The 126,423-nt window shown below is 33.2% G+C and overlaps 5 protein-coding genes and 1 long non-coding RNA gene across 17 annotated transcripts; 3 read left to right on the plus strand and 3 right to left on the minus strand.

The window, feature by feature from the left end:
- Positions 1 to 1,542: 1,542 nt before the first annotated feature.
- Positions 1,543 to 39,640, minus strand: Pns (DENN domain containing pinstripe). 4 transcript variants are annotated; one of them, XM_076324310.1, is made up of 21 exons: positions 39,258 to 39,640; positions 14,122 to 14,231; positions 12,014 to 12,234; positions 10,030 to 10,224; positions 8,508 to 8,979; positions 8,037 to 8,173; positions 7,775 to 7,962; positions 7,396 to 7,571; positions 7,105 to 7,316; positions 6,815 to 7,021; positions 6,376 to 6,550; positions 6,018 to 6,282; positions 5,880 to 5,915; positions 5,122 to 5,229; positions 4,351 to 4,612; positions 3,321 to 3,588; positions 2,877 to 3,189; positions 2,556 to 2,732; positions 2,054 to 2,264; positions 1,762 to 1,979; positions 1,543 to 1,678 (listed from the first exon to the last, which is right to left on the minus strand). In XM_076324310.1, the coding sequence occupies exons 1-20, from the start codon at positions 39,373 to 39,375 to the stop codon at positions 1,790 to 1,792; spliced, it is 4,041 nt and encodes a 1,346-aa protein (XP_076180425.1). In that variant the 5' UTR covers positions 39,376 to 39,640; the 3' UTR covers positions 1,543 to 1,678; positions 1,762 to 1,789. The 4 variants fall into 4 exon arrangements, with proteins under 4 accessions (XP_076180425.1, XP_076180432.1, XP_076180440.1 ...); XM_076324317.1 differs by lacking the exon at positions 5,880 to 5,915 and having other exon boundaries at positions 39,258 to 39,638; XM_076324325.1 differs by lacking the exon at positions 5,122 to 5,229 and having other exon boundaries at positions 39,258 to 39,636.
- On the plus strand, positions 5,857 to 8,216 carry LOC143153319 (uncharacterized). Of its 2 annotated transcripts, XR_012993766.1 has the most exons (5): positions 5,857 to 6,085; positions 6,368 to 6,555; positions 6,658 to 6,754; positions 7,365 to 7,513; positions 7,811 to 8,216. It is a non-coding gene; the product is annotated as an uncharacterized LOC143153319 (long non-coding RNA). The 2 variants fall into 2 exon arrangements; XR_012993765.1 differs by lacking the exons at positions 7,365 to 7,513; positions 7,811 to 8,216 and having other exon boundaries at positions 6,658 to 7,068.
- Positions 39,641 to 40,195: 555 nt separating the features above from the next.
- LOC143149524 (coiled-coil domain-containing protein 22 homolog) lies at positions 40,196 to 43,553 on the plus strand. Of its 4 annotated transcripts, none has more exons than XM_076316972.1 (8): positions 40,196 to 40,341; positions 40,855 to 41,026; positions 41,112 to 41,412; positions 41,490 to 41,734; positions 41,821 to 42,237; positions 42,320 to 42,760; positions 42,861 to 43,031; positions 43,113 to 43,553. In XM_076316972.1, the coding sequence occupies exons 1-7, from the start codon at positions 40,289 to 40,291 to the stop codon at positions 42,978 to 42,980; spliced, it is 1,749 nt and encodes a 582-aa protein (XP_076173087.1). In that variant the 5' UTR covers positions 40,196 to 40,288; the 3' UTR covers positions 42,981 to 43,031; positions 43,113 to 43,553. The 4 variants fall into 4 exon arrangements, with proteins under 4 accessions (XP_076173087.1, XP_076173114.1, XP_076173096.1 ...); XM_076316999.1 differs by lacking the exon at positions 43,113 to 43,553 and having other exon boundaries at positions 42,320 to 42,578; positions 42,694 to 42,760; positions 42,861 to 42,920; XM_076316981.1 differs by having other exon boundaries at positions 40,208 to 40,341; positions 40,833 to 41,026.
- LOC143149538 (uncharacterized) lies at positions 43,532 to 45,586 on the minus strand. Of its 2 annotated transcripts, XM_076317022.1 has the most exons (3): positions 45,237 to 45,586; positions 44,000 to 45,141; positions 43,532 to 43,917 (listed from the first exon to the last, which is right to left on the minus strand). In XM_076317022.1, the coding sequence occupies exons 2-3, from the start codon at positions 45,038 to 45,040 to the stop codon at positions 43,627 to 43,629; spliced, it is 1,332 nt and encodes a 443-aa protein (XP_076173137.1). In that variant the 5' UTR covers positions 45,041 to 45,141; positions 45,237 to 45,586; the 3' UTR covers positions 43,532 to 43,626. The 2 variants fall into 2 exon arrangements, with proteins under 2 accessions (XP_076173137.1, XP_076173126.1); XM_076317011.1 differs by having other exon boundaries at positions 44,000 to 45,586.
- Positions 45,587 to 46,163: 577 nt separating this feature from the next.
- Positions 46,164 to 50,250, plus strand: LOC143152042 (uncharacterized). Its single transcript, XM_076321739.1, has 8 exons — positions 46,164 to 46,323; positions 46,410 to 46,519; positions 46,584 to 46,753; positions 48,388 to 48,626; positions 49,428 to 49,521; positions 49,584 to 49,677; positions 49,757 to 49,928; positions 50,117 to 50,250. The coding sequence occupies exons 1-8, from the start codon at positions 46,321 to 46,323 to the stop codon at positions 50,222 to 50,224; spliced, it is 990 nt and encodes a 329-aa protein (XP_076177854.1). The 5' UTR covers positions 46,164 to 46,320; the 3' UTR covers positions 50,225 to 50,250.
- Positions 49,999 to 107,120, minus strand: LOC143151863 (uncharacterized). 4 transcript variants are annotated; one of them, XM_076321617.1, is made up of 13 exons: positions 106,911 to 107,120; positions 99,303 to 99,538; positions 91,556 to 91,640; positions 87,613 to 87,736; positions 64,676 to 65,098; positions 61,765 to 61,956; positions 57,553 to 60,200; positions 57,368 to 57,459; positions 56,878 to 57,006; positions 56,724 to 56,799; positions 56,338 to 56,602; positions 52,685 to 56,231; positions 49,999 to 52,606 (listed from the first exon to the last, which is right to left on the minus strand). In XM_076321617.1, the coding sequence occupies exons 2-13, from the start codon at positions 99,466 to 99,468 to the stop codon at positions 51,873 to 51,875; spliced, it is 8,481 nt and encodes a 2,826-aa protein (XP_076177732.1). In that variant the 5' UTR covers positions 99,469 to 99,538; positions 106,911 to 107,120; the 3' UTR covers positions 49,999 to 51,872. The 4 variants fall into 4 exon arrangements, with proteins under 4 accessions (XP_076177732.1, XP_076177475.1, XP_076177558.1 ...); XM_076321527.1 differs by having other exon boundaries at positions 50,000 to 56,231; XM_076321360.1 differs by having other exon boundaries at positions 49,999 to 56,231; positions 56,724 to 57,006.
- Positions 107,121 to 126,423: the final 19,303 nt, after the last annotated feature.

Genomic DNA, 126,423 nt, shown 5'->3' on the forward strand with positions numbered 1-126,423 from the left:
CTCACAATGAAATCCTTGTTAGTGGAATAAATACAATAAATATACACAGTTGGGCACGTGCGAATGCAGATGCTTGATAATTTTTTAAATTTTCGAAAGAAAAAGATATGGTACTAGCTTTGCAGATAATAATTATTCTTTAATAATTCTTACTTGACTTTAATTTCTTTTGGTACTATGTAAAAACAATGAGACTCAAATTAGAATATGTCATTTTCTATACTTTTTAGAGTTTTGGCCATTATCATTGATATACTTTTTAGAGTTTTGACCAGTCATGTTAATCAAATGTACCCAAAATTGTACTAGGCATTTGTAGACAAAAGTTCAATTGATTATTCACACGTACCGCACCAAAGAGCGAGCAATAATACACATGTTAATAATATGACAGAATGATTCCTATCTATAAGATGTCATTGAATGTTTGTGAAATGCTGACAGTAAAATTGTACTCTGATAGCTATTTCTCCAAAACGTCAGCTTGTATCGAGCTACACCGATTATCGTCAAATACGTTAAAACTTCGAAAGACAATCAGTACCAATGTTATGTACCTTGCACGTTAGAAACGAACTATCAGGCTTCGAAAGTTGTAATAAATGATTAAGTTATTTGGTCCATTTTTTCAATACTATAATACACCGATTGGACGTCCAATTTCGATAAAAAGAAAATTACAAAATGCAGATTTGTTTAAAGAGACGAGAACGATCGTATAGAATTGGTTACAATTTGCTTCTTAAAAAAAAATAATTCAATCGAAGTGACACGACGAAACTTCGGTTATTGTTTTGCAGCTCCAATTACCGCTTAAAACTTAAAAATTATCGTTAAATATTTTTCAACTAGTAAAAATAAAAAAACTCCAGACTATTATTATGTACAATTTTGTAAAAAGGAGTATTATGAAACGCTGAAAGCATTTGTTCACAAGTATGAGTAAACAACGTATAGAAATCGGGAAAGATTATACGTTGGTTAATCGTTAAAATTTCATTCGCGTAATTACTTAAATACAATACGATGCATGAAACTGCTTAAGATTCAAGAGTAACGCTATATAAATCTTTCCCAACCTAATTTTTTTTGCGAGATCTTATTCTCTGTTCTTATCATTCACTTAAAATAATTAAACATAGAACATATAAAAACCATATTTGTTTCATCTAACTTATGAGTTACTGTGATATACGTTGTTTGAACGGTTTTTAAATGTTCTGCTTACGACAAAGACTGTAAAAAAACTAAATCCTTAGTAATGACAACATTAATAACACTAATAGTAATAACTAATAGGATCACATCTTTGGTACACGATTCGTCAGTTTCAACAAACTTTGTTTGCTTTCTGCTAATACCTATGGCAAGATGGGCCAAATAAGATTTATCTTTGTATTGGACTCTTGTCATCATTGTTAATATCATAAGCTTCTGGAACAGGGCAAGATCTATGTTTTCACTATCACTCATGTATCAACTTCTCGTCAAATAATTTGTCATCTAAAAACGACTATTTTACAGTTCCATAACAGTCTTCATTTGCGTTATTAAATTCCTCTTAGTTCCATAGTAATAAGTTTTAGAAAGTTCCTCATTTTTCCAATATAACACTTATTTTTCTTCGCTTTGTATTATTTAGAATTTGATAAATTGTGCTGCTTCGAAGAAACATATTCTATAAACAAGAAAATATAAAAGAGTTATCACTCATTTAATAATATATTACTAAATATAATAATTTATTTATATATATCTTACCTGATTAAGCGGAGAGATTTTTAGTGAATTAACATATACTAGAAATTCCATGAGTCAAACTCTTTTCAAGAACAATGTGGAAGTCGCACAGTGGTTCAAGAATATGAACGAGAAAATTTAATAACGTGGAATTCCTTAGAAATGAAGTTTCTTCGTACATGTCCGTAGTAGAGCGCGCATCGCTCATTGGCCGCAGCATCGCATGAAGAAGTTGTTCTCTGAAACGTAAATTAAACAGTCAGACTAACAGAAACATATAACTAACAATTCAAAGTATAAAATTACAAGTTACCTTGCTGCCAGGCAAATGAACAACTGAAACTTTCCATCCTTACCAAGGGTTTGACTGAACATATTAATTTGATCAATGAGGTGACAATAACACCTTAAAGTCGTAAACCTTTTATTACTTTCGAAATGAGCTCGTCTACCTCTATTTAATCTTTGTGAATATTCGTCCATTTCCTCTAACAAAGAAATTTCGAAATTTTCTTTTATCCGCACTGAAAATAATTCGTAAATATTATCACATCTTATATAATAACAAAGAATAATATTGTTGTCTTCTAATTTTAAACCATGAATATTTTATTAACACATAAACAAATGAACGTTTGTATGTTTTACAAGTACATCAATAACTAAAAAAGTTTCCACCTACACTATAGTTGAATTGTCAACATTAAATTACTGATTATAAGTACTAGTGTATTTTCAAATCTTTAATGAAACCAGCTGTAATGTTGATGAAAGCAGGATTAAATCTAATTAAAGATTTATGCACAATAACTTACAAAGGTAATCCCAAACGTAAAAATTTCTCCCAAATATCCTTTGATTCTTGAATCCGAATAAAAATATTTGTTCTAACGATGGCACAAGACCACCTTCTCCACAAAGTAAAGCTGTCAAGGAGCCATCTTGACATTCCCTTCTATAATGGAATTTTACAATCGCATTTACAGCTTCTCCTATGAAAAAGAAAAAAAACATTCTAATTACATTATAATAAAATTTCATAATATGCTATTTGTGGTTTATTTCTATATCAGTATTTTTTCCAATTTTTCTCAAAATTAGGTACAGATATTCTAATTAATTTCATTAATATTTACCCAACATGTGCTGCAACTCAACTTGAGACAATATCGGACGTCTAGGTATACTAGGGGATCTACATCTTGGAGGAGTTGAACATGATTCAACCAATTCCTCACTATCGATACTGCGAGGCACTAAAGCACCCACTAATAATCTCTCAGTGGAACCATCATCAATACCTCTGCCAAGCCACCTACCACAGGGGAATTTAAAGGTATGCCCTGTAACTTCATTCCTCACCACTACATGTTCTACCATCCATTTTGGGGAAAGACCAGTATTGTCATGTCCTATGCGTAGTGTAGAGAGCACGCCCAAATTCTTATGCTAAAATGAGAATTACAATTGAAAAATAAGTATAAAATATTAAAATGCAACCTTGAAAAATAACTAGACACTTTTTTATTATAACTAATTCAAATTCTCCAAAAGATTTCTAAATTTGAATAGAAACATACGTGGAATACAAATTCCAGCGCTCCTTTAGGAATGGGAACCGGATTTGTTTCGCATAGAGTGCCTGAAATAGCAATCCAACTATTTGCTGAAGTCGTAGCTGCGCTTGCTTTTCGACTAGGAAATATAACAACTCTATATGGCAACTTTGTAGTTGGGTAATTGTTAGTGAAGCAGAAATAATCGACTGCATTTAACGTTAAGAGATGATACAAGAATTGCTCTTTCTCCTCTTCGCAACGCAAAAACGCTGATCGTTTATACTGACTCCTGAAAAGTTACAAAATATAAAGTTAAACCAAAGGAAAATAACAACAAATTTTAATTAGTTTCTTTTAATTCATAATTCAACATTAAAAAACATCTTCTAAAATTTCAAAATTTTTGAATGGTACTAATTTTATTCATTATTTGAGGGATTATTGAGATTAATACAGAAACAACGCCGTACTTCAAAAAGAGGATTTAAAATTGTAAATAAACAACTTTTCTAAATAGACAAATTATTGTTATTCTGGTTTTACTATTAATAATAGGAAAGAACTTATTAATAGAAGAATTTAAAGGCACATGACATTTAATTATGACAATTATATACTAATAATGTACAACTTTCTGAACAGTTAAGTTTTGAGTTCTACTTTAGAAGAGAAAAACTGAAATGAATTTTATCTAACATACAATTAAAAGATAAATGAGTTTAAACCCTGTATTTTTATATAAAAATTAATTACTTCATGTTTTACAAAAAGAATAAAAACAAATTCCAAATGATTTTAATTGTTTGATAAAATTGAAATCTCACTATTGTGCCATCAAAATTGCTGTAAATGACGGATGACAATGTCTTAAAATCTACAAATTTTATTTGTTGTTCAAGTTACATTTGTTATAGTTTATAAAATTTTTAGTAAAATATAGTTCAGTTTTTCCCTTTCAATGTAGAGATTGATAATTAACTGTGTGAAATTTTTGCACACAAATTTTTGTACATTTATTTAAGGTACTTAATTTATTTAAATTAATTTGTACCTTAACAATGTAGTGTCCGACAATAGAGTTTTTAAATGACGAGAAAGGAGTTTCTTCTCCAATGCCAAACGAACCCAAGCTCTGGCATATCCAATATGTGTCTTAATGTCCGTCATCGCTTGTACATTTCGAATATCAAAAATTAAAGAATCAGGTAGAGGCCTCAAATGTTCTGGACCAATCTTTCTATCTCCAGGAGATTTATGTTTGTCTGTGCCTCGCGTAGGTGAAACATCAGTCTCCAATGCCAGATTTGATAAATCTGTTACAATTTAAAAATACACAATTTAAATTACATAAGAATATAGAATACAGAATAATTACTAAGTTTCTCTTTGCTACAAAAAAGTTTCTAAAAGTTCATGCAAACAGTAGTCATGCATCGATAAAAACAAGGTAGATGCATTCCATAAACAAATTAGTTTAGGCTTTTTATGTACAAAACACATTTTTTCTTTTTAATAACAGTCACAATCATATGCTGATTATATAAATTTCAATATTGCTTCAACTGGTACGATCCATCCATAGCATGTAACTCGTAAACAACAATATTAGGAAAAATAATTTTTTAAATATCTATCTACATTATTTATGTTTTAAATAAATTGGTAAATACATTCTACATTTCTCAAAACATCAATAGTAACAATATAAACATGCAGTTTACTGACAATTATGAAAATAAAATACAACACCATTACAAAAGTAATGTTAAAATATAGGCGAATTGAATATTGTTTCCTGTGGCAAGCCAATGCTACGGCTTACCATTAAAATTCTCCTTGATATAAGAAGCAATTTCAAAAATATTTCTGCCCTTTAAGGATGAAATTAAACGGTCCGGTAATCCAAAAAACTTATTTGGTGATTTCTTGGCTATTTATAACAAGAAAATAAAACACAAATAAAAATTAACTAAAACAAGAAGGTTATTCCATGTATAAAACAGTCATATAACTCAAAAAACGATATTTTCGATTTAATAAGGTAATAATTAATCTGTAATGGTACAGAACATTTAGATTGAGAAATTTTTATTGTGCTTACTGACTGCAAAGACTTCATTTTCCTTCATAAAAAATATAATTTTCTGAGTTATTTTAGTGTTAAAAACAAAGAAAAGTATAATATAATATATACAATAAAAGAATTTATAATGAAAATGTAAATATAAAAATTATAATGGAATAATTAATTTAAACAAACTCATTCAATCAAACATAAGCAGAAAAAAATTAGTAATCTTCCTAATCTTAGGAACAAACTTTTATACAAAATATTATATCTGTAAACCATATTTAACAAAGCATAATATTGCACTTAAAATATTTGATTTCACTTGAAAGTAGCAGTCAAACGTACTCACTAATATACGTTGTGCAATCTTAGCGAAGAACATATAGAGAGTTATAAAAAATTGTTTATCAATAATGGGTCACTTACAACTAATACAGTGCAGAGTATCTACGTATGAGAAACTAATCTCTACTTTTAACACTTTATCTTAAATAAAATAAGGCACGTACAATCGAGTCGTTTCCGCAGCACGCACCACGCTAGCGCTGAATTTCCAAATGTGATAAAATTTATTAAGTATGGTGAACACGAAGATAAAGCACAGTTATATAACACAAATGAAAACGCAATAATAAATCTCAACTTACCAGGAGAGAGAAAGTTTGGATCTATGGACTTAGTTGTTTCGTTACACTCTTCTAGTTCTTGATACATGGTGAGGTGTGACCAAAGAGCGCTTTTCCCTTGTTTATTTTGCAGTCCATGACTCCAAACTCGTTCCAATAGATCACAGAGACTAGCAACCAGTGTATTTTCTTCAACATCAGACAATGACTCACCTCCATGACCCAACGCTACAGCTTCAGAACCCATTTTTTCAACTAACATCCTTTTTGTTTTTGACTTGCAATCCTTGACAAAGAAAAATGTAAATTTAGTTTCGTGACTCATTATTTCAAAAAATATTGAAAATAACTAAATTCTTTTATTTTTCAAGAAAAGTACTTTGAGCAATTTTTCAACAAAAGTCCAATTGGCCTGTGCTATCAACGCTGGACTCATGTCTGCAGAGAGCTTAGTTTGTGGTCTTGGTGACTGGGTTTCTTGAGGTGCAGTTGGTTTTCCATTTGACTCCATTGATTTCATTTTGTATTTCCACTGAGTCTGTCCTCTCCGACTACTATTGTAAGTAATAGATCAATTAGAATTATATTTTACTTCAATTAACATTAGATTACTAAATACATATTAAAAAAAAATAATTTTTAATTGAATTTTGATTTACAGGACATTGAGATTATAATGCAAAATACGCATGCACAATGTACAACTTCAGAAGTAGTCCTTACCGAAGTATGCTATACGTGAAGCAGGAAATAAGATTGTAAATATTAGTATACTCTGATTTAATAAATAAAGAAATATATTAGCATGTAATATATACCTCTGAGCCGGCTCCTTATTTAATGCAACAGTGTCTAACAGAGGGAAACTTCGAAAATATGCCGCTCTGTGAGGAAGAATCTCATTGGGTGGGTTTGTTTCGAAATCCACGTTCATTAATCTCTGTTCCAATACTTTTTGCGACTCTTCTATACTTGTACAGGGTTCGTACCGTGTGGATCGCACAATGCTTTCACCAACTTTTTTTCTGTATAGACAATAACAAATCATTACGAAATAAATGATAAAAATAACGTTTAATTAAGAGATATTTTATTTCACTGCATTCACCTCAATAGAGAAATTCTTTGATCAAAAACCCGTATATTAAAATCAAGTTCGCTCCACGTTGACATGACTTTATTGTCGACGAGAGAAGCAAACATCTGTGTCTCTAGAAATCTTGATAGAAATGGCAAATGTTGCGTAGGTTGGTCAGATAAAAAGGTAGCCTTATCAAAAACGTGCATACTATCTCTGTTATTTAACCACTCATCTTTATCCTATAATGGGCAATCAATTTCTATTTTACAATTGTAATTTAATTACAGCAATTGATTATACGTAAATCTCATATCGCACCTGACTTGGTTGAATAACGAAGTGTTCATAACTAGAAAAGATCTGTACAAAACGATTCAAAAAAATCTCCTTAATGGCATTATTAAATATGAGCGTCTCCTGATATTCCTCCTGCGGCGTGAGTATTCTTTCCTTTATGTTGTCTTCTATTGAATCAATATCATCTATGTTCACCCCTATAATACACGTGAACAATAAAAGGAAATTGATATTACAAAAGTAATGTTATAAATTTTTTAGTGCATTAAATATTCAAGTGTAATTATTATTAAATCTTTTATACAATTTGTATAAATATAAGAAGACTGATCTGTCAGTTAAAATTGTTCAATTGTAGTTTTGAACTATCTAAGTGTTTCTATATTAAATGAACACTTACCTGTTCTTTTAACGATATCTACTATTCTTTGTAAAGTATCTGATTGAGGTGTTGGTTCTGGTCGATCCCAATCCAGGACATCGTGTAACGAGTGTTTTCTGCGAGGAAGATGGAATCCAGAACCAGGAAGCGTCAAACTACTTGTCATGATGTCGCCATTGTAATGATTTATGACCATGTTGTCAGTCCTGTAAAACATTTAGATTTTAAACATTGTGCACAGTATATATAATCTAAGGAAAACAATAATCCTTTGACTTACTTTCCTGAATATGGTACTTTGTACTTGCTTAGGAGAGCTCTAATTTCAGCAATGAATTGCATCCTATGAGGAAATACAGGTAGTTCTTCTGGAAATTGGCTACTTTGTTTATCTATATCTACATAACAAAGATTTGCCTGCAATTCAAAAAATAAAATATAAAATAGTCTCTTACCTAGAATAAAAGGGATGCTATTTATTGTGTAGGTTTTGTCGAATACTAATATAAATAGTGAAAGAAATATTAGTATTTATATATAAATTATGTATTGAAAAATTGTAATGACCATTAATATATGTACAACAAAATTTATCGATGTATTCAAACAGTATCAACTCTTTAAATATGATATAATAAATTTCTATTCCTGTTTCTGTTTGAAAGACCTAATTCGACCAAATTTTCTTATTTCATTTATATTGAGAAAACTAGAAATTTCAAGAGCATCAATTCAAAAGACCCAAACTCACTTCGCTGGCAATTTTTAGTACACCGCCCTCGCTTTGAGCGTGCAATCCCATTATAAATGGCACAGGCGCGTCCAAGAAGTGATGCAGACTAGCGGGCAATATCGGTACATATACATGTTGCCAGGAAAATGGGAAGAGAAGCGCCGTTATGCACTCGGATACCACCATCAGCTTGTGAAAATCCGAACTTCTGAGAAGCACTTGATTCTCTAATAAAACGCACGTGAATAACTGAATCACGCAGTCCGCACCAAGCCATGTGAACATATCTTTCAGAGGATAATCAAGCATCGGTAGTTCCTGCAATGGTGTCGGCTGATGTATAACCAGTTCCAATGGTGATTTTGCTGGCTCATCACTGGGAACGAAGAATTTCAACGACTTCCCAGGTAATGGTACTGGTACATTGTAAAGAATATTGTACACATAGGACTCTAAGCTAAGACCAGGTCCTGGGTGTCTAGGAACACATCTGAAAAAGAGAAGTTACGTTTTACTTTTTTATATGTAAGGTTTCTCTTCAAACAAAGATTGAAGGGAATTTAAGAACTTAAAGCACTAATAAAAATAGACAAAAAGTTTCAGAGTAACATAAATCCACAAATCAATTCTGATGGAGATACAAGTAATTTATTTATGAAAGCCAATTGTATCAAAATTATAATATTTCTTAAAGTAGAAAGTTTTAATCGCAATATTTATTTAGTAATATAAATTTTTAAGTTCTAAAAATTTAAAAATATAAGCTTGACTTAAAGTAAATGTCTTTTATCTATTAAGAATAATTTATAAACTACACATTAATTGTTTATTTTATGCGAAGGAGTATATGTCCTTAAATTATTTGATCTGCATTTAGTTCGAGACAAATCCGAAGATTGAATTAATTCAGGATTTAAAACTAATGAAAGTACTTAATCTTTGACAATCACTAGTAAAGGATTTAGAGATAATTGATATTATTTATAGAAAATAAAATACTAATGCAAAGCAGCAAGTTTAAAAATACTTGAGAAAACTCTAAAGGAATTGAATATTTATTACAATTATTCGTATTGTCTAATATTTAATTTACTATTATATATCTAGTAGACAGTGATATTCTTTTTTAGTGAATTCTAAATTCTACTATCTAGACTAGACGTTTAAACTGAGTTCTAATAAGATTTACACTATTATCTAGATTAATTTCTAAACTAAATGTTCAGTCTAATAATAACATTCGCAATTGTATGTAATTTTTGTTTTTAATAATTTTTTGAAGAATGTTGAATCTAAAAGCTAGCTTCATTAATCTGTAAAAAGCACATTTTACAGATTATTACGTTTATTACATTTTAAAACAAGTAATAATAAAATCAGATTTCATAAACTTCGTATCTTAAATCTAAAAAATCCTCCAATCCTAAAATTGTTTCAGTGTGAAGTTTCTTTAAACGTATATGATATAAAAGGATCTTCTAATTTCCAGAGCCCAATGACGTCAGGCGTTGTTAAGATGAGGATCTAGGGCCTCACTTACTTGTAGAGATTAGTGAGGAACGTTTTCGCGGCGTGAAGGTAAGGCTGCTGGCACAGCAAGGATATCGATTTAGTCACTAGCAACTTGTCTTTGGTAGAGTCATAGTAGCCCAACGCAGCACCTGGTGAATGTGCTGATAGCTTAAAATGCCGTGGCAACGATCGCGTGTTATGTCCATCCTGGCCTTTCCTTACCCTGCAAAATGCATTTTCATCAATCCTTTCACGCATTCCATGTTATCAATTTCCTACATTATAACGGGTTTCTGGTATAAGATGAGTCACGAGACATACAACACCTGAATGTCTCTGTTGGATTCGATGCAAAAGAAACTGTGTAAACCACAACTTATGAAAGAGAAACGTGGCGAATATTGTTTGCTATCATGGTAGTTTTTGAAAATCATTGGGACCATTAATATCTTCTTTTTAAATAGAATTACATACATTCCTCCCATGCAAAGTTCTCAGAGGCAAATTATTGGTAAATAGCACACAGGGTTTTTATAAAACTGTTGTATTGTTGTATTAGTAAAATTATTATTGTATCGCAAAAATATACAGGATGTCCCATTTGAAATTTCGCAATTATCTTTCAGACCATTGCTCATTTCAAATAATGTTTCAAATAAAACTCACCCTATTTAAGGGGGCATCCTATGATGGTGACGGATCTTCTCTAGATGAACGTACTTTCGAGATTTCTAGGTCACCTTTGTTTTCTTATATGAAATATATATTTTTAGCTGGATAAATGTTCCGAGATAAATTCACCGACTTATAGTATGTTGTTCTTTCAAGATCGCTAAAAATCGTCAAGGTTGTTCAAGGTCGCTCAAGATCATTGAACAACGTTCAAAATATTCCTTTCTTTTGTACAACCATTGATTGTTCTTTGTCATAATAATTCGTTATTTTGGTTGTAAACACGAGGCAAACTAATACTAACGCTAATAATACGACTTATCGCTCTTCCTTGTATTTGCAAACAGGGAATCCATTGTTAACAGTTGCGATCGTTTCGAAAGTACCAATATCAGTGTAACTTGTGTCACGTGTTCTTGATTTCAAAAGCGATTAAATTAACGTAATTCTCAATACGATTGCTAATTTTCCGAGAAGAACCCACCACTCGTGAAAATATGAAGGATTAGAAATGCCCGCCTACAAATTAGTAGGTCAACACTTGAAAACGTGGAACTTGCGTTTAGGGAGAGAATAAATCAGTGCACCAATGTCGCAGGTTGTCCTTTCGAATACAGAAGGCAAGGCATAATTATTGTACAACGAAAGTAAGTTCGTTGTATAGAACTTACATTTCATAACCTTGAACGGCCTTGAACAGCCTTGAATGACTTTAGATGACCTTGAACGCCCGATATGTTATATAGGTCGATGAATTCATCTCAGAACGGACTACACGCTTACCTAAATAAAAACGTACAATTATATAAAAAAAGAAAAAACAATAGCAAAGATCGCATTAAAATCTTAGAAGCACGTCCATCTAAAGAAAATTTGTGACCACTGACAAGATATCCCTCTCAGATTGGATAAGTTTCATTTGAAACATTGTTAGATCATATAATCTGGGATGCACCCCCTGTATATGTTACTCTCTTCACATTTGAAACGTCTCGGATTAATAATACATACAAACGTTAGATGCACAATTTTGATCAAATTTATCTGTCCAGTTCGACCTGAGTTTGAAAAAAGGTGTCTTATTTAGAGTAAAAAGGAACTCAATGTATCTTAATAATGGATTGTTGTTAGATCACAAACAAAATGTAAACATTGCCGAGTAAATGTTCAGTATGTCCGGAGAGACTGACCGTTTTTAAAACTGCCTCACCGCCTAAACGATTAATACACGGTGTCTAATTACTTTTAATTTCACGGTTGATTGCCTCCCCCAGCCTGAACAAGCAGAGGATTAACTATATTATTGAATGCGTAGAGTAAACGGTGCGAAGGAGACTCACGTTGGTGGTGTACCGTTTTGGCCGCTGCTCAGTTCCGTGATATGCATCGCTTGCAGGGTTTGCATAGCCGCGCATATCTTGCGATTCCGGCACTCCTCGTAGAAAACAAGACTGAAACCGTACGTTCTGTGCCCGTCCTCCTTGGTAAGCACGAACGAGTGAAACGTCGGCTCTACCGAGTGTTTTTGGGTCCGGAATCTCAAGCCGCTCGGCAGGCAAAGCTGGAAGATTGAATATCTAATAAAAGCCGTAGTACAAACGCCTTTTCATTTCCAGCCTCGTCTTTTTTATCCGCAACTAGGACGCGGTGTACACGACGCCGCTATACCGTTGATCGCGAGCAGTCAACTGTACGTTCTGTCCTCCGCGGTTGTTGAAACTCGGGCAAGAGACGCAAAGACCTAGTTGTATTGTGACTATGAAATATATTTTTGCGTTTTTTTTTCTTTTTTCTTTTTTTTTTTCCTTTTATAATAACACGATGTACGAGAGAGTTTATAGGCCGAATCGACTTGACGAACTTGGAACTAACGTTCCATCCTCCACCGTTGTTGAAACTTGGGCAAGAGACGCAAAGACCTAGTTATATATGAGAGATATTTTTACGGTTTTTTTTTTTTTTTTTTTTTTTTTTAATAATAACGTTCTGTCCTCCGCGGTTATTGAAACTCGGGCAAGAGACGCAAAGACCTAGTTGTATTGTGACTATGAAATATATTTTTGCGTTTTTTTTTTATTTTATAATAACACGATGTACGAGAGAGTTTGTAGGCTGAATCGACTTGACAAACTTGGAACTAACGTTCCATCCTGCACAGTTGTTGAAACTTGGGCAAGAGACGCAAAGAACTAGTTGTACTATTACCTAGTTGTATATGAAAGATATTTTTACATTTTTTTTTTTAATAATAACGTTCTATCCTCCGCGGTTATTGAAACCGGACAAGAAACGCAAAGACTTGTATTGTGACTATGAAATATATTTTTGCGTTTTTTTTTATTTTATAATAACACGATGTACGAGAGAGTTTGTAGGCCGAATCGACTTGACGAATTTGGGACTAAGAACCCTTTATAGTGCAAGTTTCGAGGTATGCGTTTTCAGCGTGCGAGTTTCGAAGTGTTATTTACGAAACATGTATTTTCTGATACATCCGTGTCATAAAAGTATAAATTAATTGAAAAGAAAATTCGACATAATACCTTTCTTCCTCTACTTTTTTAATTCATTTTTCTCAAACGATGTTCATCACTGATGTAGACACTTTTAAGGAGGATGTTGTTAACTGACGAAGAAAGAAGCGGAAACTCCACAACCGCTGTTATACAACGAACCAACTATTGTTGAAAATCGGAAGCTTAACAGCTTTACCAGAATCTGAACCTGTACATCGCGTGTGGTGAGCACCAATGAACGTTCGAAGAATATGCTTACGAAATACAACTATGGAATTTTCGACTACGATAAGTATTTATCGTTCGAATCGTAAGAAACGAAGAGTTATGTGGTTTTGAAATAACCACTATAATAACCGAGTTGCAATAGTCTCTATTTTTTAATATAATATTTTATTTCTCTAATTTTACACCACTTTACGTGTTATTACAATAATTCTCGCTTTCAGGCGATCGAATCTTATATCGTCCTTCAATTAAAATTCAAATTTGTATATTTCTCATTATATCCTCGTGAGAGTATTGATAATGAATGGACAAGGTTCTCTCGATGATAATGACTTGCTTTCGTCGGGAAAATTTCATCTATTAATCGATAATATTTTCTTAAAGACGTAACGAAAAATGTAAACATTTTTATTTTGCATCAATGAACACGCTTATTCTGTTCTCTCCCACTCTCTCTCAAGTGAACTGGCGGTCAAGGTTTTATCACTTGAAAGCGGGAACCGCTGCATACAATAATGTTACTGTACGTGCTTCATAAATTTCAACTGTCCGATTACGAGGACACTGTTTTCTTTATTACGTATGAAGACATTTGATATATACCTTGAGAAAATTAAAGAAATAATTTTGTATCGAAACCATTTTGTTCTTTCGATTCTCAAAACTATTAAAATATATGGGAACTAGGTTTCTAGTGAACGTACCATGCAGACAGCATGTTCGTCGAAAGGGTTCCATGGTACAGAGTCCGGATAATGTCCCAATACTTTGCTCTTGTATGCTCGGTCCAGGGGCGTACATTGTAAAGAGTCTCCTGAAACAAAAAGTATACCTTTTGTTATATTCACATTGTCTATAAAATTTTCACATTCAAGTAAATCCACTTAATCGAATAATTATTATTAACGATGAGAAATAGTGTTTACGAACGTTTACAAAATATTAAGCTCATTTTGACACTTGAAAGCGGGAACTAGTGTGCTTTAAAATTACTATACTCTACCGATCGGTTCTACAAATTTAGAAAATACAGAACCTTCAACTCGTTGATTTATCGATGTTTATAGTTCACTTAGAATGAATGCTACAAACGTTTTCTTCAAAGAGCATTGGTTGCTACTATACATGTGTATGTACCGATGATTATAAATCATCGAAGTACCATCAAGTTTTAACAAAAAAGAGATAAATTCAGTTTCTTTAAATGTTTTACGTAGATTATTTTCATAATTATTATATCATATAGATGTTTATAGCACATAACGTACACTTGTATCGAAGTCTCCAATAGTTTAAAGTTTAAGTCTATCAAATAAATTCTCAACTATCAATCCAAATTATAGAAAACAAGTACTTAATGCAATACTAAATTCATCTATAGAACTATTAGAGAGGAAAAACATTTGTAATAAAAGAGCTAATTGTAACTTAGACAAGGTTACTTTTAAACAAGTTCGCACAAATGACAACAAAATTTGTTTAAGAATCCCAATTATAGGTCTGTGGACACTCTAACAGAGAAAGAAATTTATTATTTAAAAGTGTAACAATCGTGTAAGATAATTTATGGCTTGAAACAGTGACTCTAAATCTCTTTCAATTCGACGTTTTATTATCGACTTTAAATTAAAGGAAAATTTAACCAAAATTCAAATTTAACAAAAACCACGAAAGACTATTATTCATATCCATGTATTGTTTGATGATCTCTTAAAACTGAGCCTGCTAGCGTGACAATTATAATCGCAAACAACATGCTTCACAAACGATGAACAGCTTGTTAATGATAAGTGGAGACCGTGACCTTTTGACCAAATACTTTAGACACACGTTTCGTGCTACTTAAAGTTCTGCCTTTTGAACACAGCTCCGTGTCTTATCTTGAGACTGAATAAGATAAAGCTTATAAATGTTTCAGGTCGTGTTCAAACATACCAATTTTCGATAGAAATTTACAAACATTGAATACCAAAAAACTGTACTCCACATAATTCGTTCGATTATCAGAGAACAGAGAATTTCAGCACCTGAGATGCACGAATCAAATCAATTTTATCAGGTTTATTTTATTTAAATTATTCAAGGTTATTTTCATCGATTTTTATTAATTGCATATTTGACACATTGAATATAAAAAATGATTTAAAGGAAGATCCTGACCAAACAAAAAATGCAAATGTAATAATATATATATATAATGTTACATATTTATAATGTTATTGTAGTAAAACTCAGAAACGAGGGCATTTATTAATTAATGCGTTAAATGGAGTTTTTAATACGATACAAGAAAAATATATCTCTGTAACGTTTAAACTCTGATGATAAACGTATTAATATTAAACATTTTCTTGCACGCCACTCTTGAATTCTAAGGTGATCACTCACCTCTCTGTGCGCGCCTTCTAGTTTCTGTTTAACAAACACGGTTTTTATACGTGCAACGCAAACGACACTATTTACGAATGATTTATTGACTTTTTTATTAATTCTTTCACCGCTCTATATACCACGTTATATCCCGTTGAAAATTTCCCCAAATTTATTCAAAATACATTCTTGTACATTCGATACAATACATTTTGTAAGATTACATTAGAAGCTCGAAACCTTGGAGAGTAGTTTCGTCCCTTAAAATTGAGTTACCGTAGCTAACAAAAAAAAAAGAAGAAATACCTGTCCCTTATTTCCGACCACTCTGTAAACCCGCAACGTTTCATTCGGATCAAGGGGCAGAGAAGTGATAGAGGAGCTTCTCGGATGTTCCTTAACAGTCACCAAATTATAACTGAAGAAAATTCAAGTGGGTCAAACATTCCAAGGGGAAGAAAGACATACATACGAGTCCCGAGTGAAAAAAAAAATGTCCAAGTTTCAAAAGAAGCGTGCTCCAAGCGGGCCCCCGCACACGTATTCACAACAGTTTGCACATTGTTCTCGGTGCGGTCCAAGTGCATCTTGGTACCTGCAGCTCTTCTACGCGGAGCCCACCGTCCTTCCCTGGGAAAAATTAGAATCTCTCCACGGCAACGTCGGCAACTTGTTATTGAACGTGGTACATATCCCGAAGCAGCTCGACCTGAATGAGACTGTTGAAGTCTTGGCAACGTTCCAGCTGCTTCGCGCACGATGAACATAAGAGCACCCTTGTACGGGGTTAATCGTTCATGATCGAACAGCCACCCAAGGAGACGGTGAAATGTACACGAAACGGGACTGGTACGAGCGTCAGTTTGATTGCGTGGAAAAATAATTAACGGCAAATTAAACGAATTGTAACACAGGAGGTGCTATGTACTAATTATGTGCGTTAACTTAATTGTGGGGTGAAATAAGTAGCAAAGATTCGCTATCAGATCGACTGGGTGAAAGAGAAGTTCACTCTCTCACGAAGTAAGAACTGTAGCGGTATATATAATCTTAAGGTGGATTCCCATTTTTTGACAATCGTCACTTTGAACGATAGCAAACTTTTAGTATTGTTTCTCGCCAATTTTACGATACGAGAGGATTGAACGTTTTGTACGATGGAAACAGCAACGTTTACATTTTTTTAGTGTGCTGAAAAAATGGTAACGCTTACTTGTCCCTGATTGCCGTTTGTCTGTCAAATTAAAGCAAGACTGTAACTTTTCGAAAATTCGTTCACTGTGATCGCTACCTTGATTTCACATCTGAACCAAAGTGATGATTAAAATCGGCAGCATTGCCAATATTAATGAATCGAAAGTATATACTTTGCTAAAAATTAAAAAAAAAAAAAAAAAAAACGTAGGGCTTTTATCAAAATTTTATCAAAATTATTGTATTAATGAAATAACTTGAAAGTGTTGTATAAATCTTGCATTTATACAAAATAAGGATATTTACACCTGCAATCAATTTTATTTGACGATTATAATTTTATTGCTACTTTCAGATCTTACTATTCGGTGTGAATATGCAAGAACGTCTTTATTTAGTGGTATGTAAGATCAAATGTATTTAGAAAGAGGTGCAAAGAGGTGCGGAGCAAAATTTTATAAAAATCGGTCTACAGCAAAGCAATAATTTATTCATTCTTTTCCATATTCTGCACAATTATAGTTGTTAGCTTAAAGACATTACATTTTCGTTTGAATTCCTCTTATTTTACGAGACAGTGATTTTTGAGACACTCTGTACATTATCCGGCAGTAGCAAATGCCACTTGAAATAACTTGTTGTTTATTGATTTTAAGAGAAACTGTTTTATATATAAAAAAAAAAAAAAATGTATTCGATAAGCCTCACGGAACGTAACCATTTTATCAGTCTTTTTATATTTTATATTTTTCCAGATATCAAGGTGACCTTGAACATTTTTAATAGTACAGAGTTGTTTTTTCAGTACTATTTTCTCATCGATAAAAAAACAGTTTCAATGACCTATAACAAAATGGCCTTCAAGTGACTTCAATAAGTCACGATAAACGATAACATTTTGAGTATCAAAGATAGCATTGTACTAAAAAAGTACATGCTGCTATTTAAAAACCTCAAGATCACCTTGATACCTTGGAGAAAACGAGACATAAAAAATGTGAAACCCTTCTGCGTAATGATACCTATCAATTACCACATATATTTTATGTAAAACGATTTTCCTAACATCAAGAAACAATAAGTTATTTTGGATAGCAATTATTGTACACTCACACCGATAGTTATTAATGTACCGATTACATGAATGCATCTGATTACGCGGAAAAATAATTAGCGAATGAAAAGAGGGTATTGTTTGTTCGTGAATCAACTCTGTTGCAAAGAATCGGACAAACTGCAATATACTAAGTACAATACACAATTGTACGAGTTCACATCCACCTGTGTAATATCGTACAAAAAGCCAGAATAAACCGAGAACAGACTCTATTATAAGACTATTTATGTATATTCGTAACAAAGAACCAACAAAGTACATATAACCCCCTGGTTGAAGAGGACTGCGACGATATGCGGGGCAAACTTATAACAGTAGTCGATGTTCTGTGTAGAAGACGATTTATGCATTGAGTATTTAAACACATAAATACGTATGTATTCACCGAACGCCTATGGACGTTCACCACACACAGTGCATCGAAAACTACTGTAAACTATTATATTATATTGTATAGTATGTACTGTAGAATAAGTTTATTATATTAAATATATTACGTATCTTAGTAAAATTTCATACATCTCTGAAAATTGTGTATACCCCCGCACAATTGTATTTCATACGATTATAAAAAAGTGTACGCCTACTGTAAACTATTATACTACATTATCTAGTATATGCTGTAGAATAAGTTTATTATATTAAATATATTACGTATCTTGGTAAAATTTCATACATCTCTGAAAATTGTGTATACCCCCGCACAATTGTATTTCATACGATTATAAAAAAGTATACGCCTACTGTAAACTATTATACCATATTATCTAGTATATACTGTAGAATAAGTTTATTCTACTAATTATATTATATAATTTAGTAAAATTTAATATATCTCTTAAAATTGTGTACACCTCTGCACGATTATATTTTATACTTATCGATATTCTCTTGGAAAAGAGTTTCATGGTGTTTAATCGTATACATAGTGTTTCGTTCATCCTGGTCACTTAACAATATAATCTCCATTGTTTTTGAAGATACGAAAGAATGTGTAAGGAGTTATTTGTTTCGAATATTTTCAATACATCTGGAGTGTTCTAATTAATAAATATGTAGATTCTATCGTACGTGATATGTTAACCTTCGGATGACCATAAGTAAAAGACGTTTTTTATTAAGTACAACGAGACAATTTGAGGAAAGAAGAGAAGTTAAAATATATGTACACAGAATTCTCTGCTTTCTTTCCCCATTCTCGTAACGTATACTTTATCTTAATCTCGAAGACTCTTTTTCAACAAATCTTCAGAACAAAGCATTAATTCACACGTTCATTGGACGTTTGATTCTCCCCCGGAGCAATTCCATCGCTCGAAACAACCATACGTTCTCCGATTTCGTTTCAATTCAAATTACCACATATTTCGAGACATTCGCGATTGTTGAAAACTTTCAAAGAATTCACACCCGTGTGGAACGTCTCCGTGTGGAAATGAACTTTTCACCATCGCCTTGAACAAGTTCAACGAGAGTAGCGGAAACTCAAGGAACAAGTGGTTAACAAACAAGCCTGAAAATTTGTTACAACCTCGACACGAAGCCTTACCGAGTGGAATGCACAGCATTTGCATAATTCTTCGGTCGCCCCGGCAACTTTTTCCGCGAGAATACGTCTTATCGTGGCATCTTGTGCTACATGTTGAAATATTGCACGTTCGTCTGAACAGTTTTGGCATCTTTCCCTATCGAAATTACCGAGGGTTGCTGCGCCACCGGTGACAGTTATCACCGCGGATGCAGCGCCGTAAAAACCTTTATTTCCTTTAGGCCGAATCGACCGAAGGGAAGTTACGTGACAAGGGTTTCATTGCTCTCCTCTTTCTCGATAATTTCTCCTCTCCCCTGAGAAACTCCCTGCTTCCATTGGGCACAATTTCTACCGATTGTCCTCGAACAAGTGACCCGAGGGCTCCACTGGCGTATGTTTCCTTGATTTTTACCGCATTTTTCAAGCAACAAAAGTAGAAATCACTTTAAGCCAATCTTTTGCAAGATTTATTTACAGGCGTGTGTTATTCACGGACACGTCCACCCGGAGATTTTTGTCCGTGCTTGGGAATCTTGTATATTTTCAAATATTTCGATCCTTTTCTTGAACCGTTTAAAATTATATCAGCTTCTCCAAAGTAGAGGAAAGAAAATCGTTGGCAGTTTTTATATGCAACAGTAGATACACAAAAAGGATAAATACAGCAATTTCCGATTTAAAGTGAGAATTTTTACGTTGAATTTTAAACTCTATAATAGAATATTAAAATTATTAAAATTGGTACGTCGGTAATTATTTCTTCGTGAGAGTATTGTCGATCGATCGGTGAGGTTCCCCCGATGAAAATGTGTTGAAACCTGATTTTATTTTGACTAGATACTTATCTTGTCCACGACCAAAAATTACGAAATAAATTTTGATGGCGTTCCAACTTAGATTCGATAAAAAAAATAATTCGCGTAACAATACACAAATCTATATTTTACGTAAGAAACTTTCATCTCAAATTTATACTTCCTTGCATACGAAATGGAGGACTCGTGCATTGAAAACATGACTACAGTTAAAAAATCAAATCGAAGTAGGACACCTACAGGATGTCTGTTTTATCCGAAAATGCGAGATATCTCAGAAACTACTAAAGATATTTAAAAAAAGGTTCTAATAAAAGTTATTTGGTACAAAGATGAGTACAATGTGATATAAATATTCTTTTCGTCGCTGAAGAAATGGAGACGGTTTCAAGGTCAAGTTACTTTTTGTTTTTTAACGAAATGCTGTATTTTTTATGTAAAATGTTACAGTACAAGTTACACGAAACCAACTAAGTGCTATTACAGTCATTTCGCTCGGTAGAAGCGTGGAAAATCGTCGTGTAATCGAGCCATTATGTGCTGCACACCTCCGGCCAGCTACATTCGCACGACTGTCTGCGTATTTGTCGCTGACACACGATGACCCGATTACACGACGATTTTTCACGCTTCTCATGACCGAAATGACTTTAATAGCACTTAGCTGGTTTCGTGTAACTTGTAGTATAACATTCTGCACGAAAAAATACATCATTCCATGAAAAAAAAAATCTAACTTGACCTTGAAATTGCCTCTATTTCTTTACCGACAGAAAGAATATTTATATGATATTCTACTCCTCATCGTACCGAATAACTTTCATTGGAACATCTTTTAAATATCTTTAACCGTTTCTGAGATATTTCTCATTTTCGGATAAAACAGACACTCTGTACGTATAACGCATAAAACGGAACTTTTTCTCTGTTAATACTGTACCCTAAATTCGTCTCTGAATTAATACCCACATATGGCGATTACACCATGATCACAGAAATAGCAAGCATACTTCGCTGTAATTCGTAATTCAGGGAAAGGACGAGGGGCGAGGAGGTTCAGGACGTAGGAGGTGGTGAGCATGGAATGCGAGATAGTTTCGACGCAGGCGATACACTATGCTAACTGGGATATGAAACAGACTTGGCTATAAAACGATAGACCAATCTATGTTACGAGATAATAGTATAGCTGGAATAACATTAACTGACCACTCAAGACCACTGAAGTGTTATCCCCACCACAACGTTTGATTACCCCCACCATATCGTACGACCAGTCCCACCACATCATTTCATTGGTCTCACTATACCATTTGGCTACCTACACCTTCCATCTCTTATATTTTCACACAAACCAGCAAGCATGCATTTCTTATTTTGCAAACAAAAACACTAATTACTATGATGAAAAACAGTAGTCGTAGTTTCTTAACATAATGGCAATTTTTAACATTTAAAATCAACTGACTAAGAAGGTTGATTTTAACCTGACTGTAGCATAATCAGATGTTGTTCTTGACTTGGTTCACAGCAAAGAAAATGGTCCTGAGTGACCAATTGATTTTGAGAACTATAATTTTATCGTATCAATTTGCCTTTGTATTTAACCTCTTTAGGGAAGAATTATTTCGCTTGAAATAAACAAAATTGGATCCGATACTGGTGCGTAACGTTAATAAATCTTGTGACAATGTTACCGTTATATGTCACTGGAAAATTTAATTGTGAATATTTAAACACAATTTTAATACTTATCTTCCGTATTACAATAGATGAAAATTACTTAAAAATTGAAACACACGTATTTGCAAGTATCCCTGAAGAGATTTACAGTTGGACAGAGTGGATGTACTTGCTAGTTTGCACGGAACGAATTCATTTAATTGTCTATTCATTATAAATGAAGAACTTCATTATGACATGTTTTCTTATAAATTTTAACCATGTGACAATTATTATTATAAATAATGTCTCAATTCGCATCGACTATAAATAGTATTGAAATAATTGCTAGAAATGTAGGCAAAATTTGTATGTCGAGTTTCCAACGCTTTTTCCTGTTCTCTATAAAGTAATTTCTGTTCGTCAGGATGATTCTCAAGATGTTCGTCTCTGTTGACCTTAATGTTCTCTTTTTGAGTTTTCAGATCAATCTTCGTTCGTATTACTCTTGAATTTTCAGCTCTACTTCCTCTTATGTAGGGTCAAAATAAACTAGCTTTTCCATTTTCCCTCCATCTTCAGGAATTTGTCTCTCCACGTTACGTTACCCAGATAACTGGGACTACTTTTAATTAGTGCTCAATACGACCATTTTTCCTAGACTACAAATATCGTAAAATTAAAAATAATTAAAACTTATGGTACCAATAAATGAAGAATTGAATAATAATACCGCTTTTAATTGTTTAACATACTTCTCAATGTTTCCCAAATTAGAAATATGTTTAATATTTTTAATACTTTAGTAATATATGATGTTATAAATTTATTCGATTCTCTTCCAATCTATCAATAAAAACCACTTAACAAATGTTTCATTTGGTACACAAGAACCATTCAATGTATAATGTTATAAATTTCTGAATAATTCTTTTTGGATCATCAATAAATACTTAGTATATAATAGTAACCCTACATTAATATTTTAAAAATCGTTTAAACTCGGATGTTATCAATTAGTGTTAAGAGATCAAATAGAATTAAGAAAGTTACGGTGTCAATAAATGTGTAACCAACTTGTGAGACAAGATAATCTAGTACTGACTGATCACTTGGAACAACATCAACGAAATAAAGTGTAATAAATATTCTTCCACGTTCACAGTTCCTCTGCGAACCGGGAAAGAGAATCGCTAGAAGTCTAGAAAAGGCATGTGCACTCGACACGCTGGTGAAACTACACAAGAGCGCCGGTTAAATTGTATGTCGAGATTTGCACTTACTGGAATGTTTGCCCGAGATATGTTTTGTTTAACTGTTCAGCGAAGAGTGGACGGACGTTACACTTTGTTGAAGTTTTCTTTTTCGAGTCATTGTTTAAGTTTGAATAGCAGCGACTGAGCTGCTTCTGTGACCGGGACATTGTTAAAACTTCTCTTTAATCCTTTACTTTGAAATCTTTTCCCCGTTATTTCAATATAGATGGTAAACTGACTAAACAAATTTGAACTTCATTATAAAGCAAAGATTACCTCGAGAAAAACTAATATTGAAACCACTCGAGTAATTTGCACATAATTGCTTCAATCGAGAGTAAATCGTACGGAATGTTTCTTCGATCTGAGTGTGATTCTGCCTTCTAAAGTAAATCGAAAGTGTGGAATAAACTTTTTTTTCTACGAGACTTCGAGTTTTCTTTTTTTTTAGAGAAAATTAATTTGCACAATTGCTTGGAACATGCGCACGATTTATTAAAATTCCGTTCGATGAATCCAATTATTCATAATATCTTTCGAAATAATAATTTATAAATACAACGAGGTCCACGAAATTGAAACCTAGTTCAGTCAAGCGTCTACTCGCCGTACGTGTTTTCAGAATTTTCTTGTAAACAAAGCTTCGAAGGAAAAATTTTATTTTAACATTTCTTATTTCCTTTTGCGTGTATAATCACTTTTTATACAATTCTATCACTCATCGCGAGACGTGTACGTGTACGAATGGCGTACACTTTTTATTATTGATTTCTCAGTTAATAAGACTGAATTGTAGATAATTAGAAAACTTCGCAACGACGATGGATATATTTAATTTAAATTTATCTTCGATTGGAACGGTTACTTGAAACATTAAATTACAATTTGACAGTCCCGTTCGAAGTAATCAGTCCATCATACTTACTGAATCAGATTCAAGGAACGGGCAGAAGATTAAGCTCATTCGGTGACTCTAATTGCCACTATCAATTGCTCTACAGTTAATCTCCGCTTGGAAACTCCGTGAACGAAGTAATGACGATAATCCAATGGACCATGCAATTTGGCAATCGTCGAGTGCCACCGACCAATGGTAGCAATTAGTACTCCAATTTCTTTCTCGCCGATGCATCAAGTCAGTCCGTGAACTCGTGTACATTTACAGTTTGTAATATAAATTCGTACTGTTTACTTTATGAGTAATTTTTCCACATACTATAATACCAAAATTATCAGATACTGATGGAAAATAATCTATAGGAATGTAATTTATTTTGAATAATACCACTATTTTTTATAATTATTTTTTCCTGCAAAAGAAATTTATTCAATGAGTTCGACCGGAGGACCACTTTTTATCGATTAACTTTTTTTTTTTTTTTTTGAGTCTGAAAAATGTTTTAAGAGGAAAAGACTTTTAAAACAAAATCCAGCTATTCTTTCACAAGCAATTCTTCTGTATCTTTATTGTTCGTATCATCGAAATTTTCTCTTCTTAATAATGTAGCAGATTGTACTATTTCATTAATTCTACTCATCACTGATTCATATTGACTCCTGGGATTAACTGTCTGTGGCCATATATTTGTTCAACATGCGTTTGAAAATGACGACATAATTTCTTCCAACGTCAAAGATATACAATTAAATCAATTTAATGTCTGACATAGTACATTTTAAATGTAACTATGATTTCTTGATCTAATGCCTGAATCAAGGAAATAGTGTACTACTCGGCTAATTACTAATTGTTTCTTCTTAGAATTTTTGTAAACAAATAAAATCATTTTCAAATTAATTTCACGGATTCCACGAAAAATTAAAATAAATTTACACACATATATGAAATAATAAAAATGTGCACATTAGTATACGAAATGATAAAAATATGCGCATTAATATACGAAATAATAAAAATTCAAATTGCAAAAATAGCAACAGAGCCGAACAGTGTACACTCCTCTTACATTCACAATTCCAAAATGCTTAAAGTATAACCTTTCTACCCATTGTTTCAACAAAAAACAATCAACACGTACCGTGTTATATCAGGAGTTCCTTAATTGTTTAACCGTGTTAAAGCGAATTCGTGTTATAAGAGTGCCGTGTATAGTGGGGGATTCCCGCAATTCTCTAACCGTGTTAGAGCGAAATCGTGTTGCAAACGTACCGTGTTATACGGAGGTTTAGTGTACTTGACCATAATATATTTTATAGTAATTAACGGTAATATGTTTTATAATTATTTGCTATAATGTTTTTTTAATTTGTTATTGAGTCGTTATTGTTCGATATAAACATCAGTGCACTAAACGTTGTCGGTCTATATCGCCATGAGTGTTTCCCAGGTACATTAAATCATCACATTAATGTGTTAAATTGGCAAGAGTATGATTATGCATGCTCACACTGCGCTAGAAATTTGTGCAGCGAATTAAGCAAAGACTTATGAAACAACTTGGAATTTTTAGTCCCCAGTTCCGTAAGTACGAGGGTTTCAGCTAAATACGTCTTACATTATTACACTATCGCTTAAATTGCAGTTAATAAAGTTCCAGCTGGAGGAGAAAGCACCTACACGCGCCTTCTGTACGATGCACGCTTCACATTATGCACTTCTGTCGTCATCAGGCTTAAGTGACCGAAGCAAATTGTATGGTGATTTCTTAGTTAAACGATGGGTGCTACCGGTGCCCTTAAACGCACGGGAATGTAACACTTGACTACGTATTACCTAATTCCGAGTTGCATAAGTAGAAGTACTTACAAAAAATCAATTCCTAGCGGTGAGAATTTTTACTTATAATTCTTTGAATATTACAAGATATTTTAAAATTACACATATGTACAATTACAGAAATTGTGAAAAGAAGTGAGAACTAAAGGCTTAAAAAATATGAATGGTTAAAGAAATATTAATAATCATTTAATGTTTTAACAATGATAGATAAAATTTTATTGCAAAAAGCAATATTATACAATTATATTATATAATATCATATTGCTCTTTGTACACAAAATTTTACTCATTACTATTAAATTATTATATTTTAATAATAAATCTTGGTTATTATTAAAATGATATATGATCGTGCTACCTACTCTTTGTTAAGTAATCGATTAAAGACGCGATCAACTGAACGTCATACGTTTAAAAGTAATTGTTCAAGGTATTAAATCTTAATTATTTAAAGAAGTTGTTACTATAAAATACCTGGTTTCTTATACCAATATGATGAAAACACGAAATGTAAAACAATCATGTGTAACTTGATTGATATAATGAAAATATGGAATCAAATCGCTCTAACAATCCACTACAAAAGAATATAATGTAAAATAATTTTACGGAGATTTACGTTCAATGAAAATGGCTAATTCTTTCAAGAAAAACATAAATATTGCTTGCATAAAAATATTTCTAATCACGAAACGAAAGGTGGAAGAGATTTCGCTCGGGTTTCTAGCACAATAGTCACGGATGAAGTCGTATAACTTAATCATTGTTGGGAAAAAAGATTACTCGAAATAATGCTCTTGTTTTCACCTTCGAACTTAACCCCAATCAACGTAACATAGTTCCATTAAATCAATGCAATTTCATTTTTTCCCGTGTCCCACATTCGCGACAGCCATAAACCAAATGAAAGGAATCCTAAAATGAACTTTTTTTCGAGTAATTATGTCTCCTGATATTGCATCAGATATCTGCTATTTTAAAAATTCTATTTCTTTTACAGCATGTCATTCATATGGGAACAATTATATTAAAAATAAATACAGTTTATGAAACAACGACATAATCGCACATACAATATAAAATATTATATACAGTTTCTTTTTAATATAAGTAATTATTTTCTAGTATATATTTACTACTATTTACTATTACTATACTTTTTTTATAACTTAACATTTCGATAGAAAAAATTATGTTAAATATAAATTGTACATCATTTTATATTATAAAACTATTATAGTATATTATAATATTACTTTCCATATTACTTTCGTAAAATCCAGTGAAGCAAAATTATGCACAATTTCCTGACATATTTGACGCAGATTAATTCAACGAATCAATACATAATTACGTATTATAATTTAGGGCAAGAGGCTACCTCATACGTAACTGATTTCTAATATTATGTAACGTTTCATTACAGATACCATAAGAGGTGTATCGTAATTACTCATAGTCCTACAAAACAGATACCTAATTTTTAGTAAGTACAGTACCGTACCAATACACGTAAAACCATAAATCAAAAGAATAAGAAACTTCAATAACTTGAGTTAAAAATAAGTGATAATTTGGTAATTAAAAGTTAAACGCAGTGAAAGTGTAACTTGAATGAATTGAATAAAAACATCGAATAATAAATTGTATTTACAAACAATGATGTTTGTAACGCTTATATCCTTCGACGGGCAAACTTCATTTGTTAATATATATTACAATTATAATTTTAGGACTCTATCGTTTATTTCTATCGATAAAGATTAATAAATAACGACATCTATAATAAATTGTTTGCAAATCCTACTAATTATTCATTCTGCCTTACTTATAACACAAACAATTCTTCTAATCTAAATTAAATAAACTGTTAATGGTTTCGCAATAAATCGTTCGCAACGACTGCATATCCCAATCGTTGTATTTACATAACGAGATATGCTTGTAATTACAATTGCTAATCTTCGTGACAATACTCGATTCACGATTTGAAATATGCATATCACGATTATTCGTATCAGTTTAACGCGAACGTTTAATTTATAGCGTACAGTGTTTTGCCGATAAACGTAAATACAAACTGAAAACCAACGGAACTTCAGTGACTATCGTGTGCACAATAGATCAATGGGGATAAATGGCAGAAGAAGATTACACTCGAAGAGGGTAACGGAAAACGAGCATTAAACATTAGATGTGCCCCTACAGTGTGGACAGTATTGATTCGAGGGCACGTTGCACGCATGAGACACTGTAGGTATAACGAGAATTTTTCACGAACCCAAGGGTCACCGAGAATCAGACTTCAAATTTCTTCATCGTCTTGACTGCCACACACGATTATCTTCACTAAGATATAACTACTATTACTATTTAATAATTATGAAATACATTACTGACTGTTATACTAGCACCAGAGGTTTCTTTTTTTGTACATTTATTACCTCTTTAAATAAAATGAAAATAAAATAAAGTACCTTGCAACAGTTTGCAGAGACACAATATGTAATTTTAAAAATTAAGTTCGATATTTATTATACGTGATAAATATCAAAATGAAATTATCTATTAAGAAATCACTTTTCGAGTAATCTTTACAGTTGCGGTGGAAACTAAAAAAAAAATAAAAAATCCCCTATACTTTTTTTTTTTCAAAAAAAAAAATGGCATATTTCACTAAAGTTGAAATATAGTTATCAGTATTAGTTATTGGTATAGTATTAGTTATAACTATGTATAAATACATAGTTATTAGTATTAGTTTCGACCATAAATGTATCTTTATTAAAGAGAATACTTTTTTTATTTGTCTGCTTTAGATACGCAGAAGAGCCGCAACCATGTCAACATGTCAAACATATTTTTTAAAACACTTTTGAAATATGTTTCAATAACTTGTACAATAGTTACCATTTTTTATTGAAAAAAAATTGTAAGTACTATCAGAACATGTATCAACGTATGTCAAAACCACTGGATTGAAAAATACTATAGTTTCTTAAAAAAAAAAGTAATCCTTAATGTCGTTTTAAATTAAAATCTCACTTTTGGATGTGAATAATTAATTTTGCAAAAAGAAATCTAGAAGTGTACCTTTCAATTCAGTGCTGCAAGAGAGCCAAACATGTTTCTATCGCATTCATTTTCATTGACTCGTTACTTCCAAATTGCTTTTCATCCTTTCGTGTGTACTCAACACGCTGTCGATGAATGCACGAGCACGTCCTCGACAGTCGATAAACCAATAAAAGTAATCGTTTTGTCGTCGATGCTTTTTTTTTTAAACTTCACCCGACTAAAAATATTTTTTAAACTCGAGCACGGCTCACCTCAGTTCCGTTGCTATTTTGTCGAAACAACACATAAACGTGAATTTATCCGAAACAAATTTTTATTCAAATAAGAAAAACACTAACAACGAGCCCATGAAAAGAAAAACGAAAAGTCTATTTCAAAATAACCGTGCAATTACCCATTTATTAATCATATATCGCAGATAATCGGTAACTACTTATTTATCATACGACAAATTTATTATATTTTCAAACTAGTTTTAAATTAACCCTTAAGTTCACACGCCCAGTATCATGGTTAAAAGTTCCATAATTGCATTTATTAAGCGCACTCTCCAAACACCCATAGGCGGTGAAACACCCATAGGCGGTGAAACACCCATAGGCGGCAATAGTGTACATTGTGCACTGATTGGTTAGACGTTTATTTTCAAACGCTCGCAAGACCAAAAGGGTTAATAAAGAAACAAAGAGAATTACCTGAGTTCTATTACTGTGAGTATCAGTAACAGAGAAATTTTTAATCGACATGGAAGTATCTACACGTTCTGTTGCACCCCTTTCCGAAATATATACTCCGCGCAGAAGGGTTGCGTTACAACGTGAGTGTAAAACGTTATTTTTAGACGCGAAAGCTTCATAAACGCGAAGCAAAGACTCGATTCCAGTTGACGAGCATTTCACGAACGTCTCAATTTCAAAATCATCTTTTTGTAAACTTCGATAAACTCGCCCCCATTACTCGATTGATTAATTAATTTAGGCGACTGAACTTCGATAAGCTCGCCCCATTGCTCGATCGATTAATTAAATTAGGCGATTGAAGAGCATTTAATAAAATGACTCTCAAGTCTCGTTCAAGTTTCCAATAACAATTTTTCCTAATGCCTACTTTTTTTAGTTCGAATTAAACGCGATACCAACATAGTCACATGTTTCGCCATCAGAGATTCCCGTAGTAAATTCTATATATAATTGGTTGAAGATATAAAATAAAAATCTAAAAAAACGTAAATTCTGTATCTAATTAACGTATCTAATTAACCATTAAAAATTTGAAAATTGAACATTCAGAATTTACTATACATCAGTAACGAAACGTACCCTCTTTAAAAAATGTAGAAGCTTCGAAGGAAAAGTCATTCGTTTTATTACTTCATTCTTTTGAAAACGAACAATTTTGTCCTAAGACGTATTCTCTCGTCGTTAAAAACAAATAAATTATTTTGGATTCTAGTAAGAGATGACTCACTGTCTAGAGTAACGTATATATACAGCAACACCAAACGCACAGCGATGATAATAATACTTGAACGTAGCGGTACTAAATTTCAATAGTCTAAAAACATTTCATATGGCATATAGCAATCATTGCTCACGTAGCTCATTTATGTACTATACGACTTCGTTCTGTAACCACACTTCCGCCCTTTAAGCGCGTATTTAAGTGACGGGGACCCCCTTCGCGTTCAAATGACCCCGTGCACGATGACGTCATCCACGCTCGCAAGGAAGCACATGGAAACATTCGGGAAAGAACGAGCGATACACATGTATTTTTCCGTAGCATTCAACGCGTCAGAAACCAGTGAATAATATCCGATCAAGGCTCGAATTAGACAAACATTTTTCACGCTAGGTTCTTCCGATTCGAACGGTCCGAATAGTTTGTTCACGCAGCGTAAAAGATGTTCGTCTAACTCGAATCTAAAAGTATCCCCAACGCTTTCCTTCTCTTTTATTGTTGGACCGCGACTGCATACATAAACGACTTATATATACAACAGAGTGTTCCGTAAGCTGACAAACGAACTTTTCCAGCTTGAAAAAAATTATTACGAATCAAACTGATCGCATAACACTTGTAGATACATTTCCATTTGTTACTTTGTTTGTCAACGATACATCTATTGCTATTGGAAGATTTTGAGGATACTAAAATTGTACATGATATACATAAAGATATATACGAATGTACATAAAGCTATATTATTGCAATTAATTTTAATGTGTGAACGAATAAAATGACAGTTAATTTGTCTTATGCTTTTTCATATCGCTATACTTCCCTGCTAAAGATTTGTTTAGAACACCTGAGCATAACTCTTTTAAATTAAGATTTCTATTAGCTTCAACGTAACCCGCTTCTACACTGTGACCCAGTAAATACAAATGAATCCTATGTTGTGATAATTACGTAGTACGGTTGTGTAGAGTGTAACTTAATATGTGGGAAATTTCAGGGACGAGTGGAATCAACACTTAAAAACAATTAAATAAATTCATATAGATATTCATTTTATTGTATATATTTGATATGACCTTGTTCTCTAGCTAACTACATAGAGAACTATGCTTTATTATTTTCTATTTGCTAACCTTCGCAAGAGGTGTTTAAGATGACAACAGTACTTTAATCTGAGCCTATATACGTCTTGTCAATGATCTTATCTTCCCAACAAAAAGTGCGTGTTTACAATACTAATCTGACAGATTAGTCAGTGAAGTTATATATAAGAACAATGTTTGTAAACAATTGAATAAAATCAATTATATTGCGATGGACAGAAAATCTTATCTTCTTCTTCAATAGAGGCGTGCGTAAAGTGTAACATGATTATGTTTATTCGAACCTCATGCACGAATAGTTGACACTTCAGGCATCCTTTAACCCGTCACGTATAATTTATACGTTGTATGAATTTCTTATCTAACTTCTCATAACGCACACAATGTGTGTGAAAAAGACTGAAAAAGTTTTAAGTTTCAAAAAAGTGAAGATATGAATATTAATCGTATCTTTTCCATTTGATATTAGTTAACATTTTTTGTTTTAAATAAAAACACTTTTGATTCAATACACTACACTAACATTGTCGAAAGGGTTACTACGACATAAAATTTGTTGTAATCCGAATACAAGATCAAATCGGATATACGCACATTTGTATCGATTGATTTAATTGTTCTTAATTGCAACACTTAAGGTAGAACTTTTCAACCAGTTCTGAGTGTTCTGAATCATTAATAGGTAAAATTCCGTAGGTATTATTTTATATATGTATTTAATAAATAACATTCCTTTAAATTAATTGGTAATAATACTGAAGAAAATGATACTACATCTAACGACACTTTAAAACAAGAGAAACATTTTTTTTAACGCGAACTCTGATGTTTATTCAGAGATGAGCCCTCGATGTCGATGTTTATCCTTATTAAATCTCAAAAGCAGCAGTCTTGAAACCAATGATACGAAAGGTTACGTTGCTATTGCGAGGAAACTCGGTAAAGCGTGACAACTCGAAGAATTCGAGAACAGGCAAAACAACGATAAAAACGAACCTGTTATACGGCTATCTTGTAATCTAGGCTATTTCATGGAGTAGGTACATCCATGAGCGTCCACAAGCGGTGTTTTTTTTTTTTTTTTTTTTTTTTTTGAAAAGAGAAAACCAAAGGGATCATCGAACGACCCGACGACTTCGCATACATTTCGATAGATTCCTTCAATGATTTTTGAAAAGTTAGTAGAATTTTTGGAAAGTTATAATTATTTTAACCAGACCGAGTTCCTCCAGTCGAGTCCAAGTGATTCCCGTCGAATTAAAGTGCATCGGGGTCTGTTGCATTTTAATGCTGCATTTTTCCCCATTATTCCTTGCCTCGATGAAGTTCTGCTCAGCCGACGATAGACGCGTTTACCGCGTTTGCTGACACGAATTCAGTTCGTACTTTACGTGGAAATTAATGGCAATTAAACGATGTTATGTGCAGCTGAAACTTTCTTTATAGTTATCTTCGATATTAGATTTATTATATAGGTTAATATACTTTTTTTTTAAAATATCTTAATAATTCTTTGGTAGACAATGGTAGAATTGTGAATGCAATTAACTAAATTATCTTGGATTGTGGACAAATACTTCTCATAAAAATTTGATCGAGGTCTTGAAAACTTAAAAGTAACATTTCTGCAATTATTTTGCAACAAGAATATACTATTAGAGAAAATACAAAATTGAAGTAAAAAAGTGCAATTACATAGCTCAACTTTGATACAATAATTCTACTGTACTTTCTCTCGTCTTTATTATTTCCTTTATTTCTAACATTATCCTCATAATAATGAGAGAATTACCATCGAGTGTATAATTAAAATTTCCAACGTTAATAACAATAGGAAGAAAGAAAAGAAGTTTTATTTAAAATCACTCGATCGAACGTTTTCTTTAATAATTTGAACACACACGGAAATGTAGTCTTTAATACGAGTACAAGCAAAGGAAACGCAACAAAGAAGAACAAATGTATTCAACGAATAAAAAAATTCTTTATTTATAAGTATAATTACCGAAACTTTTCGAAAATTGAAACGTTTTCCTGATTTGCTCCGGAGATATTGCTATAATTATCGATAGCATCGATATCGTCGATTAGTTTCGGTATGAATACTTTCACGAAGATATCAATAATACAAGTAAGAATTCGTGACGTTACTAACGACTATCGATCGTTTTTACTATATTGATAACATAGTAAAGATAAGTTTCGACATAACTCGAAACAATTATCAATTATTTTTAATATATCGATAATACAATAAAAACATTGATAATGCGAGCAGGTATTAGAGTTACTCGAGTCAACAGTTATTATTAATAAATGTTTCTTGATTCGTATTATGTAATCAGATTTCTTATCTGTTTTTAAACGCGAGTACTAACAAATGTAGAAGTGAATGACGATACATCTTGTATTGTATATTAATCTTGGTTAACATCACAAGCACGTCACTTTTATAGACTTTCCAAAAATATTAACCATCTAAGATGCAATTTGAGAAAACTGCTCTTCTTGTTCATTGTTTTCGTATGGCAAGTATTGTTTACTACATAGAGCCAGACGAGTTTAATGCCTTAAGTTCGCGCGCGACTGGATCGATCGAGTTGTCTCACTATACCAACATACATACATACATACATATTAAATTGACGAATAGGCGTGCCTGAACATGCTATATAATAACTTTTGCGTGGGAAGTCCGAGTGACTACTGTATCAGAAGCATCCAAATCCGAAGAGTTATAAACTCGGGAATACTGACAATGTTACTTAATTCAATATATTTATAAGACTGAGCGTCATTATTATACACAAGCGTTTGTGTTCAACACGTTGAAAAGTATTTCTCAGAGTGTAGTATATAGTTAAGATGTGCAACATTTTATTTGAGCACACAGTGTGATTAAAAATAAAAAGCTGAACACTTTGACTAAAAAGTACTAAAAAGTACATTTCTAAAAGTGTTCATGTTTTTCAAAATCGTTTTGTATAATGATCTCCTGATCCATAACTTGAAAACCATATTTATCTAAAAGGAAAAATAAAAGAATTTTAAATGGATAGTAATCATTTAAATCATGTTAAATTATCATTTTCAAAGAGAATTAAAATCATTATGTTAAATCGTGTTTTCTTAAAGAGAAATGCATGTTAAGGACAATACTTATTCGAAAAGGTATCGTTTCGGGCAACAAATCATAATAGTATCAACAAATATCATTTCATAACAAATCATAATAGTTTTAAAAAAAAGTTATCAAAACAAAAAAGATTGTTTTAAAAATCAAATAATTGAAATACGTGTATAAAAAACTACTGCGCAGTATTTTAACCGATAGAATTCGATTTTGATTCGTTCATTTATATCGCAGTCAACAAATAATAATAATAAGTCCTTATTGCACAAAAATTGTATTATATCCAAAAACAAAAATGATGAAGAAATAAAAAAAAAATGCTGCGTATAGAAATACAAGTAAATATACTGTTATTAACCTAACCACGAATGTAAATAAGTGAATTTTATTTCCGAAAGCTCTCATGTTTCAATTAAATTTCGTTAATTTCGAAGATACCTATAGTAAATACACAACGCTGCATCTGTTGTAACTGCTCTCAACGTGCAGTATCTTTAGAATCGTCCTCGTCTCTTTGTTGCATCGAACTTCGTCCAAAAACGACCTTTTTCAGAAAAATTTAAGAAAACTAAAAATTTAGTAAAACCTTTGCGCGAAACCTATTCTTCTTCTTTTTCCTCTCCATTTTTTTTTTTGCGAACGTTTGTACTGCGAAGAGGTAATTCTTCAATCCGCCTCGTTTCCCTAAATGAAAAACCATTTTAAACGACGAAAAGCCGATATTATGATACAAAAATAAAAATTAAATTGAATTAAATTTGAAAGCATTTACAACTGAAAAAATTTTCGTATTTGTCAATGGTTTATATTTGTGTATTTTTTTTTTTTGTTCGAATACTTATTTGTACTCTAGTTCTTGCTCTCCTATTGCAAGAGTATTCATTTTACGTGACACGGCCAACACGTAGGACAGACGGGGTCGAAGGTCACAATTCAACGAAAGCCGGGGAATTATCTCCTTCTTGTTGCCATTGTTCACAATTAGCCTTTGTTCGACACGCAAAGTATACAGGGTGTCTCGCGATGGATGTTACAACCGGAACAGACATAATTCCATGTAGACAATACGACTGCTCTGTACATGATTTCGTTATCGAGGAAACTATATCGTCTACACCGACTATACTGTGCGCCCGGAGTAACTCAATCCTTAAATCCAACTGGTGATCGCATACGACGAAAGTACTAGCGTTGAATTACGACACACTCGTTTCGCTACGAATTCTATGGCCGTTAAGTCTGACACACGTGTGTGCCGCGTTGTATCCAACTACAACTGCACAATAAGTCATCACTAGATTTCTGGTATCACGCTGCGTTTTCAATTTAGATCTCTAACTTTGACAAAAACGATTAATGAACGAATTTAACACTTATTGCCACTAATACACCATTTTTATTTATCTAGATGTTCGAATATTATTTATGAATACGGCGTATATATTCATGCACTGAATTTTCCTTGAATTGTGAATGTTGAAAAGTAAAATAAAAAAACTGATATGAGACACATATTGCACGCCGTGCGGTAAGGGGTTAATGTTACAAAGTAATTCTACGCCTATGTTGTGTGTATTAAAGAGATTATTACATATTTATCGCATTACTACCGTTAATTACTATATTATTAGTAAGAATCGACTTGGAATGTTAAATTGTTTACTCTGGGTTAAATTAACCCACAAATACTTCAAATCGTTCGAAGGTTATGTTGTAGGTATAAATGATTTCGTTTCAGTGTTATTTTTACAAATTTTTTATTGGCTTTGGAAAAAAATCGTTCGTTATTATCGGACAAAGACGGAAACCAAGCATGGCCGTGAAATGTTAATCGAAAACAAGTGTCGCGTGAAGCCCGTGTAAGAATGTTACATAAACAAACAGCAGAAACTGTAACCCGGCCTCTTAACGAAACAAGTGGTCAACACTCAACACATGCATCTTTTAACACAGAATTTTCCCAGGAGCAGCACAGCAGTCTGTAAAACGATCCCTTGGAACTGCTCTGGGAAAAATGGACCAAACAAGAGATACAGAACTTCTTAGAAGGATACGTTGCTTCCTGTGTCCTCATTGTTCGCATCTCGAATGGCTTTACGCGGCAAAAATTACCAATCATTAACCACCGAAGTATCAAATATTCAGCAACCTTATATACAGCGAGAATTACTTGTATTTACGCTACAATCTTCGATTGTAGAAAATTTATATATAAACGCTAACACGTATAAAACGTTTCAACCAACGAGTATTACCGAACAATAACAAATCAAATACTCATCGAAGTTTATAAAAAGTAATCGCGGTTATAACGTTGCAGTGAATAATTTCTTGTCTTGCGAAATACTGACCTTTCTTTGCAAAAAATTCCTATGTAGATGGTAAACTTACAAAAAGGTAAGATTTTGTACGGCAAACGTACAATCAACCAACGAAGGTTCAAATATATAGAGAAATTTAAGCAAAGTAAATACGTTTACAATGTTGCAACGATTAATTGTTATATTACGAAATATTAGCTTCAATTAACAAATAAGTTACACGTAACGCTTACGAAAATTCTACGAATTGAGAATTGCCAACCATCAATCGGCAAAAAATATTCATACAAGTTTATGTATAATATTTCGAAATACTGGCCTCTAGCAATAAATTCATACATAAGTTTGTCCATCTATAAGTCCTATTCGAATTGTACGTTCACTAAGATATTTATAGATTAAGAGAAGTAATCACAATTATACTATATTGTTGTCCTGTCCTCTATTGGATATAACTACCAAAAGGTTTGTATGTAATGAATAATGTTTACAAAATTATTGTATGCTAAAAACGATTGAAAATAATAATTACGTACACAAACTTTATCCGTGAATTTCTTGTATCTGGATCTATATACATACGTAACAATCGCGTCCAGCGATAAATCAACGTTGTGTAGATAATTAAAAATAACGTAACACTGAAGCAAATCTGAGAGATTTACACGTTATTCGAAAAAAATGATTATACACAGTAAACTTTGTTATTTAATCTAAAGTTATCTTCAAATAATATTAAATTAATTAATTGTTATAAATAATTCGTTCTTAAATGTTTATATCTTTCATTTATAACTTTCACTTATATCCTTATACACACGTATGAGCGCGCGCACGCACACACACACTTTATATTACTATTAATTAAAAATGAAAGAAATAATTAATTAAACATTAAATGCCTGTCTTTCATAGTGATGAGTTTGTATCTGCCTAAATTGATAAGATAAAAAACTCGGAAAATTTGTAATTATTATTACTAGGTCCATAAATTAGCACGTTTAATAAATATTTTCTACTACTAATAATAATAGTGATATTAATATAATAATTCAATCACTATTAATAATAATACTTTAAAATAAATTAAAAATACAATAATTTTATAAATATTACTATATATATGCTAATATGTTTATACTTTTCCATGAAAATACTAATTATTCGGAACAAAACATTTTTTAGGAGATATGTACCTGAAACAACTTATCTCTGCGTGTTTCGTTACAAAGATAGTTTACAACAGAGGATTAAAAATAAATGAATGAAATATCGATTGTGACATTAAAAAAATATGGAATTAAAAATATACAAGATGCACACTAATCGAGCGTTCAGTTTCCAACTAAACACCGTTTCCCTTGATTTTGCTAACTTAATAAAACCACCCTGTCGATTATTTGATATTAGCAACTATTTACAGTTTGAAAACATATCACAAACGAAGCGCTTATTCCTAAATATATCACCGAACAAAATCTCGTACACATTTTAAACTTGAACACGCAGATGTTCAATATTTAGTATAATGTGTTTAACGTATAAGAAAGGAACTTAGGATAACGCGTTTAGATGAGCTATCAAATCAGTCCTTCATTGGAAGTGCATTTTCTAGTGGATAACACTGACATCGATTGAAATTCACGTGTCTATCACGTGTAAATAAAACAAGAAGGCAAACGTTGTTTGTTGCACGTAAATACCGTGCACATTACTAACCAACTTAATCCTATGATCTATAAAAACTAATTTCGTATCCGTCTCGATTCTTTCAGATTTGCAGTACAATAATATCATATTAACGTAAACACTGGTTACAGTCGACAGTGTAAGAATTTACTAATTCAAGACACATTATTCATCTATCGTTGCGCAAACTAGCGATTTCGAAAATTGCAACAGCAGCACAATCTTTCTGTCAGACCGTAAAAGAAACTGTCGAACGAATTTGTTCATGATCGAAATTGAACTCATTCGAGGTTGAATACTCAAGAAATACAACTCGTTTAGAAAAGATGATAAGATTTGCGAATGCATTTTAAAAAAGTAGAGGACTTACCAAAATACTTGTCTGGCTCCAAGCCTGAATCTTTGTCTAGTCCGCATATGACAAAATAATCCGCGAACCTCTGTGGATGTTGCTCGGGTCCACGCATTATTCCCAGACTCCCGTTCATCTTTTCCAAGAGAAAATCGGATCCGGCTCACCTCCGCGGTACACGAAGCACCCTCACGAAAACGATTTCCACATCGTGAACCTCCACGAAACTGTCATTTCACGCGAAAGCGAAACAACAGCTGATGTTGATGCGTACCAAACGAAACGCACGCCTCTGCGGAGTGCGGACCTCTCACCGCGAATAATTGATCTTTACTTTATGCGGTGAAGTTGGCAGTAAATCTGACGCGCGCACCCGTGCCAATAAATGGCGCGTAAATATGAATTTCAAGGTGGACTCCGAATACTAGATTAAAATGTCACATTCCAAACGTCGTGTTTCTGGAACTTTAACAATACAATAACGTCAGCAGAACAATATAATGCTTATGAATTATAATACTCCATATTAAAGAGTGAGGAATTTTTTGCAACACGTGTGCATTATCTGAGTATTAGATTATCTCTCAGGAAAAATGTTCAATTGTTTATCGTTTCTGTTAATATTATTTTCTAATTATTTTAATACACCGGTTATTCAATGTAAATTAAAATATAATTGATTTTGCTTACATACAAAAATGTAATGATTAAACTGAATCAACCTTTAAATTCTACTTGGAAACCTTTAGATACTTATCGATCATAGAATTCAGTACAATTTAACATTTCCGTTTGAAATTTCTATAACACTCCAAATATGTATTATATAAATTTTCTCTTTTTTTTAAGACTGTGTAAAATCGAAACAATCAGTACAGAAAGTATATATTGCATGTTGGCAAAACTGAAGCTTTGTCGCGCCACCTACATAACTGCAAGTGCACAAATGTTTGTTCACTCATGGACAGGTTAAATACCTGCAATTCAACTTGAATTTCTTAATATACGATAACACCGTAGGGAAATTTAGAATTTTCACATTTTTACGGATGATGGAGGAGGTTGACAATATAATTATTCATTCATTGCGTCAAATAGGCTGGTGAGTTGTACTTTGCACCGTTTTAAAGCATATTCACCTCCTTTAACATTCGATGTCGAATACGTTCTGTTACGAAAAAAAAGTAGGCGGTAATGTTTACTTGCGTTCAAATTTCGTAACTTCGATTAATTTTACATTGTATTTTGTCCAAATTAAGATTCCATAATACTCAGTAAATAAAAACATGAATAAGAATATCAATGTTGCTAAAATTAAAATAAATTTAACCGGCTAATCATGAAAAAAGTTTACAGTAATGAATAATGATGAACATCATTTTAATATAATTTTACAAACGTAAAATTTAATTATTATTCAGCTATTGTTTAATTGGTAAACAGTCTTAAATTTATATTATTTAATAATATAAAAAGTTAAATAAAATTACTTCGCCCACTTTGCAATTAATTAACAATTTTTTCATAATGGTTTTTTAATTCATATGTATTTTTATTATTAATAGTTAATGTTAAATAATCTTTGTACTTTAGATGAACCTTAACCTTGTTTTAGTGACCTAGAACAGAGTGTAACAAGTCTCAGTGGTTTCAATACAGAATTAGTGGTAGAGGCAACCGTTAGATGTCTAGATATAATAAGACCAGGTCTTGGATTATCTACCATTTTACCTGTAAATATGGCAGCTCGTTTTCGACTAGGTGCTACACTCGCTCAAGCATGTGCAGTAAGATATTAAAAAAAATAATAATTCTTATCATTTATTTACTTATATTATTTTATTTTTATTGATACTTAGTTCATAAATTTAGGAATTAGGATACAAAGGTGATATTGGTTACCAAACATTTCTATATAGTTCAGAAGCTGATCTACGAAGAGTTTTTATGTTTTTTATCGAAAAACTACCGAAAGAATGTGATAAGACCTTAAACGAACCTATTAGCAATATTGCATTATTAGAAAAGTCTATAGCATCAATAATATCGCAAGGTCTTTCAGTTCCATGGTTACCACATTATTGTCACACAAAGGGATTTAGAAACAGAGGCAGAACAAATGGCCCTTATATATCTGTGAATTTAGAAATACCAACAATAGAAGATGGAGAAGGTAATATTGATTATTTGTAATACCATTTAATAGCATATGGTACTTAACTTATAAAAATGAACATTTCTTTATCATAGAGTATCAAGATTATTGCATACATTATCTGCAATCTGTGCCTAAACAAGTGCAAAATCAACAATCCTTTTTACCTTCTTTGATATCCTATAATGCAAAAGCTCTTCATTCGCACCCAATGAGTATCCTTGATCGAATAAATTGGTTAAATAAAGAGCACTGCAATAAAGTTACTTGTGTTAATGCACCAGATGACATTAACATTCTTAATAGGGTGTCAATAAAAGATACAATGTTAACTTCCAAAGTAAGCTTAAAATTGATACAATGTTTATAAGTTCATATTGTTCATAATAGCATACTTCATCATTAAGATTTTTATTTTATCTGTAGCAACCTCAGGTAAAAGATGAGAATATTAAAGAACCTATGCTTCCAAAACAAGAAATATTAAACAAAACAGAAAAGCAAGAATTAGAAGTAGAAAAGATAAAAGTAGAATGTGAAATTCTTAAAACTAATATAGAAGAATTGCAAGATGAGATTAAAAAGTTAAATAATAGTGTAATACAAATAACAATAAACTATCAAAATGAAGAAAAAGAATTAACAATTAATGAGGAACAGACAAAAATTAAAGCAAGAATTTATGATCTACTACAAGATAGTGAAGAGAATATTAAGAAATTAGGAGCAACAATTGAAGTTACTACAAATAAATTAATTAATTTAGGTAATCAGTGGGAAAAACATAGAGTACCATTAATTCAAAAATATAGACAAGAAAGGGAAAAGCATTCAACAAAAGCTGTAAGTACTACCATATTAGCAAAAAATTAAATTGAAAATAATTAATTTACCTAAAATCAAAACTGTATATATGTACATACAGAGTGCAAGTCAAAAGAAGCTTGATGAAATTAAGTTACTAAAAGAAAAGGAAAGAGAACTTCAGGAGGAGTGTCATAATAAAGATCAACAGTACTCACAACTAGTAACAGAAGTTCAAAAACTTCCTAAAGAAGTAAATAGATCTGCATATACTCAACGAATTTTAGAAATAATTAATAATGTTAAGAAACAAAGGGACGAAATCAATAAAGTTTTAGCTGACACACGGGAAATCCAAAAAGAAATCAACATGCTTACAGGCAAAGTAGAAAGATCATTTACAGTTGTTGATGAATTAATATATCGAGATGTAATAATAAATGACGCATCAAGGAAACCGTATATATTACTGGCTACACTTCATTCTGATTGCAGTGAACTTGTAAGTTTAGTTGAAGAAACAGGTGCCACTATAAGAGAAATTAGAGACTTGGAAGAACAGGTAATATTGACTTGTAATATAACTAAAATAGTAACTCCTAATTAACGTTAAATATCAAAATAGGATTTCATTGTTTTAAATACCATACATCTCTTTTTAGATCGATTCTGAATCTACGAAAAATGTTGGAGCAAATTTGGAGAGAATAACTGCAGATTTGAAACAAATGAAACAAGAAACAGCAGCATTAACTGCACAACTGCATAGTAAATCTTCGTGATTGTTATATAATCTATGGTACTATAATACAAGTCGTAATAACAACGACCAGGTAAATATTCAATTAATATTAAAAAATTAATTGCAAACTTTTTTTACAAGACCTAAGAGATTATATTACTTATATTTACAGGACATTTCTTACAAACAAATACGAAGACCAAATTTTATAGTTCTAAAAACTACAAAATTTAATACACCTCTGCATACAGAGCAGTCTATGCAAGTCTGTTAAGACTAATTGCTAAATGTGTGCCTTGGTCCAAAGTTATGTAATACTAAATGTGCTTAAAATTGGGCCAAGTGTATGACACAAACTTATTCAATACCAACGCTCAAAAAGGAACATTATTTGTCACAGAGCCTAATAATTTTTTAGTATAACGTTTAATTGTATAATTAACTTTCATATTTCTAAAAAATAAGCGACTTTGGAGAAATCTACTACAAATATACGTAATACATATTTAAAAACCACTGCTAAGTGACTATGTACAAAGTATGAAAAGATAAATAATATGTAATATATTTTCATTATCTCTTACCATTATCATCCTTCCAAAAACAGCATTTGTTGAAACAGAATTTATTAAATAATTTTTACAAAGTTTTGTCCATTAATTATGATTACATTATAAATTTAATTTCTACTTTGTAATAGTAGGTGGTATGTACACTTCTTCTTCCTCTAATTTTTTAAGTTTCCTTGCAGAGTGATGTATTGCATGAAGACGCTTCATCTCTAATGCTTCTTTCTCTTCAATATCTTCTATTTGTAATTCTATAGTCTCCTCATTGTCAAAAAATGTCAAAAGCAATTCCTGTTTTTCCAAATCTTCTTTCATATTTTTTATATTTTGTATTCTTTTTTGTCGATCTATTTCTTTTAATTGTTTATCTAATGCTATTTCTCTTTCTTTTTCCCATTCAATATATTTCTACAACATTAAAAAACATTCTATTAATTACCTGAAATATTTAGCTTTTATCTATGTTAATAAATTTTTTAATATTGACTACCTTTAACTGTTCGCTTATATCTATCTCAGATTGTTTAGCAATTGCAGATTCAACTTCATTTGTCAATATTTCAGTTAAACTATCCTTACACAAACTTAGAGCTTTTAATTTATCAACTTGAGACATTAAATTCTGAAATTCAACTGTTATTTCTTCATTAGGTTTATTTTCATTATCCTTTTTTATTAAATCAAAAATTTCTTCATAAACAACATTATATTTGTTTTCTTTCAACCATTGCTCTATTAGCTCTGATATATCTTGATACTTTTTATATAATATCAAACCTCTTAACTGACAAGTCCTTCCTAATGTATTATTCATAATTTTTCCATAAAAAGCTAATGTTTTTCCTACTAAATCACGTGGATCTTGAAGATCAAAATGATCATCAAAGTAAAAATTCTTAAGGTATGCCACACGCACTTTAATTTCTTCTTTGGTATCATCGACCACAATTTGTGGCTTTAACCAATCATTAGGATTTTCCAAATATTTATGGCAAGAGTATACACATAATGTATTAATTATTCCATTTTCAGAATATTCTTGTAGCATAGGTAAAACAGCAATTTTTGCTGCGTTAGCATAATCTTTTCTTTTTATGTATGTGTCCATAAGTAAATTATAACATAAATCGTCCGGAAAAATACCATAGTGCAATCTGTCATGTAACACGTTTATGAGGTCTTCGGTACAGTCGTTATCTAACAAATACCTTATTACAGCATGGTGTGTTGATTCTAAAGTGTTTGTTGTTTCAGTAGATAACCTTAAATTATGAATTAAATCCAAGAGTTCCTCTGTCTGAGATTTCATCACTATAGTATTTGCGAATATGTCAATGTCGACTGCACTTATTTTCTCGTTAATCATTTGTTTATGTTCTAAAGTTATGAATAAATTTTGTGGTTGAATTTCTTTAAGTAGTGATGTCTCAAGTCGAGCTTTCCATGCTTTCTCACATCGATATGCTTCAGAAAGAAACGATCGCTTCTGCATCAACACTTTATAAATTCCACGTTTGAATGGTTTAAACATTTTCGATTGTATTCTCTGTCAGTGATTCATAACTTTATAGCTTGCTCGTGCAAAAGTTTTGCTCCAATTTCAATAGGTTAAAATTGATTTAATAATTATAACTTGATTGGATGAAAAGAACTATTTTATCTCATAAATCAAACAGTTTAGTTGTAACATTAAATTGTAATATCGATTTTTGGTGGTTTCTACTTACTTATTACAAATTATTTTATACATTTGATACATATTCATAAGTAAAATGCATCATTTATTTTGTAATGACGATCAAATTCGGCGACTTGAAAGTTTTTGCAAAATAAATCCAAAATCGCCCTTCGACATTTAATTTCTACTATCGGTAAATTTTTCTGTGCCGGTGTTTATTTTTACGTTCGATCTGTACGAAAGTTGCTCAATCATGTAAACGCATTCATTTGTTTTAACGCACTTGATTGGTCATCGCACCAGGAGTTGCCTGGGCATTGATTGTATTTTTGTGATTGTTAGTAATTCGCTAGTCGTCGTAACTTTTATATGATTATATTTATGTTTTCATAAATCTCGTGGTCACTGGCGACCTAGTTCTCGGTAATTAATTGACAGTATGTAACGATTCTTAAAGTATCAAATGTAATGGGTACATTTAGTAGTGATTTTGGTTGGGTTAAGTTAATTTTCATTTCAATATTTTCATTGTGAGTTAGCAGCAATGTATTTTTCACTAGAAATTTCTTCTAGAGAATTTTCTTCTAGAAAAGTTTCAAATACGAAAAGTTAAAGAAAATCCCAAGATTTATGTTTCTAAACTTACTAACAAAATTGAAACATATTTAAAAAAAATTGTAAATCCGAAAACAGTAAGAAAAGTATTAAGAAAACAAAATTTTTACGGCCCTAATATGTATATATATGTAATCCATTTGATAGAAAAATAATTGTATTAATTATTGTAGAAATCGAATACGACAAATGAGTTATTTAATTTTCCAAACATTAAAACAGTATCACGGATATTTGAGTTCACGAAAAGTATCTAATTGAATTCGCATATTTGTTATATGAAATAAAATAATTCCGATACCCGTACACTTCTATTTATCTGTAAATTGCATTTCATGTAAGGCACCCCGTATGTTATGAATGGATATATAATTTTTGTATAAATACCTACGTAAATGCATAGATAGATATTTATATGCATGTTACTGGATTTTCTATATTGAAAAGAAATCGTTTTCTTTATTTATGTGTATACATTAATCTTTGTGAATTATTTCGAAGATAATATATCTTCTAGGATGGTGAGAAACAATTAAATTTCGAATTATCAAGATATAGAGGTTATATTGTTCATAGTATATGACAGTTGTGTTCGACATTTTTTCAGTATTCCTTACTTCATAAAACCGAAAATGCTCATGAAGATAGTATATGGACCTGTGCTTGGGGCTGCCCCCCCAAAAAAAAAGAAACTCAACCAGAGAACGACGACTCACGGTAGTTGATCAAGATACATTGTTTATGTTTTTGGTTATGTACGGTTTTAATATGATTTTTATAGTGATTCTATACAATCCAGTGAAGAAGAAACAGTGGAATATATAGTGACTGGTTCAGTTGATGATACTGTTAAAGTTTGGGAACAAAAGAATACAAATTTACAATTAAAACATAAATTAACTGGTCATTCACTAGGTGTAGTGTCTGTAGCAATAAGTTCGGATGGTTCAAGTAAGTAGTCAATTAAAATTAATGAAAATTTGCTCAGTAAAACGCTTATCTAAACGCTTCTGTAGCATACTTTATAGAATATCCTTCCTCCTATTGAAATATTTTTTTATAACAGTTAAAACTAATTTTTCTTTTATCATATTCATTGTCATCCAATTTTCTGTTGAGTGTATAAAATAAGAAGCAGAGTTCATATAAACAAATGCGTAGTCATTTTAACTTGACAGACTTATAGGCTGATACTTTTAGGAATTGAATAGTGTAGCGTAATTATGATGTACTGTATTCAAATGATTAAATATTCTTGCAAAGCAATATGACAATGTATATCATTGTTCTTCAACATGAAATGTTATTTCTGTAAACTATTTTTAATCATAATTCATGGATCTCAGAAGATAAAGAATATACAAAAATTTTCAAATGATTACTTTGTTTCTTAACATTTGTCAACAAGTGTGTATCTTGATTTGGATTTTGCATGATCATTAACTACATAAACATCTAACCATGAGTTATTAAATACCCATAAAATAATTTCATTAAAATTATAAGATAATCTAAGAATTCTGATTTTACTTTATCGTCCATCTCTTCTTTTGCTTCTTTCAAATCGACTTGAACGTATCGGTCTACTCGAAACAATAGAGCTACATGAAAGTTCAGATGTCTCAAGACTTGTCCGAACTCGTCCAAGTTTTGTATAGCTCATCCAACTTGGGCACTTACTGTCCGCGCGCAAGAAGGCACAATTGTGTTTATATTTTGACTTCAGTTATAGTCCCACTAGCTCTCCTTGTGTCATAGGTATTGCTTGACATTAGTTGATAAAACGATTATGAAGATCGACAGCAGTCATTTAGAAATTAAGTGAGACAGAGTAATTCACTGTAGTATTAGCATAATTTAAATCATGTTAAAATTAATCCCTTGCTATACTATTTAGCTTGATGAAATTCGGGCCCAACCAATAGAAGATGACATGTGTTGAACGGGCTAGAGTGAAAAGCACGAAAACAATTACAATTTGTGGATGTCAATACTAATTTAATTCTTTTTCCTTTTACACATCCATGCACACATATATCCACCCACCTACCCACACACAGAACTAGTTGCAAATTTGAGCGTATACTCACATGGAATCTATGTTTCATAAAATATAGGAAAATAGTTGCAATAATTAGTAAATTCAAAGATTTAGCTTCATTATATCGTATATACCAGTGTTCAAATTTAACTGAAGAAAAAAATAGTAATAAAAGTAAGTTTTTGTTTCTTCATTAATATTTTTAAACCTGCATCAATTTTATCAAATTCATTGTGGTGTTAGTCGATAAAAAAATTTGTTTAAGATTTTAGGAGCCGTTTGAATTTTGTTCATATTTTTGGAAAAACTGTTTTCATTTTTTCACTTTTCAACAAATTTAAAAAGGCATTTAAAAAAGCTGTATTTAAAGACATGAAAGTGCAGGGTTCGATCTTTAAAATGAGCTCATAGTAGTTGTTGTACGACTATTTCTTTCAAAGTTACAGCAGTTAAAAGATTGTAAGCGTTTCGGTTAAGTGCCCTAATACTTATGTTCGGTAGTGTATATAGCTACCTTTACATTGTAAAAATCATATATTTACAGAATGTGCCTCAAGTTCTTTAGACTCTAGTTTAAAGCTATGGGATTTGGAAACGGGAGAAAAAATATCAAGTATTGAAGTAGGTCCTGTAGATATTTGGACAGTAGTATTTTCTCCAGATGACAAATTCATTGTGTCTGGCAGTCATTCTGGAAAAATACATTTATATGGAACAGAAAGTGGTAAACAAGAACAAACTTTAGATACCAGAGGTGGAAAATTTATATTGAGTGTTACTTATGTAAGTATTCTCATTTAAAATGCAGCGATCCTCTATTCTAGTAAGTCATACTATAACTAATGTTGTTTTCTGATGTTGACTTTCAGTGTAAGAAATTAGTACTTAAGTTTATTTTTAATCATCAATATATTTACCATTGCTTTCAGTGACCTTTTCCCACCTTTCGATTAACTTTTTGATTCCATTTTTAATAAATTTTGGAAATTTTGCATGTTTATTATTGTTGAAATTTTAGCTAGTTAAAAAATATTGCAGTGATTGAAGTAAATGGTAATTATTTGGTGCAGTTGATCTATTAATGATGTGATTTACAATAATCACGACGACTGGCTACGTCGTTCAGCCTTTGGTGTTCAATATCAAAAAGCTCTCGTTCAGATCCTAAGTTTTGGGGCCTACGTGACCTACGTCACAAGGCCTGGGTTGTCGTGGGGGATGCGCATGTGGCGCCAGCCGGATGTTCTAAATCCTTCGCAAGTGGTCGCTAAGACGCAATCAGGCGATGGGCCTGCGTTATGCCTGTCGTCGGTTAGTCAACAGCTACCTCGGTTAAGCCCTCGTTGTCCGATACAATCCCATGCATATCCGCTCACTGCTACACTTTCTCTTTAGCACAAGCACGAACCCTCGCTTGCACTCCACATGTTATTGTGTAATTATTGAGTTTTTAAGTAATTCAATAATTACATAAGTACGGAATAGTCATAAAAAGTAACATAAATGGAACACGTATTTTCTCGATGCGTATATAAGAAAATGAACAATTGTTTTTGTTTTATATTATTATATTTTCTGTTTTAGAGTCCTGATGGTAAATATATTGCTAGTGGTGCAATAGATGGAATTATCAATATTTTTGATGTTACTTATGGAAAAGTATTGCGAACATTAGAAGGTAATTACCAAAATTGATCTTAAGAATTTGTCAAAAATATTGTATAATTTTATGCATTTCAGGTCATGCAATGCCCATCAGATCTCTGTGTTTTTCGCCAGATTCCCAATTACTTCTTACTGCATCAGATGATGGACATATGAAATTGTACGATGTGTGAGTAACTTATGTCTCTACATCAAACTAATTGAAAATACAATGAAAATATCGATTATTCCTTTATTTTTCCATACAGGAAAGACGCTAATTTAGCAGGAACTATGTCAGGTCATGCTTCATGGGTACTTGGTGTTGCTTTTGCTCCAGATGGACAAAAATTTGCATCCAGTAGTTCAGACCAAACAGTTAAAATCTGGGAATTAGCACAACGACAGTGTTTACATACATTTAATGAACATAACGATCAGGTATAATGTTAATATTGTATGTAGTATTTTTAAATTTTCATTATAATATTACAAAGCAAGAAAAATATATAATTTATAAAAAAAATCCTCAAGATTTACATGTAGCGTTCATGTATGTTTTAAAATTATTTGCAAACATTAATAGGTAATATAAACATTACAATTATTTAAATAATTCATTATTCTAGGTATGGGCTGTGAAATACAGTCCACAAAGGAACAATATAATTGCATCAGTGTCGGAAGACAAGTCCATCAATCTTTATAAATGTCCAATATATGATAATGTCCAATGATAAATAAATTTTCTTATAAAAGTGGATGAATAAATGCTTATATTTATTACTTTTCCTTAAAATATTTTACATTTCGTGAAGTATTATTATTTTTGCAACGTGTGTACCTTAATAAAACGGAGTTGTATTGTTCTTACTGTGACAGAAGTATCAAACAAAATAGACATTAGTAGCTATAAATTTTATTGTACTGCAATTATTAATATACAAATCATTAAGATGTCTGCCAAATCTAAAATACAATATAACAAAAAATGAATTACACTTAAGATCTAAGTAAAAGACAAAGATTATTACGAAATAACTCCGAAATAGAATCTGGTGTACAGACCAAATCTCGTATGAAGGAAAACGTAAAACTACCCTGATATGGTTCCAAGTTGGAAGGGTTAAATCTAATTAACTCGAACTGGAACAGGGTAAAACACGCATAAAAAATCTCTGTAAATAATGCACAATAAAATCTATTCTATATCGTGTCAAACATTTTCCTTCTAATGAGATTTTAGATCGTTCCGATGCATGTAGAAGGACAGATGACGCGATATAGAAGAAAACTTAAAGTATGTACTCTGATGTCTCAAATATGCAGCAAATTTTTTAATGAAACTAAATAGAAAAAAAAATATATGGAATTAAAATTGATAAATGACCTAGCCATAATCTTGAATTTTTAGACCTGCAAATACACATAATTGATCCGTACACACTCCTAACCGTTGTACCTATATGAATTTTACAAAGGGTACTGGTCGAATCCGTAGACATTTCTTAGATGCAAATTGATTTTATGTAGTACATATGACCAAAATAGAAGCTACTTCACCTGTTGATTTTTAAGTAGACTAGAAACTTAAAGTAAAGTTTACAAAATTTTGTTTCTTTATATAATGCCAGTTTAGCGTTACTTAGACCGCTACATCGATACAAATGTTACTACCTCTTCATCATAACATTCTGTTGCATTGAAGATGTCCAAACTTTGTCCGAATCTTCATCATGTTTCTATCAGTCTTTAAAAGTAATTAGACTTTGTATTCGTTAAAGGAATACAAATCAGTTATGATGGAAACAAAATACAGATCTCATTCCTTGCAAATTTATCTATTACGAAGATGTACAGTGATATATCTCCTGCGATATATACCATAGGTCGCAATATATATCACTAAACTTTCTACATTTTTCATTCACGTTCAATATATACAAAATTGAATAAATAATCGAAGGTAATCACTGCTACGTACTACAGATTTTAAATTTCTTCCTAATCGTGGAATTTCTCAATATAATGTATATACAACACGCAAAGTGAATAGGAATGATATCAGAATTTCTGGCTACTGTTTCACACTTTGTTCTTATTCCTTAAAAAACTTGCATCGCAATTCAACGAACAAATATCTGTGTGACCGTTCTATATTTAAAGTGTAAAAATTAGTGAAATACGATGGAGATTTTCAGTGCCAGTTGAACAATGAGGTAAAATGAAATTGTTAACTTACTTACTGAGTACTTGTAATGCGTACCGTGTGTTGACTTGCGGTCAACACAGTGTAAAGCAAATATACAATGACTAGCCTGAAACAAAAAAGCGATACTACAAAAAAAAAAATTGTTATTTTATAAATATAACGGGCTCTCCTATCTATACTGTCGTTACTCTCGTAGAAGCTGTGACTATGTCGCTGTGACAATCCGTTGCTCCAAACTTGCTTTCACTTTCATTCGGTATAACTTTGGTTGCCTGCGAAGGAATGTCTTGCTTCGGGTTGTAATTGAAAGGCGGTACAATAGCGGAGGCAGGTGTCCTTACGCCGCTGCCATTAACATACGTTTGTGCAGAGCCTTCTGCACTCGCAGAATCGACTCTTATAAAGGAACCAAGGCGCGATATTCGTTTCGTAGGGTCTACCTCCATTGCGGAAGACTCAGTGTTTTGCGGTTTTCGTAGAATCACTGATGCGTCTCCTACCTGTACAGAATCTTTTCTATACGCAGAAGCATCGCTAGACTTTACGGGTATTTTGCACGGTGCATCATTTGCATTCATTCCGCTCAAGTCACAAGAATTTCTATATTTCACTTTGCTGGGTTGTACACCCATCACCAGTGGTCTCTTCGTTTTGGACTTGTACAAGGCCGATTCAGGATGATCATTTTCTTGGGGTACTCCCTCGAACGTCGAGCTACGAAACAATCTGAAAGCTGGCGGACTACTCACTGGAGAAGATGCATCCACATTGGCACAACTATCTGGCTGCACCCATTGTCTTGTGTCTGGTTTTTCAAATCGTTGTTTATTTTTACTTTCCTCCACCTTCTTCCAAAGACTCGCAATTTTGCTCGTTGCTTCCTTCGCTAATCTTCTAGTCTGCATTCCTGTTGACGAGTTTGACACGATGCTGGAATTACTATTGGATCTTTGCCCCAGAGGGCCTACTTTGCGAAAAATCTTACCGTTTTCGGCTTGTACATTGTTTTGATTACCAGCTGGGATTTTCGAAGTTGTTGCTACCTTTCCAGTAGGCAATCGTTTCGGAGCCACCAGCAGTGGTAACGCCTTTGGAGGCTTCTCCGAAACATTTCCTTTCATGACTTTCGACTGATGTGCCTGATGCGTCTTTGGTGCAACTTTAGGTTTCACCATAGTAGGGTATACCTTGGAAGTGGCGCCTTTGATCGGCTTCGCGATTTTAGTTTTTATCGGGGAAGAAGACGAAGAGACCACCATGGGTGCGTTTTCCACTTCTGGTTCGTCTTTGGTAAATGTTCCTTGCCGTTCTAAAGTCTTTACAGTTCCATCGGACTTGCTGTCGTGGTGAAAGTTCGTAGCGGAACATGTTGGAGGTGTGCTGTGTCTTTTCACGGACTTGGTGAAGGTCAACGATGATCCTTTCTGAGGAACTGATGCTCTCTTCGCAGCTGCTGATAATTTCTTCGTCCGCTTCTCTCCGTCTGTTAAAGAGGGAGTTGTTTTAGGACTGGAATTTCCTTTAGGGGACTCTTTTGCTGCGTTACTTGGACTGTTATTATTTTGTCTAAGCGTGGTGGCTCTGGTAGCCCTTACGATGGGCGAGGTGTTGCTGCGACCTATGGGTATTCCACTAACAGGATTCAATTGTTTTAACGGGGATGATTGTGGCGTCGGCTTTCGCGTTATAGGATTCGAGTAAAGAGCTTTCCTTCGACCACGGATGGCCTTTGGACTTTCCGGTTCCGATCTGTCTGTTGCGTTTGAATCGTTGCTGTGATCCCTCACCATTCCTGGCTTAATTATCCTTGGCCGTTTTGTCTCCCTAGGTTGTTCCTCAGCGTTGTTAGATTCGTTCTCACTCTCACTTTCAGCTGCCTCGGCGAACCTGATGTCGTCTTGCGATTTGTTACTCTCCACTTCGACCGTCTCCTTGTGATTCGGTTCCAGTTCCAGTGCTTCGTCCATTTGCTGGCTGCAGACACCTATCAACTTCTTCGAAACACCGTTGACAAACCGCATACGTAAATTTCGTTCAGACTCCGACTCGTTCGACACCAAGCTTATTGTCTCGCAGTCCAGCAATGCCTCCTCTCCGTTTTCGTTCGCTTTGCTCGACTCGTTCAATGTGTTCAATACGATGGTGGCGTTCTGTTGTAACATGATCTGAATTTCATCAGATTGGTCAATGTGCGTTACATTCAACTGATCTTCTGCCGTTGCGTTTATGGCAGCATTGTTTTCCATCTCTCTGAATATGCACTCAGAGTCGTCCAATGTCCTCGTACGATATCTCTCCCTGTTCTTCTTCTGCTCCATGCGCTTTTTGATCAGTGTTTTGCAAGCAGATAGTTTTGTGAGCGTGGGAATGGCAGATTTAACAGGAGATGTTGCTTCCGGTGCTTCAGGACTCTCTTGCTCGCAAGTATCGTTCTCTTGTTGATCCTGGTTCAGCTCAGGAAATGGATTCTCCAATACCTGAGTCTGAAACCTGGATCTGTCCTCTTGTCTACGTTGCTTGGGTGTCAGCTTAGAAAAAGGCGAACACTTGCCACGTGGAATCTTACCTTCCCATCCGCTTCCGTTTTCCTGTTTATCTCTTTCTTCTTCCTTTTTGCTCATCTCCGCTGCTATGGTGTACGTTTTGTATCTCTCTTTGGCCAACGTTCGTTTTTGTTTTGGCGTCAAGTTCCTGTGTAATCGTTTCCTTGGCGTGGATTCCGCCGAGCTTGTGAGGCAATATTCCGAAGAGATAGGAGTGATGGCCTCGTCGGTGTCATTGCCACCTTCGTCGATCTTTTCCACAAAGATCGGATGGGGAGCCTCCTCTGTACGTAGTTCAACGTCGATGCACAACGTATCGCTGCAGATGGTGTCCGTGGCCTGTTCCATCGTCGACTCATCCATTTCACAGACCTCGTTGAATAACGATGGTGGATTGATGTTCTCCAGACATTCGCTCAAGCTGTTGTTCGCGCTGCTTTGCATAGCCTCGGCATAACGCATGCATGTTATGGAGAGAACATTCGCGACAGGTTTCAGCAGGTCGAAGACAGCGTCGCTACTGGTTAAACTCTGCGAGTCTTGATACTTGGGATCCGCTACCTCCGATGTGATACTCGCAACACTGATCATGCTGTTCTCCATGTCACCAACGTCTGGTAGCTCGTCCATCATCGACGGGGGCTTGACGTTGTCCAAGTGGGATCCGCTGCATTCGTTTAATAAATTTTCTAAACTCCCAGTGTGGGCCGGAGCCTGGCAAAGAGCACGTTTAGCCACAACACCAAGGGGAAGGGATTTCTTGCGACAGTTTCGGGTGTCCGTAAAGGACATGGTTTTCAACTGGATTGGGGGGAGGGAGGTGGAGTTACATCTGTCTCGATTGACGAATGCCTCACTGTAATCACCCGAACCCGCATAGCTGGCCGTCAAAGATAACAAGCTTCCCATCGAAGAGGGAGGCTTGATCGCCTCCAAGTCCATGGATGTCATACCCGTCATTTCTAATTCGTTGTTCTTGTTCATCTCCGCGTCCACCGCCTCTGCCAGTTTGATAGCTTCCCGTTGGATGATTTTAGAGTTCGTCATATGTCCAATGTCGCTACTCACTGTTTCAACACATTCTGACGTGATCGTACCTTGTTCTTCTGGTACGTCGCTTTTAAACGAGGCAATGATCGGAGCGCTGATACTGATGCTGGGAAAAGAGACTTCGTTTGGGGAATCCTCGTTCCATGTGTCGCTTAATATACTCTGTTTCATCGTACTCGAATCCCGTTCTCGTATTGCTTCTGTCTGTTGCACCAGAGCAGCAGTTAATCGGTCTAACGAGGCAATCATGGCATCGGGGTCTCTCTGACGTCGATACATTTCTTCTTTTTTTCCATGTTTTGGTGTGTCAGTATTTTTTGATACCGACTTCTGATTTCCATCAGTCTCCTCTCTCGTAACACCGTCTACTTCGCATGTATCGTACATTTGACTGATCTCATCTGAATAGTAAATTTGTTTTGATCCAAACTGATCGAAAGCTTTATTGGATTTCCACGTGGTTGTCTTGTTGAGCTTAACGTTGTCAATGGTTTTCGTTAATCCAGGTTGGATGCACAGCTCTAAAAGTGCATGTTCGGATTGCTCGACGGAATCAATCGATTCACTACTTTCCGAGTCCATTACTTTCGTGTAAGACTGTTGCATAGTGTTTTCAGTGATTTTGTCCTTTAGAGATTTTGATACTTCGCTATCGTCTGTGTTTCTTTCATCTTCGGGGAGATCATTGTGAACAAAGGATGACATATCTTCGTTTGACTGAGGGTCGATACTAGACAAATACTGTTGTTGGCTCGGTTCTGTGTTGAAAACTACGGTTTCGTGTAATATTGGACTGTTTCGCAAGTTTGAAGGCAATGAAAAATTGCAAAGGCTGTCATCGTCTATCACGGAACTACGCTCCGTGTTTCTGTTTAGTTTTCCCAATTCATTGTGCAAAACTTTGTTCGATTGTTCTACCATGGCTAAATTTTCTACCACCTGGAAAACAAATTGGATACTTGAGTCTTTAAATTTTGTTACAATTGTTTAATAAAATAGTACCTTAAGAAACATTTCTTATAAATCAAAATAATAGATGTCTTACTTTTTGATTCAACTTTGTTGTATTTTGGCTATAATCACACACAATGTTTATATTTGGTGAACTATTTCCAACTTTGTTTTTACAAGCGTCAGGACTCGTTGCTTCTTCGCATGCTATTCGATTTGTATCTAGGCTATTTATGGTAGATTCCACTAATATATTACACTCCATTTGATCTAATGCAACGCTCGTCTGATACCTGGCTAGATTGCTTTCATTTCGTGGAAGCTTATCGAAATTATTTCCTATTAATGAATGCCTGTGCCTAGAAAAATAGAAATAAATGAAAGGTAAGTTGCAGTTATAATCACAATGGAAAGCCAAACTCATAGTAAGTTTTGCATCGAAGGGATGTTATTCTATTTATATTAATTGAAGATATTTACCTATTATTTTGCATTCCAATATTAATACAAGCTGTAAGCAGATCTTCATCGTCCTCATCTCCGTCACTGACTTGATCTAAACATTCGGAAGAGTTGTTTACATTTAATGTACCAGGCATAATACGTGTATCGCCTTTTAGTTCAAATTCCTTACATCCTGAATCGTTAGAAGCCTTCAGTGCACTGATCACGTACGAATTAACTCCGTTTGCAGGAAAATTTTGATCAAATTTGTCGTTTTTTCCAAATAATTCATTTTCAATTTCATACTTTTCCTCCACATCTGCAACGATATAAATGGAGATATATAAAAAAAAAAAGTACACATATATATAAATATATATAAATGAAAAAGTACACATTTATATATATGTATATATATGAATACGTATATGTATTATATATACATATACTCTCTAACTTGAGTATACGATAAAATACATATACATATGTATACATATATACATATATATATGTTTATATGTGTACTTTTTCAAACTAAAATTTAATTTCTTGTAGTAGATGTAATGTAATTGAAGGTTTAAGGGAGGAATGTTTGAATAAAAATATTAAAAAAATCTATTTATTTATACAATATATTACATACTATTATTACACAGTAATTCAGAATGTATTTATTTTACCTGATCTAATTTTTGTAGAATTGGATGCCATATTATTTTTGTCGTCATAATGTAAGTTGTTCGAAGATACTTGTGTAAGCGTCATTCTGAAACTGCCAATTGAAAACAAAGGGGTTTCATTCTTTGCTTTAAACACTACAGAATAATTTATGTTTTCAAATAATATCAACTGTAAATGTACGAACCTTGAAGGGCTTTTGGCGGAAGAATGTCCACTCTCCTCAGTGCTGTCACTCTTAATATTCCCCTGAAAGTAATGCAACCCTTGGTTCCTTTTTTTTTCGTCCGAAAGCTTCGCCAAATTGAATTCCTCTTTATCTCGCAATTTCTTCTGTTCTGGAATCTTTTTCGACGAGTTCCTTAGTCGGTTGTCCTCCTGTAGATCAGAAGCGGACGCTGCTCTGGAGGAGTTCAAAGAGATCCCATGCGGCGTGTCTTCTGTACAATACGTCTTTACTGTGTCCTCGTGAATAAGTTCCTGCTCGTTGTTTACAAAGTAATGAGAGTGTTGTTTTTCCTCGTCCTCCAGACTTCGCTCTGCGTAGCGCAGACTATAGTCAGTGGGTTGATCCAAGTCTGTCTCGGCGTAGAATAGGTTACCCTCTGTGCAGTGACTGACAGTTGGGGAGATGGCGTTCTGTATGGTGTTCAGAGGATTCAGCATGGTTTTGTCGTACATGTTGCCGTAGCTAACGGTCTCCTTCGCGGGGGATTCGCAACTGACGAACGACAATGAGGACGGTGTTTCAATTCCGGACTTGGCGATACATTGGTACTCGGTTTTCTGGCACACGTTCAATTCCGTATCCTCGGATATACTGGACTGGCTACCGGTCTTCGACACGGACGAGATGCTCTGCGGCAAATTGTCCTCGACGGAGGAGTGGAGCAGGTTCTGCGAACAGGCGGATTCTTGGTCGGGAGCCGAGGACCACGAGATGGTTGAGTTGGTGCATCTGAAATCGCCAAGACCGTGGAAAGTGTCCGACGACTTCAAACGATCTGGGATCGCGTTCTTGTACCTCAGGGTGTATTTCTTCTCGGACGAAGTCTTCGCGTGGCTGTCACTGGTCACCCCAGTATCGAAGCCAACCGCGGAGTGGAGCGACGAGGACTGTTGCTTGATCTGTGTGTCGGTGGGTGAGAGACCGTTCAACACGTGACGATTCACCCGTTCGAACATAGTGTCGGAGTGAGTGCTGGTTATGGAACGCATCGAGTCCCTGCTTTCGCTTCTGGCGACACCGTTGCACTTCGCGCTAGACGTACTGGGCTGATTGTGCAGCTGGTAAGTGCGCAGAGTCCTCGCATTGATCCCCAGAAAGCTGTGGTCCCCCTTGAACAAGAACTTATCGTCCTTGTTCGTTGGAGACGTGCTGGGCTCGATGTTGTCGCAAGTCTCGGCCAAATTCTGATCTATCTCTTGCTCCAGAGCCCTCTGTCTGCGTGCAACCAAGGTGGGCAGAGTCGGAAGTCCCAAACCACGAGCGGTGGAATCCAAATGGACGAGATTGTTGCAACCTGGCCTGGCGCTTAACAAATTCTTCAAGGCAGCGCTCGAACCCATCGAGATCATTTTGTGCTTGGAATGGATGAGGCTGCGGAGCATGGGGACCGCGCCCAGGTCCCACAATAAACGTTGATCTTGTGGACATCGGGCCGAGAGGTTCCATAGCGCTCCACAGGCGTTGCTGACGATGGTCAGACTGGGCGATCGTAATTGTTGCAACAACACTTGCAGACATCCTCTCTCCCTCACGATGGATCGGTAGTCCTCTCTAACAGCTATATGGCTGGATACGTTTCTCAATATACCACCGGCGTTCTCGACGATCGCCAACGTCTTGGACGGTGCTTTGTAGCTCAACATGTCCACAAGGAAAGCGAGAGCACCGTCTACGGCGCAGATGTCTATTTTATTTGTGCTGCAGTGTGCCGAAAGGTTCCAGAGTGCGGAGAGAATCGACTTGAGCGTTGACTCTTTCCTGCCTTCCATCGCGGCTTTCATCAATCCAGTCACGGCTCCGACCTCCCTCAACGTCTGCTTGCTACTGGTATCCGCTCTCCACGATAGATTCCTCAAAACGCTGGCCGTCACTTGCCTGAGATCGTCGCTGGGACTTCTCAGTTGCGAGACCAACGCCTTCATGAACTCGCGGAAGGAACAGAGTAGAGCTTTGTTGTTGCCGTCCCCGAACGTGAGATTCGTCAACGCCATTCCAGCGTACCTACGGAGGGTGATACAGTTCTGGTCGTCGCATTCGCTACCATGAGCCATGTGGTCCATTTCGATCAGCTCAGCCACTGCGTGGAGACCACCGAGTTGACACATGGCGTGACGGTGAGCTTCGTCGAAGGAGAGCTTCATCAGGGCGGCTATCGTTGTACCCGGGTGTCTCTCCAGGTCATCGGGAACCTGTCCCGTTTCCAATGACGATCTCAGAGCCTGACAATAGTCCCTCAGCTGTTCCAAGAATCGAAGAACTCTGGCTTCTCGGCGTCCGGCTCTCTCGTCGCTCTTTGCGTGCACTATGTTATGCAGAGCCCTCGATGCTCTGTCCCTGGTGTCCGGATCTTGACCCGGTGCGTGAATCAGTTGCACCAACAGCGGCAGGCATCCCGATTGTCTCATTATGAGACAGTTGTCTATCGAGTTGCTCATCGAGAGCAACGTGGTGCTCATGTCCTCTCCGCCCTCGGTGCTACCCAACATTCCCAAAAGATTGTACACAACGTCCACTTTCGCCCCTAGTCGTCGATCCCCTTGCATCTCGGCGGAACAGCTCAGCGCGGCTCCGGAATTCGAGGAAAAACTCATCACGCTGGCTACATCCTGCGGGACAGAGTAAACGTTAACGTTAGGTAAAGTAAAAAGTTAACATTAGAGCTCTGGCGAGACCAAGACATTGCGCGACGAATACGCAACGATTTATCAACCCTAGGCTACTATTGCAGTTCAGAGTGCCGGAGTCATTTTTGACTCACATTGATATTTCACCAATCGTGTTCACAGTAGCAAGATTCTTTGTTTCTACGATTATCGTTACGAATTTATGGCAGTGTGGTGCAAAGTAGATCGTTGTTTGATTAGTTACGACCATTATATACGCACTGTTTTGTTATTGTGTGTATGATCGTTTTCGAGACGGAGAGTAGTTTCGTTCGGTGAAATTAGCGATTCTAGCACAGCAGACGAAGGATTAAGGATTGATAAGGAATAAGAAGAAACAATTTATCACGTGGACGACTCAACAAGATCGAAAAAAGTTATCGCGTGGACGGCTCAATAAGGTAAAAAAAAAGTTATCGCGTGGACAACTTAACAAACTCGTATTTGGGCGAATTTTACTTTGAATCCTCGGATACCTTGATTATCCGAAATAATGTAGACCGAGACAACCTCGGATAATTGAAAACATGAATGATACCATAATTATTACGAATCGATGTGTAGCAGGTAAATTGTGAAATAAAGTATATATATTTACGTTAAACGAAATAATTACATATTTAATTGAGCGAAGATCTTTTAGTCGACTGGTCCGAATGTAAGTGTATATATTTATAATACTTTGATTCGGATAATGCAGAACCAATTCGAATAACTGAGACTCTGTTGCAAATTTCAAAGTATCTCGGATAATACAGTCTCGGTTAATCTGGGCTCCAATAACCGAGGTTCCACTGTATAGGCTTTAGAGGCCTCCATTAGGTGATCAGGGGTTTTAAGTACAGAGATTTATTAAAAAAAAAAAGTTTAAATAAGTAAATGCAGCGATCTATGGGCTTAGTTATGCTTGCAACGTTTACAAAATCTTAATCAGACCTTGATTGAAATACCAGAAAGTAATTTCTTGATGGTGATATTTTAAAAATGTAATTATGTAATTATGTAACGTGATTGTTATTACAGCAAATGTTAATCATTTGTGGAAACAAGAAATAAGGCAAGAACCAATGTACATTTCAAGATTACTCTATGGTATTCAGTATAGGAAGATGACTCGATTATTCAACTCTTTTTTTTACTAATACTAACGTATTTTCAAGTTAAAAGTATCAATTAACTTGTTAAAATTTTGAGTACGTTTACAACGTTAAATTTGTATTTTTGTCTCCTTTGAAGGGATTCTACATCTTAGGGTTAAATTGAATAATTTAATCTATCGATACTATCGCGTTTAATCGATTCTTGAATGTAGCGCCATAGAAATAGTAGATTATATTGGACGAATGGAAGGCATCATCTAAAACTACAAAAAAAAAAAAGGTTGACACCGAAGTGAAAAAGATATTTTGAAATTAATTTCGTGCAACCTAATATAACAGCAATATTTGTAACACATGCACTCAAATCTTTTGGCATAAACATAACGTACAAGAAAGAGTGGTCTTACGTTATGTACAGTGGTTGACGTGCTTTGTTGAGTGGAAAAGCCCATTTGTTGATTGGCCCATACGTCTCTTCTGATGGGCCAAGTCCCTCGATAAGAGGAAGGTAATCTATGACTTTGTAGAGATGTGTCTGGTTTATTCTCCTCTTCGCTGCTACCACCTTCATTGTAGCGTTTGTTTCTCCTTGCATAAATCTGATAAACATACAAATTAAATAAACCATGAAATTACAACTAATTGTTACAGAAGCGCGCAGTTCTTAATTTCAGTGTTTAAGTTCTTTTTGGAGCAATTGTTATTACTTTATTCCCAAATTATCCCTTTAAAGTTCATTAATCACTGACCCAATTATTTCAGTTATTTTCGTTTAATTATAAAAGTTATTTCCTTTTAAATTTTACTTTAGCAACAGGCTAGGTATCTCAATTCTCTGTTGAGATTGAATACTTTAAATACAATTTAAATTAAAATTTCTTTCATTATAAATTCAAAACTGAGACATTCTTAAAATTTACTTTGATACTTAAAAAGTACTTCACAATCTCAAAAGTTTATTATTTGGTGGATATCGAGCCGAAACCATGGATTCACCCTAAAAGGACAATGATATTAATCGTTCTAATCATCTTTTATAAATTCAACACGATAACAACGGAAATATAATGCAATTTGATCGAAGATGTGCATTTAATTTTAGTAGTAAAAGATCTTCCATTAACGAATAAATGAAAACCAATCTTTTTACAAGCCAATGTAAGATCTCGTGCATAGAAGATGACAATGGAAAAACTTAGTCAGTTAGAATATGAAAATTGTTTAAAAATCGAATTTTTGTTTTCTGTATATTCAAATTCGTCTCGTATATTTGTGTTGCATTGATTTTAACCGTTCTTTTGTTTCAGAAAGTTTTATTATTCAGTACAAAAGTACGCATGCTTGGAAAGTATATGAAGTAGAGCAATGAAATTTTCTACAATGCTTTGAACATAAATTTGAACGAAAGCTGCAAATTTACGAATATTCCGACTAAGATATAACATAAAGAAAGTTTCAAACTTTCAATTCGAACACACTTTAGAAAATTTGTATCTAAATTTATGCACGTTGAAAATCAAATTTTTCACAATTTGATATACCTGGAAAATACTATTGAACGAAAAAAACAATTTTCATTTTAAATAAATTCAAAATTAACATTAAATTTCACGTGAACCTTATCTCCTTATTACTCAAATTCTCTACAAAATTATAGCGAGTAAACCGTTCACGTATAAATGTCGTTAAACATTTGTACCATTTTTTACAAAAACAAATCTGTGTAAACATCGATCGGAGACCATTTAGCGTCTTTTGGTATAAAACGATTCGAAGCTCAAAAAGTTCCACGCCTTTAGCACGTTAAACGGTATGGTGGTTACCGGTGACCGGCACGCCAACTTACATTTCTTTAAAGCGCTACAGGGAATCCTAATACTTTTAAATAAAGTTACCATCGTTAGCGATGCTACAAAATAACAAGTACGCGATTGTCGAACCATTGAATATTTCGATTTTTTACGCTACAGTTCGAACAAAGAGTCGAGAACGTACTTGAATATAGAAAACTATTGCGGCGAGTGAACGTGTTAATGTCCGTCCGCAACGTGGATCGAACGAATACGGTATTAAAAAAAGACGACGCTTCCTTTCGAACGGAATCGCGTTCCCCGATAATAAATAAACCGATTCGGACACTCGGGGTGAAAAAAGCTGCGCAAGGTCGCTGCCAATAACACTCGGCCAAAAATAAATACCGTTCGAAGCTACGAAAACGCCTTACGTTTCAACGCGAACCGCAAAAGGAGCACAATAAATTCTTAGAGAATGGTTTAGGGCCGGCAGGGGCGAGTAAAAGGGCGGCGAAAGAGAAAGGCGTAGAGATAAGAAGCGCGAGAGAGAGGAAATGCAATGTACGTGTGCGTAAGCGTGCACAGCGGAGCCAGAGAAAGATAGAATGAGCCTCTCCGTAAAATCAATACGCTGCTACGTTGGTGGACGTGTATATACCAGTGCTCTACAAGCACGAGGCAACACCAGTGGTATCCAACCATTTCTTTTCCGTTGGGATACAATCTCTCTCGCGAAAAGAAAACAACTATTGAACGTCCGCGAAGCCAGAGGTCGAATGAAAAAATGCAAACACCGATCGCGGCGTCTGTTGATCAAACAGCGGCGTCAAACACGCGTATTACTCTGTTACATAACGATGCAGTAGTTTGCTGCACGTACGTACGAATCTTAATTCGAAACGTCTAAAAAACAGATCGTACGATCTAAACACCGCCGGTTGTGTAAACAGACGCGCTTCGTTGTTTCGATAGACTTCTTTCACAATGTTCGAGTTTTTCACGGATAGATCTCTCGTTAAAATACAGCACTCGGTATCGTGATATACGTTTAACAGAGTGAAGATTATTTTTTTAACGGAATTACCGTCACCGAGCTGTCACTCGTCTAGCGATCACTTGTTCGAGCTATCGCGGGTCGACACTCGAAATTACGAAGATTGGTAATTACCGAGCGCACACGGGGAACAAGTATCGACCACGTACGAGTAGCCCGAAATTATAAAGCGTTCATCGAGCATCGAAATTGTTCCCGTACGTACAATTATCGTCGCCGATTAGAAAAATCCTCCGCCGGTCCGACGTGCTCGCGTTACAGGTATCCTCTTCGACTGGAAATTAACCAAGTCACGTATCTCGTCGTTCAACGGGGATAGAAAGACAAGGGACACGGGGCTCGATCAATTTCGACGTCGACCTGTTCTCGTGAATATCCTAAACACTGGGTCGAGGGAGGGGAGACAAGGACAACACGGAAGCGGACGAGGACAGACGATGATAGAAAATCGAAGTGACCGATGAAATTTACCTCGGGGCTCGGCGTGGACGACCTTCGCTCGTCCTCCTCCTTGACTTCTGGCTCCATGGCATCCTCCTTGCTGGTCTCAGCGATCGCAGATCCTAGGTAGAACCTCTGCCTGGACTTGACTGCATTGGCGGACGCGTTTGAGCAGGACGACGACGTTTTCAGCGCGTTCCTCGCCGTAGAGCATCTCGCGGATGCCGCCGCCGATGCGACGACGACGGGGTTGAACGCTGCGCCGTCCACGGATGACTCCAGCTCGTGCGCCGCGACGCTGGCCAGGGGCGTAGGTATCTGGATGCCGTGGGGGCGTCGCTGGCCCCTCCAGGAGCCGACACCTTCCACGCCAACGCCTACTGGCTCGTGGGACACGCGACACTCATCCGAGAGCAATCTTTCTGCTCTCTTGTAGCAGGGCTCCGCGTCCTCCTGGAACAACGAGAGGAATAATTACTTGTCGCTCGATAGAACCGTGGCTTAACGTCGGTCGAGGGTCGAGTTGACGAGCAGTAATTCAGACGTGTCAAACTCGCGTCAGCCCCGGGCCGAGCGTGCAGTTTGCTACCTAGTCGCGGGCGGCAAGTGTACAATTGTTTTGCAACGATCGGGAATATTTTCAAGCCACTTTTTCAATCGTCACACGAACGTAGAATTGAAAGGGAGATATAATAATAATCATTTTCACGGAAATACGGGAAACGGTACGTTTATTCGTTGAATACCATAGACACGCTTACGGGACATTCTTTTCTTAAATAATTTTCATTGAATTTGTAATGATTTTCACTCGGAAAGTGGTACATATTTTAAATCGTTTTCGCGTTTACGAGTTTAGATGCGTTTAGAAATTTTACTTCCATTCTAAATTATTGAAAAGTCAGTGCTTCGAATAAACAGTCATACTTGTAACTAAGAGCCTACAGTAATTAGGCTCAATTATTTTTCCTTTCTGGTGAATATTTAATAAATTAGAATTAGGTTGGAAGACAACGGTTCTTTATTGAGGTACTTGAATTTGAATTTTTTCTCCCTTAGTACGGCGAATAAGGGTAATTGAAAAAAAATAGTTTCATGAGTTAATTCAATATTTTATCGATCCCAATCCTTTCTTCTCGGGTTCTTGAAAAATTGAAAAATTAGTCAACGTTTAAAATCGTGAAAAGTATTTGTGACATTCATGGTTTCACATAATCGGGAACTACTGATAATCGTAAATTACAGTTGGTATTTGTCATCTTTCAGAAAGAAGATTATTCCGTGTTTAAAATTAATTGACTCGGATTAAAAATTACCGATAAAAGACTGTTTAATTTTGATTTAGTATGTAGTTGTTTTTACAACGAAGATAATATAATAATTCAAACGAATCATTGTATGAGATATTATTTTTCAATTTTTTCTTTTAAATAATATTTACCTATGTTACGTAAGTTGAAATGTCGCTACATAATTGAGCATAACTATAGACAGACTTCGTGCAGATAATGTTTTCCGTTCGATTGGAAAGAGTTGGTACAGTTGGTACAAAGTTCTTGCATACATTTACAACACATGCAATACATATACATATTTCCTTTTAGCAAGGACACTGTATATATTAGTTTGGGAATTTGCACTATTAACCTGGATTTTTCTTATTATTCGAAGTAATCACGTTACCTTTTTCAATGTTAGCATACACGTTGCTATTGAAAAATACAAAATATTTTTTGTTAGAGTTTATTCACTTTACTAAAATATTTAATTCATCATTTATTCTCTGAAACGTAGATAAACAGTGTACTACTGTTACTACTCTTTTTGTAGTGTATTATAGGCAGAAAGGGTCAAGTCGATATCTCGGTTACTATCGATTCTATTTAAAATTTGTAGAGAATAAGAAGGTTACAAAATTTAATTTTGAATAAATTTTGTTCCATACCTTTTTACTGTAAAAGCAACCGCAAGCGAGATATCGTACACAAGTTTGTTGTCGATACACAATACAACTCTTTCTCACTAGCAAGAATTTTTCGATATTGTGGAGCATAAATTTTAAATTGAAATATTCTGTATATACAGTTAAATTTCGTTACAATTATTTGAATTGTATCTCCATAATGTAATAATAAATAGAATTACATTTTGTTTATTATATGCCCAAAGCAGAAAAATAATTAAGTTCACAACGAGATATAATTTAAAAGAGGTATTTAAAAGATTTCTATTATGGCAGTTATGTAATTCGGTTTATGTAAAATACGGTTTACCATGTATATAAAAAAATTAACGAAAGCGTGACGAAGTATGTCAATGATTTTCATGGAATAGGAGCAATGTTCAGTGATAAAAATAAAACGATTATGCGAGTAATCGCGAAGGTATTTAGATTTCGAGGAATCTTACATAGAAACTGGTGAACACTTGATACTGTCATTTTACAGTGACAATCAGAATAATACTTGGGCTATAATTTATTATATAATGAAACATGGGCAGTATATCCTTATCATGTAACATCCTCACGCAGACAAGAATAATGAATAATGCAGTGTCGTTCGTTGTTAGTACTAAAAGTGTATTCTTATCTTGAAAACAAGAGTTCTTTGAATTACTATGTTTCTGATATCGTGTACAGATATGAGTGATTCATCCGTCAGTTCTTCGTGTACTTCTCATAGAAAATGAAATTGCATCAAGTAAATATTCAACGTTGCGGCAACAAGTATGCACTTAATATTTTAAGATACCTCGGCAATTTGGTATTATAACAGACTGCGATTTCTTTGTATATTGTGTAAAATACTTCGGTATTTTGGTAGATTAAAGTGCTTCAGCCTTTTTGCATTTTGTTATTATAAATATTTGATTTCAAAATTCGTCGGTACTTTGATATCTTAGTGCTTTAGTATTTTATTTATAGCTTAACGATTGTAATAGCTTAATATCTGGTGTTTTGGCATTAAAATACTTTATGCAAGTAGTTTCTTGGTACTTTAGTACTTTCCCACTTCTATACCTTTGTACTTTGGTGCTTTTAGTATCACTGGAACTTGATAACTTATCGATTCGGTTTTCAATTATAATACGTTAATTCTTCGATGTCTATGCAAAACATTATCAATATCGAAATGAATTTATGCATTCTATAAGTCATCGCAAAATACTTTCATCCAACTCTTGTATCTCTCAATTATTACGGTTCTAAAGAATTGAGAATAAATAACATAAAATAGAGGTACATTACGTACTCGCAGTTACGAAGTCATTTTAATTAGAAACAGCAGATTCTACGTTTCCGGTGTTAGAACTGTAATTAAATCGTTTGTCTAATAACAATAATTAAAACGATATTTTCTTGTTTACTTTATTCTCGTCGTGTTGCAATATCTCGAATCGAGTGCAATAAGTCATCAATCTTTCTCTTTATCACCACATTTTCACCAATAACATTGTTCTGAAGTAACTATCGCAAACGAGTTATGTAAATATTATACAAAACAGTTACAAATCTTTCGAGGGTTCAAATGTGTTGAATACAAGAGATAAAATTTCCAAAATTTTTGGAAAATATACATTTTGCTAGAAAAAAGAATGAAAATGTATATTTGTTGACTAGAAGCAAATAAATTTTCCAATTTTTGCACATACACTTACATTCTACGAAAAAAAGATTTCAATTTTGGCTCGCAAATTTTGCCAGAAAGAAAATCAAAATTTATATCCATTGAATAGAAAAGAAATTTTTCAATTTTTACACATACATTTTGCAAGAAAACACGAAATTTCTCGATTTTGGCACTTAAATTCCACGAGAAAAATATGTCAATTTTAGCCGACACATTTTGCCAGAAAAGAAATCACATTGTTTGCTACAAAAATTCCTCAATTTTCAAATGAAAAAAAAAAAAAAAAAAAAAAAAAAAACAAAAAAAAAAGAAAGAAAGAAAGAACGCTGCACGGTTTTCAACGAATTCGCTCGAATCGGTTGTACTCGAAGATCCCTTGAAAACGAATGAAAAATCGGAACCAGTTGTCGCGCTATTCCGCGCGAAACGCGACCCGATGAAAATTGCACTCGCGAATTCCTCGCAGTTCATTCATTTTTATCCCAGTCAATTTGAGCTCGCCCCTTTTCGCCGCGGTCCGTTCTCTTTCAACAAACCAAAACAAACACCGTCCGGAGAAAGGAGTATCGCTCCGGATTCGTTCCGAAAGCCATGGCAAAACTTCAGTTCCTGCCACTTTCTCCCAGGTTCATGGACGTACCCCGATGCTTCCCGATCGTGTCGTTACAATACGATCGCGGTTAATACCGGTTCATTAGGCGCGGCACGAAACGTAGCTGCGTGCAAGAAGCAATTAACTCGCGGCATTCTGGGGAAACAAAAGGTCATCGTTGCGAACCTGCAACGTTCCGTGGAGGCTAAAACGCCGCAGGACTCGAGCAGCATCGTCGAAGGTAAATATTGGATCTACGCGAAAGTTTCCGTGGTTTTCGTGCAGATGCAACGAACCGACGATTTTCAAGCACTGGCGAATAAAAATACGCCACGATCGATCACCGATGCTGCGAAACAATCGGAGAACCGAGCGTTTATCGATAGTGGACGATGTACCACGAAAGAGGAAAGAATTTAGGGCTCCACGGATGCGATACAATCCTAGCTGTATACGTGAAAACGATTTCTACCATTGGTGTACGGAGCAATTTCCATCCGGATACACGGTGCAATCTTTAATCGCTTATTTTAAACGGAACATTTACGACAGATACTGTGTAAACGTAATTATCTGGAAACGAAGCGAGAATATCGATAGGTGTAATATTTTCTTTTTTAGTAGAATTTTAGAAACGAAGAATCGTACGAGAGAGAAAATCGAACTACTGTTACGAATCCTTTTGTTTAATTATTCTTCGTTCGAAGTGTACAGCGCGATCCACGTCAGTGATGTGTATTTTACATAAACTAACTTTGATGAAAATTAAGGTACAGGGGTGTTTAATTGAAGTAATTTTCTACGCGATTACGACTCTTTTGTGACTGTTGTTTGGAAATACTCGAAAAACGACTATTTGTACAATACGATTGGTTTCAATTAAAAACAAAATCCGTCCAGTGGGAAAATATTAAGAAAATTTACACACGAGTGTGGAACTAACGAGGGCAGTTCACTGAAAACTCTGTCTCTTTCTGTATGCATAATTAAAACATCGCGGATCGCCGAAGCAGGTATTGTTGCTGCTTATTTGCCACTTTCACTCGGTTTTCTCTGATATCCATGAAGTGCAAGAATAATGAATGTGAAGGACTGCGCGCTACGCTGCTCCGGGAATAATAACGTGGAATGCATTTGAATTGTGAAACAAACACATTCGAGGATAGTAATCGAAGGTTGCTTGAGTATGTCCTCAAAGAGAAGATTTTGGCGCAAGATTGCTCAAGCTAAACCAGATTAAATCTGAATTATCGTTAAATGCTTTATGAATTTTTATTCAAACTAGATATTCGTCATTATTGATACTTTGAGAGGTTTGATAAAGAAGAAAAAAGTAAATAGACAAGGATCACCGATGAATATGACTTTATGATAACTCTGTGTTGTTATTTTTCTCAACGAGAAATATATGGCAAACATTATTGTTTGTTTCGCTCGAAAAATTTATTTTTGTTTAATTTTGAAATTTGCACGATTCACGATTATTTAGTGCAAATTTTGATCGAATTAAAGTGCACTTCGAAATAATTTCCGAAGTAATTTTGAAGTGATCTTTTACGAAGCAAAGTTAAAGTGGAAGTTGAAAATTAAAATAAGTAATAACATTCTATATTTTATAAGAAGTAATTTTGATTGTTCTACTTTCAACAGATTTCAAAAAATTACGATTGTGAAATTAGGAGAATAATCTTGATCACTTTACGAATGTTCTAAATCGAGACTCTGGTAGACATTTATTACGTTTTACTGCCTTAATTAGGAATTAAACTATTCGTTAAGAAGCTCGGGAATACTCGAACGCTAGTACAATTATAAATACAAGAGTAATTAATACCTTTGAGAATGTTTAACCATGGTTAGATTAACACTTTGAAAGTAAGCTTTCTGACCACTTGAAAATGAGAAATTATATTTGATTAGAATACTACCTCATTAATACAGAAGGCTCTTTTACGTTTGCTCTGTTTAATTTAAAAAAAAAATTTGTTTCAATTCGTATTAGAATGAGCTGGAAATAAATAATAAAACATGTACGGAAATTGTATCTAAATAAAATTAAAATTGTAATAGTTGTTCAATTCATCGAATAATTATTGCACAATACACAATAATTTCTTACTGTTCGCGTATCATTTTCTTTCCACACATTTATTAAGAGATACGCAATTTAAAATGCTTCGAACCACTGACTCCGATTGAGCTAATAATTCATTAGAGCAAATGTCAGTGAATAAACATAACAGGTATCCTGTAGAAGATTTCTAAAATTGCTCGCGATAACAAATTTCATTTTAAACTTATAATTGTTCCGTAAAAAAAAAGTAAATAAGCTGTGTAATTAAACGTAATTGTGTTACCATCGTTGCGAGGTATATTATTCAATTTTATAGTTGCATAGTAAGTAACGCGTTAACGTTCTACCGGCGTGCTGAATCATTCTTAATTGCCTGATGATTCACAGTACGCTCGTACACAAGCACCGGACTCAACTGTGTGTTTTCATTTTATTGTTTATTTAAATATTGAAATATTATTACTCGTCTAATAAATTAATGCTAAATAAAATAAATAATCGTTCCGATTAAAACGATCAACGATTTAACAATGATCAATCCTTGACTCTACTTTGGAATAATTGTTGACGATTCAATCAAGTTGATCGTGTTCCAATCTCTGAAACTTTTACGATTTTTTTTGTTCTTTCTATAGGATCCACCAATACCTTAAATTTGTACCGGGGCTAGGAACATTTGTAGAATTTTTTTATATTCGCAATAAATAGAATTCGAATATTATTTAGATACTTCAGTACAAGTATCTGGATATTCGTAATACATGTATTCGAATAGTACGATTGGACCGTAAGTTTCGTAAGTTCATGCTTATTTTGAAACTTCATTCTCAATTAATATTATTAGTATGATATTTAATTAGTATAAAACTATTGAAATGCTCAAGTATGAGAATACTGAAATATTTGAATGAACAGGTACGAGGAATAATCAAACATTCGAATGCACAAGTATGAGAACTCTAAAATCTTCGAATGCCCAAGTATGAGAATTCTCAAATCTTTGAATATCAATATCAATTTACAATAATTAAAATTTAGTATTCGAGATCTATTCACAGCATTCGAATACCTATCAAATATTCGACTAATCGCATCCCTAGTTTTGATCCATAATTACACAGATTTTAAGTAATCTTTTCTTTTCTTTTCTTAAGACTAAGTAATCTGAAAAAGTTTCAAGTTTTCAGCCTCGCGTATGTCGAGCACAAGAGATTTTGGAAATCAGCATTAAGCAGTGAGAAGTTCCGTTAAAATCGCAAATTAGCCACGCGAAAGCTCCTCCGTGATTCAGCTGGGAAATCGTACAGACAAAAAATGAACGGTAGAGACAAACAGCTTGGCATTTATTTAGCTTTCACCCTGGAACTTCGTTTCCTTTCTCCTGCCAGCTTATTATCTAGCGATCTTACGCCATCAGTGGAACGATAAGAGGCCCCATGTAAATAAATGCAGAGGCGGAGAAGGCTTCGTCACGAAGCGTGTCTGTGACGAAGAAGCGACTAGGTAAACTGTTTATCGCAAACGGATAGCTGTTTTTACGACTATTTCAACAAGTAAAACTCGAATCCATCCGTAAATCGGATTCTGACTCGCTGAATTGTACGCCGGCTGAATCACCTTCATTTCAATGGACGAAAAATTAAGATAAGAGACTAAATTGACAAGCGGAACAAGAACCTGGGCTACATCTAATATCGAGTTGCATTTAGTTGCACGTAAATTACAATGGAAGCGCTTTTTGTTAAATTTTTGTACATTTTACGATATTGTCCTGCAAGAGGGTTTCTATTTTATTTGATCTTTTTTCAATTTGCTTCCTACTCTGTTTATTCTTACCATATTTATAGTTCGTTACGTTAATGATACGTAGGATGTAAAATAAAATATTCGTCTCGGTTTTCAGCAATGAACCCACGCATCTAGATCGAGGAAGATTTGTTTGAAAAGAGCTTCAAATTTATTTCACCTCGAGAAATTAATAAAAAAGCTTGTTATTATTTCTACATTTTATTACGTCTTATTGATCTACTACGTAAGGGAAATAAAAGTTCGAGAGCAATCATTTGTCGCAAATGATTAGTACAGTTTAAGCCAATAGATTGTACGTGCTCCAAAAAAATATGATACAGCTCTGGGTATTCTAATTGGTCGAAACTTTGACAGTTCATTGTGAGAAAATCAATCGTTTGCATCGCACGATTCCCCATAAACTTTTTATTTTAATTTTTCAAGGTTAAAATAAATTTGACAATAGAGTTTTTTTAAACAAATTGCGCGTAAATTCACGTTCTTGAACATTTTTACAAATATTTATCTCGCACCGCAAATAGAAGAATTTTCAAGATTTTGCGCCAATTAGTGGTAAAATTGATGTTATAGATCAGTCTATGGTAAAACGTGTCATTCCATTTTTTAAACTTTCTTAAAATGTACAAAACGTCTGAGAGGATTCGGTACGATCATTTTCAGAATTTACTATAAAGCTTGTTTCGAAAAATGCTTCGTTGTAAAGTTAGACTAGAAATACATTAGAAACTACACGATAAATATTAGTATTATAAGCAATAAATCAAATGTAATGTATTGAATGGGAATGTACGACGATTCTAATTGACCTTATTTTCTGTTTCCAAATCGTTGGTTCAGAACTCGCGGAAAACTGTAGGTATCCAACTAATGACGAATATTATATAAAGCGTTCCACTCGAAATAGACTACACAATTATATTTTTAATTATGACAATACAAAAAAGTATTTCAATGGAATGATAATATAGGTTAAAGCAAATTTGATGTACAAGTCATTTTTAAAAGAAGCACGTGGCGCCATAACTTTTAGTCAGTTGTTCAGATCATTTTAATTGCTGTGTCATTATTAAATATTTCCAATTGTTAAATTTAAAATACCTTCTAAATAGATATTTCTGGAGAGAACTTAAACAACAAGTGATCGAAAGGTCAAAATAATACTACTTTCTTTTACTTCTTTAGAAAGATGAAATAAAACAATTATAATGTAAAATAATTATTAAATGATACCTAATAGAGAAAAAAATATTTTTAAATTGTTTTGTTAAATTTTGACCGAGATCTATTAAACGTTTATACTCTGTGTATAGATCCTCTTCTGTATGAAAGTATTAATCTATGGTAGAATATACAGAGTGGGGACAAATTCATGGTACGCAACATTGTTGCAAGTTTTTCTTTATGAAAAAATGCACGGAAAATGCAGAATAAAATTTGCTAATGTAAGCGTTCATTTTCGAGAAAATCAATCTTGAAGATTCGTCGGGCATGCGTGCCACTGAATATGGTTTGGCTAACACGTTACCCTTACTTGTTACCTCTACTTGTGCTAATCTTTGTAAACATTGACAGTGGTACGATATTATTTATTTTCGTCGATATACCATCTCCTAATTAATTAGAGCCATTGAAGGTTTACAAACACTAATACAAATAGAAGTAACAAATAATCGTCAGAGACGTTCGCCAAGTTGTTCTCAAACACGTGCATACCCCATGAATATTTAAATTTTATTTTCTCGGAAACAAAATATCGTATCGAAAAATGATATACATATAATTGTTTATATTTTATATTCTACATGGAAAATCATTAAAAATATTATATGCGAGAGACTGAAAATATTCTTCCATTAAACCATTATATTGTACACCATGGACCAAGATTTGAAAATCATTAAAAATATTATATGCGAAAAACTGAAAATATTCTTCCATTAAACCATTATATTGTACACCATGGACCAAAATTTAAAAATCGTTAAAAATATTATATGTGAGAGACTGAAAATATTCTTCCATTAAACCATTATATTGTACACCATGGACCAAAATTTGTAGTAAAAATGAAGAATAATAAAATTGCATCGAAGGCTTCGTTTTCGAGCAAAATGTATTTGAAAATCTAGCACACGTACATTTATTCAATAACTGGTGTTATGAATTTTACTACATACAGCTATTGTAATTGTTTTTGTACAAGATACAATATTAAATGTTGTTTACTGTCGATATTTACTTATCAATACACAAAATGTGCGAAGAACACTTTAAATGTTTGTAATGAAATCCGTAATGCCAATCAACAATTAGGTGTACGAGTATTGGATTTTCGAACAAAGTTACAATTTTTAACTCTGTTACAATTTTATTATTGTATATTTTCATCTTGTTTCGAGCTATAGAATCTTCCTAAGTCGATTTTTACCATGAATTTTAGTCCAGGGTGTTTAATCTCGATTACTACTTTTTGTGTAAAAGTACAATCATTAAGGTTTTTGATCCGTTAACTTGATGATTTTATATTTAAAATATAATTCATTCATAATTCCTTTCTAATTGTAACAGCAGGGTATTTATAATAATATTGTTAAACTAAATACAGTTCATTTTGATACTTTGCACGAGTAATTTAGGCTATTAATTTTGTTACTGAATTAGTTTCCAAAATTAGCGTTGCTTCGAAAAAATTATTATATCGAATGATACTTTAAGGTACAGCTCGTGTCATATTATTATTTTCTAAAGTATGAGTATAACGTTACAATTTTATGTAAAAAGGGAGTTAATAAATTCTCAAAACTGTTAGCAGTATTTTTATAATTGTACACGAGTACTATGAACGATTCTGGAAAGTTGGTAAAATGTCTAATAAAATTATATAAAATTATACAAAACAAGAGCCGTGATAAAATTCTTATGTAAACGGCTTACGTTGCCAAAGTTGCTCCGAAGAACCATCCACCCTAAAATCGATATTTGGCACTCAGTGATTGTTTTTTGTTACAAATTTGAGAAAGAATTTACGTGAGGATCGATTTTTCAACGACGACCTTGTAAAGACAGCTGTTACCGAACATTTTTACACCAAAGAACAAAATTACTTTTCACGAATTCGTGTAAAAGTTAATTTCAAGATCTGAAAAGTATATAGCAATTATGGGGAACAATATTCAAAAATGAAGATACGTTTAAATGTATATAATTCTTTTTTCTAGTCGTACTTTGATTTTACTGATAGGAACTCCTCTCGTATCACACCTCCGATTACTTCAATTTTTGATCAATTTTATTATTAGACTTCAACGATAACAATGTATCACCTCGCGTTGACTTTTGGCTTCGCGTAGTATTACTACTTCCGGAACATCGATTCTGTGCAAGCCGTATTTTTTATTTTCGACACGGTCAAGCAAGGAAGTGTATTTTAGTCACGTACGACACGTACGCTAGCAGTACACCACACGTTCGTCGTCGAACCTTTTTCAAGTTCAGAAAAAAACTTCCTTCACCGATACCATCGATGATTAGAAACGATTTTCAGAGGAGTCACGGTTTCTCAAATTCAAGATAAAAGAGATACTATAATCGTCTTGCGTAAAATGAGATTAAACTACTACGATTCGAATGAATCACTGTGAAGACAAAAATTGATAAGCGATGCAGCGGTCAAATATAACGATCACGTCATCCGACAATGTCTACAATTATTAGAATAAAATTAGGGATCAAAGTACAAAAAAAATAAAATGAAATCAAAATTATTTACGAAGAGCATTGAGGTACATATACGCATAAATATAATATACAAGTACAAAAATAAATATTCTAACAATACTTTGTATGTAGTAATATATATATATATATACACATAAAATATCATCGGAAGAGTAAATCTCAAAACGAAGAAATTAAGAATTTCTAAATTTTGATCCGACAGTTAATAAAATGCGGTTTTAGAAAGTATGTAAAAATCGTTCTCGTAGAGATGTCTTCTCTAAGAAATTGGCAAAAATATCTCTATAAAACAGAAATTGAAAATACATAATAATATACCGAAAAGCAAACTCCATATAATTGTATACATGTTAAATAAATTCTGCCCTCGACTGACAACTCGAAGAATTTCCTAACGTCTTAAACGCGAGCACCAGCGCGATAGAATTACCCCACAAGAGTTCTTCTTTGCCCTATTTCGGTTCAATTGTAAGAAATAAAGTGACAAAGCGAGCGAACGTGCTGTGTATTGTGCCATCGTCGAAATAGTGCCATCGTGAGAAGTAATCAAGAGTCTACGTAATAAATTCCAACGACATGTTAAACCACTTCAACGGACAATTTAAACGCTTGGCTACTAATGAAGAATGTTTACTTCACTTCTGAATAAACCGTTCGCGTTAAACTTGACGCAGAATTAACGAAACAGCAGTTCGTGGTAATTCAATTACAAATTAACGATATAATAATTGGTACTTCAATAATTAGTAATTCAATTATACAGCTTGCCTCGAGATTTAACAACCAATCTTAAAATCTTCCATTATAGAAAAAAATGAGAAAAAAGTCCTATGAATAGAGTCGTATAAACGCTTTATTAAAAAATTAGAATAAAAATATGAAATAATGGCGAATTTCCTTTTAGTACATTATGGTGTAAGAATTAGTCGATGAAATTAATATAATGTGTTTATGCGAGTTGACATCGCTGAAGATGATAGATGTAGCTATTATTAATCTCTTACTGTTACTACTACATTTCAAAATACTTGTCAATACAAGATTGACGCGGTTAAAAATAAGCGTAACGAATTTCTCGACCATTACCGTTACAGAAACCATAGACGAAACGAATGACTATATATTCTTCGCTTGAAAATGATCGTGGTATTTCGGTACGAAATTATACAATTAAACTGATAGCTGTCAGTACCAATAGAAGCCACATGAATCATCTTCAGTGATTTCAAATAATAAACACATTGTGTACGAATACATTACACGAATATTATCGGCTTACTCGTACGCTATAATATACTAAGAGAAAGTTTGTCATGATTTCATATTTTTGTTACAATTTTTTTTATAAAACGTTTGTACGACTATATTTATAGGATTTTTTTTCATATCAAATCTTAGACACCGGTTGGCTATTTAATCCTGAGACACATTGTATAGTTTTTATTCGAAAATCATTTTTAAGATATGTTTAAGTATAGCAAAAAGAAGTATAAATTTAAATGAGTACAAAATTGTGAAATAAATTTCTTTCGTTCGTAAAAAACATTTTGAAGGTCATCGAAAAGCGATTCAAAAATCATCAACTTGGCAATCTTGCAAATACTATTATTAAATGCTCATGCAATGAATATTGTGTTTAGAAAAGAAGAAATTTAACAGATTTTAGAGAATGTCTTGTTAAGATAAAAAATTGATGTAAACTTTGTACCCATTGGTTTATACAAAGTCAAAGTCGATGAATTTTGAAATAATGTTTTCGATAATTTATTAATTAACGAAGCGGTTACATTAGAGGCACGTAACAATGAGCTGAATTGTTTTTATGAACATGATGCAGAGAAACTATCTGCAAGCACTTTATCAAGTTATTAACAAGTAAATAATTAAGATTTAAAATAGTAAATCTTAAATTCTCAATTTTTATTCCATTCGTACCTAATGGTACTCACTTTGCATTACTTTTCATATAACACTACTTATTTCATTGTATGTAGTGTTACTCAAAGAAATAGATTCTTTCCTTTGTCGAAAAAAATATGAAAAATTATCAAGTAAATTAATAAATTGCTACAAGTAAACTAATAAATTACTACGAATTCTCAAATCAGACTATATAACTCTCTTTGTGAATAATTCATTACGTAATGTTAGATAATAATGGAATCATCATTTAGTCACTTAAATCCAGTGCCACAGATTTGTTAGATAATACTGTGTTCATGACGTTATTCTCGATTAATCATTTTGCACATGCTTAGAACAAAGTAACTGAAAATTTGACGTGTGCAAAACTTCTAATACGCGCAACTGAAATATGGAAATAAATCAATAACGAGAACAAACATTGCACAAAAATAAAAACTAGGTCATTCGCGTTGATGTTTGAATTAGAGAAGTTACCAGATTACACACATCTTTCGTGAGTGGGTAAGGTTTAAAGTTGTAATGTGGAGAGAAAACAGAGCATGCTAATCAGTGGTGCGAAAAAGACGAAAGCAACCTTCCGGTTGGTGTTTCGAAAGGTGCGACGATAAGCGTGACTCATTATCGCATGGAAATATTAATCGCATCGATTAAAAATTTTTAGGAGAATTCCTTTATAAATTATTCCGTTAATTGAATGTGACATTGTGCACAAAAATCGAAGAAATCAAAGCAGAAAAGAGTCAATCTATATTTTTAACGCTGTTGCATCATTGTTCCTATTTCATTTACGAGTAAAATCTATTTGTTAATGTTAAAAAACAAAACAAAAAATATGCTGTTATCAATATATTCTACGTAATATTACTCGTGCATAATTTTTATGTAAAAAGTATTTTAATGAAAAATATTGTGAACAATTTTTTGAAACAGGAATTTGAAAATAATGTTTAAAAAAAAGAAAGTTAACGAACGTGTAAAAACGATCTAGAGAATTTTGTAAATATATTTAAAACTAAAAATTGAATGAATATGTAAAAACCTATTAAAATCATACTTGAAAAATATTGCAAAAAACGTTAGTGACGAATTTAAAAAACTTTTTTAAACAAAAAATTTAGTGAACGTGTAAATGAAAGTTGGAAAATATTAAAATAGTACTTTAAAAATAATGTGAACAAATTTCAAAGGCTTTACCAAACAAAAAATTTCACGAACATGAAAAAACAATCTAAATAATATTAAAATATAATGAAAAATATATAGATGCGGAAATTTAATCAAATTTTAAAAATGAAAAATTTAATAAACATGAAGCAATTTAGAGAATATTAAAATAGTATTCCGAAACTATTGTGAGAAAATTTTATAAAATTGAAAATTAAGAAATAGTACTAGATTAAGAATATGGAGATTTGATTCGATTCTAAAATTAACGATACAATTATGAAGAAAATGGAACTATATCGAGAATATTAATATCCAGTTCAATAAAAATTCAACCTTGATAAATGTATAACGGCTAAGAAAATAAAAAGATATCTTTCCAAGGACTTCACTAAAAGTTCAATTTAACACAAAGTCAAGATCAAATGAGTGGTAAAGAACAGAGCTAGCATTCAAAGTCATGCATATGGAGCTCAGAAAAGAAATAGAGATACCCTATACGAAATACTATTGAAAATTTGTTTCGAATCTAGAACAGTCGAAAGAAACAAAAAGTGCATTATGTAACAAATTTTCTCAAAATACCTACTTTACCAGAAATCAAACAGAACCAACTGAACCACAGATTACAAATTAATCATAGTACCACACTCCAATAGACTCAAATGCCCGAAGATGCCACACATGTCTCCCTCGATTGTCAAAATCTTGAATTGCCCATTTATAAACCACCGTATGTGTAAAACAGGGGTTGACACTATATCTCCCCCACCTTTCCACCTTCCGAGCCCCCCTGAATTCTATTTTCATCGATGATCGATGAACACCGATGAGCAAAACAAGAACCTCCGAACGCAGAGAATCACCTTTCTTACAGGACATCGATACGTGTTGTAGGACAGGTTGCAGTCTCTCGATTCCCTCGCGCAGGACACCCGATAGTCCGCGGACGTATTCTCGTTGATCTTCCTCTCCTTCTCAAAGACGTCCGTTAGCGCTTTATTCTCCATGATGAGTCTCAATCGATTCTTCTCCGTCTTAACGGTCTTTGGATTCGGCGGCGGAACTTGCATCGCGCGAGGAAGCGGAATCATGGACACGTTCCGAGCCCTCGAGTCAAAATCTTTTGAGAAAGAAGCGTCTTGTCTACCGGAAGATGTTTTCGAATTGTGCTCTCTGTTTTCCCCCGGCATGCTTCTCGCACCGGCTGTGTTGATGTCAACAAACCGTGGTGTTCCGACGTTACGTTGTACGTTACAGACGAGGTTAGAAAATCGTGTCGGTCCGGCGACTCACGCGTCGCGACGACCGGTGTCCTGGCGTGTCTGACGTTGGCGCACCGTCAGAAACTCTTCTCCGGGTCTCGACCCTCCTTCATCCACCGCGGGACAGCTTCATCGCGCTCCATCGGGCGTCGAGTGTTGTTGCGCGCATGCGTCGAACCAAAGATTTTCAAAATGTCCCTCTGGCATTTCATCCGCGCGGCGTCGAGTTGGGGGCTCTCTTCTTTCTCGCTCCCGACGAGTCTGTTGACAATTTCGACGGTCTTCTCGATTGAAACGCGAAGAATTTGTGGAACGTGTGTTCACGAAACCGTATCTCGAGCTTTCCGAGGTACTTTGAAGCGTACGTTGGGAACGATCTCGTACAATTCGTGGAATAGTTCAATCGCTGCGTTTAATGTGCGTCATAGAATCTTGAAATTGAATTCACAAATGTTCGTAAATGCGATATCTTTGAATTTTCGATTTTCGAGTATTTTCAGGTCCCCGGAGGAACTATTTCTAAAATTTTGTAGGTTATCGTATTCTGTACGCAAGAGAAAGTCTCGTCGGCAAATTTTGGAATTGTAGGTTAACGTACACAATAGCAAATTGTCGTTTCTAGAATGTGACGATTTTGTATGCGTGACAGAACTTTTAAATACTATCATTTGTCGATGAATTATTAATTCGCTAATTATCGTGCTAAAGGTAATTATTTCCAATTATTCAAGTACTTAAGTTGGAGAGAATTGAAGTTTTTTTTAACTTTTTTATCTCTAGTTTACATTTTCTTTGTGTCATATACTTCAGCAATGCAGGTTCCATTTATAGTTGTACGCTGTTACTCGTTTGCAGCCCACGTTTTGCCATTCGTTTCGTAAATCGACCGGACGCACCTTTTGCGGCGACAGATAAAGAAGGAAAATCTATTTTCTTTATCAACATGACGTCAACGTTTCATTCCACTCACCTTCTAATTTTCTGTCCAAGAGATGAAAGTTTGAGGAAAATCGGAAATGATATGAACAAATATTTGATACTTTTTGCTTTGATATTTCTTAAACTACACCTCGATTCCAATATCTCACTCCGTCGAATATGTATTTCGATTTAAATAGACTTTTGCGGCCTCCTTGTCTTCCTTCAAGGATCGTTTTCCAAATTTCTCGAGAGCAGCGCACAGTTTCTAGCAAGATTCGTGCAAATCGATCCCCAATCATTAAAATATCGGGTTCCTTTCAACTTCGATTACAAAGATCGACTGTAACCCATCGCACCGTAAAAACGCGTCACTTCGAGAGTCTCCACTCGAAAACGCTCCATAGAGCAATCCGTATCGTAACGTCACGTTCGATTCGTTATTTTCTCGGTTGGACGAAGCTAAGAGGAGCCACGAAGGCAAAGGGCCCTTGGTTCAAGGGCCAAGACCAGTCAAAAGAAGGACGATAACGAGATAGACTGCGTACGAAAAGTTACGCACTGTTTCTCTACAGCATGGAAATCTCGCGTCGATAGGTCGACGGGGGCGATTCATTTCGAAGCACGATCGAGTCGTCACTATTGCTTCGAGAAGTATGAAACGTCCGGTGTCTAGACGTAAACGCACGGCTCACAATCGATTCACTGTTCAACGCGGACGAAGTGTTTCTTAACGGTCGGTCACTTTGTTTTTATTTCTCTTTTTGTCCGGTTGGGCGAGGATTAACACGAGTAACGAAACACACACACAAAGAGAGAGAAAGGTGATACGAGACTGATAAAATCGGAAGGTCGTCAGATAACGAAGCTACGAAAGATCACAAAGTGTTTGGAATCGCGTGGTGTTGGTGGCTGAAATAAACTAGCGTAGGTTAGGGGATCGAAGAACAGCTGGGCTCGGCCTGGCTGCTGTACGCCATCACTGAGTCACTCGATTCCTTCTCTCTTTCTCTCTCTCACTCTCTCTCTAGCCCGCTCCTTTGTGCGACTTCTGTCGTTCTCTTTCCACTCTCTCTTTTTATCCCGTTTCTCTCTATTCTCCCTCCCTCGCTCATGACTACTCGCTCTGGGTATCGTAATCCCACTTATGCTTTTGGATGAATTCCGTTTTTTCTCTTCTAACTCAATACAGGGTGAGTCAATACCAGCTGTCATCCGGCTTGTTTATTGATTTTCGAAAAAATTAACATTGTATTAGTCTCAACAATCCTTGTAGTTTAATTTTAATGTTTCTGACCGCAATTTCGGTTCTCTTTAGTAAATTATATAATAATCCATAATATAATTGTATACAAATTATACGAGAAATACGAAATTGAATATCATTTACATTTTTACATTTTACATGAAAATGTTATGTATTTTCTAACAAATGGTAATTGTTCTAAAAACATACAAGTAAAAAACAAATATGTATGATTTGAGAGTAAAGGTCATTTCAATGTTACTTTCTTAAAGGTCATTGAATTTATTTTTTTAATATTTACAATACAGTATTAAACAAATACGCGGTACCATTAACAAATGTCAAGATCTCAATAATTTTATAATTTGTCATTCTTCTGACACGTCACTTTATTTCCTTCGTAGAAACTTGTTATTTCTCTATTTAGTTTTTTGATTCGCTCGATTGATTAAATTCTTACAAATTTATTTGTATGAATGTTATATTTTACTACTCGGTTTTTTGTGCAAAAGCCTTGTTTATTTTACCCTTTTTTTTTCGTATGATGCCTGATTTTTTTTTCGTATGACGCCTCTACCTTGATCTTTCATACGAAATTACTGTTACATCATCTCATTCTTCTTCCTGTTCTACAGTATTAAACTGCTCCCTCATACTCGCTTTAAAATTCCCCCTGTCTATATCTGTAACAGTCAAAGTAATTAGGGGATCCCCAACTAAAATGATTTTATTGCTTGATAGGTTGTCCAATCCATTACAAGTTTCGATATACTAAAATATATATAAATTAATTGTTCAAAAAAGATATTACTAGATTACGTAAACAAATTTGTTTTTATATTCTTAACAATTTATTAATTTTCTTGAGCGTTGTATTCACTCTCACACTGATGCAAAATTGCCCTATTTTTACATAGTTATTCACTTTTCCGTTAAATATCTTCCGCGAAATTATATTTTCTCTTTTAGGCAAATCGTGTTATGTTTTAAATAAATTTTCTTTCCTTGTGTACAAACTGTATGACGTGAAAGTTCTAGTTCTCTCCCTGCTTTTTAAAATTGATTTACTCTTTCATTCTAAATCTTACATAACACTGTTGCAGGTTTCGTACGCAGATTTTCGTACGAAACACTTTACTACAAATTATTATAAAAGTTATTTCTGAATTTAATTCACATTAAACCACAATTGACTATATTAGATCTTATTTAAGTTTATTTTAAAATAATTTCTTATTTCTCATATAAAATATCTCTGTCTGCATTTTTATATTGATTTATCCTCGTAGTCACACACACGCTCAATATTATCGAAGTTAGATTTTAATAACAGCATTTTATTTCTTTTAGATTCATGTATATGTACCGCTACATTTTGAATAAAAATCTTTATTTCTTACGTAAATGATTCTCTCTCTCTTTCTCTCTTCCACTCACTCATTCACTCACTCACTCACTTACACGCAAGAGAATATATATTCTTTTTTACGTAAAACAATGTTTTCTTTTCCTCTCTTTATTTCATTTCAAGGTATTTCGTATGTATATTATAAAACATTTGTTTACAATTATTTCACGACCGTTGGCTGTCTTATCTCGTGTATCTAATCAAACTTCCTTGTCTTTTTCTCGTTAGAGACTAATTCTCAGACATTTCTTGATTGAGTAACGAATCGATGTCTCTGCATTTACTGATAGCTAAAGAATAGTTGCATTCAAGCCACTTTTTAATATTACTCCTTATCACTGCTTTTTATTATCAAGTGGCACGGAATATATTCTCTTTCCTCATCAGATAAAACAAGATTTGCTATTATCAGTGGTTGTGCGGCTCTAGAGCGGTTTTATCCCGCTTAACATTCTATTTGTGATATATTGTTTCATTCCTTTGGAGCTTTTTTTTACAACGAGCGTCGTTCGAATTTATTAATTTATAATACACTATCAGTTAAATATGTAATACTTAACAATTACGGAAAAAATTTAAATGATTTTGATTTACGATGAATCAAAGTTACGGCGAATTTTAAAGCGTTGCAAGTCCTATCGATACAAAGTCTCTTCATATCAAGAATTTCAGAATGATTTTCAAAGTTACGATCCACCTATCATTCGAGAAAATATGAAAGAGTGAATCACAATTGCCTATCGAAATATCAGAAGGGAAACGTTGTCTGTATATTGATCATTTACTAAACCTATAAATGAGTGTTTCGAAGGTGGAGGTCACTATTATCCAAAAAAATATATCTGTACATTGTTATTAATGTAATTAATGTAGAAAATTAATCTAGTACTGAAACAATTTTGTAGATATTTCTGTAAATATTTTAAGAAATGGAAATTTTACCAAAAAATGTTTCAGACAAAGTAATATATATATAAAAACAAGTTGACCTCGAAATAACCTTCGAAATGCCCACGTATTAAGGAACTAATAATATCATTTGAATTCCTTCCCAAAATCATAAAAAAAGGTGTTTCATAGAAGACATGTTTCACGTTTTTTTTTTAATTATAGTTGTCTACAAGATATTTCGTTGTGTTAACTTCAATGGAATACCTTGTGTAACCTTGTGTAACCTTGTGTACTTCGAAAACCGAAGTATTACCTATTTAAAAATTTAAAACATAATTTATATATTTTGAAATATAAATTATTTCAAAATATGAAATACAATCTATTTCGGAGTTTTAAATAGAATTAGCATGTTTCGAAACTAGGAATAGAACCTAAACGAAAGAACTTATTTCGATTGATAATCCTAATAACTATTTAATGATTCATTGCTCGTTTCCTAATGTAATGACTATACAGCTAGCAGGTATCCTTAAAGATTCTAAAAGATTGATAAACAGGAACGTTACGAAGATTCAGCCATCCTCTTTGAAATCTCAAAGGAAGTTTATTGATTTTTATTTATCATTGCATCCAAGAGTACACGCGAAGGACGAACAAAATCAAATCTCTATGCCCCATAGCGTGATACACTTGAGCCATTTCGAAAGGAAGAAGAAGCTCTGATCAATAACATCGCCCCAAAGAGAGGCAACCCCTCTGCAATAACTCCCCTATGGTCGTGGCGCATGCTCACGAATTAAATGCCATCCCTTCTTGCAATTTCACCGTGTTCGCCCCTTTTGCACCGTGAGGGAGAGGCAGGGAAAAAAATAAATACACAGAAGCGCATACGCAAAGGGATGCCGCGTATAATGCGTAGCGTTCATTGATGTCGGCGAACTGCTGTGACCTTGATCATGAAAATATTACATCAAAGGAAAAAAAATATTGCATCAAAAATTTTCGCTAACAGAAAACCATAGATGTTGGGTGACCTTCCAAGATCAATTGAGAAATATTTATATATACATTTTATTTTTGTACTTTTGTACTTTTGTACTTTTCATACATCGTACAAAGTAATTCGTAATGAAGCTATAAAAGACGATGATTTTATATGGTAATAAAAGTAGAAAATATGAAAATATAATCTTTTGTTTGACTTTTCGTTTTCATGGAAAACGATCCGAAAAATGGTAATATACATGCAGATGCGATTTACAAACGAAAATCGACAATTTTCCACATAGGGGAAGACAATTATTTTTAAACGATTAAACGTTATATTGTTTTTAGACAAGTAACTTAAGAATGTAATTGTTATTTTAATTCTTATTTACAGGAGTATTTTAAGATTTTAAGAATTTAAAATTATTTTTTATCTATTGGAGTATTTTACGGATATAGATTATCATCTGTTTCAAGTAATTTAAGAACTTAAGTTATCATTCATTTGGAGGAATTTAAATTATTATTTATGTTGGGTAACTGAAAAATTTAAGTAGCAATTAAGCAGCTTATTTTGTTAAATTCATAATTTGATTCAAGAATGTACTTTTCAACTGAAACATGATGTAACTGTTCTACCCACTAATTTGTTTACGAAGTTTGTGAGAATAGTTCCAGAACACTCAAGTACTGTAAAATCAATTTGTGAATATTATAATTAATATACCCATATTCGTTCTTTGTCGGTTGAAAATATGAATTTTCCACGATGGTTGGTAGCAGTGGGACAGTTTAGCACGGATGCTGCGTATTACCTTGTTCACCAATTCAGCGTATCATCGTCATTAATGCATCGCACGGCATGTGCATTACTTATAGCGTAAGTGCATTAATGCACGATGCACGAGTAGCTTTCAGTAAAATTTAGGAAATAACGTATAAAAAGGGACACGAAAGTGCTCGTTACGAGCAGTAATTTGAAACTAAATATCAGGTTGCAATTTGTTGGAAAATTGTAAATTATTTTTGTTTTTGACGCAAAACATTTTATCCCTCTCACTGCAATATGTAAATTTCATTTCTATGAAAAATCAGTTGGCACATTATATAGACCAAATCGATAGAAATTAAAATACTTAAGTATCTTCTTTTAAGACGATAATTACGTATTTAATAAAAATACAATTTCAAAAAATGAAGAAGTTGAACTTTTTTTTTCTATTTAAGCCCGTTTATTTGTTATGATTTTGACAAGTAGTTCTAGCCTTGTTTGCCATGCGGATTGACTCTGACAGAAAGAAAATACAAACTTACCTGCTGGATTATGGAACGATGATTTCGACTCCTCCAAGACAAGAGACGACTGGTCAGTTCTCCAGCATGCACACCTTCGCTGGTGTCCAAATTTTGAGCAAACCGCGGACGAAATTGATAATTGCTGTAAACAAATAAATAAATCCATTTGAAATTTCTTTGAAACGTATTTGTTTCATTTCGTACGAAGAGAAACTCTGAATTCTACAAATAAAAGTTATCGACTTCCTAAGATTTCAAATACAGTAATTCCCGTTTTCAAGTGACAAATTTGTGATCATCAGTTTGCTCGAAAACGGTGCAGGTAGCTATTTTCCTCTCAAGGTGACGCTTTATGGCATACAAGGATCGCTATAGTCTGCTGCTGCGAGTCTCTTGTATCGCTCATACTATATAAACGAACAGTGAATGATTCCAGCTCTTGAATCCGAGGTAAAAATTAAGTCTCGAAAGTGGGAATTACTGTTCGAACACTAAGTATTCTAATACCTCTATTCTAAAGATTTGCAAGCTTTAAAATAACTAATTGTAAACATTTCTCTATTACTTCGATTCTCTTCGAATGTGAGCAATAAATACAGGATGCCTTAAAGTAATGTAAATAAATATTTCTGCGTTCTGCAATGAATATTTGAATTCATCTGTAATCCCGAACCCGTCTGAACAATTAGTTCTCCAATGTTCTTGTTTTTATTATTACTTTTTATTTTAAGCTTCGTTTGATCGAAGAATGTTTGTTCGCGTTATTTTTCCGTATCCTGTATTTATCCTATTGCGCTTGTATTCGATTACATTGTTCAGTAAACTACGTTTTTCATAAATTTCTGACGTATATTAATATGATCCATACAGAACGTACGCAGAATACATAAGTTAACAATCGTGATATTGATATTTCATTTTGCATACGTATATATATTCTGCAAACATTTTGCACGTATTTTTCATATTCGCATACACCATAAATTGATAACATCCGTAGCTTAAATTTATCGAAAATACAATGTGCTTGTTTCGGCTATACTCCTTGTAATATTTAGTTAGATCATGACGAGCAACGGATACGGTCATACGATCGGGTTGGTTCTACTCGAATAATTTAACATTCGAATATTCTAGGTTAGGTTTGACGAACTAGTGGCCCGCGGGCCACGTTTGGCCCTTACTCCCACTTATTCGGTCCGCAGAGCTGGAGGGGAGCGAGCCCCTCTACAGTCATTTGACTCCTGCAATGCCCCTTCACTCCTACATTCTATACAACGAGAACAACGATGTGACCTAGCGGTTCACGGGAAACCCTTATGCTCGTAGACAGTGGAATTTCCCAAAACAATTTATAATTTTGTTAAATACAGCTTACTTTGTGACGATATTCTTTCTACTTCAATGTTCTTTCATTTTTATTGCTGTTTACCCAGCTGGGTTTCTTTATATTTGCACCGAGGTAATTAATGACTAACTCGTTGGTGAGTTTGTTTATTTATTGTTCTTTTGTTAGACTTTGTTAACAGTTATTTCCTTTTTCAAGATATAAGTAATAAACTCATTTGTTATTATTTAAAATTGAAATTAACTATGGTAAAAAGGAAAGTCAATGATGAAAATTGTTGGTTTCAAAAAAGTTGGAAAATTGCAGTGTTCTCGTATAAAAACTTTTCGATGATGAAGAAGGAAAATATTAGACATCGTACGATACGAATTATGCGGAAAAATACACATCCTTTTCGTTACAATGTCGATAACAATTAATATGAAGTTTAAAAGTGTAACATGAACGTAAATTAAAATTACAGTGCTGCGTTGAAGATTGCATGTGCGAGAAAAAATTGTTTTTCTTTGCCAAGCTTTTCTTGAGGAAAATGCAGTAAAAATGCAGTAAAAAATTGTGCCGTTATCACAGTGAACAATTTCTACGAATATAAATGCTATTAATGACACCATTAAAGACGAATGAAAATCTTTATTATGAAAGATATTTTTCACTGTGCATAGACGAAAACATAAACATTAGTGATAAAGTCAGTTATTAATTTTTACGAGAATAGTGCAAAATAATTTCTCTACACGAAGAACTTTTGGAACTCCTTCCACTAAAGTCAACTACAAAGGGAATTGATATTTTCAATGCAATCTATGAACAGATTAAAAAATTTGGAAACCTTTGCAAAATTTTAATTCTAAGTTCAGTAATGCAATTTTGTAACGAAAATTATTAATTGAATAAGAGGTTAAAACAAGGCACTCTCGCACGGGAAATTTAAAAATGTTTTCCCTTTATATACCAAACTACGTTGGTTGAGCGCGAGAAAAAGTTTAAAAGGTTTTTCAATTTACAAAATAATATTGTACAATTTTTGAAGGATGAAATTAAATCCAATGCAACAGAATTAGAACAAATATTTAAGGACACACCAATTTTAAATGAATTGACTATTTGATCATTAAAAATCATTTAAATTTAAAGTTACAAAAACGAAATGAAACCGTATCAGATTTAATTTAACTTATATTAAAAAATTTTTAAATATATTTAACTTCATTGCTGGAAATGCAAAAGCAGTTTGAAAACCGATTTAAACATTTTTATGCATTGAGAAAGCATCTACTTTTTAACAATTCAGAAAGATGTATAATCGAAGAACAGAATTTAATTTTTTTTTCAATAAATATTCCAAACCTGTAAACTTGGGTTTGAAAATATCATGTATGTTTGCCTCAACTTACAACTGCAACAGTGGTTGTTCTATTATGCACGATTTAAAAAACAAACACCGTTCATCATTATTGAATCATTCATTATCCTCTTTGCCGAGAATGGTAACCGGCAAAATTCCGATGGAAGTATCATCATTAGCGAGCAAAATGGCCAGACCATAATGTTTGCATTCGCATTAATATCCATTATTTTTACGTACAATAAAGATACGTATAATCGTTGTCACACAAGCTTTGAATTTAAGGGTATCGCTCTGTGACATTTGAAAAAAAGTGCATTTCTCTTCGTTCATTTTTCGAGCATATATTTCAGAATATACTGTTAAATTTTGGTACAGAGGGAATCGCTAAAAAGGTATCAAATTCTAGAATTTATATTTCCAACACTCGTCGTGTTGCCACTTTTCAATATTATTAATTATTTATTCTCATATGGTCGATAACAATAAACAAACTTAAATTTAAAATTTATGATCTCTTTGATTGTATTTATTTGCGAATTCCCCTGAAAAATCGACACAAAAATATAGACAACGTTAAACGTGGCATTTGTTGAAAAAAAAAAAATCAACAAAATTTGCTCGATTTTGCACCTCCCATGGAGACACAATCGGTTGTTTGCTTTGAATTAGAAGAGTTTATCGCTACTTGCGGCCCGCCATTCGCCAATACGTTATCCCCACTCTAGACTCGACAGGAAAGTGGAGTGGTGATTAATGCATCGATGGTGGGAGATTCAACTGCTCGTAGAAGGGGTTCATGTGGCCCGTGACCGTAAGAAAGTTCGCTAAGTCTATTCTAGGCATTCGAATACTTCGGTACTCAAATATCATTATTTGAATACTAGTATCCAAATATCGTTATTTGAATATTATTATTTGAATGACACGCTATTCGAGTATCACGAATATCCAGATAATCGAGCAACGAACGAAGTGTTCGAGTACTCGTGTATCCGAATACATAAAAATTCGAATAGTAATACCGTATTCGAACCGATTATGCAAGAGTGATCATCTGTGCAACGATTTATTCCAAGTTATTCGAATAATTCCAAACCCAGATCCTGTTTAATGTTATAAACGTTCGCTGGCCATGATATTCGTTAAAGTGGAACGAGGCGTTAGCGATAATTGTACGCATTAAAAGACACTCTTCTGACGTAGCGAATGGAACTTCGAAGTAAACGCGGAAGTATCTTCAAAGGCATCGTTTAATGCTGTCTCACTTGTATTCAGCCAGGGGAGTTTGTACCGCCTCGTTTTTCTTGCTTTTCTCGCACTGCCGTATCGCGTTATCCGTCAGGTGTTTCCCTGAAACATACCATTTTATGGAACGTTAGGCCTCGAGTCTTCGAATCGGAACGCATTTATGTAATTATACTGTACGTTTCAGAGCTGAAGGTACAAATTTAACAGGTTAACGAAACACATAAAAAGAAGTGAAGGAGAATCGATAAACACAGATCATCGAATCAGGAATGGAGAAAATTGTGATTGGAACACTATATGGCGATTAAAAGCAACGCACAGTGATTTATTCGTGACGTCCATTCGATTATTTGCATGAAATTTTATTTGTTTAAAATAAAATAGTATTTTATCGTGGAGTTTAGAATTCTTACTTTTATTACGGAATACGAATAATGGATAAAATTATTTTGATTTCTTAAATTTGTACCGAATTTGTTCCAAAACATCTTGCACTTCGAGTATAAAATTAAATTCGTTTCCCATATAATCGTCAATAATAAATTGATTAAAAATTTACACACAATTACTTTTACGCTTCACGGGATACGATATCGATCTATTTAATTCTACAGAAATCGAATTCCTTTTCCGTAATAATTAATTATAGAATAACACATTGTTCGGCTTCTCCGAAGAACGTGAACATTAATCTTCTTTGCTGCTGATTGCAATTGCTCCAATTAACGAGTTCGTTCGTAAATTATAATTGATAAAGTGAGGAACGTAACCGTTACTCATTATGGGATACATTTTTAACAACTTTCTCAGTCAAAATTATCAAGTACTTATTCGATCGTCCCAAAGAAGCAAAAGTATCGTATCCTTAACTATTTATTTGGAAAAACTTCAAAAATCATCTGTCGTTTCAATTCTCTACGCTGAAAATTACCTCTTGCATTTCATTCTTGAAACGAGAAAATGTTTCTCCTAAGGTTCGAAAATTCACATTCCTTGCGTAAAGATATTTTTATTTGCGACCCAATGTGCAACGTTCGAATGCTTTTGAACGTGATCCAAAGAAAACCTATGTCTTTCTCTTTCCCTTCGTTATTTGAGACTTCAACCGATCGAACTGCTCGCACGCTTCTCCAAGTTCTCGTCTGTGCAACGTTACTTCCCTTTTATCTATCAGCACGCTTCACAAAAATAACCAAATTCTTTCCGGGGAAGGAGAGAATGTAAACCGTCGGGAAACAGTGAGCAGAAAAGTGCAGTCGATCGTGACGTAAGTGGTGAGAACCAAAGAACAGGGTGCAACACTCCAGTGAGTGTTCACGATTCACCTTAAAACTCAAAACACGCTATTACGATAGGAAACTACGATACCGGGATACACTGGGATACAGTGGGTGTCTCGAACAAACCGTTAAATTGAAAAATTGGGTGTAATACTCTCGTGTACGTTTCACGATTCACCTAGAAACTCTGGTCACCTTATTACGATAGGAAACTGTCGTATAAAAGTATACACCAAACGACAATGACCCTCAATTAAACAACCTTCAACTGGTATTACTTAAGCATAGCAATGTAAAATTAAATATAATAAATAATTTAGAAAACGACCAAACGACAACCATCTCAAAAGAAATAAAAATCGACTTCAAAGGAAGCACCGATTCCAATACAAGATGTCCAGAAACACTTTTTTAGAATAATCAATGATAAATGGACCACTAGTGAATGAATGACAAAAAAGCAAACTCCATGAAATAAGAAAAAACATTTATGTTAAAAACCCAGCCCTTTTATCGTCAAGAAGAGACCAAATTCTACCAAGTCAAGAATAGGTTGTACGAAATTGAAACATAACCACTTGATAACAAAAATGGACACACCAAAATGCAACAACTATAATGTGGATATATGAGTAAAACATAGAATAACTCAGCCATAGAAACTCTGAGAGAAACAGCAAAACTACCTTCAAATATTAAAAATATGAAAAGAATAGAATCAACTACTTAGAACAAATCAACCTTTTAAAAAAAAGTATAATTTATTTGTCTGTAAAGATGGAATACCTATGAACTGCGACAATCTACCCTAACTATACGAATATCATGTATTCAAGTTCAATATATACGTTTAAATACGTACTATAGTGTACTGCATTGTACACTAATGTATTATACATGTGGTCGCTAATGACTTATGCAAGTTGGTGCAACCTTCGATAAATTAATCTAAAAAAAAAAATTATATAGATTGTCCTCGAACGAAAGAACACTAAAACCACAACTCTGGAGAAGGTTGCTACAACAAAAGGCTACGAAATATATAGGGTGTCCACGAATGAAAAGGTACTAGAATTGAAAAATAAGGTGCAGCAACTGCTACTGTGAACGAAAGAATAGTAAGATTGTAAAACACGAATGTTTTACAATTCAGTTGGCAACTCTGAACATACTATTACGTTAGGAGACTACGACGAAAAATATGCAAGACGTGGACTGAAATGAAAAGACCCTAGTAGCTTGGCATACGATAGACAATGTAATTCCAAGTAAAAAAAAAACATTTACAAACTATGCGTTCAAAAATGCATTCTTGAAAGGTTGTAAGAGGACCTCGATAATTGCAATTTCGACGATTACGCGAGAGTCTTATCGATTGCATTGCGCTGACAAGTAAAAAGATTATTTAACAATAGGTAACTATATATTTATTGAAAATATACCACGTAAATTGGAGTCTCTGTTAACGAATTAATTATCCCTAAAATTGCACAAATCTTCACCTCCGTTAACGTGCAATTAACAAGATTTTAATATACTACTAATGAAATGTTGTGCTTCTATGTTTTTCATCCTGTAAGCTAAGAAGATTGCAACGAATGAAACTCGTCAGTTTACAATCGTTCGTAAACGATTCTTGTAAACGGTTCTTCGTTTACAATCGTGACAATTTATGAAAAAATTTGTTCAAAATAATTTCCACCTACATATTTGTGAGCAATCGTCTCACCGTATTACATTAATATTATATTATATTAAGGTTATACGATACAATCTTAACTGTTCTCAATGATAAAAATCTGACGATGTTACGTACACTACACTCCTTTAATTGGAATTATCCAGGAGATAGTTTATATTACACCACAGAACAAGTAACACAACATTTGAGAAACACGGCACGCAAAGTGTTTTAACGGGTAACTTGTTAAGAAAGCACATACGAATGACTACAGATACTTGTTCTTCAATTGAATTTAATTGAATGAAAAGTGTAAGGCTGCTTTCTACGACCTTTCAAGAATTCCATTTTATTTCGTAACAATTTCCCACATTTTGCAGTAGTATCACGCCCAATCTCCTAACGAACAGTGCATTCAGGGTAATCGTATGTTAAGTGTTTGTTTTATAGGCTGATGATTGATTTCCTGTTTTAATATTCATCCATCGTAGCCTTTTCTAGGCAGAAGCCAAAGTGCATTGTATGTTAAATTTGTCAGAATCCTCGCACGCGGCGTCAGTGACGAAAGCGCATAAATATGCAGTGCATTCACACGTTTGTGTAATTCAATGCAGTTACACACCGAACAGTACCGGCGTTCTTTAAATAAACTAATTACAATGGATGAATTTGCCAATTATCCATCTGGTGTTTTATAAACTTTTACTCATAGAAAACAAATAACACGGAGAATGTTGTATTCGCTTATCAAAGCTTCTTCAATTTGCAGTAACTCGAATAATGAATCGTTTCAACGAATTGTTTGCGAAGTCTACTCAAAATAAATAAAAGAAATTGATTTTTACATTATTTTCTCTCGAATGGACTAACAGTTGTTGTCGCGATTGAAACAGTTGTGCCCTTTCTGTGATTTTATCAAAATTCTACAATCTCTCGAATTTTAATTTTGTAATAGGGTGAATGGTTCGATTCATGGGTATTCACTTTGACGGCATTTTATACTTTACGTATATTGTGAAACGTTTTATTTGTATATTATTTATAATTTAATGTAACCTTAAGTGTACGCGTTCCTCGTAAAAATATAGCTTAAAGAAGCATATTTTATTTTTGTTAAACGTTCCGACCCTTTATTCGGATCTTTTCCGATACAACAAAATTATATTAGTTAGTTCGTATCTGAATTATAAGCAGCCTCGAACATAGGCACATGCATACGTCGAAATAAAAAGAAGATATTGATATAAAAATCGAATTGTTAATCATCAAATATTTACCGAGTCGATCGTCGTACCAAAGGCAGGTCAAAAATAAGATATGTTTATTTTTTATAATATTCGTAATAAATGAGAGATACCCTATCCACATTGTAGAGTTCGAATAATTCTATATATAATAGTACTGCGGTATATCTCATTGGTATTAAATTATAATTGATCATAAACGCTCACCTATGTAATCCATGAGAAATGATATACTCATTTCCAAGCGCGTGTCGCATGTGAAGTGAAATTTCCCACGGACTTTCCTTTTTTCACATTGCTCGTGTTTCCCATGAAAAATACGATAACCTCTTCAACAAGCTCTCCAGACAACCATCAAGCTGTGCTGGCCGTTCATCGTTAACGTCGATGCGTGGAATTTATGCAGCACGGATCACGAACCGATGTTGGATTTACTAACGATTGAATATAATTCGAAAATCATGCGCAACCATTCAACGAAAACCCGAATTGAATTTCTGTCTAATTTTGAGGCTTTGACGGCAGTGCAATAGCGTCGTCCCACATTTGTTTCTCGGCTATAAAACACGTAAGCCAATAATGCAACGAGCGGAATACTGTTATGTAAACAGGAAAAAACACAACGTGTTTTGTATAGATCTGGGTATCCAGGACGTCTGAAGATTTTAACCACGCGACATTGGAATAATTCGTTTTAATTGCGAGCGCTCACGAAATTGTAAATTCGAGAATTCGAGTTCGTCCGAGGTACGACGTTCGGGATTGGAAAATTTTAAATAGTTCAAAGTTTGGAAATTCGAACGAATTTAGACGTTGACGATTCGGTGTCTCAATGTTCGGAAATTCGAGAGAATTCGGAGTTCGATGATTCGGTGATCTGAAATTCGAAAATTCGAAAGAAGACTTTGATCGTTCAGAAGCTCGGAGTTCGAAAATTAAAAAGAGTGTCAGATTTTGACCGTTCAATGATTCGGATTTAAAAAATTCGAAGGTTCAGCGTCCGACAATTCGGAACAATTTAGAATGATTCAAAGGTATGGTGTTCGAAAATTCGAAAGAATTCGAAACTTCGAATGGTCAGAAACTCCGAGTTTCGAAATTCGGAAGAATTCGAAAGTTCAACGTTTGAACATACGGAAGAGTTTGAAGCCAAAGACGATCCCGAAATAATTTTTAAATCGCCAAGGTATTCGCCTTCGTCCACCTAGTTTGCGCCGCAAACGGATCGTTTGTAAATAAATCGTACAACAGGCTTCCGACGTGAGTTGGCACCATCGTGAGTACAATCTCTCTACCAGCCCAACATTCTTCAGCGATCAAGAGTCTCGGGAGAAAAGGAACAAGAACCGCTCGAACACGTTGATCGTGAACACTTCGAATAAAAAAAAAAAAGAGTCATCGGATCACAAAATCGATCGTTACGCAATAAAATCGGTTAACACGAAGGTTCGTAGAATCTCTTGTCCCCGTGCGTTGATCTCGTCCCAAGAAATGGGCCCACATTTTGCGGCGCAGCCGGTAAACGAAGAAATTGTGCCCGTCGGATAAAACATCCGCAAGAGCAAAAGACATTCTCGACCCAGGTGCTGTGTAGCTTTTACTTTTGTCTGTGACAGATCCGGCAAACGCGCGTTTTTCTCTCAGTCAGTCTCGTTCCCGGACGAAGAGCGCTTTGGCATCACGTGGCACAGGTCCAACCGTTGGCCCCTCTTGGATCCACCAGACGCCACTTGCCAGACATAGCACAGCCGGGACCCGAGCCGTTTTCTCATTCGTCTAACGCTGATAATACTGAGGAACTATGCGAGAAATGGAAAACGATTGCGTTCCGTCAAACCTATACGGAAATAGATGCGAACCGAGAGAGACGATTCCTTTGACCCGACGTTTCGAGAAGACTCCGTGTGCATCAGATGGCGCGTTCAATTTTGTTTGATTTATGACCGAACCTATCGGACTTCAGTTCGGAATAAACTAGACGGAAAATATTTTATCGTGATAAGTACTAGGGTAATCTCGTATTGCGTAACACTGGTTTCTGTATAGGGATTGAAACCAGGGCTGGAAATACACGTCGAACATTTCTGTACTCGGTTATTCAAATATTGAGCACTTTACATATTCGAGTATTCGAATGGTGGGTGTACTGATCAAGTATCTGGACTTTTGAAATATTTTGACAGTACGATTTGTATTATCAGTACTGTAACGTCATTGTTCGAATTCTCAATTACCCGATCAATTGTATTCAAATATTCGAATTTTTTTCATGGCATTTGAGTATCTATTAAATATTCCAATAATTGCAGCTCTAGTTACCAAAGAAGGTGCAATAATCTTTAGACGTTTAAGAAATACGCTTCTTGCTCTCAAGCACGGTTTTATCTATAAACGATTTAACTTCTTGTTTTCTATGAATACTTATAAACGAGTAACATTACGTTGTGGGAACTGATAAAATCTCTCTATATCAGACGTTGTAAACAATTTTTAAATAACTCTTTGTACAAAGCAAGTAAACGGAACGAATTATCTGTAAGTGTATATAGACATTAAGGCTTATTAGTACAATACACTTGCAGTAATGTTGCAACTTAGATTTTCTAAAATAAGAGTTCATAATAAAATAAAGATGTGATATCGATTGTTATAAAAAACGTAAATTCTTCGATTCGTATCGCGTTCAATTTAAAAGTAATAATTTTCAGATGTTTTTATTATTTATACCGCTAACTTCAAATTTCACAACGAGAAAAATCTTACTCTCATAATAAGTGTATTTGATTCTATTATTCCAATTGAAAAAAAGTGCAAACGTATATAAATATTAATGAACAATTATTTAAGTTTATCTTGTAATAAAATTCGTTTCTAAGTAACAAAAGCGATGATTGTGTTTCATACTCAATTGCCCATTGTTACATCTACGTGAATTAAGAAGTACCTTTATGGTACCAGTGCTTTCACCGTACATCCTTTTATAGATTTTAGTGCAACGGCAAAACCAAGACCAATTGAAATTATTTAAATTTCGCTTGTTCAAATTGAAAACGAAACGCATGCTACAGAAATTTTTTCTTTTCGCTTACTTTTACTTGCTTTACTGGAAAGCTAGCGGTAGAATGTAGCGTTAACGCTTATCACAAGGTCAATGCACTTGCGGTAATGTCGCGGCTTACATTTGCGATGGAGTAAAGAAGATTTGACGAGAGTACAATCGTTAGAGGTCGCAACTTTTTTATTGCACGAAAGTGTTATTGGAAGTTATTCATTGATCGAGTTCTTTAAGTTCATTGTTCTCGTCAAACTTTGACGATACCATTAACATTATTCAAGCGCTCAGATATTCGAATAACGATATTCGAGGATTCAAATATCCGAATAATGATATTCAACCGCTCAAATATTTTAACGACATTAGAGTACTCGAATATTCAGATAATAATGTTCGTCCACTCAAATATTTGAATAATATCGGTAGGATTTACGATCAGAGTGGCAAATTTCTTTACTTTTAATAACGAACAAAATTACTTTTCGCATTGAGCATTGCACTTACCCTTCTCATAGTTCTTCTGGCCAAGAGAGAAATTGTGATTCACATCTGGCGGATCGACATTGTCGAATAAGTCGGAGGACAATTGTCTTTGCAAGCGGATTGTTTCATGAGTGAGCTCACGAACTTGAATCAGAAGTTCCTGATAATTCGATACCGGAAGCGTCATTGCTGTGCTCTGTGCCCTTCACCGCGCCCTTGGGCCCAATTTTTGGACGAACAGCCATCCGATTCGAATTCTGTAACAAAATGAGTACTATTTGTCACTACAGGGTTCGATGATCGTACAAGGTAGTTTACATTTCAGTTAAACACGCGTTTCGTAGAACGAATAAGATGCAAATATAATTTTTACTTAAAAATCATTTCTCTTCGGAGTTATCAACATTATCGGGATCAGAAATAACAAGACAATCTTAATAAGTTACATATATGTATACATTCCTTCTTGTTAAAGTAGTTGATCACATTTTAAAATAAAATTACAAATATATTCTTCTTTTAAATAAAATTATTATTATATCTCCCGATGCATTCGACAAATTTAACAATATTTCATTTGGAGAAAATCTCTAATTTCGTTGAATTCAATTTCTAAACAATGACTATCTTTCGCGCCAATATTTGTGCCATAATTTACAAGAATATTATTTTCCTTGTCTTCAAAACTTTATTTCACTATCGAAGTTATATAGCATACGCATCAAGAATTTTATAATGCTAGATTTAAAATTTATACAATACCTCTACTTTCTACGCTAAAATTATTACACAATGATATTCTATAATTATATAATAATTCATGAGAATGAGTTCTAATAATGTAAGAGGAACGAGGTTGTACGAGATAGAAAGAGGATATCAAACCATATTTTGAGAATTAATTTTAACCAATTATTGTCCTTCGACGATAATCGATGAAATTTTTAGCCAACAAGAATTGCGCATATCAATATTATACAATCGCAACTCGCATCGATCCCAGGCTACTCAAACCAGTTGCTATATACGAGGAACCCTTGTAGTTGAATAACTTCGAATCACGAGTCGTTGCAATCGCAAGACTCTGTTGCACGTACATATATGCATGTGCAGACTTAAGTGCTGTACTCGTTCGTGCTTAAAAGAGCTTTTGTCAACGGAGAGGAAATGCAGCAATCCTTTCTTCTCCGTCGATACTTGCACAGTATGTAAAAAGTGCACGCACACAAAGAGAGGGAGGAACCCCAAAGTTGCATTCGCGTCAACTGGTTTGTTTGTGCACCGTCCAACGCATAGTAACCATAAGCGATACATCGTTCGTCTTGTTTTCGACCAGTTTTTTGGTAAGTCATTAGGACAGGTTGAACGCTGAGCCGGTCCTTAGGGACCAAAAGTTGTTCGCATAATTGGGGTTAGATTTCAAAGCGGACAAAACTGTACGTCGTTTTCTCACAATTATGTAATTATTCTGGTACAATATGTACACTCCCATTTCAATATATTTCATCATTTATTTTATATATATATATATATATAATCGTTTGAAGAAAGAAAGAGTTTGATCATTATTTTTACAGAGTTAATAATATGTGTGTAATTTTACTATTCTTGTCGAAGCAAATATATTTGTAATAAAATTATCCGTAAATGCAAAAACGCGATTATATTCGTTCGATGAATAAAGATAAATTTTTGTTGCACCGGACGCATAATCAAATACTTTCAAACCGTGTTTCATTCACAAAAATATATTCGAATTTGTATTGTAAATGTACCGAGTATTCGAATGTTTTATGTTACTCGAACCGGTAGAATTTTTCGAATATGCAAATGATTCAAATACTTGGGAAATTATTATATGCACTTCTACTTTTAAAAACTGAATATGAGAGTTACCAATAGATTGAATAGGTACTCCTAATGAAAATGAGCCCGAACACGACCACATTAGGACAATTTTCAAATTGAATTATTTTTAGTATCTTACGAGTGGTTCGAATAACGTATAATTAAAAATAATCCGAAGTGAATTGTGTTTGTACTCATTTTCGTCGAAAGAGTCTCGTCAAACCTCCGATAATATTCTCGTGAAGATACAATACTATTAAATATGAAAAATGTAATTTTCATTAATGGACAAAACACACCCTCCCCCCATCCGTAATTTTACATGCGGAAGGTAAGGTAGAAATTATTATCAAAGATTTTAGCCACACTACGACCGTCCATATGACCATCAGGTTACCAATTTAATCAACCCTCGTTCCGGAATTAGCAAATCGACCCTCTCTTAACGCGTTATCTACCTTGGGGTAACCACGGTAACCTACGTTATCGAACTTTTATTGTTTCAAACGAATGTCAACCATCACTGTGACCTTTCCTTATTAACAATCGTAATGACATATTATACAATTATTGTCAAAGGTGTTTTGTAAAAATTTTATCGTATCTATAATTTTGGTTCGTACTTTGAGAATGAATTTCTCCGATTGAAATAAATTCGACTCGTATTACTCGCAATCTCGGAGACTTGATCGATCACCGTTTGGTGTTACTATACTTGATTTCAATTAGTCCATTCTTAATGTGAAAACTTTGAATTCTAGGTGAACTCGTGGAAGGAACACAGTTCATGGAAAATAATATCACGGAATGGTGGCGTAGCGGGTCTGCCAGAGCGCGTCTGTTTCGCTTCGTGGTCCATGACTGGAACCAGTCTAGATTGCAACAAGAAATAGGTAGAAACTTGGCTGAATGCGTCTCTTAAAAAGAGAGGATTTCGACGCCTTTTTACGGCCACAAGCGAAGAAACGAATCAATACAGAACCCTGTTTTCGCAGCTAATTGATGTAACAATAATTGTACAAGCATTGGAATTCTATAAAAAGTATTAAATATTTTCATAATAAACGATAACAAGTGTAAAAGTTATGACCTATTTAAAATTCTAGCTATTTAAAAGGAGTTGAAAAAAAATTTTCTTGTTTACGCTTTTAATGACTCGATCAACACTTGAAAGGAAGGAACGATCATTTTATTCGGCAAGTAGTAGTAACTGGTTAAATTTCACTAAAAACACTGTAATTGGTACGTATGATCCTTAAGTCGAAATGAGACAAATTATATGTCATATTAATCAAAGTTAATACGTCAAATACAAGATGCTGGTACACTGGTAATTGAAGCAGTAAGGAACTACTAGTTTTAACTATTTAATTACTTTCCCTATTTAGGAGACTAATTGGGTATTCGATCGTTTGACTAATTGTAAGTATATATTTGATTACTACAATAAGTAGTTGACTATTTCACTGTTCCATTGTTCAATTTCTCAACCATTCGATTATTCGACTACTTAAATATTTGATTAGTTATCTATTTGACTGTGTGAATCTTAATTGTAACGTTAAAGACACTGTGATGGAAATATGCAACTATATAATATAATACTTAGCTTCTTACCGTGAAACCATTTCAGTGCTAACATAATGGAATCATGCAAAAGTTCTTACCTAATAACATACAATTGCCAATTATTTATATTACATAAGCAGCAAAGAATTCTGCATATAAAATATTTATCAGTTCATAATGCAATTAACGAAAGGAAAAACTTGAAATAGTATTATTACTTTTCAAAACGTAGAAGAAAAACAAATAATTAGCTCGTGAAAATTGTTCAATTTCTTTTTCATAACACTGCAATCGTTTTTAGAACAATATTTCGGAATTAATTATCTTTTGAAATACTTTGCACTGTGCAATACTTTTTGAGTAATACCTATTCATATAATGTATTCATTTCTTTTAAAATGCCTAATATTTAATATAAAAACTAAGAGCTTATTCAAATGTGTATTAATAATTAATAGTTAAAAGAAGATAGCGATCAATTTTATTGTAAGGAACAAACAGTTGGTTACGTTTCTCAACTTCTCTTACATAATATTACAACACCATTCCAAGAATTCTTCACAATAAATTACCTTGTTAAATATAACGTTGAAATTTTATGATACAAAAGTTTGAAAACAACTACATAACAAGTGCTCTTAATAAAGAATGCTTCAAATGTAATCTAACAGACGTATGCTTGGACAAATCTACTTTAATATATTATCTGATTATAAATTACGTGTTTAAGTACTAGCTTGGCTATTTGACAATGTATTACATCTCTAAAATCACCAAAGTTCCTCGAAAGCTAAGCCTGACCAGGTCACGCATGCAAAGTGCGCGCGCAAGAGTCACTACGTACCCGAAGACTCCATTTTATAAGCGCTTAATGCCAAAACCGTGCTCCAAAAATATATTCGCGGCGGCGTTGCCCCCTTTGCTATATTACGTGGAATTTATTAATACGATCAACACTCCATCAAACAGAGATTACACGTCAACTACCCCTATTTAATAATAAACTTTACTACTCGAAGACTTCAAATCGTTTAAATTGCTTTCAAATTAAGGACACTTGCAAGGGAACGTTTTAAAAAATATTTGAAAAATATTGTAATAAAAAAATAAAATAGTAATAAAATACTAATAGTTGCTTTAGGGATACTTATTTTAAAATTACAAATTGTACTTCTTGTTCAGTAATCCCTTATTAATTAGACATATTGTAAATAGATTTTCAAATGTATTATAGACTTTTTGGAAAATATTTGAGCTGGATGTTTGGAATTTTTACTGTCTGCGCTTAATGTGTATATGCTTAAAATAAACTTTTATTACGAGTGGTTTAGTACTTTCGATGTAAGTAATTCTTTCAATGTAAAAAAACAAACACTTGATCTCCTTATATTAAAAATTCTAACCGGGTATCCATAAATTTGAAGCTTCAAAACATTGAGACAAATTTTAACTCTTTCCCAAAAATCTATTTTGTGAAATGAGTATTTTTATAAGAAATGAAACATTTTTGGGAAAATTGAAATTAATATTTGTATTTTTATATAATAAGTACTCTATAAATCAATTTTATAATATATGCAGGTTCTTAAAAACGTTCTACTAAATGTCTACAAAATTAAATTAATAGTTTAAAATTATGCTTGTACAGAGTACTCTGTTACCTTTGTTAATACATAATGATAAACGATTGGTTTTCGTATACGTACAATGGAATATTATATAATAATTTTATAATACTCTTCTCAGGAGAGATTTATTCAAGAAAATTTGAATCTTTTAATTATTTTTCACCTACAAGGGCTCTTTGAGAATACAAAATATTAGAAATTAAATAAGAAACAATTTTAATTAATTAATTAAATTATGTTTGACTATAATATTTAACAAGATATAAGATACATTATTTGTTTTTGAATTCAATACAAATATTATTGTATTGAATTATATTATTTAATCTTACTAAAACCATTTGATTCGTTATACTTCTATTGTGCACACGGAATTTAGGAAGAAAAGTAGCAACAGTCCGTGAGATTATTATCAGACGATTAACATTTTACGATCGTATTATGCTATACCTATTCAATTCTACCCTAAATACCGTTATATCTCGTTCAAAGAAAGAAGAATTTCCACGTTGCAGGTATATATTATTATGATGGAAACTGAGCATCCATTCCCATTTAGTAGTTCATTGTATGTTATTCTGTATATTATTGTAGTTTATGATTTTTGGCAGGTGTAACGCTTTTGTACGCGATGAACTCAATTGTAACTAAAACAATGCCACGATTTCAGAGCTGGTAAAATCTCTTTCAATTTTCCCTTAATTTATTCAACCTGTTTTGCTTCACTGCATTTGAACAAAATCATTGAAATGGCTATGGCTATTTACTATTAATGTTCAGATTTGTTTCATTAAGACATTATGAATTGTTAAAAAATTGAATTTCTAAGCATGGAAATTAGAAAACTAAAAATGTGAGAATTTCGTTTGATTTATTTAACTCCGTTGTGAAAGTATGTATTATTAACATTCATTAAACATATTAAACTGCTAGAAAAGATAGCCGTTATAAATTGAGCCCTACTGTATAGAAATTTTAAAACTAAAATGCAAATATTTAACCTGGTTTATTTAACTTCATTCTGGAATTATTGAAATAGACATGACATGTTTATTATGAAAATTTATGAAAACATTGTATCCTATTAGAAAGTTCTATCATACATTGGGTTCCAACTCGTTTATTAAACTACATTTTGTCAAAATTATTCATTCGAATATAGCTATATTTGAATATAATTATAAATCCATGTTAATAGAATTTATTCAAAATTTTAAATCATTAGAAAACTTAGTTATAATAAAGCAGATTCTAATTTGTAAAAATGTTTCCAAGCATCATTTCTCAAGGCAGAATAATATTTGGAACTTTCCAAGTAAACCACATAATCATGGAACATTAATTACTTATTCATGAAGCTAATTCTTCGAGAGATGCGTGTAATTAAATGCTCGAAAATTGTGCAGCACCGGATAACAAGTTTTAGAAACGTTCGACATAATTCACTTAAAGTTAGAAGCCGCTCTGGTACAATTTTAATAAATTTATCAAGTAAATAGTCCACGCACATGTAGGTAATTGACATTTAACGAAGTACACGAGCGAAAATAAATAGAAAATCACCTGTTCAAACGAGATAACCAATATTTTGAAATAATCTTCTAATATAAAGTAGGTATACACATAAATAAAATGAAAAAAAAAAAAACATTTAACATTGAATTTCCAACCACGAACATGCACTTTATGTCATACCCAACTAATATGAAACTAATTTAATTTTCAAAAAAATAGTAATTTTATAACATAATTGGCAATTAAGGAATAAATATAGAATACTTTTTCATTAAAAATTCATTAGTATATTTGAAATATTTTGTCACACAATATAAATTTTAAAGTTATTCGAAATATCATAAGTAATTGGTTTCTTGAAAATGATAACAGATAGATTATAGAAGATAAAAAAGAAATATTTTGACAGATATAGGTCCAAAAACCAATCTTCTAAAAGTACTTCATTTTCTATTTTTTAATTCTGTGCGACTTTACATATTGCATTCCTATTATATATTAAGCACAACAATAATTACAACATTCCACAATAATTAATTTTGTTTACATTTTCAGTAATTATACGGACAAAACAATCAAAAACATGCTCAGACCTGTATCGAAATTTCTCCAGAAAGTTGTCCAGATAATAATTTTGGAAAACTTGAATTAATTACTTATTTTGTTACGTTCATCTACATTACAATAATATGGGAAAAATATTAACAAATATTTACTCAAGCTTCTTTCATAAACACTATCGTAACTATGAAACAATTTGTTTTTTCAGATACACCTCTTTCAAGACCATTCTTCCCGTTTTATGTACACCATTAGCTGGTCTATTTCGTACCCGTAACACTGAAATTTCCCACGTAACACCAAAAGAAAACGACCCACCAGAATCGTAAACGAAAAATTGATTGTAAACGCTATTATTCTCCATCCGATGTCCTACACCCATAAACATTTTATCATATAGCTCTCATAAATGAACGGTAGAAGAAGTGATGCTAATACTTGAACAAAGCTCGTCTTGTTACCGAGTAAAGAGTCACTTACTACTGATGCACAGTTTAAAACTGATTACCTTTCAGACATCCGCCACAAGGATTTCACCAGTCCCCAAGCTGCAAAGTATATCCTATATCTCCAACAAGAAACAGGTCTTCCTTTCGCAGACGTTGGTTAACAACCGAAAAGCACACTTCGTGTCATAATAGGTGGAACAGGAAAGTCAATAACAAGACGATATTAACGAACACACGACAGTGAAAGGTGGACACAAGGAGAACCTTCTCCTTCCGCTGCCGCTCGAAAACTCATGGTGCACGCTCGACGCGGCCACGACGACGTTCCCCCTCCCCTTCTTCACAATCCCCTACCAACACCCACGATGGAAGTTAATCGTGACGGAGAAACCCCTCGTGCCGTTTCTAACTATACAGGGTGAGGCGTAATTCGCGATGCAATCAAAAAGAGGGTGAAACTCCTCGTCCAAGGCCAAGACGAAAATGTAGCAGATTAATCTAGTGGTTTACTTACTTTTTTAAAGCCACCCTCGCAAAAAAAACATACTTGCATATGAGATTCACAGACAACGGACTTTTGTTACGTTTATTTTAATCGTTTCAAAATTAACTCGTTTCTATCGAATTCGAACGAATGAACTGTTTGCTCGTTAAATACGAAAAATTCTATCCTTTCAAGAACAGAATACGATGCAAGGCAAAAGTTTAGATAAAATTAATTTGATTACGGATTCTTCTACTCTTGTAATTTATCGTACCAAACAAGATATTCCAACTTGATTAACGATTACCAAAACAAGTAAAAATTCATTTAATGTAACTTTAAAGAATACAAAATTTGATCAAAACTTTCTAATAAACACCACCGTATGGCGATATACTTAAATCGCATCTCACGGTTGTAGTAAAGATTCCTTCAAATTTTAGTCGTTTTATCGTTTTAAATAAATTAATCTGCCGGAGAAAGTGCAATATAAATTTGTGAGATACGTTGCATACCGATATGGAAATCCAACGTCTCTCAACGATTACAATTATGAGCACATTCCGCAGACACCTAAGCTGCGAAGATTGAAAGGATTTGAATCAAATTAATCAATGATAAAATTGAATATTATGCAAATAAAAGACTTTTGAAAAAATCGAGTTTAAAAACTAATCGGATAAACGAACCTGTCCCGTACCAACTTTATAGATTCCTCTTCAGATTTCACAATTAGTCACATATCTACACACATACAACATACATATAAAGTTAGCGGTTACTGTGGCTTAAGAAATGGTAATTTAACCTTCGATTCTTTTATTCTGTTAATTGGCGAACCGTTGTAAACATGATTGCTAATCTAGTTTCAGTTAGAATATACGAGGTTTTCGATATTTTTGCCAATGAAAACGATACTTTTCGTTATAAATTATTATTGTGTCCCTTATACTGAGATCCATCAAATCGAATCATCAAATCATTTTTATATCAATTTTCTCGTATGTGAAGGTCTTGAGGAAATTAATTTTTTATTTATCTTTTCATACAAGTCACTATGTAAACCTTAAACAATTGTTTTAATTATACATTTTAGTATGTATAAATTATTATTATTAAGTATGTTTAATTTATTGTGATTGGGAGACCAAAAAGTGAAATACTTAAATTTATTTTCTTTTATTCTATTTTATCGTTTCATTATTTTTTATTATCTATCAAAGTAACGGATTAAAAAGACTCAAAATTGCATATGGTTTAATTATCTTTGCTGCGACTTTTGTATACAGTATTTATAAAGTTGTAACTGCGCAATAATGATTCCAAAACGTTAAAAACCTTCAGATTTGAAGTACTGTTGATTTTTTCAAGGTTCTTGCAAATCTTTCAAGTACATTTAAAGCGATTAGAACGTTTATATGGAAAAATTTCTTGGAATCTTGCAAGAGAGTGAGCTTAATGCCCATTACTACTTGTATTCCTCACTCCAAACACTAAACACTGCTACACGTGCAGAGAATACACGAATATGATGTTCTGGAAGATTGTCATAAGGTGTAGATAATTATCTCCCATCCTCTAATGGTTCCCCTTGCAGTGGCCCGAGAAAAGGATGCAGAGTGAAACACGAAGATGAGCAAACATTAGTGTAGCTAATTATATTTGAGCAATTTCAGAGTTGAATAACCTGCTATGACAGTTGATTAGCGTTTGCGAAAATGTAATTCAATTAATTCTACAGAGATCATTTTGGTAGAGAGCTAAACGATTTCGACTCGATTGAAAATTTAAAAATGATTATTTACTTATATTCGCCGAGTAAATTATACTTTACTTCTTTAATTATTATTTCTTTTTTCTTCACGGATGAGTTCTGTTGTTCTTTTATCGAAAAAAAAAGGAAGACCGAATTGTGATTTAAATACGGTCATGTTATAGTCAACACGATGAATATACTATTCGATAAAGATAGTTTCACTTTCTTAAAAAATAATTCTTTCACAGATGGCTGATTAAATTATATGACGCACATTCGCGCAAAGATCATCGAGTAGAGAGTGAAAACTAGTTCTACTTTCATTTGAAATTTTTTCTTGATACACTGAAGGTCGTAAATGTACTGATTGACTCGTTACATTTCCACATTGCACGTTTGAGCATGCAATTATAGTAAAACGAATAGGTGGGTGCATAAAATTATAGACAATAGTAACGCTGTACAAGAGGAACACGTGAAGATGAACCTGAGATTAACAAAGATCGATAAAAATTAATTAACATTTTCGTAAAGAAATTAAAATTGTATCAACTCCTTGTATAATGAAAATTAATAATTGCTCCCTCTTTCCTTTTCTCTGAAACGTATATTCAAAGAAAAATTGAGTATTAAACAAATAATATAGTAACACGTTTGCTGGTCATTATGAAAGATTACTTGGCAATTTTTTCTGTTCTCGAATGCTTGAAAATTCGAATACTGATATTTCGATTACTCGAATATTTAAAATAATGTTATTCGAATACTTAAATACTTGAAATAATAATATCCAAATACATAAACATTCAAAGTGTATTCGGAGCATTCGAATATAATAGTTCAGATGTTAATCCTCCTTGAACACACTGGATTTTCTAAAGAATAGTCAGGTTTTCGTTATTGAATTTTCTTGGGATCTTAAAGACTTCAAAACTCAAAATTGTATAGATGAGTTTGTAGAACCTCGAGGAACGTGTGAAAAATTCATCACGTTTTTTAAGCTAGACCGACTTAAAAGTTCAACTAACATTAAAAAACACAATGTATGTAGTTAAATTACCAGATTACACGTGTCTATTGAAAGTTAAATTGTTTGAATAGTTCTAGCTTACTCGTTAGAATATCTTCTCTCAGGAAAGAAAATAACTCGAAATATATATATATACATATTTAAATTTATTATATTAATAAATATATCTCAGTTTAAATTATATTTTATATTTATAATTATATAAATTATATAAATATAATTCCAGTTTGAAATATAAATTAAAACGGTCATAGCAAGCGTAGTTTAAATCGTGTGTTTCCATTCTAAGATTTGGGTCCTCCTCGATGGATTCATAAATGAAACACTATATTTCGTTGATGTAAGGTTAAATAGGAAAGAGGATAAAACACCGTTGAATTCTTCGATGGTTAATTATAGTCGCAAGGTTTGAGATAAAAACAGAAGATGCCTTGGCGAGAATGTCTACCGGTTTTCGAGGAATACCATAAAAGTACAAAGCTCCATGTGTGACCCGCCTCTGGTTAGTCATAAAGAAAAGCTGTGCATGGTTTGCAAGGCCTTGTTATGTTATATTCGTAAACACGTGCTGACTGCAATTGCTACGATACATTCCATTTACATAGTCGAAATAAAAAATGTGGCGCAAATACAGAGCACGTAACTTAAGTACTTGGTGTTCTTTATCCGATTTATATAAGTTTACAAGATGAGGCGTAACACGCGGTACAACCGCTGAAGAGGGTGATTCTTCGAATACACAGAGTATCCCATTCAAGCTGAGAGATGCACCTATAGTGTTGTTTTTAAACCTAAGTCAACCCAAAGTTTGGAAATAGCGTACGAATAATAGAATAATTACAATAAGTAAGGTGACTGGTATTTTACATTTTCTTATTTTCTAGTGCAAGTTATTTATTTTTATGTATGAATTAAAATATTTGTTACAATATTTGATAATTAAGAAAGGCTGAAAAATTCGTGGCAGCACATTCTCAAACCAATATAAATAAATAAATTTAATGAATCTAAATATAAATCTTATTATACAATATAATCCAAATTATTAATCCAAACATAATCCTACTATGAACACATATTTCCGTACCCAAGGTCATTTGAAGGACGTTGTTGTCACAAGTTATTGAACTTGTTCCAATGACGGTTATAATGTCACGCGAACAGAAACATGTTTCCGTTTTAAAAGAACACGACTGGCCTTGAAATCCCTTTAAGAAAACGACCTTGAGGACAAAATTTTTTCGATCGTCATACTTGTCTCCACGAACCTTCCAACTAGTTCTTGAGATATCTTTTCGTATCATCGAAAGCAACAGCAATATTTAAGGTTAAGTGTAACAAACTGTACAAGGTGTAAAATAAATCGAAAATAAACAATCAAATTTGTTCCTTGTTACACATTCTATGAGCCATTTTCGTTAATCTTATTTAAAAGTTGGATCTCGTAACTTGTTCCTACTAATTATTTTCATCGATGGTGCACCCGTTTATGTAAATAAATATTTTCTTTTATCCTAGATAATTTAGCTCTGATAGATCTGCAAAGTGGTAATGCTACATTTTTTATAAATTCTTTCTCCCTATATTTTTTTACATGGGACTGTACAACTTTTCTACCTCAAAATTCTTACGAAATGATTTTACGTTTTTTACAATACCAGCTAGAAAATAACTATCATCGATACAAAGTACGTACATAGATTGGATACTCTATTGGACGTGATTATAGAAAATTTTCTATAAACGAATATTCTGATATAGAAAAAATCGTTAAAAGCTTATAGAATTTTGCAATACTTTCAATTGTACGCAAGTTTTCGCATAAAAACGACATAGCAAAAGATAACAAGTTTCGAGGGAAGAAGGAAGTTTTCTAGAGTCCTACATGGAGGGTTAGTCTTTGCTAAACTTTTGCACGTTCTACGAGCTCCCGTATCATTCTCATAATTTCCCTCTTGAGGCAGAAACAGGGGAGAGCACTCTTCACGTGCGTGCGCTATCCTGCGTACAGGAAATAGAAATCCAATACGTTCACGGTAGTGTCGACTGAGAGAGCGAGTTTCCACTGTTTCACCTTATCCTCAGACTTGAAACACACACGTCTCACTTTCATGAGTAAAAAAATATCCAAATCTTTCTCAATAACTCAATTTGATCCATCAAAAAGTTCCTATTTCTAAGCTGAACCCTTGTTTGACGAGGAAACGTTACTCGAGACGATATTTCGAACGTGGACTGCTTGTTGAATTATTCTGAATTCGAACACTTCAACGATAAAAGTATTCGGTAAATACAATTCGACTATTCGAATACTCTTTTAAAACTTTATTATCGTGTAGAATATTTTATTAACGATAACCTATTGATCTTTGTTTCGATAAAACGAAAAATTAATACGTGTAAGAGAAGGAGAAATAATTCCGGCCATTGTTATTCCTTAAAACAGAAAACGTGTTACGATTTTCTATGGCACTGCCACCTATTAACGATACGACTAGTTAAAATTCATCGTTTCCGTGATGTTAGCAAACTTTGTTTTATATTACTCCGTATTTATATTCGAACATAACCTTATAACAGATATTGATACGAACGATTAATCGTTAAATAAAAAAATGTTTCTAGTTTCAAACTGATATTTGATTTCAATTCAACTCGATGTATTACCTCAAATATCTGAATATAAGGTATGGGGTAATACTAACTAAAATGAAGTTAGTAAATGTTAGGTTAATAGCATCGTTTTGTTCTGGCTTGGAAGATGACTTTCAAAAGGAAAACATAAAAGGGAGATAAAAGAAAGCTAAAAAAGAAACTGAATTTTGACTCGAGCGATTCAGATATTTATGAAGAGAAAGCAGTGGACGATATTTACTCATTTTATAAAGAATTCGGAAGAGGTGGTGAAAGGTGGTTCTGATGGATAGCATGTGGTCAATGGGCACACGAAGAGTGTTCAGAATGGAATATCCCTGAAGCGTACATTTGAAAATTGTGTAATAATTAAGAATGCTGAAACGAAAAATAATAAAATTTATAATTAATTTAACAGTTTTCTTTGTCTCGCTTATAAGAAACTATCACGATCAAATGATCTTTCTCGATTTTAAGTGTTCGATTTTATTACAACGTAAATTTATGCTTTCTCGGTCATACTAATACAAACTATGACCCATCCACAGAGACGAGATATCAATGTTCACATTTTAATGCCTGCGTGATCAGTTATGTAAGTGATCTGCAGTTCGTTCCTTCGAGCACAATTCTTACTCATTGTCAGATATTGAGGGCTCTTCATCGTATCGATATAAACCGAACAATTTGAAAAAACGTTTAGTATTCACACCGCATATCTTCTTTTGAGCCGCTTGACTCGATTCGAACCGTTCGATTTCCCACGAGTTGCGCGGTTTATTCGAATTGTTCGATTTCTCTCGAGTTGCACGGTTTATTCGAACATTATTCGGTTCGTTTTTTTCTGAACTTTCCAACACCTCCGGGCTCTTAATGGTGACCATCGATTAACGAAAAAAAGACGCCAAATTCAAGCCGACGCCAAACATCTGTACTCAGGGTCATAGATAAAAAAAAAAAGCATTCAGAATAGAAAAATACCTACTCGGGAGATATCTTTTCTATGGTACCAACCGTTTTCTTTTTAGATTTTGACCGTGAGTAAATCAGAGTCTTGGAGCAGCAGTATAGTACAGATAGCAAAATCGAATAACGAAAAAAGTATTGAAAATACAAATAATATTGAGAAATGTGACAATGAGGAAACGACTTGGGAGAAAGTATCTCAGTGCAAGTGACAAAAATTGTTTCGTGAAAAATTTATTTCACGAGGCAATAACCACAATAACAATGAAAAAGGTTGTATACAATATTTGAGGAGAATTGAGTAGAATTTTAGAACTCTGGAAGTAACAGTAATAATAGTTCTTAACGTTTTTAACTGAAGAATAATGATATTCAAATAGTGAAAGATTTTAAATTTATTCGTAACATTCGAATGCCAATAAAATATTCCCCTTGCAACTTAATTGACAGTTTCGATTTTGTTTCTTGATAGTGGGAACCACTCTATTCAAGTCTATTGTCAACTAGAGACTATCAGAGATTATTTTTATTCACTGTTAATTATATATTTCTGCTGATCATTATCCGTGATTTAAAGATTAAAAGGCGCGCGCTTCTACCAGTAGTAATTACATGCGAACGTGAAGCTGAAACGAATTGATTCATAGATTGAAGAATTCATCGTGTCATATACTCTGCTTCGTTATCCGCTAAAGCTTTCATTATGAACTTCAAACAAGCATTGATGTATCAAGATACGCTTACTTGTGCTATTCCAGGAGCTTGACGTTAATAAGCAATTCATTAAATTGGTCGTCTCGTTTGAAAGACGCGAAATCAATTCGTGACCCATATAATCATATAGCTCTTTCGATTACCGACACGCAAATTGGAAAAGATCAAAAACATTTCGATCAACTTTCCATGCACGGGCACTACAATAATTAACTAATAACGATGAAAACTGTATTAATTACGCAAATTAATTGATTAAATAATACAAAATCTATCGTATAATTGGTTATTAGTGGTATCGTTACGAATCAAAGTTTTGTAATTATAAAAGGTAGTACTTTATAAAGAAAGTATTACATTAATAAATTTCAATTTCTAATATTTTAAATTTGACTTACATATAATAGAAGATGTGTTGAATTTTTATTTTTATAAGTCTATTATTTTATAGCAAATATTGTTAAAGTTTGTAATTTTATAATTCATAAATGTATTATTTAAAATTTCATTTTTCTATTTTTAACGATTAAAATATATTTAAAGATATTATGTAAATAAATGTTCACTATAATATATATATATATATATGTAGTAATGTATTACTACATATGTAAAATTTAATTACCTGATTGAAAAAGTATTCATATAAAATTCGAAATATTAAGTTAATTGAAAGTATTAAGTTATTACATAATTTATAAAAATTAAAATTTGTTGGGTAAATTTAAAATTTGAATTCATAATACAATATATATATATATAAATAACTTAATATTTTGAATTTTATATGAATACTTTTTCAATCAGGTAATTAAATTTTACATATGTAGTAATACATTACTCCGTAATGTGCATTTAATTAGTTCTACTATTAAAAAATAGTCTTTATTAAAAACTATTTATTGAAGTAATTATTTTAATTTCGTATAATAATTTTCAAAACATCATAGATCAAACATGCAACAGAACGTTACAAGAAAAGTATTTAAATAAACGTCAATGAACTTGGTTTCTTAGTGGCAATGAATGTTTTCGAAGTTTAAATATAAGGTAATTAAAACATTTGAAAAATGTTAGTCCTGAATAAGTAACAGGTTACATAAACAAATCAAGGAACAAAAATAAATTATTAACGCTTGAACTGGCACGTACGGTATACTTCACGGAAGCAACGTGCAATATATCAGTAGTACCATCATTTTTCACTGTTATAAACTATTACGAAAATGAAATTGCATTCAAATTACATACCGCAGCATTATCATTAGCACGGAGAATATTTTTTATCAAGAAACAAAATATTTTAATTTTGGCGCTTAGGTTATTTTCAACAAAAATGCTTTATATATAGTATCTATAAGAAATAAGTCACAAGTTTCGATAAACTGAGACAACAGCGTCCAATTGGCGACTAAAAGACCATGCCAATGAAATCACGTATACGTGACACCGGTCGATAACCTCTGGCTGAGTAAAGTCACATATACGTGACAACGGCCAATAACCGTTGGCTGCGAGTAGTTACGTATACGTGATAGTGGGCGTCGAAGTGTTCAATGATCTCTTTCTTAGATATTCTTTCGTACCAGTTTGTATTATTATTATGCTGATGATAAATATGGATTTACAATTTTTAAAGTTTAAATGCAAAGTGATTAAAATTTTAAATAAAATGATAGATTTGAACCTTTGAAACTTGGACCGGAATTTGAATAGTTTTGTATTGATAAACATTTTTTTTTTTAATTATTGTAAATCTACAGTTATTACCAGTATAACAATACAAAGTGATTATAAAAAGTACGTATAGAAGAAATTGTTCAACATTTTCATTCCAACCCTACACATTAAATATGTGAGTTGAATACATCACTCTGCATAATGGAAATGTAAGTATTTAAGAAACAGGATATTTTGCGATAAATCAATACAATGTGTCATAAATTTAGTAAAGTACTTAATGTAACCAGATACCAAACTCGGATTCTGCCATTTTTATTACAATTTTCTCGATTACATTGCACGATTTTATAATGTTAGTACCGAGAGAAAGTTTTCTTGTATAAGAGATAATGCATTTGATGGCCGATTACAACTATTCATTTAATTGTACATGTCACTTTCACACTTTTTTTTTTAGGTGAACAACTTCTTCGTTGCAAATGTGTATATAGTCTTCGTTGAAGGAACATTCATTTATTATCGACGTGTATCTGATTGAGAGACCTGAGCATTGTTCAAATTATTTCAGGGTTATTGTTCGAAAAGTTATTGGCTTCGTTTCGAAGATTGCTTTCCAATAATGCTCGAATAAAGAATTCATCTCCGAATTATTTAATTGCGACCACCATTCTGTATTGAAACAATGGCTCTTGTTGATATAATTTCGCATACTTTTCCGTATATTTTTATTAAAATTTCTATTGTCGCTTGAATAACAATCCGAATAAAAACATTTAGAATAATCAACTTTCTCGCTCTGACATAACGAACTATAAATAAAAATCGTATTTTCAAAATTGAAACTCGCTCGGGAGCAAGTTTAAGACTCTTTATTGTTTGAACTGAAACGATTACGTTATTGTAAACTATGATGGATAATCAAAATAGTTTATATCCTAACATCGGTGAAAATTTTATTATATGTTAACTGTACAATTAAAATAAGATTTAATTTTGGGTTTAGATGAAAATTAATCTGGAAACGCATTTCTTCGTAAAAAAATGTTCAGAAACGTTTCTCGATTGTAATCCTCCCTTAGTAAATATTGAAGTGAGAACAAGATACGCGTGGCGTTGTTTATCAACATTGCCGCATCCCATCAGGCGCACAAAATATGTATAACAAGGACACATGGTTAAACAACTCTTACGTTTATGTGAACTCTGTGTATTGTTGTTTCCAGTAAGTAAACACCGTTTATACGGTCGATAGCGTAAATGTGTAGAAGAAACGCGGTTCGCCTAGTACGATAACAGCAGAATGAAGACGCGTGGTCGTCTGCATTACTCCGTGGTCCACAACTGAAACCAGTTCAGACTGCGCAAAGAAACGGGTAGATACATGTTAGCTGGACATGCCTCTCGAAAGAGGATCTCGGCCTGTTTTCTTCCGTGGTTGGATGAATGGGGAGAAAAAAGTCATGAATCTCTCCGTCTGCAGTGTCTAATAATAGCGTCGTTCGATGTTTCTCTTTCTAGGGAGTGAAACGAGCTTTTGGAGAATCGATAAAAGTTCTTTACACGTGTGGCAATATGCCTATTTTCGAGGCTTACAGCACTACTAAATGGTAGCTTTAAGATAAGCCGGATACCTTTGAGGATTCAACGTTGCAGTTTATTCGGGGTCGACCTAAACGAAATTTTCTGAATTTACGTGAAAGTACTTGTATGCACGTATAAATAAAATCCTCGTTCGTATCTGTCCATTTGTTACCGCGTCACGAGAAAACAACTGGAAAATAGCCTGATATAAAATCTGAGTTACGTGATATGGCAAAATTCTGAGGAACAGGGGGGATATTGGAAAACACCAATGGTAAACCCATGTAAAATATCTCTCTTATTGTTACTTCAACGACAAAATTGCATATAATAGAAGTTTTTGCAAATTATATTTAGAACTGAATTATAATAATGACTGTTGCACGTCACTAAAGAACAGATAATCATCAAATGTACATCTCTTTTACAACAGCAATGTATGTAATAGAAGTTGTGTATATATTATAGTACACTGCAAATTAAATATAAAATCTTTTTTGTTATACATACATTTTTTATAGGATTTATAGAAACACAGATATATTTATTCTAGATCCTATTTATTTATGTTTCCGGAAGTGTTGGAACAATTTTTGTATTTGAATTATATTTCTTACATAAACAATGTTAAGTAGTTTAGCTAGTTCTGTTATTACAGAGACTAAGTAAGAGTAGGTAAGAAGATATTCTGGAATGTTTTCACAATCGAAACCATTGTTGCAACGAATCAAGGGTATTTGATATAATCTGCTATGGTATTTGATAAAATCTGAGAACAGTAATAATAGCAATTAAATGTGATAATAATAATATAGTTGTATCTAACTATGAGACTAATAATTGTTGCAATTGAAATAATGATACCAAAGACAATAAAAATAGTTATATTGATAACTAATAATTAATATTCATAATAATATTTACTACCATTATAGAAATAGTAATATTAATACTGATAATAATAATATTACTAATAACAATATTAATAACGATGGAAATTACGATAACGATAGAATACTACACTGGAGGTAATAATGGTAACAATAACAAAGAAATAATGATGACAGTAACTCAATTGAAAATATTAATAGCAATAATTATAGATCCAGCCATTGGAAAAACAATAAGTAGCAGTAACAGCAACGCTACAATAAAAATAATAAAATAAGTGATAACAGTAACAATAAAAAGGGAAGTAATATCGATGGTAATGGAATTAGTAATTGCAATAAATAAGAATAGGTAATAGTACCAGAACTGTTAATGCTAATTCTACTAACAACCACAGTAACAATAACAGATAAATAGTGATGAGAATAATAACAGTAATGAAAATAATAATATTAAAAGCACTAATAGTAACGCAGTAACAGTAATGCATACTTTGCATGAACAAACTATAATTGGAAAATGCATAAAAAAAATCTTGCGTATACGTGATAGCGTACAGAGTACCGTGCGTTGTGTTCTGCACTAAATTAGCCTGCCTAGAATAAAAGCTGGCGGCGAAGCGTTACAAATGGCACGTTTCTTCCAATCCACATTGGCAGATTGCCGACTAATTATTAACCGAGAGATTCTCAATTATGCGTCAGGCCGTTGACCTGTCCATTCGCGAATGTCGCCACGGTGAAAACTAGAGTTTATCGGACGGACAGTAAGATCGATCGAAGCACGTATGCACTATTCAAGTGCAACCAAAGTCTAGACAGTTGAGTGTAGCGTTTTATAGTCGTTTTATGCTAAAATCGTATTCTGAGGATATTACTGCACAGACACGACATACCCTTTATGACTTGTATAGAATTTGTTTTCCTGCAGTCGACATTTCGATTTCTATAAATTTCGTGTAATTTCAAAAACTGTATTTTCTCAAATCAGAGACTAAGCAAACGTAACCTCTATTCGGTAATAGTGGTTGAATAAATACCTTCCTTTTGAACTTAAGCTTCTTTCATCTTGTGCAAAATGTATACAATGTATACATGTGTATGGAACAATAAAGTAATCGTTAGTATTGAATACTAACCTAGACCTAACCTCTGTTTAATAATTGCGATTGAATAAATATTTTGTTTTTAAGCTTCATGTGTTTTACACAATATGCGCATATTAAATAATAGAAAAATCGTTAATATCAGCTGGTGTGTATTAATATTTACTCTACTACTTGAAATTAAAATCAACGTGAAATATAATTTCATTGTATAATTCAGATTATAATTTTTATTGGATAAATAACGAATCAAAAGTTATTCATTGTTCATTCATTCGAAATTTTTAATTATACATTTAGATAAGACTTATGCCCATCTCTGCAATGAATTAATATTGATTATTTAATACAAATTTTTCCGAATTTAGTTAGCAATAATGGTTTCATAATTTAAATATCGCCTACGAATCTATCATTAACTTTATTTTTTTTTTTTCAATATTAACTATGAAATTAATACTTAGAATTAAAGAACTAAGAAACGAAGAATTATTTAAAATAATGTTACGTTATCATTATTTTTATGTACATGCAACCGAATATATCGAGCACAACGCGGGAAATTTATTAATACAGCTGGGTATTTCAGCAACGCGTCCATCAACCTTGCTTCATTTATTTGCTATATTCGACTATTTTTAACTTTCGTTACAGCACCCTCCGTTCGTATATAATCCGCCGCTGGTTTCGTTCGTTAATCGTGGAAATTGATAAAGAAACTGAGAAAGATGCACAAAGACAACAGCATTTTTGAAACTAAAATGTTTACCAATTCAATTTAAATGTCAATTATAAGAATATTTGAATTAATTACAAAAAAGGTAAATAAGTTCTTGATGAGAATAATATTTACACTTTCAATTTTTTAAAAATTTAGAAAATTTTTTACAAAATGGTACATTGACACCTAAATCGTCATGTACTCTGTTTAAAATTTATTTTACATCCAACAAGGATTTGATTTGTCAATAAAATATTTGAAAATATTGTAGGTCGTACAGGTAGAGAAGCCCATTTCACAAAATTGGCTATTACAGTTTTTGTATTGTTAATTCTTCGTTTACTATTCTGTAGACATAATTTCAAAACAATAATTCAGCAAGTACGATTCTTTCGTCCACTACAAACTCAATTGCAAGTAAAATAATACATAAATTTCAAAGGTCAGAAGATCGCTAAATTGTGAGAAATAAACACTACCGTTTAAAGTTAAATTTGATCTATGAAATCGTATACACAGAAGTAAATCTATTTAAATTAACAGTAATAATTTGTTAATAAAATTCGTAAAGAATAGATTGCTAAAAAAAAGTTACCTTCAATAAATAAAGACTTCACGCATGAATCTTACATGAATCTCAAACATCTAGAATTCTAATTAGTTCGTTACAAGTAAACCATACATATAATTATGAACTATTAATTACGTGTTTATGGTACGAATACTTCGAGAAATGCAACTAACTACTCGATAATTACATATATAGCATTGCACAGAAAATGTTAAAAATATTTCGTGTAAACTAACACACTTAAAATTTCTGCAAGCCATTCTGTAAAAACTTAATAAATTTGATTAACAAATGCCATACTGCACAATTCGCTACGATAGCAACGCGATCTACATTTTACAGGATATTTGAAATACTGTTATATCCTCCTCGTACTTTTTACTCTCTCACATTTTACTGTTATATTCTTTTCTTCTTACTCTATCCGTTTCCCTCTGATATTCTTTTCTCTTATATCGGTAACTAACTAATTACCGTTGAAATCACAATTCCTCGATTCCAACGTTCCACCATTATTAAATTATCGAGTTATACCGATATTCGAATAAAAGTATATATTTAATCCCTTCGATTTATAAATATACTTACCTTACGGACATCTGCCACGAGGATTTTTTGAGTCACCGACCTACGTTACACTGAATCATCTTTGGTCTTGAACAGGAAGAAAGCATTTCTCCTTTCACACGCGTTACGATTTACGAAGCTCACTCGACGAAAACACAATTCTACGCGTGAATTTCTTCCGAGCACGCGAAAGGGAAATTCGTGGATAAAAATAACACTGGCTACAGACCGAGAGGTGCACAGAAAGAGATCTGCCTCCTACCGTTGTCGTTCGAAAACTCATGGTGCCAGCTTGATGCGGTCGTGTGCTTCTCTCCCCGCTCCGATGGAGTTAATCGTGGTGGAGAAACCCCTCGTGTTGTTCGTATTTCGAACCTGACTCTGCGTATACACACGGATACACGTGTACATACACTAATGCTCAAAAGTTCGGTACACGGTCAGTGAGAAAGACGTTCTTAAATTTCACACCCGCAGAGAGGGATCGATACTTCTCTTCTGCACACGTTTTTAAATTTACATGTGCACCTAGATACAAACAAAACATTGATATACATAGAGTGAAATTTGTTTAAACTGCTGCTTCTTTGTTGATTTTTACTCGCCACACCTGTACTCCTTTCATTAGAAATAAGTATAAAATTAATAACGTATCATTTTTACAAACGGATGTACACTATTTATTTTATTTTCTATAATAAACCATTAAAAAAAACTGTGTTACTTTTAAATAACTTTTTCTAATATATTTAATTTGCACCAGGAAAACGCAATACGTCTAATATTGAGTCGAATATTTACTTTTTATTTTTAATGTCTACAATTAAGATTTATTTATCATTAAAGTTAAGAATAAATAAAATGTGATTATTGTAGGTAATTTCAAATATATTGTAGATTCGACTAGAACTTTTGACCAGTAGTGTATGCGAGTACAATGGTGTCGAACGTAACGTAGTTATTATATGTTTATATATAGTTGTATTTGCGCACCGTGTATATACAAATAGAACGGACCTCTAAGATTTTATTCTTGAAAATTTTTCTTTGTAATATTATAAATAAACGAATGTGAGCATAAAAATAGATTAGTATTAGTAATGTGATCAGTCAAACGCAAACCAAGCATACAATACGTACTTATTGATAATGATGGAAGTAATTGATACTAAAATACTGATACATAATTATTTTAACATTTATTTTACATTTTTTACATCGTAATGTATTTATTTAATTAATTGATTCTATAATTTTATAATATGATACGATTATAAAAATTATAATTGTATTATAATTCTAAAAATTATTATAATATGTTACTAAGGTTTTTAGGACTACGTAATTGTAAGTATTAAGGAAAATAGCGACATTGAAATTAATATTAATATACCTTATTATTTGAAAATGATCACGTTAAAATATCTTACATCCTCTATGTTTATATATTTTTTGTTCTTCAAATTTAAATGTCTTTTCTCTATTACAATTTTCATCTTATCTTGATCAATTGATAACATAAGTAATTGTGAATAATTATATTCTTTTTAAAACTAATTGTAGAAATTTTGCACTGGAAACAAAAACAGTGCATATAGTTTCGATCGAATCTCTCCATATTGATTTCATGTTCGATATAGTAATACTTAAAATTTAAAGCATTATGGAAATATAGTAAAAGCACGCAATGCACAGTTATCAAAAAATTCACGGAGGTTATTGCTACGCCAGCAAGGAGTTAAGATTATACGATAAGTCGTATATACACGGTAAAGTACACCGTATTGCGTTTCTCGAGTGTACATGCACAATACTGCAACTGCACTGGTTATCTAGTAATTCGATCTACGTAATCGCGATTTCATTTTCTTTCGGTTCGCTAAAATCAGGTGTGTTAAACATTAAATAAAAAAAAAACCCAAGTGCTGTAGGAAACCGAATTCTTAAACCAATAATGTGGAAACATAAAAAATTTTCTTTCGATATATTTATAAGATACTGAATAATTTAATTTGACGAAAAGGCACATCTTTTTTCAATTCTGAATTCCTAATAATGTCGTGTTGCAGATACTCGCACGTAATGATTCTTGAGACGATGTACAATTTTTGCATGGTCCGTCACGCTTGGCTTTCTCTCGCAATGAAAAGGACGTTTATATTGTTTTCCTTCTCTTTTGGGCACCCTCTTTGCCCTTCGATACACGCGACTTGTTCTACAACACACTTCCATGAATAAGTAACACGACAGACAAGGAGACTCTATTAGAATAGTAGGCGGGACCTTAGGGCGCCTCACGCAAACACTCTTATGCATATACACTCTCCTGCTTGCAGTTTAAAGCCTACTGACAGGAAGTATACGTGGAAATTCCGTATCATTCATAAATAGATTAAAACTGATTAAATAAAAATATATTCTTTTGGCTATTAAGTAATAAACGTAAAAAAAATATTCCGGAATATACGGAGCCATATATATATATTAAATATATAAAATTGATTTTCATATTTTTGTATATTATCTCATATACATATATATATCCAAAGCTGCACAAATATATTAGATTACAATATTAGGTATCATTATATTGTATTTTGATTTATGTATATTGTACATTACTAGTGCAGTAAAATTGAAGAAAAATGTAGTAACGCGCAAACAGAACAGGAACTGAAGGAGCTGTTTAAATCCATATTAATGAGAAAATATGGCATAATAATGGTTTTTCAATGATAAGTTTTGCAGCATATAATTTTTGCAGAAGAAAATATTTATAAAACAGTGGCCTCTTTTATAATCTTCGTAATAATGAGTCGATTTCTCTATTTTCCGAAACAATATCGTTCCTAGACAAGATTGAGAGTTAACTTAAACACTTGAATGACAGGTCTTTTAAACACCATATACTGCACAGCTTTTTTATATTCTCTATTACTTCCGTTTTGAGAACTTATCCTAATTTTTCCTTTCATAATTATATTTTTAGCTTATGTGCCATCCCTAACGAAATATTTTTTAACCGTTAAAACGAATGTTTGCACATAAAGATATCTGTTCGCTCGAATCTGCGACTTTTTCTTTCTAAAATTATATTTTACATTTGCCAAATTCCATTTAAAAAAAAACTAAGAATTACTAATATTAGCATATATTGTTTAGCTTAATTACAATTGTGTTAGTTATATACGGTTACAATAACTATTTAAAAATTTCACAAATAAATGTTTCACAACATAATAATTACAACGATGTCGGTAGAAACATTTTCAAGTCAAATCAACAAATGGAAGTGGCACTCTAAAAATTGTTCTGATTGTATTTAATGCATATACGATAATTATTATTCTCTATTTGTTCAAGGTTGACTTCCCCTATGGCGTGTTTCGTTTTCATGGTACTCGTACCGAACTTTCCCGTCAACAGACACGTCACTTTCGCGCTCGAAGGTGCATTAGAAATTGCAACTTACGTGTTCCTCTGTTTCGTATTATCCCGATACGGCAGACGAGTACCAATGTCTGCATATCAATCTTTCAGTGGTGTTATTTGCATTTTGATAGTCGCCATAATCATTTTGTCAAAGCCTTGTGATTGGAATGGGTACGTGATTGAAATAACAAATACTACTCGTAGTATCGGGAAATTATTATACTTTAACATTATTCAGAAATTATATATATAAATCGAATTATACTTAATTGAAGAAACTTATACATTTAGGTCTGTTTCGAGTTCCATCCAATTTTTAATATTAGGGGAAAATGAACAAAATCGGCAAAGATTCTTTAATCTGTTATCTATAACTTACCTTGGTAAAATTCATGTAAAAAAATTACAATACAAAGCATTTTCAAATTAACAAAGAAGTGGCAAAAGTAATGATTTAGAAAAAGTGTTCCAAAGCCGGAATATTAGGAGATTAAAGCTACCTAATAAAAATGTTTTTCATGGAGAAACTAAAAAAACAAATTTCGTTGTATACTAAAATGGTTAATTTACAATAAATTAAAAAATTTGTTTGTTAATTTTATTTGCAAAAGTCGCAAATATATTTATTTTTCTGCTTCTGGACAATCTGGTTTTAGGGTCTTTAAACGTTCTAGCAGGTTTTTTTCATCCCACTCTTTTTTTCTCACTGCTTCTATCGCCTTTCTCATCAATTCATAAGACCGTGACTTTTCTTTTCAGTTTCTCATATCATTTGCCATTATTTATAACCTAAAAATAAATGTAAGTAATTTAACTACATTAAAATATTCAATGAAAAGTATTCCGATTTTGAAGTGCATGGAGGTTCGACTTAGAGAGAGAGAATTATTTTAGAAACATGTCGTACCTTTAAGAAACGGTTAAGAAAACTATATAGATTGTTACTTCTATCCTATTAATACAATTTAGAAATAAAAAACGAGTATTTACAAATTTAAAAATCAAATTTGTATAAAAGAGGAAGTGCAATGAAATAACTTCACGAATCGCAAAGTTGAAATCAACGTGTTACTCATTAATGCTGAATAACAAATGAATGATTTTAATTCTACTGTATCATAGCACTATTTTGAAGTAGTTATCCTATTCCTCGCCCGGTTGCAGCACCTACTTAACAAAATAAATCGGGAGTCCGACAAAAGGGCCCGACTTTGGTCACTCTATAATTCAAAGTAGTGATTCAAATGTACCGAGAAAAATAACGTATTAGTTACTTAACACTTTCCTCCCTTCCTCAATTAAATTTTAGCAACAGTACTGTTAACAATTCTTATCTATTTTATAAAGTTGGGTAAAAATCTATTTGACGGTGTGAATGCAGTTATGCAAAATTTCTTTATCTGTAATTTGCTTTTAATATCGTACATTTTTTGTAAA

This window comes from Ptiloglossa arizonensis, chromosome 1 (genome assembly GCF_051014685.1).
Source record: "Ptiloglossa arizonensis isolate GNS036 chromosome 1, iyPtiAriz1_principal, whole genome shotgun sequence".
NCBI classification, from domain to species: domain Eukaryota; kingdom Metazoa; phylum Arthropoda; class Insecta; order Hymenoptera; family Colletidae; genus Ptiloglossa; species Ptiloglossa arizonensis.

Bases quoted from the DNA above. Each gene is read 5' to 3' on its own strand.
- LOC143149524 (XM_076316972.1), top strand. From the start codon at position 40,289: ATGATGGAGGAGGTTGACAATATAATTATTCATTCATTGCGTCAAATA. The intron at 41,027-41,111 runs GTAAGATATTAA...TCATAAATTTAG, and splicing joins CACTCGCTCAAGCATGTGCA to GAATTAGGATACAAAGGTGA. The intron at 42,761-42,860 runs GTAATATTGACT...ATCTCTTTTTAG, and splicing joins TTAGAGACTTGGAAGAACAG to ATCGATTCTGAATCTACGAA.
- LOC143151863 (XM_076321360.1), bottom strand. From the start codon at position 99,468: ATGACGCTTCCGGTATCGAATTATCAGGAACTTCTGATTCAAGTTCGT. The intron at 65,099-87,612 runs GTAAGTTTGTAT...TCGTTGTTCCAG, and splicing joins ATCGTTCCATAATCCAGCAG to GAGGACGCGGAGCCCTGCTA. The intron at 60,201-61,764 runs GTAAGACCACTC...TCTGTCCCGCAG, and splicing joins CGTCAACCACTGTACATAAC to GATGTAGCCAGCGTGATGAG.
- LOC143152042 (XM_076321739.1), top strand. The intron at 46,520-46,583 runs GTAGTTGATCAA...TGATTTTTATAG, and splicing joins CCAGAGAACGACGACTCACG to TGATTCTATACAATCCAGTG. The intron at 46,754-48,387 runs GTAAGTAGTCAA...ATATATTTACAG, and splicing joins AATAAGTTCGGATGGTTCAA to AATGTGCCTCAAGTTCTTTA.
- LOC143149538 (XM_076317022.1), bottom strand. From the start codon at position 45,040: ATGTTTAAACCATTCAAACGTGGAATTTATAAAGTGTTGATGCAGAAG. The intron at 43,918-43,999 runs GTAGTCAATATT...TTAATGTTGTAG, and splicing joins ATATAAGCGAACAGTTAAAG to AAATATATTGAATGGGAAAA.
- Pns (XM_076324310.1), bottom strand. From the start codon at position 39,375: ATGAACGGGAGTCTGGGAATAATGCGTGGACCCGAGCAACATCCACAG. The intron at 12,235-14,121 runs GTACGTTCACTA...TCAATCTTCCAG, and splicing joins ACGAACATGCTGTCTGCATG to CTTTGCCTGCCGAGCGGCTT. The intron at 4,613-5,121 runs GTAAGCCGTAGC...AAATTGTAACAG, and splicing joins TATCAAGGAGAATTTTAATG to ATTTATCAAATCTGGCATTG.